Below are 144,179 nucleotides of genomic sequence, written 5' to 3' on the forward strand. Positions count from 1 at the left end.
TTTTCAGGGCAGGACCCCTAAGGTCACACACACAAAAAGCACGTGTATGTGTGATATTACCTCACCTAGAGTTCAATCTGAATTGCTGAGCAGCTACGTCCCCTCAATTCCCCAATCTCGGGTGCCTTTTACACTGTTTCGCAGTGAGTACAATCACTCCTGGCCAGTTCACACACAGCTTCTAGCATGCAAAATCACTCCCAGCTGAATTACATGAATGCTCTGGCCAGTCACTCATGAATTGAATACAGGATGACACCAGAAAACTTTCAGTCTCAGACTAGTCTCCAGAAATGTGCATCTTGTATTGCCCAGCTCCCTCCCCCTGGACAATACAAGATCATAGAAAGTCTGTCATTTCATCAATGGAAGATGATATGCACAGAGCCTGTTATCTCAAGTGGAGGTTCCCAAACACTTCAGTCCAATCTCACATCGGTTTAGACAAAACAAGAAGTTTAACAACTTCAGAAAGATAGTTTTTAAGTGATTGCAAGTAATGAGGCATAAAAATCAGAATTAGTTTGCCTTTTACCTTTTATTTCCTTTGTAACCAACACCTAACTTAACAAGCTAAGTAAATTTAAAGCAAAAAGGGTTTTCTCACCATAAGCTTACAGCAGTCTGGCTAGATTGCTTCAGCCAGGATCCCCCCCAGTTCAGTGATGTCTTTCAAATACTGTTGATGTTGTGAGGAGAGATGAGGGAACAGAGGTGATTTGGGAGACTCTGTTTTCCATTCTTATACCCTTCCTCCCTCTTTGAGGATTACCTTCAGCTTGGGTTCAGGTGACAACCAGTCTGTTTACATGGAAAACCCCAGCGGTTCCATTGTCAATATGTAAAGTTCTTGCTCACCTCTTCTTCTTGCCAAAGAATGGCGGCTTTGCTGGGTGATAGTCCATGAGATTCCATTTGATTACGCTGATACCTGTCTGGGGTATTTTGTCTATGAAGAACTGGTTTGGGCCTGCTTCTCTAACTTTGGAACATATCACAGCAATGTTGTAGAGTAGAATCTTATAACTTAACATGCAGTGTTGCTACATGTATTTTACCAGGACAATCATGTTCAGCAGCTTATGATTTTTCAAATGATACCTCAAAAGACATTTTGTATAAAATTTATCATAGCCTTGTAAAAAGGATGGACATAGGGGTACAGTCTGTCACAATATGTCATTGAATTCAGATTTTATGCACAGGTATAACCATGGTTGTGTGTGCAAATCAGATATTTCTGCACGCAAACAGCCAGTTAAACATGTAACTGGTCTTTTCACCATGGAGATACCCAATGTGCATGCTCAGTAGCAGTATTTCAGTATGTGAATTAGATGTGAAATTTTGTTTAAAAATTTGAATTGTTATTTTTGATACACCAACAATGCTGAGTTCTTCCTAATGCCTAACAACAGAGAGTTAACCAGATATTATATTCAGAGATCTGCTCATGTTAATATTGATGATCTTTGTAACAGTCATACCCTTGTTATATGACAGTCTCAGTATCCACAGACTCCAGAGGATACTATTATATTGATGGTGTACAAATATGGATGTAATTTAAGGAGAGTTAATGGTATTGTCTTCTGTTTCCTTTGGAAACACAATAAGAAATATTTTCTACATGACAGGGCTTTGATATACTTTATAGTGTATGTTTGAGAGGTATTGCAGATTTTGTCTGTATTCCTTCTTTCAAATATAAGGAATATCTCTTAAAGCTATAGAATCTTTCAGAACAAAACTCCATCACTGCAGCCACTAGATTATAAATGCTGGGGCAGGGGTTGTCTTTCCATTATATGTGTGTACAGCTCCTAGCACAGTAGAGCCCTGGTCCATAACTGGGGCCCCTATGTGCCACTGCAATACAAATAAATAAGTTATTTGACAGTAAAAGCTTATGGTAAAATAGCCTGCACAGTGGAAACATTTAACCTCTTTTATGTAGCATACAGAGCTGAAATAATAGCATGTTTCTGTCAAGTCACAAAAAGGCTCTAATTTCAAATTATCCATTGTGCAAATAAACAGAGCTGTGCAAAACCTGATCCATTTTTGGTTGCCTGGGTTATAGCCTGGATTTTTATACAGTTTTAGCAACTCCGTATTCTGCTTTGCATTTCAGATACATGCAGACCTACACACTCTGAAATACAAACTGGAAACACAACATTGCTGAATATTTCTTCTTCACCTTCCACTCTCAGTTGCTAAAACAATTCCATCATGGCTCAGTCCTCAACAAACACATACCCTGGGCCATGCTTTGAAAGAGGGTGGATGGATCACACCCTGCAACTGCCTTTCACACATGAACATTTACAAGGGTTGCTGAGGTCCACCTGAAAACTTGAATGCTGAGTTTCCTGACTTTTGCAAATTGATAATCTTATTGGTGCACTGAAGATACATCATCCTCATATGCTGTCTCTTCAAATGAATCACAAATAATATGGTCCCCTGTAGCTTTAGGAGGACAGTAGACTCTCCATTAGCTCTCAGCTATAGTAGTAGTCCTGACACACCCTTTCATGTATGCAGCCACACTCTGTGAAGTAGACCCATCATCAACCCCTGGCCCTCAATTGTCACAACAACCACCACTCTATAAAGTTACAAGTGCTGAAAATGGGGTGAGGTGTAAGCTTTTAAATTCTTAGAGGTATGTATAATGTAGATAATACATGAATGCTAATATTGAGGAAAAAAATCAGCCAGTGTCGTCTTAAAATAGCTTCAGTACTCCCCTCCCCAATTTAAAAACAAAGAGTGTAATTCTTCTCTGATTAACTCCAGTTGTATGAACTATTGAAACTTTGTAATGTAGTTACTGTTCCTTTACACTGATATAACTGCCAGGAGACTCAGGCCTGGAGTTTGTAATGAAATGCTGACAGAACTTCTAACGATGGGGTGTTACTCTAATACATTTTTGCATACAATAGGCAAGCAGGATTCATTATTTCATAGCATGTACCTCTCAAGGGTACATCGAAAACGCTGATATCTAGAAGACAATATGCAGTCTTCTAGATATCATTGCAACTGATCTTTGAGAACTGTCCCGACTGCACAGAATAAGAGATCCTTGCAAGATATATACAAATAATGCACAAAGGTTTAATCTGGTGATATCATAAATCCAGATTGGACTACACTTGATTTTAAAAACTTTACTTTTTTAATTATTATTATTTTTTGTTGTTGTTGCTGAGTAAAGAACTGGAATCCACTAGCAAGGAAGGGGATTTAGGGATTCATGAAGCCCAGAGATGCCAGGATGGAGAAAGAGAATGTTATTATAAGACTAAATAGGTAGCATGTTTGTGAAAAGCAAGGGAGTTTCAGACAGGAGGAGACTGTTGAGTTACATGAGGTAAGGCAGAGGAATGAATGGAAAGGGAGGGAAGCAGATGAGGCTTTCATGTTGTGAAGAGGAAAGGCAAGGAGATAGATGGCAAAAAAGTCTATGGAGAAAAACTGAAGTCTTTATTAATAATCAGTGGATAGGAGGATGTTCTAGGGGATTGGATTTATAAAGCAAGTGCTCCCCATCCTCAATGTAATTATAACAAAACCAGCAGTTTTTGCATGGATTTCAGGAAACTGTTCCCCTCACCAATCCCGTGTGATATAGATGCAGCTTAAGCTATAGTGCAGGGCTAGGCAAGCTATGGCATGCGTGCTGAAGGCAGCATGCAAGCTGATTTTCAGTGGCACTCACACTGCCCGGGTCCTGGCCACCGGTCTGGGAGGGGGGCTTTGCATTTTAATTTAATTTTAAAAGAAGTTTCTTAAACATTTTAAAAACCTTATTTACTTTACATACAACAATGGTTTAGTTATATATTATAGACTTATAGAAAGAGACCTTCTAAAAACATTAAAATGTATTACTGGCACATAAAACCTTAAATTAGAGTGAATAAATGAAGACTTGGCACAGCACTTCTGAAAATTGCCAACTCCTGCTATAGTGTTTGCTATCCATGAAGGCTGAAATGACTGCTGTGAGAGAGAGAAATGGAAGAACTGAATGAGTCCTGAGTCCTGGGAAACTATATGCACATGTACAGGAGAGAGGGAGAGAGAGAGAGAGAGAGAGAGAGAGAGAGAGTGTGTGTGTGTGTGTGTGTGTGTGTGTGTGTGTGTGTGTTTGTTTGTTTGTTTTGGGGGGAATGAATGGGATCTGGACAGATCACTGAGACTGGGTTTAATACAAACAGGTGCTAAAAAGGAAAAGGGAGAACTGGGGAGTGAATGAGAGGAGAAGCTGCCAGACACAGGGCACAGAGATTTGCTGAAAGGGACAATCAGGGAGACAAAACGGGGGTGGAGACGGGGCAGAAAATACCACCGGGGCTAGGGGGGCAGGTGGGCCATGAGCATGGGCGTGGGGACAGCTGGAACAGTGTGTGGGGCATGGGGGCGGGGGTGCAGGTGGGGAATGAGCATGGGGGCAGCACGTGTGGGGCAGGTGGGAACGAGGGGCATGAGCATGGGGCAGCAGGAAGGGGGTGTGAAGCAGGTGGGGAGGAGGCGCGTGGGGGTGGGATGTGTGGGGCAGATGGCGGAGGGGCATGAGCATAGGGGCAGCTGGAGGGGCGTGTGGGGCAGCTAGGGGAGGGGCGTGAGGGGAAGGGCATAACCACGGGGCAGGGGGCAGATAGAGGGGGTGCGTGAGGAGACGGGGTGTGCGGGGCGAGGGGAGGGCCCGAGCGCGGGGCAGCCGGGCGGATCACGGGGGCGGGCAGGGTGACGCCCGCGGCGGCCGGAGTGCGGAGGGGGGGGCGCTCTCCGTGCCCCCCTCCCCCCGGCAGCAGGCGGCGCAGCCCGGCCCGGCTGCCGCGCGGAGCCCTGCGCTCTCGGAGCCGCTGCCCCTGGCTCGCGGCGGGGTGGGGGAGGAGGCGGAGGAGCCCGCCTGGGCGCGCCCCCCGCGCGGCTCTCCCGCCGCAGAGCGAGCGGGCTGTGCGCGGCTGCAGGCGGAGGGGGCGAGCTCGGCCAGTCCAGGTAACGGGGGGGCCATGCGGGGAGACTGTCCGGGTTTGCCTCTGTCCGTCCGTAATGGCCCTTTGTGCGCCCTGGCCAGCGGCTGCTTTGACCTCCGTCCCCCGCTCCTCTGGCGAGAGCTGAGCATCGGGTCCTAGCGACCCCCCCAGGGCTGGGCAGAACCCCCCGCCGCTGATCCTGTGCCGGTCAGCGATGGCTTTTGGGGGCGGTGGGGAGTGAAATGCGGCGGCTGCTGCTGTGGGGCACGAAGAACTTGCAGGCGTTTCACTGCTGCTGTTTCAAGCTGCGGACACGTCTGAGGCTTTTGAGCGGCCGGGCTCCCCTTGGATTTGTCTCGGCTCTTAGTCCAAGTGCAGCGCAGGAAATGGGACTCGCTCCACGCAGCACGCGGGCTGTGAAAACCTGCCTGATCGCCCGTGGTTTTCCACGCGGGTGGCACTGCGCGTTTTATGTTAAGCTTTATTCTAGTTAAGTAAAGTGGCTTTTTGTCTTCAGTGTTTTAGCCAGTGTCGAGCATCACTGAACGGGTCATAATGGTTTAGCTTTATTGTTTTTTTCACTGCGTTATTCCCCTCTCGTGATCCCAACCACAGCTTGGCTTTTAGCTCGAACCAGCCAAAAGAAATCAAAGGAAGGGGAGGGACCTAGGCTTGAGTTGGAGGCTGGAGTTTTAGAGACTTGTTGCTCTGGAATACGGTGGTTCAAAGTTTATTTTGTGTCTTTTCTTTGATGCCATATGGTCTTTGATGTCCAAGAGTGAAGATATCTTAGACCTACTACTTCCATCTTGGCTGAGGTGGTTGATACAGGTGAGGAGCTCCAGCTCTTAATGGTTAACCCTTTCACTGCCTGGATCTCTCCTGTACCCCCGCAGGTCTCTTACTCATGTTGCTGAGAACGACATACCAGATTCTACCAGCATGGTTATTAATTCATACAGTCTTAAAACAAATGTGTGTATTTTCTATTTTGGTATCTCAGTCTTTGATCTGCTTAATTTATTGGTGCATGTATGTATGAATATTGACAGCATCTAACTATCACCTATTACTCTGTGTGTGTGTGTTATATAGTGTGTTGTCCTGTAAATAGCTTACCACTAATCGTGTTTAATAGGCAGTCTTGTTTCTTCTGGACTAACGTAATTATTCAAACAGTTAAAAATCTGCCTAGAATAATTAATGGTCATTTCTTTCATTAATGGACATTGACAGTGCTGCCAGCCTTGATTTACTTAGGGCTAGTACAGCTTTTCCATGCAATGTCCCTGGATTTCTCTATACCAGACACACACTGAAAAGTCCTACTTTAGTGGTTGCCACCCCTTTTTTCTATCGGTCACTTAAAAGAAAAGCTTGCTCAAGAGAGACCAAAACCCTATTGCCAACATTATCAACTACAGTCTGAGTATTCTAGTGGAACTTGTAAAAGGAAAGGACAAGAGGAGGGACTATAATTCAGTGAATGAAGAGCAGATGGGAATGCAGGCGTATGAACAAGTTAAGAGAAGAGTGAGCTGCAGGAAAGTTTGAAGACAAAGGAGTTGAAGTTAAACTAAAGGAGAAGAAAGCGAGTAGAACCAGAGTGAAACAGGAGATGGAGAGACCTATTCTGTTCCTCTCCCTCCCATTATTTCCCCCCTTTCTACTTTTCTCCCACCTTTTGTGGTGACTTGGAAACTTCTCTGCCTGGAAATTCAATAGAAGATTCTTTTGATAGATTTTCTATCAATGTTTCTCCTCCCCAAACTCCCATTGATATGAGCTGTCTTCATCATGTGCAGCTCCAGCCTTTAATCATGGGAGCCTTTCTCCTTGTTTTCTTACATCCCCTGACTTTTACAAAGAACCATGGCTTCTGTTGATTGAGAAGTAGAAACTCTTTTTTGATATTTTTCCCTCACTGCTATAATCTTTTAAAAGTTTGAGAAAATATGGCTTCTGAGCTTCAGTAGATGACATACCTTCTGTAACTTTTTGTTTAAATTTTGGCTGGCTGTGACTTGACTTCGGTTAGACGAAACTACTGGAAAAGAAAGTGAGCGGATCTTTAGAAAAAAAGAGACTCTCTCATGCCAAGTCAGGTTTGTTACGTTGTCCCATCTGGTTTAAAATGAGTTACTAAGGTCTGAGAATCATGTTTCAATTTGGCAGTCAAAACTGCATGCCATGCAGCCTTCTACTAGCATGAGTATACTGTGTCATTAAAATGAAATATTCCAGTGGTTTCAGCAACAGATTAGGTACTGACATTAGTTGGAGACTCAATACAGAACTGGTTACTGTGATTTTATTTATAAATGCTCAATTATATAACCCCTTTGATAGGTCCGTACATAAGATTTGTATTTACAGTTGAACCTCAGAGTTATGAACTGACAAGTCAACCACACACCTCATTTGAAACCAGAAGTACACAATCAGGCAGCTGCAGAGGACCCTTCTTTCTCCCTCCCCCCCAAAAGGCAACTCCGGTACATTACTGTGTTAAATGTAAACTACTAAAAAATAAAGAGAAAGCAGCATTTTTCTTCTGCATAGTAAATTTTCAAAGCTCCATTAAATCAGTGTTCTGCTGTAAACTTTTGAAAGAACAGCCATAATGTTTTGTTCAGAGTTAGGAACAGCCTCAATTCCCCAGGTGTTCATAACTCTGAGGTTCTGCTGTAATATAAACCTGTAAATTATATTAATGACTCAAAAGGGATCTGGTGATCTTGGGTGGTGTGTATGTGGTTTTTGTTTTGTTTAGCATTTAACCAAAATAATTAAGAAAACACATTTAAATGTACTTCAAAGAGCCATCTTTTTGAATTCTGCCATTTGATGTTGCTCACTTGTATTAAGTTTTTCATTGTTGGGGTAGTGGAAACTGGGTGCTTAACTCTTAGTTACTAACTCCCTGGAATAATTATCAGCTATGCAGAGAGAGTTACAGAAGAAAAACTTCAGGAGAAAAGTGACTGGTGACATTTCCTTTCCCCTCTACTTCAAAACACATAGTTTAAAAATGAAAAACAGCTTTTGAGCCAAAACATTTGTGAGCTACAAAACGGTTAGTAACTCAACCAGTGATCTGTGCAAGTAGGTAACAGTTAACTCATGTTAAGAGGTGTGAAGAGATCTAGTCAAGATGAAAGGTTTGTCACTGGGAAGTTTTGCAGTGCATTATAAATACAAAACAATAATTGCTTTCATGCTAAGAAATGCAAAGAGAAAACTGGACAACTGTTGAAGCATTCTCAGCACAGGAATGAAGCTTGTTGGAAAATGTATAATGCAGAGCTGAAGGAGGAATTGTTTGGAACCTAAACGTAGATAGGGCAGACAGTAACACAGTTGTGATGAACAGCTCAGAGTACCCTAATGAGGAGTGTGTTGCTTCAGAAGGGCCTGATCATAGGGCTTGTCTACACTTATGTTTTGTAGCGCTCTAACTTGGTGGCTCGGGGGGTGAAAAATCACACACACCCCCAGGCGCAGCAAGTCTGAGCATTTTAAAGCGCTAGTGTCGACACGCTCCGAGCACTGGGAGCCAATCCCCTCATGGAGGTGGATTACCAGGAGCGTCGGGAGAACTCTTTTCCAGTGCTTGCACACGACCACACTCACACTTCAGAGCGCTTTGAAGTTTCCAGTGTAGCCATGCCCTTAATGTAACGGGTTTTGTGAAATCTTTCATTGAACTTAACATGGCCAAAGTTAAATAGAAATCTCTCTTTTAAACCAATAGAATAATATTTCTTTAAGCAGCTTCCCTCCTTGGGATTGTTACCATTTTGTCTCTCTCAGTTCCCAGATGTTTTGTTCATTAACTTCCAGATGTGAGAGATTTCCATCAGAAATCTTAAGTTCTGGGGGTTGGGCAATGTTACGTGGTGTCACCATGCTAACTTTTTATAAAACATATTACAGTGCCCAAGCAGTAAATGCAGAAGTCATATATGGTGACTGATTATATGTGAATATAGCTTGCTTTCCCTCACCCCCCCCCAAATACCTTGTGTAGTTTTGCATCATAAGAAAGCATGTGTCCACTTTGCATACATACTTGATTCTGGTGGGTCAGGAACACCTAGAAAAAGCCCAAGGAATGAAATAGTTACACAGTGGGACTGATATTTTTGAAAAATGGCAATAAGAATATAATTTGGGTCTGTCAACTTTAGCTGTCCTCTTTAGGGAATGAAAGCTGTATGTATTTTTAAGGGACACTGTCAATTCAAAACTTCAGACAGAAGTGCCATTTTTAACTGCAGTTGTGACAAATAATACCAAAATAAGAAATATGTACCTGAAAAAAAGTCTAGTCTTTTCAGTGTGTTTACTTTGTGGATTAACATCTTGTCCATAGTCAGTTTCATTGTCTCCTCCCACATCTCCTCCACACACAGTTTTCTCTCTTGTTTGTGAGGATCTTTTAAACAGCAAGAAAAGAGAGAAAGAGACTTTTAAAAATAGGAAAATGAGGTTGTAGATATTAGCAGAAACTCTTCTTTTAATTGACTAGATTTTGAATTGAAAGGGCTGCTTTAATATCAGGTGTTTATAATTTCCCTTTTGAATGGAAGAGGTTTGGGACTGACCCATTTTAGCTGTTGGAATTAAACGATATGAAAAAAAATCCATATTATTTCCCAGTAAATTTGCTCATAGGCTATTTTAAGTAATAGTCAAAATACAACTTTCACCATGTGTGTTTTGCAACAATGTGTCTGCATATGCTTTTAGGCAATGTTATATAAACATTACATTCTATAATATTGTGGTGTAAGAACTGTACTGAAAATTTTCAAGTAACTAGGGAAGTACAGTTCTTTTTAAAAGAAATTTTAAAGGGCTTGATCCAAAAGCCATGAATGTCAGTGATAACACCCTCATTGACTTCAATGGACTTTGGATCAAGTCCAAAGTTAGGATTTAGATGAGGAAGGCAAGATTGCTTCCAGAAAGGAAAGTAGTACTCCATAGGAAAAAACAAAAATAAAAAACAGCTGTTTGTGTTTTGAGAGATTTGGGTTTTGTTTTTCTAGGTTAATCTTTATGGTATAACTGCTTTAAAAGAAGTGGAAATATTGCCAGTACATCCTCAGTGTTTCAGTACTTGCGCTATAACAAAATGGTAACATATGAAACAGGTCCAATATTTTGTTTTTGTTTTTTTTAAGTGAAGAAACAGGGAAAAGTGTATGAAGAATGTCTGCTCTAATATCTCCAGCCTGCTTCTTTCTCCCTTTCTGTTCCCACCCACCCTCTTCCCGGTAGCTCTAAGCTGATTAAAAGTATCCCTGAATTCTAGATTCTTGGGTATTGTTGGGTGGAAGAATACGCTCTAGAATTTGAATATGTTCTAATATGAAAATGCAAATACTATTTTACACATTTGTCACCTGACCATGAAAAGTATAGTTTGTATGACAACAGTTTGTCTATATATGCTCCTTTCTCAATTGGCTTCTCCATTTTCAGACTGCCCATGGCTCTGCTTTTCTGTATGGTGGAACAATATTCTTTCTAAAATCAATATGACCTATTCATAGTTTTTGCAGAGATAGTTTGTTCTGCATGAACCAACTTGTTAATCATGCTGTATATCCTGCATCCTCTTCTTAGAAAGTCTGCCTTCGTTTTGACCTCCACAATGCAGACAATTAGAGTAGTGGGTATAAAACTATGAGTAGTTTAGTTCAAGTGGTGTTTACTCTAGAGGAAAGAGGAATTTCTTCTTAAAAAGAAAACAAATGTTCTTCTTCTACTTCTGACAGGAAAAAAAAAAAAACATTACCCTTAGACTTGTGTGTCTGTTCAGGTTAAAAGATCCTGGTTGGCTGGCATGTTTTACCTCTTTCTGACAGTGTGTGCAGACATCTGGTGCGGATATGATATCGATGTTGCCTCTGACTCTGTTTAAGTCAATTTGGGGATGAATGGCCTGGACAGAATCCTGCACTGGCAAATGTGGCAACACTTATTTTTAAAATTATTATCAGGGAAGTTAGATGATTAAAATTACCCCATTTCTAATGGGGAAATACAGGGCAAGGTGTGGCTCAGCATTGTCCCTTGCAGTTTCACAGCCTGCAGTTCTCACACAAGCAGCTATATGGGTGATCTTTTCAGTGGATATTTTGAGCAGAGAACAAAAAAATAGTTTGCAGTTACATCAAAAAATGAGACTAAATGATATTAGTGGGAACACTGTCTGGGCTGTCTGTAGCAATGAGAATTGAGTGGTACACTAAAGTTTTGTTCCAGTGTTAAGATTTGTAAACATCTTAGAGCCCATCAGGCATTTGGGAATTTTTTTTTAAGCTTGATGTACAAACTGGAGACTATCTTACCCATTATTAAAAATGTGTTGGTAAAAAGTTTGCAAGTCCAGTATCTTCTTTCTGCTTCCATTTCTGACTAACAGGCAACATTCTCTGAAATGATGCTGTGTTTTGTGTTTTTTTTAAGCTTACTGAAAAGGGTGCTGATGAGCTTGGTAATCATGTGGAGTGAAATACAGCTAAGAGGAGCCTATGCACCACTTAAGTCCTACTTACTCCTTATTTAAGGGACTGAGTGCTGTATGAACCCCTCTGCAGAGAGTGAGTTTCAGACATGATTTAATAAATAAGTTAATTTCTTTGTGTGCTAGAAAAATCTTATATTATATTACTCAGAGGAACAAGCAAAAAAAAAGGCGGGATTGAAATAAAAATCAAGGCCATTCTGCATAACACACTGGAGATTTAAGAGAATGGTAAAATTTGGCAAAGGGAATCCATGCTATTTTCCATTTTTAAGTGTTTTTCTGTCTTTCTTTTAGGGAGGACATGTAAAATAATGTGTTGGCAACCTGTTCTAAGGTAGCAGTAAGCAAAGACTTGGCCATTTGAAGACGGCTGGCTCTTGTCTGGTTTAAAAGAAAAAAAAGACCATAATATTTTTTATTATGGAGATGTTGGTTATAAGCTCATAGTTAAGTGAGTTTTGCACTTAGAGATTCAATCCTCACTTTATATGTCGATTAGGGCTGTCAATTAATCGCAGTTAACTCAAGTGATTAACTCAAAAAATTAATCATAATCAATTGCAGTTTTAATTGCACTTTTAAACAATAGAATATCAATTGAATTTTATTAAATATTTTGGATGTCTTTCTACATTTTCAAATATATTGATTTCAGTTGCAACACAGAATATAAGGTGTACAGTGCTCACTTTATATTACTTTTGATTACAAATATTAGCATTGTAAAAATGGAAACAAAAGAAATAATATTTTTCAATTCACCTCATGCAAGTACTGTAGTGCTATCTCTTTATCATGAAAGTGCATTTTACAAATGTAGATTTTTTTTTTGTTACATAACTGCACTCAGTAACAAAACAATGTAAAATTTTAGCGCCTACAGGTCCACTCAGTCCTACTTCTTGTTCAGCCAATCACTAAAACAAGTTTTCTTACCTTTACGGCAGATAATGCTGCCCACTTCTTATTTACAATGTCACCTGAAAGTGAGACTTTTGTAGCTAGCATTGAAAGGTATGAACAAGAAGTAGGACTGAGTAGGCTTGTAAGCTCTAACATTTTACATTGTTTTATTTTTGAATGCAGTTTTTTAATGTAATTCTACATTTGTAAGTTCAATTAATCATGATTAATTGTATTAATTGTGCCATTAATCATGCTTAATGTTCTTAATCACTTGACAGCCCTAATATAGACCTATGTATTATAACTTCGTACTAGATATTGGTGGCTATTTAATATTACTGAGCTTAACACAAATATCAATGGTAGAAATAAGTAACCTGTACCTGTAGTCCCTTGTTGATACTGCATAGCCCACTTTGACTACTCCTTTTATTTGGGGGTGTGCACATGGGATGAGAGGGAACCAGTATGCGCATCGTCCTGTTGCAGAATGATATGGACATAACGTGTCTTGCTTCTTTGTTTGACGTTGTCCTGTCTGTTATCATGGGATATCTGTAGGGCCCTACCAAATTTACAGCAATGAAAAAGGTGTCACAGACTTCGAAATCTGATCTTTTGTGTGCTTTTATCCTATCCTACACTGATTTCACAGGCAGACCAGAGGTTCTCAAGTTGGGGAATTGCAGGGGGGTTGCAAGGTTATTTTAGGGGGTATTATGATACTGCCACCCTTACTTCTGCACTGCCTTCAGAGCTGGGTGGTCGGAGAGTGGCGGCTGTTGGCGGGGCGCCCAGCTCTGAAGGCAGTGCTCTGCCAGCAGCAGTGCAGAATGAAGGGTGGCAATGCCATACCATGCCACCCTTACTTCTGTGCTGCTGCTGGCGGCGGCTCCTCCTCCAGAGATGGGCTCCCAGCCAACAGCTGCTGCTCTCCAGCGCCCCAACTCTGAAAGCAGCACTGCCATCTGCAGCAGAGAAGAACTAAGGGTACAGTATCACAACCCTTCCCCCCATCCCCACAACACCTTTTTGGGTCAGGACCCCTACAATTGCAGCACCATGAAATCTCAGATTTAAATAGCTGAAATCATGAAATTTGCTATTTTTAAAATCCTAGGACTGTGAATTTGGTAGGACCCTACGTATCAGTAAAGGTTCCACATGAATTTCAGTTGATCTGTCAAATATAATACCTTGCAGCTGAATGAGTTATTGGTGCTGGCAAAGTAATCTTGAATTGCCTTGCTGAAGTTTGACTTTTGAGCTGAGGTTTAGTGGTGATACTGTTGTTACATTGTTTGAAGTATATCCATTTTTTCCTTTCCCTCCAGAAGGAGTATTGTATTAAACTACAAATATTAATTATTTAAATCAGTGGTGCAGAAGAATGCAAAGGCCTGCAAATTTCAGGTCTAGCTGCATAGCTGGGAATTCTAGAAGGGCTGAGGGATTGATCTTGGCAGTTGAATCTCCGTATATATAACTTTTACTGCTACATTCAGCCAGCAGTGCCGGCACATCAACAAATTGTCTCATGGATACATTTTGTGGTAATGAAAAGCAAAACAGTATTTCAGTTTGCATCAGCTAAGTTTTCTTGGGACATAACTTTTTAAAATTGTGATTCTATTTTACCAATTATACCAGTGTCCATTATTCAGGTCAGGAGCGGTCAACATGGTATTTTTATTTGTATCTTCCTAGACCAGTAGGACTCCTCTTTTCACAGTCTGGATAGTAGAACACAGAGGTAAATTTATATGAGCTGGGGTTTTCTTGGGTAATTTGTGGTTCTCATACAACACAGGCATTGGGACAGGTAGGAGTTGAGTGATTCATTAGATAGATTAGCTGTGGTTTTTACAATGTGTAAGTAGTTGTGAGATGAGCTGTGTTAAATGGAAGGGGTGTTGCTTTGATGTGGTAAGGAAGCTGTAATGCAGGATGTAAATGGACAATTTGGTTACATTGCCTGGGGTCATGTTTATTACTTTAAACTTAATAGCATTTTGCAGTGTTTACTTGATAGTTCTACACTTCATGTTAATTACTAGAGTATAAAAGATTTCACATGACAGGTTATGGGGATAAGCAACAGGTGAGAATAACATCAGAATCAAAATAACATACGACTGATTTGAGAATTGCCTCTCCTCTTGTGTGAGTAGCTGTTCCAAAAAGCTATCACTCAAGTTACCAGTTCAGAATAACTTTCAACTATAATTAACGTGGACTAGATTTCTAATGTATGCCCTCCCCCCCATTTCATTGACACTCAATGGAAAATGAACCTTGTTCTTCAAACTAGTCCTTTTCATTGTCAATTAATCCACTGTCATTTAAACAAAACAAAATAAAACTTAACTATTGGAGGTGCAAATACCACTGATTCAGTTAGATCAGAGGAACATTTTTGTTTGTTGTACTGCTAGTCAGATGTAAACGTGAAAAAAAAATCACTAGGAAAACGAGGGGATTAAAAAAAGAAAAAAACAAATGACACAAACTATACTGGAAGAAGGCAACACAAACTGTTCAACCCATGAGATTGTGATTTGACTACACAGACTATTCCCGAAAGATGTAGTATAACTAATATGTACATTGATCTTTTGGATAACTTAAAGGTTTGTTTGCAGGTTTTGACGGACACCAGATTGTACAGCTTTGCCAGGGTAGCTAAAACTCCAATTAAGATTTTTTTTACAAAATGCATGGATAGTTTTCTGTAATGAAATGCAAAGTATCTTTCCTACAGTCTGATTGAAGGGAGTCATTTTTGTACATGGTTGCTTGGTAACTTAAAATAAAAACTTGTAGTTTTGTATAAAAGCCAATAAAGACAGAAAAATGCAGCATCGTGTTGTGCTGCTTCCAGAATCTGCAACAGTTTCTGGCACTTTTAGAAAGCTGCTCGTACTTCCAAAATAAACTGTTAAAAACATATCACAACTGCTGATATCTACTGCTGGACTCTGGATTTGAAGGAACATGGAGTGGGTGGGGAGTGGATGGAAATTTCCATCATAGTCACCATGGATAGCTCATTGAAGATAGGTATGCAGCATAAATTAAACCGCCAATCTTGCAAGCTCTTAGGGTACGTCTGTACCACCCACCGGATCGGCAGGTAGTAATCAATCTATTGGGGATTGATTTACCGTGTCTCATCTAGACATGATAAATTAATCCTCGAATCAATACCCGTACTCCACCTCGGCAGGAGGAGTAAGCAGAGTTGCTGGGGGAGCCGCGGCGGTCAACTTGTCGCCGTGAGGATGGCCAGGTAAGTCGAACTAAGATACTTGCATCCTAAATAATGGCACAATCGCACAAAGTCTTCAGTTGCTTATCTTAGATCAATTCCTGCCTCTCCCCCCCCCCCCAGTGTAGACCAGCCCTTAGGCTATGTCTACACTACACAGCTTTTAGCAACACAGTCATGCTGCTAAAAGGTGCGCGGTGTAGCTGCTGTTTGTCGGTGGGAGAACGCTGTTCACACTCGCACTGGTCCTCCACAAAACTTTTGTCTTTCGGGAGAGTGAAAGTGCCAGTGTAGCCATAGCCTCAAGCAAGTGTGCAACTTTGCTCATGCAGGTAACACCCCCCCAACCCTCCTGATTGACTTCAGTGTGAATACTTGAGACTAAAGTAACTAAGGTGCTTAAGTGTTTGCAAGACTATGGCCATGGAAAAATTGATCAGTTACTACTTTTTACCCTGATCCATAATCTGAAAACAAGAAGTCATGCAATGCAACTTAAAGAGTAGTACGTTTAGAATAAATGAAATAATACTATTCACAGCATTGTCAACTTGTAGAATTCACTGGAAAAAATGTCAAACTTTTAACTACAGTTTTTGGGTCTAAGTGCACTAGAGAATTATTACCGTTAGCAATATTTATTTCTATGCCGTGTTAAGACAACAGAAGGCAAACAAATCCCCTACTTCAAGGTGTAAAATGTTCACACAAGGAAAGTGGGAAGAGATCAGGAAGTTCTTTCCCTTACCCAACACTTCTCAGCATGAAAAGCAGCAAGACCTGGCATGTATAATCATGTATATGAAGTTTGCAAACTCTTAATCTAACCTTTCAAAGAAAAATAGAAAGTGAAAAAAAAATCATGCTTCTTTCATAGGTTAGAGGCTCTCTTTCTTAATTGAACAATTCACTAACATTCTTTTGAAGCCAATTTGCATTTAAACATTCAGATTATATCCTTTTCATTAGATATCTACATCTGCACTATAACAGAATATCACAATTCTCTAAACAATCGGGGGGGAGGGGCGCACAGCTAAAGCAAATACACCTTTCTCCTTCCACATCCACAAAACAGCTGCTCAATCTGCAGGCAGAATAAACTACCACAAAATACAATAATCTGGAACTGCTGAAGTCAAGGAAGTCCAAAGTTAAAACTAGCCAAATGCCAAATTACAAACGTAACATCTGAATATAGATTTGCATGGATCCTGACCATGGTGTGCAAATGGGAGTTTAATTAGTGTTATCTTAAATAGACATCTGCTATAGCTGTACACTGAAGACTGTCAAGACCTTTTTTTAATGGGTTTCAGGCTGACACTACTGCAGACACATCAGCCTGTCAAAACAAACTGGAAATACAAAACTACTTTCTGGTGTAATATTACTTTAACATTTTTGTTGGTCCAGTTAATTGCTTATTTAATTAACTCTATACTATTGTAGGCTGGCTAAAGTTTTTGGCAACAATTGACAATAAAGAAGAATTATCTTAATAGCCTGGTTTAAATTCTCTCTTCTCATGTCCCTCCCTCCACCCAAGGCTGCAAACAAACTTATCTGATGAACAGAAGCGACAGAGAAAGAAGATCATACCTTTGATCTTTGGCACAATACAAGGCCAGCAAACCAAGTGGCCCAGAACAACCAAAATCCCAACGCTGACAAATTAAAATTTTAATTACTTTCTGTTCATCTTACATGCTGCCGATGGGCTCTAATAAGTCCTTGGTATAGTACCAGACTGAAAATCAAGACTGATGTTAGTTGCTGACATTAGTTTCTTATTTTTAAAGATCAAAAGCAGACTAAAGGGGATTGTTCCCCACCCCTCCGCCACACACTTTGCTTTCCTCAATTTCTTCAATGCCACAACTCAGCCAGTTGTGCCGCATTCTTCATTTTTGAGGTTTACATATAGCAGATTAGGTGTGGGCTCTCTCAGAAGTGTTAAAGAATCTGCAACTGCCAAGAACATTTACTAGAAAGCTGAAACAGGAGGCAGGTTTTCATTTTTATTCTCAGGAAGGTCATGCTGGTCATTCAGTACATTCAGGATTTTTAAATGTGGATCAGTTCTAAAGCTTGTCCTGGAAAGGTTACATGTATTTCTTTAATTTTAATTCTCAATTCATTAAGTAATGTTTGGAAACAAGTTACCACATGCTGAAGACTTTGTGCAATTGTGCCATTATTTAGGATGCAATGACAACAAAAAGATAAGGTTTTTGGTGTTTTGTTTGTTTGTTTTTTTAGCATACACCCAACTGAGCAATCTTAGTTCTCCGATAAACCAACTTTAAAATTCCCTAGTAATCCACAGACTGGACAGAAGTGGCAAGCATTCTGATCAGAAAGTTTAGAAGATGCTCTCCCTGGAATTCAAAAACGATAAGTCTGACAGAAAATTGGAGGGACGCAGTCATCTTTTAAAATCAACACTACTTGTAACACTAGAACTCTCTAGTTGACAGCACCACCCATGTAGCTGATTTGGCTATTTCCTAGTATAGTCAATAAGTTCTCTCTTGTTTGCATGGGTCCTTCACACAGCAGGAGAGGAGGGGAAAACATTTTAAAGGGTAAGAAAGTGTAAAATGATTTTTAAAAAAAATCAGCAAGGAGATTCAGGGGCAACTACTGTAACTTTTTAACTCTCTAAAAATATTTGAAATGGCAGTTACCTCAAGCTCTCCCCATGGGATTTAGTGAACATTTGCATGGATAGAAAGATACACATGCATACACTTCAGAATGATGTCATGATAGTTCTCAACCAAAGCGTAAATGTAAAGCACCGTAGAGAAACCAGTAAAACACATTTTTTTCATTGTGAAGATACAGTCAGAGTGTAAAGGAGTCCTAGGGATCCAGAGAACAAAAGGAAAATTAAACTCGCCTCAGACAGTTGGTTTTGGAACCACTGCACCCATGCTGATCCCTCTGTGACTTTAATATGGTGCTGCACAGGAGACGGGTCTAAATTAATAAATACCTCTTATTCCTGAAACAAAAAGCTTTTTGTTTGTTTGCTTTGAAGTATTCAGAAAGGAACATACACGCATGCCATTGCATTCAGGCTTATCGGACAGTAGCCATAGTCGCCCAGTACTTTGTTGCATGAAATGCCCTAAACAAAGTTAGTGTTGCATCCCAGGTCTGGTCCACACTACGGGGGGAAATCGATCTTAGATACGTAACTTCAGCTACATGAATAACGTAGCTGAAGTCGAATATCTAAGATCGGATTACTCACCCGTCCTCACCGCGCGGGATCGATGTTCGCGGCTCTCCCTGTCGATTCCGGAACTCCGTTGGGGTTGATGGAGTTCCGGAATCGATATAAGCGCACTCGCGGATCGATATATCGCGTCTAGATGAGACGCGATATATCGATCCCCGAGCAATCGATTTTAACTCGCCGATACGGCGGGTAATCTGGACATAGCCCCACCACTTGCTGTAGTTCCCAAACAACTTTGATTCTGGTAATGCTTACAACCAATCGAGTAACATGTTCTACCAAGGGGGAAAAGACTAGCCCTGTAACTAAGTAAAGCCCTCTCCTACTCCCTCACATGTGCACAATTATCTATAGCTGCAAACCAGCCTACCACCAAAAGTTAGGGGTGCAGGCTTCCAAATCAGTCCACAGTTGGTATGGGTCTGATCGAATTCAAGTCCCACAACTCACCTCCTTCCTTTTAACTGCTGGAAGGGAAGCAGGAACTTTCTGTCCATCCATTCCCCCTTCACTGACTGCTTCTTCAGAGCTATTCACCAGCACCGTCACTAAAACTGACTCACAGTTCTGCTAATCACGTTCAGACCCTTCTTTGCTTGTTTTTCTTGTGAACGTCTTGTTGACCAATTTTTGTGCACATGAAAATTTGGGGAAAGATTTTGAGGCATGCAAATACGTGTACAAATAGGCATATTCATAGCAGAAGGCCTCATTCCAATACTTTATTTTAAAACCATTTATTTACTGTTAGAGATATAAATAACATACACACAATTACTGTCTGTGCATGTGATAAAAGAAAATTGATTGTATATTTCCTAGATAGGCAACTGATAGGTCTGGTTTATACTGCTTCTCTCACACCTTCACTTAAGAAGGAGCCCAGCTACTTTTAAATTTGGAGTGGATGTACATAGCCAAATATAATCTATCTTATACAAAATAGAACAGGTAAAATACTTAATTGTCCTAAAGAAATCACAAGCCTCTTCATTTCTACAATATCTCTTCCCCTAAACTGTATCTCCCGGGGGGATTCAATGGCTGCTATTTGCAGTGGCTGGATCACCCAGGCATGGGACAAAAACCAGACTATCATTAAAATGACCAAACAGCAATCTGAGATATTTCTATGAACAGTTTGCAAAAACCAGTAAGCTCAAAATAGGGCTCTGAAAGACTATTCACCATTTACAAGTATTTCTATTGCAGTAGTATCAAGAGGACTGAATCCAGGGCTCATGGTTGGTAGTGCTAAGCACTCCAAACAGCAAGAGGCAGCCTGTGCACCAAGAAGCTCACAAATGTAACACAATGAACAAACTAATTTTAAGAAAAAAATCACATCCAGTTTATGGACTGTTCACAAGAGAAAAGAAAATGCTCAGACAATCATAGAATCACAGAATATCAGAGTTGGAAGGGACCTCAGTCTGACCCCCTTCTCAGTGTAGGACCAATTCCCAACTAAATCATCCTAGCCAGGGCTTTGTCAAGCCTGACCTTAAAAACCTCTAAGGAAGGAGATTCCACCACCTCCCTACATAACCCATTCTAGTGCCTCACCACCATCCTAGTGAAAAAGTTTTCCTAATATCCAACCTTAACCTCCCCCACTGCAACCTGAGACCATTACTCCTTGTTCTGTCATCTGCTACCACTGAGAACAGTCTAGATCCATCCTCTTTGGAACCCTTTCAGGTAGCTGAAAGCAGCTATCAAATCCCTCCTCATTCTTCTCTTCTGCAGACTAAACAATCCCAGTTCCCTCAGCCTCTCCTCATAAGTCATGTGCTCCAGCCCCCCAATCATTTTTGTTGGCCTCCGCTGTACTCTTTCTAATTTTTCCATATCCTTCTTGTTGTGTGCAGCCCAAAACTGTATCAAAAGCTTTGCTAAAGTCAAGGAATAACACATCCACTGCTTTCCCCTCATCCACAGACCCAGTTATCTCATCATAGAAGACAATTAGGTTAGTCAGGCATGACTTGCCCTTGGTGAATCCATGCTGACTGTTCCTGATCACTTTCCTCTCCTCTAAGTGCTTCAGAATTGATTCCTTGAGGACCTGCTCCATGATCTTTCCAGGGACTGAGGTGAGGCTGGCTTCTCCGGAGTCTCCTCCTTCCCATTTTTAAAGATGGACACTGTGTTAGCCTTTTCTCAGTCATCCGGGACCTCCCCCGATCGCCATGAGCTTTCAAAGGCAAGTAAACTTCCAAACTGATATTTACACAAGCTCAGCTCAAAGATTTTCTAAGCAGCAGAATGCAACCAAGGTGCCTGCTATCTGTTTCACAGCATCCCTCAGAATCCTCAATAGCAACATTGAAACTGACCAAATGTTTTTTAGAGAGACAAGGTGGGTACCATAGTATCTTTTGTTGGACCAACTTCTGGTGTTGCTCAAAAGTCTCTCTTTTTCAACAACAGAAGTTTTACTACCTCATCCATCTGGTTTCTCTAAGATCTTGGGACCAACATGACTGCAACACCGCAAACACATTTTTTTTAGCCTCCAAACATGAACTGGTGCAGCATTGTGTTTTCTGTGGCAGCATACAGATCCAGCATTTCTGAAGCTGCTTGGGAAGAGCTCCAAGCATTAGCAAATATAGTAGACCAGTGTGCAGACTTGGAAGACCACTTTATACATCTATACCAGTGTAGTACTAATTTTTTTAAATGAAAGCTGAAGATATTCTGGCCATTCAAAGAGAGTCTCCTGTTCTCCACTGCTAAATGAGCAAGGGCATTTTGATCTCATTCTTCCCATCCTGAACTTTACATTTGATGGATAAACTAAACTCCCCAAATGAAGAAAGAGCCATCTGTCATATGAAGTTAAGATATCTGACATTTTTCTTTAACTGAATGCAAGGTTTGCCTGAACAGTAATTGTACAGCCCTGAGCACAATAGGGTGCTTGGTCCATAACCGGGGCTCCTAAGGACTACCATAATACTACAGTTACCAACAAGATCTAGCCTCTTTTTAGATCCCATTGCCAAACATACTGTAACCTGGACACTCTTCATATGTATCCAGAAAGCCTGTAAATTACACCACATCAATACCTTTTTAAGAAGCTCGGAATCAAACTCTTCAGTGTCACTGAACAAGCTTCTCCGAAATTTGCATGCACTGTGTGTAAACAATCAAAAACTGGCTAAAGCACAGGAAAAAAGAATAGGGATAAATGGCCAATTCTCATCATAGCAAAAGGGTAACAGCCAGGTGCCTCAAGGTTCTGTGATAGGTCCCATATTTTTAATATATTTAATGATCTGGAAAAAGGGTTGAGCAGTGAGGTGGCACAATTTGAGATGACCGTTATTTAGACTAGTGAAGTCCAGAGAAGACTGTGAAGAACTTAGGAGGGATTTAACCAAGCTAGATGAATGGCTGACATAATGGTATATAAAGGTCAGTATTGATAGATGCGTAATGGAGGGAAAATGTGAACTCTGGAAACTCAGCTTGGGATAGGAACCTGGTCGTCATTGTGGACAGCTGAATATTGGCTCTTTTAACTGAAGAATCCAGATCTGATTAGGCAAAGAGATTGGACTATTTTGGATGCTTTTATTTCCGAAGGCCAGGGCTCAGGCACACTTGGACAGTGTGGGGAGACTGCTGTTGCTTATTTTGTACCTGTTTGGCAGTTAGTGGATTTCAGTCTTCAGTCTGGCACTGCAATGAAGTGCATTTTTCTAAACTGTCTTCTGAGTTCATGTCATTTATCAAATCAAGTACTCTGGGTTTGTCCTTTCAAAATGTATCTTCAAGCTACATAAAGCTTGGTAAAATGTGCTGTTCAGGTCTGAATTTCTGTTACTGAGGAAATAGGCTTCTTAGAGATAACAATCTGGTTGAATACCCGAAGGGAAGGGAACTAATTGTTTTGTACACAGACAGCACAATCAAGAAAATTCTTTTCTTTAATCAGATATGCTATTGTTTATCTTACTGCATGCATGATGGGATGTTTATATGATTCGGAAGAGACTTTTAAGATAATTTCATGCTAGCACTAACAATTGTAGCCTTTCTCTAAGGTGATCTTTGTACTTTCCATGTACCTTAAAGGAACACTGTCAAGGCTTGTAGAGTGGAAATCTGTTCTGATTTGTTTTCTTAATACTAGTTGCTATCTAATTCTTTTCTTGGGGGAGGGTAAATCCCTTACCCAAATGCTTCTGTGAAATATTTTTTTAAAGCAGAGCCAACATTATTTATGAATAATCAGCAATAACAAACCATTGTATGCTTACATGTTGCAGGAAGAATTACATTGGTTTCAAGCATTCAAAGAGTCCTAATAAACAGTAAATATCTAATTCAGAAATCTAAGATGGTATTGAAAAGTGATCTGTGTTAGCCTAATTCCACTCCCATTGAAGTCAGTGGGAGTTCTAGCATTAACATCAGTAGGAGCAGTATAAAACCAGTGCTGAACGCTCATGAAAATCCAATCCGTAGTGTTGCCTTCTTCTGCAATTCAGGACACTGGCAAGAGTATCTTTACACTTAACCTGTGTAGGATCATGCTCCTCATTTGACCGTGGGAAGCTCCAGAGAGACATGACATAAAGCTACTGGAGGGTGCAACAGCATATGTAATTAATTCACTGTTGACAAATGCAAAGTAATGCATGTGGTGGAAAGGAATACTTTGAGCTATTCATAATCAACATTGTTTTAAATAAACCATTCTGGAAAAAGGCCTAGGTGTCATCATGCACAGCTCTTTGAAAGCCTCTTCATGTACAGAAGCAGTCAAAACAAACATAAAGTTATATAAAGGAGGAGCTAGAAAGGCATGCTCAAAATACAATGCCATTATATAAATCAGCTGAATGCCTACACCTGAAGTAATACTGTATTCAGTTGTGGTCACTCTATCTAAAAAGATACAAATGAAATAGAGAGGTCCAAAGACAGGTGAACAGTAGGGTTGCCAACCTTTCAGGAACTAAAGATTAATCTTTACTTAAAGATTATGTCATGTGAGGAAATCTCCAGGAGTGCATCCAACCAAAATTGGTAACTCTAATGAACGGAATGATTAGACACATGGAAAAGCCTTCTGTATAAGAGAGAGTAAAATGTTGAGGGCTGTTTGAGTTCGTTAAAATACTTGAATTATAGTTCAGATGATATTTCATAGTGTTTTCTTCTCATAATACAATGACCTCTTCCCTGTTTCTTCAGAGTGCTCTCCTTACATGAGATTGTTCTGAGAACCTGATTCCTGGTCCTGCACACCCTTATTTATATCAGTCGTCCGACTGGCTTTATGAGCCTATTCCTAGCACTGGCTCCCTGGTTTGTACTACGGTGCTTTGTTGAAGTTAGCAGGTAAATGGCAGATGATTATTTAAAGAACCAATTGAACAACGGCAGTAAAGAAGGAACAGTCGATTGTGCCTGTTTTCAGACAAAGCAGTATCCTTGCAGAGTCCCTGAAACTATTTGAATTATATGTGGAGGCTGCACAAAATACAAGTCTCTGCAGTTTGTAGTAAACTTGTTGCTGAATGTATTCAGTCAGAAAAAAGATGCAGTTTTATAGTATTCACAGTATTGCCAGGACAATGCTCTTTCCTTGGTTATCCATAAAGGTCCTATTCAAGAGGTTTGTCTGTGGTCATTTTTGAGCAAAGCTGAGCTGTGAACACAACTGATGTAAATCAGCCCTCAGTCTGAGATCATCTATTGATTGTCATGTTGTGGAAAAATATTACGGCATGTGAGGGTAAATTTTGTTTAAAAAATGACTAGTGAGAGCTGCTTTTGTAGCAAGAAAGAACAAGTGATGGAATGCAGAAGGGGGAAGAAAGTGAATGGTACAAAATTAAATATAGGGATTAATTTGTGCAGAAATGGTAAATTGGTTGGCACAGAAGATGGTCTCTTCACAGAGCAGTTATACCCTGGGTAATCTGCTTTGCCAAGTACTCTCGTGTCTTGTATATTAAGAAGGTGAATATCTGTACAATGCTTGTGAAAGTGAAAGGTTGAAAATCCTTTATATCTGCAGGAAGTTGGAAGCTTCCCCAAAGCCCTTTTTAATAATTGTCTCTGAGCCCTGAGAGTGAATGGTATGAAGGCAGCAGGGTTGGTGGAACAGAAGGAGGCTGATCTGATTTTCTTTTTTTAATAACATGCTTTTGACCTTTTACCTTAATTAACTAGAGTTTGAACACACAGAACTTTTATTGAAGGAAGGCCCTCAGTTTAGACTTCAAGGAAACTTTTGAGGGCAAATGTCTAGTGCTTTAGTAAGTAAACCAAGTAAAACTGAAGTCACTCTTGAAGGAGGATGTCCCTTACCTCCCTTTCATTCCATCCCATTGTTTCTTTCTGATTTGAGCTCAAAGCCTGTCTTTTAATAAATAAGCACGATGGAATTCAGATTGGGAAAACCAGTAGGAGACCTGAGATTCAATCTGTTTTGGTTCTCAGAAATTCTCCACTTTCACTAGTGGCCACTCAGGAGTTATATAAGCAAAACTCTATCTGAGGGCTTGGCTACACTGGAGAGCTGCAGTGCTGGTGGTGGCTTTACAGTGCTGAAAGTCACTCCCCGTCCACACTTGCAAGGCACATACAGCGCTGTATCTCCCTGGCTACAGCGCTGGCTGTACTCCACCTCGGCCTGGGGAATAACGACTGCAGCGCTGGTGATGCAGCGCTGGTGATGCAGCGCTGCTCCGCCAGTGTGTCCACCAAAAGCATTGTTATTGGCCTCCAGAGGTATTCGGAGGTATCCCAGAATGCCTGTTCAGCCACTCTGCTCATCAGTTCAAACTCTGCTGCCCGGGCCTCAGGTGACCCGCCCTTTAAATGCCCCGGGAATTTTAAAAATCCCCTTCCTGTTTGCTCAGCCAGGTGTGGAGTGCAATCAGTGAATCTTTCCAGGTGACCATGCCTCCACGCGGCAAATGAGCCCCAGCATGGAGCAATGGCAAGTTGCTGGACCTCATCAGTGTTTGGGGGGAGGAAGCTGTGCAGTGCCAGCTGCGCTCCAGCCGTAGGAATTACAATACTATGGGCAGATATCAAGGGCCATGCTAGAAAGGGGCCATGACCGGGACGCGGTGCAGTGCAGGGTTAAAGTGAAGGAGCTGCGGAGTGCCTATTGCAAAGCCCATGAGGGAAACCGCCACTCCGGCGCTGCCCCCACAACCTGCCATTTTTACAAAGAGCTGGACGTGATACTTGGGGGTGACCCCACCGCCAATCCAAGGACCACGATGGACACTTCAGAGCAGGCGGGGAGAGGAGGAGGAGGAGGAGGGATGGGAGGAGGAAACCGAGAGTGAGGGTACTGGTGTGAGGGGAGACACCCCGGAGTCCCAGGAGGCATGCAGCCAGGAGCTCTTCTCAAGCCAGGAGGAAGGTAGCCAGTTGCAGCAGCCAGTACTTGGTGGAGGACAAAGAGAGGAGCGAGTTCCTGGTAAGCGACTTTTATTTTCAGGATGGAAATTTTTTGGGAGAGGAGGGAGGGTTAGGGCTGCATGCATGCACGCCTAGAGGTGGAATAGCATGTTGATGTGGTCTATCATGTCGTGGTAATCAGCCTCAGTAATCTCTTCAAAAGTTTCAGCCAGAGCGTGGGCAATGCGCTTGCGCAAGTTTATTGGGAGAGCCACTGTGGTCCTTGTCTCAGTCAGGCTAACGTGTCCGCACCACCGTGCCGCAAGGGGTGGGGAGACCATTGCAAGACACAGGCAAGCTGCATATGGGCCAGGGCGGAATCCGCATTGCTGTAGAAGACCCTCCTGCTCTTCCCAGGTGACCCACAGCAGCGAGATATCTTCCAGGATCAACTCCTGTGGAAAATGTTGGGAGAGTGTTCAGTGTAGGTGCCCCCTGCAGCTGTTTGCTTTCCCCAATGCACAGAAACCCCAAGGACAGTACAGCCCTGAAGCAATCAGTTCCCCTTACTCACCATTTCGGGGCTCCTGTGGGTTATGTGCACTCTTTTTGGTATGGGAAAATTATGCTATTGTGAAGACTGTAAACTCCTTCACTGTGTGGGAATAACTGTCTGATATAAACAATGCTGCCTCTGTTAAGTGTTGCCTTTTTTACCTTTCCACAAGCAGCCTTGAGATCTCGGCTGCCCGTATTATCAACAGATCAAAAGACTCCAAAACCTCCAGAATAAGTCCCGAAAAAACAAAGAAGACATGCTGCAAGCAGTTATGGATCACTCTGCCACAGAGAATCAAAAAGTGCAGGACTGGAGGGAAAGGGAAAGCAGGATCCTCCGGAAAAATGCAGCGGCCAGGAAGAAAAGCACAAAGCAGCTGATAAGCATCCTGGCACGACAAGCCGACTCTGTCCAGGCGCTCGTAGCCATGCAGGCAGAGCACTACCGCGCCGCTTCCCGCCCCCCGTCCCAGAGCTCTTTCCCTTGTGCCCCAATATCAGCTCAAAACCCCCTTCCCCAGCATCCAAGTTCTTACCAACACCAGCTGCCTCCAACACCTGTATGTTCACCAACCAGCCCTGAGAACTACGACCCTTATCCTCTGCACTCAACCCCCATCACCATGCAGTATAGGCATCCTGAAGTGCAGCAGTCATTGCACAGCACTCCAGATAGGACATATTCAAACCTGTGACTGTACAGTTCCCCACCCCACCCCCCTGCCCTTTTAGGTTCCCAAAATGTTGTGTGTCTGTCAGTAAAGTTATTTTCTTTTCAATAAATGAATTCTTGGCTTAGAAAACAGTCTTTATTATTGTCAAAAGTCAAAGATACCTTAGCCCAGAAAAGAAACAGGTACTGCAGATCAGCTTAGGAAACATAGATTCCTACTAACATTGTAACCACTGCACTTCACTCCCATGCAAGGCACCAAACATTACTGTTGGTTTTCAGCCTCAAATTCCTCCCTCAAGGCATCCCTAATCCTTGTAGCCCTGTGCTGGGCCTCTCTAGTAGCCCTGCTCTCTGGCTGTGCAAATTCAGCCTCCAAGCGTTGAACCTCAGAAGTCCATGCCTGACTGAATCTTTCACCCTTCCCTTCACAAATATTATGGAGGGTACAGCATGCGGATATAACCGCGGGGATGCTGTTTTCCCCCAAGTCTAGCTTCCCATACAGAGATCGCCAGCACCCCTTAAACAGCCAAAAGCACACTCCACAGTCATTCGGCACCAGCTCAGCCTGTAGTTGAACCAGTCCTTGCTCCTGTCAAGATTCCCTGTATACGGTTTCATGAGCCAAGGCATTAACGGGTAAGCAGGGTCTCCAAGGATCACAATGGGCATTTCCACGTCTCCTACTGTGATCTTCTGGTCTGGGAAAAAAGTCCCTGCCTGCAGCTTCCTGAACAGGCCATTGTTCCGAAAGATGCGCTCATCATGCACCTTTCCAGACCAGCCTGTGTTAATATCAATGAAACGCCCATGGTGATCCACAAGTGCCTGGAGAACCATAGAGAAATACGCCTTCTGATAACATACTCAGATACTAGGTGAGGTGGTGCCAGAATAGGAATATGCGTCCCATCTATCGCCCCTCCACAATTAGGGAAACCCATTTGTGCAAAGCCATCCCCAATGTCCTGCACGTTCCCCAGAGTCACGGTTCTTCTTAGCAGGATGTGATTAATGGCCCTGCAAACTTGCATCAACACGATTCCAGCGGTTAACTTTCCCACTCCAAACTGGTTCCCGACCGATTGGTAGCTGTCTGGAGTTGCCAGCTTCCAGACTGCAATAGCCACCCACTTCTCCACCGGCAGGGCAGCTCTCAATCTCGTGTCCTTGCACCGCAGGGTGGAGGCGAGCTCCTCACACAGTCCCATGAAAGTGGCTTTTCTCATCCGAAAGTTCTGCAGCCACTGCTCGTCATCCCAGACTTCCATGACGATGTGATCCCACCACTCAGTGCTTGTTTCCCAAGCCCCAAAGTGGCGTTCCACGGTGCTGAGCATTTCCGTGAATGCCAGAAGCAATTTAGTGTCATATGCGTCAGGTGACTCGCTATCATCATCGGACTCCTCATCACTTTGGATCTTAATAGCTCAACTGCCAAACGTGATGTGCTGGTGAGACTCGTCAGCATACTCCTCAGCAGTTCGGGCTCCATTTCCCACAGAAATCACGCTGCACAGAAACTGTTGAGAGAGTCAAGATGGCGCCAAACGTGGACGGAAAAACAAGGATTGCTGGGATGTGAAGCGATGCATCACTGGGCGTTGGGACAGGAAGCAGAATGACCCGCCCCCTCCGCCCCCTTCCCACAACCCTCGGTGCCAAAATGGGATGAGGTGCTCTGTGGGATAGCTGCCCATAATGCACCACTCCCAACACTGCTACAAATGCTGCAAATGTGGCCACACTGCACCGCTGGTAGCTGTCAGTGTGGTCACACTCCAGCGCTTTCCCTACACAGCTGTACGAAGACAGCTGTAACTCCCAGGGCTGCACACTTGCAAGTGTAGCCAAACCCTCAGTAGAGACTGATTTTGTTAGAGAAAATGCCACTTACAAGAGAAATTGTCTTTTAAATAAAATGAGCTGAAAAGAGATGCCCAGTTATTTAATACCAAATCAAAAGGGGCAATTGACTATGTTCTAAGAAATAATGGGTTCTTCTCACTATAAGGAGAGGAAGACAGGCCTTTTCACAAAATATGGAACTGGATATTGGTTTGGATTTCAAATTCTGCTGCAAAATTCAGATTATGCAATCTTGATTAGGATCTGCCTTTAATTTGTTTCTATAAAGTTAGCTCCTCTGACAGTTCTCAAGACTAGAATAGAGGTACAGCAAACTTCCTCCCATTTCTTGCCAGTATGCCTTAATGACATGGAGGAAACTCCTGTAGAAGTGAGATAGTCGTTCGGTTTCTGTGCCTTTTCAGTCCGTCTTTGACCCCTCTGCTGAGACTTGATAAAGGTTGCCAGTTCCTTAGAACTAATTATGGTGTTGGTGCTTTTTTGTGATGTGGACATTTGTCCTCTGGAAAATGGACAGAGACCACTACCAAAGGTGCTTTTTTACTGAATACGTTTATATGAGCTTTCACTGTATAGATTGACTCCTTCCCCTCCTTCTTTTCTTTAAGACACTCTAAAGCCATTTATATTTTTAGGCATATGATATGAACCCAGTTTAAACAATGTATTTTGCCTCAGATGATTTTCTCTCAGTGTTTGAGATGTGCTGCTAACAAAGAAAGAAAAAGGAGTGTGTGAGAGAGGTGGACGTGCTAGTGTGTTGTGAATACTCTGGAGGTCATGGAGTTGTGTGTTAAGTGTTCTTCAATATACAACATACAGCTGAGTTCTGTTCCATTACATGTTGCTGTAGGTGAGATGAAGGAGTTGTCTTTCAGTTTTCTGGGACTGCCTGCTCAGACTTTTGACAACTTCTATTAAAACTTCAGGAATTCATTTTCACATTCATCTGTAAAAGCTCAATGGGGAATAGAATGCACACCTCTGTAGCCAGCTGTTGTTTTTCACCCCTCTCTGTTTACTCCAGTAAAAAATTCTTCCAGTCAGTAGAATTGAGGGGCAGTTAGGGCTCTGGGATTATGGATACATATTTTATGTGGGAGAACATAGATATTTTTCATTCTGAGAAGTTATGTTAATATTGCATATCTTGTGAGGGTGGTGTTACTTGTGTCATTTGCTGTGGCCAAAACCATGCTGAACAGTTAATAGCTGCCTCTTCCTTTTAGGGAAAGGTGCAGAGCAATGTTGAAACCTAAGAACAACTCCTGTTTCTTCTGTCTTGTGGATATGTGAAGTAGATTCTTACCTTCCTGGCTATCGAGGGAATTTCTTTTGCGTTACGCACTGTAATTGCAGATTTGCTGCTGTTTAAACTGGTTTAATTACAATACTATAAATGTTTTCAAATAGTGACTAATAGAGAAATAGTGATGGTTGCCAAAATCCCTTTACCATGTTCACTATAATGAAGTCTGGTAAAGGAGTCAAACTAACAATATTTCCCCTCAGGCCAAAGTTAATTGAATAACACAATTCATAGAATAAAATTCATTCATGCTTGACTGTGCTGAAGTACAGTCTACATTAATAAGCTCTCACGGGATTATTAACTCGACTTGGTAGCACTGCACTGTTCTAGGCACATTCTAAATAAAAAAAGAGGTACAGTCCCTGCTCACAGAAGCTCACAAGCTGAAGAGGAGAGGAGAAAGGGGAGCACAGTATAAGCAAAGTGATCCAGTGACTGATCACATCTTGGTAAGGCAGTGTTGTTAACTTAGCTTACTAAAATGTTTATTTCCAATTATCCCTCAAACTTGCCATTGTGAGTCAGCAAGTTTTGTTTAGGGATCATGGCAGAAGTGGGTTTTCAGAAGAGACTTGAATAGACAGTTGAAAGAAATGGGTCTCTTTAATTAATTACTTCTCCCAATTGATCCTGAATTGATACACCACCGTAACTCCATCTTAAACTGGCAAAGCTTCAGTGCAATATGCTTTTTGCAGCTTTCAAATATATCTACATTGATCTGAAAACCTTTTTCCTCTAAATAGCACATTGCAGATTTCCCTATTTAAAAATACATTGTAGGGATACTTGGTCTTTTTAAAAAAATGTTTATTTAAATTCTTATTCTGAGGTGGCGCTTCATATCATGTCCTGGTAAGCCCTCTCAAATTCAGCTATGAATTTTTTCCTCTTTTGATAAGGGTTGTGAGAGAATAGAATTTTGTAGGAGTTGTCTAAACCAAATATCTGGAATATCAGGTAAAATTACAGATCTTCTGTCATCCATAGAGCTGGCCACAGATATTAATATATAGGAAGTACTAATTTGATTTTTGTTAGACACATAGTTGATCAGTGAATGATAAACACAGCTATTTGCTGAAATGAGAATGTAGATAACTGTCTATAAACAAATGTCTCTACACACTGGTTGATACTGGCTTGATAGATTGACACATCCTGGTGTGTTAACAAATAAGACCCAATCCTGCAAACACAAGTGAGTTGTCCCACTGAAGTCGGTGTACTTTGTTAAGTACTTTCATATGTTTTTGCAGGATTGGGACATGTTTTTTTATTTACTTGAATATTCTTCTTTTAACTGTTATAAATTCTATTTATGCAGTTCTGGACATTTTGATAACTTTGCGAGAGCTTTGATCTTTTCCCACTAACTGAAAAGATTAGTTTCCCATTAAATGTGTGTGTTGTCAGCAAATATTTTCTCTTGTTCAAAAGATCTAAGTAATTTGATGTTGTCTAGTAACTGGTCACATCAATATCTTTGTATATGCATCCCATTCTCTTCTCCTATCGCCTTCCCCACTCCCAATTATCGAAACAAAGACATTATGTATTGTAATCCTTGTAATCGCCTAGCAATTGAATTCAGAGTGGAGGAGTTTATCTTAGATTGCAGCTTCAGGCAAAATACATCCTGGAATGAGTAATAGATTTGGGGGGGGGGAAGGGAATGGATAAACAAACATGCATCTTTGGGGTCATAACGGTTTAATCAATTTGAGTTGAGTCAGTGTGCTTAGCTAGGTCATTTGGTAAAGTTTCACGAGTTTAGCTTCTGCAAATTTATTTGTCTTAGTACAGCATGTACTGAACTCAAGGTCAAGATTCAACAATCTGCTCACTGCTACAAAGTAAGACAGTGTCTCCTGATAAAACATTACTTTAGATATTGGCATAAAAACTAATTGTGCTTCCACATTTTTTAAAATACTGGTGCAGCCATAAAAACAAAAAAATAGTTTGCCATATTTATGCAGTGATTTGTTTGAAGTAAACTACTGGAGTAAATTATTGCATAGGAAACTAGAATAACCAATGTCTGTTAGACAATTGGCCAAATTTAGACCTGTGTCAAGTCACGGTGAAGTTGATAGATTTTCACCTGCATTTGCCAGGTTTGACTTTTGGCCTGAAAATAAGACATTGTTTTCAAAGACCTTGTTGCCTTAATAACAATATTGCCCTTGGTCACTTGCAAAAAACAAAATGATGTATTTTTGTTGGTTTGTGGGTAATCACTTAAGCACTTTTTTCAAGAACGGTTTCAATTTGGTGTTCTTGTCTAATAGAAATATTGTTAAATTTCTTATAGCTACTTTAACCTAGTTGTCCATAAACTTGGTGTAACATGGTTTATGTTGTGATGATGAAGGTAGAGGACAACATTTTATGGTTGTGGTTTGAGGTGCTTAAAAATGTTATTAGTGCCTAGCACTACTGTAGTATAATAAAACTAAACTAAATTCTGTTTTGTAACAGCGCAGAATTAGATAAATTTTCTCTTTCATATTTACATACTTTATGGTGATGTTTGCTAACATCTAATAGCTTCTGCAGTGACCAAATGATGCTACAATAAAAACTACAGAAAGCTACCAAGAACCACTGCAACCCTTTCTTCCTTCCTCCACCCCACAAAACAACCACATCTGTACATTTATGTATATAAAATAAATATCTTAACAAACACACTTTTGAGCATTTTTGTGTTAATGTGTATTACACTAGTGCCTAGATGTAATATTAAAACAGTAAAACTGTTAAAGTGAGCAGTGAAATCTTTCTTAGTACTTGTGTGTGCATATATAAAAACACAAACATGAAGCAGTGCATTTAGTTAGTGTGCAATAAAAGTGACACATACTGTTAAATATGGGGAGCAAATATGACTTACTTCTCATGTACTTTTAGTTTTAAAAATTTTGTAAAAATATGTAGCACAATGGCAAAGAATAATTAGGGTATACCCCTAGTTTCAGGTGGGGCACATAGTTGTTGGTATTTCTATTGTGCCTTCCATCCAAGTACCTCAAAGAACTTTCCAAAAAATAATGACTTAAGACTCAGAACTCCCTAGTGTAGCAGGTAGTACTATTACCCTCCCCCACACTTTTGGTATGGAGAAAGTGAGCCACAGAGTGGTTAAGGGATATCGTTTCAGCCAATGGGTGCCCTCCAGAAGAAACTGTGCCTGGAAGAAGATGCAGAGGTGAGTTGCTACTATACTGGTCCCCCTGCCTCTCTCCCAGTGAAGAGGCATTTCTCCAGACTCTGTGCCAGAAGCTGTGGAAGGGAGTTCTAGGACAATCCAGGGACATGGGTGCATGTAGGGTGACCAGACGTCCTAATTTTATTGGGACTGTCCCGATATTTGCTTGTTTGTCCCACGTCCCAACTGATGTTCGGTCGGGACACTGAACAAACAAGCAATTTTACCCTCCACTCTGGTGCACAGGCGGAGCCCGGAGGGGTTCGTGCCCCCCTTGCCCCGACTCCGCCGCCTCCTTCCCCCATTGGATCCCTCCCCAAATCCCCGCCCTGGCCCCGCCTCTTCCCCAAGCAGGCCGCGTTCGTCTTCCCTCCCAGGCTTGTGCTGATCAACTGTATGGCGGTGCAAGCACTGGCAGGAGGGGTGGCGCCCAGCACTCACCCTGCTAACTGCTCCAGCTTCTCCAGGAAGGTGAGCACGGCCCGGCAGAGATCCCGCAGCGGCTCCCTCCGCCCGAGCCCCCGGAAGAAGGCGAGACAGGCCTGGGCCTCCTGCGCCGCGCCCATGGCTCATGAAGCAGCCCGGCCCGGGCGGGGAGAGCGGCCGGGAAGTGAGCCAGGCTGCCCCAGGGATCTAGCGCAGCACGTGGGCTTGGCAGCTCCGGGCCGGGGCGTGCTCAGCTGTTGTGGACACCACAGAGTCGGGTGGAAATGCGGCTGTGCCGCCTGGCAGCAGCCATCACAAAAAGACTCTGACTTGCAGGCGTGTCAGCCTCCCATCTAGTGCTGCAGGGGTCTAGCTGGGCTGCAAGGAGTTGCCACTGCTCACCCGGCTCAGATCCTCCCAGCCCAGCTCCCACCCGCTGCAGCCACCGCTGGAGAATTCCGTGGGCACAGCTCCACGGCTGGGACCCCGTTTCTGCTCCTCTTTGCACTGCTCGGCTGTGGTCCCCATCATGCTAGTCTCTTGCTGGGCTCCCCTGACACCTGTGGCGCGGTTGGAGGGGTTGGCTGAACTCTGCAGTGGTTTTCAACTGGGGTCCCCAGGGGCCCACAGAAGATGCCTCAGGATTCCAAGGGGTCCCGAGGCAAGCTGGTGCGGGGGGGGCCTCCGGCGGCATTTTTTTTCCTCCGCGCCCCCCCAGCCCCGCGTCCCGATATTTCACCTTTGTCATCTGGTTACCCTACATGTCTGCAGATCTGTCTATGTGCTGTTGTTCCTTGGAAAGATCTCCCTGCTTGTGGTTGGCATAATTTGCTTGGGGGTGAAGGCCGCTTGTGATGGAATGCAGGCAACACTAATGCTGCTTTTGCCGTGCATACAGTGTCAATGCCTAAATGAGGGGGGGACGGGGGTTATGCTTTGGTCTAGAACTTGGCCCAAAGACAAACATTTTGTCTTGATGTCCTCCTATTCCCTCCATTTCTTCAATACCTTTTTATAACATCCTCTAATGTGTGTAAAATTGTCATATTCATCATGGGAAAATGTTTGTTCTTATAACCAAATGTAGTAAGTTAACTGCCTCCTGCTGAACGAAGAGCAATGATGTTTCCCTTATGTGAACTCTTCTGTCAAATTGCTGTAATGGGGGCTCACTAAAGGAAAAGATTCTTTGTCTCACTTCTGTGATGCCCCTAAACGCTAACCCATGTCAACGCCAATAAAATGTCATCTTCAAGTTACATGTGTGCAGAGGGAGAAAAACAAAACCGTACACAAAGCTGTTGTTGCCATTCTTTGAGCCTGCCAGCACATCTTGTTTTGTTTGTGTCTGTTTCTGTATTCTAAAGCTCTGTTGGTAAGGATAGTCTTTTACTGGGGTTTGTATCGTGCTGAACAAACTAATGTTTAATAAATAATTGTGTTTAGAGATGCAGGCTGCAGGGGAAGAGTGAGGAGACAGACAGTGGGTACTTCTTGCAGTAGGAGACTGCATAAAATCTGGAATGACTCCTAAATAAGACTTGAAAATGGAACCTGTGTCTCAGATCTGCTTTTGTTGTTGTTAACTTGCCCTATTACATGTTTACATGTGTCTTTTTCTTTTTTCCCCTTGACAGTCTCAGGATTTTATCCTAAATGCTTCTGGTACACAAATGGTTATAACTGTCCTTTTTATACTTCCGCTTATATTCCACAGCATTATCCATATTCAAAATGGATGAAATCAGGATAATTTTGTTTCAAGGCTATAATAGAACCATGTAATAATAATAACCAGGATCAGCATCTTCTGATACAGATTGGCATCTCACCAATCTAATCCAGAGTCTCTCATGAACTCTCTTCAGTTGCATTTGTCTTTGTTTCTTAAGCCCTTTAGTAAGATGATTTTATGATGTAACCTTTGACATAGTAAGTTACTTTTCATCCTCAGGAAACCTATTCTCCAAAATAGTCTTTTGTTCCCATAAAAAAAAAATCTATTCTTATATAGCAGGGGTAGGCAACCTATGGCACGTGTGCCGAAGGCAGCGCGCAAGCTGATTTTCAGTGGCACTCACACTGCCCAGGTCCTGATCACCAGTCCGGGGGGCTCTGCATTTTAATTTAATTTTAAATGAAGCTTCTTAAACATTTTAAAAACCTTATTTACTTTACATACAACAATAGTTTAGTTATATATTATAGACTTATAGAAAGAGACCTTCTAAAAACTTTAAAATATATGACTGGCATGCGGAACCTTAAATTAGAGTGAATAAATGAAAACTCGGCACAGCACTTCCAAAAGGTTGCTAACTCCTGTTATATAGTATATGTAACCACACACACAGCCAAACTGCATTACCTAGCTCTCATTTGGGTTCAGTGTTTAAAACTGTAAGGTTGCAGCAGATCATCAAAGAGAGAATGTGGCATGGTGAAAAGTTATGAATTCCAAAATCCCAGTTTATCCTTTGGCCTAAGGAGTCTGCTTATAACAGCTTTGACTTCTTTCCAATGAAGTAAATGTATACTTAGGGTCTCAAACAAATTAGTTGTGGTTCTCAAACAACATGCATGGTCCTTTGTCGCATGTACTTCCAACTTCACCTTTACTTCTATACAGAGATCTATTCTTCTACCTTTTAGAAATAACTTAAAAAATGACTATTTTGTTCCTCTTCCTGTTGAGTCTGGGACTGGTGATCCAGAGATTAACGTGATCAAGTACAACATTTTTTGAGAGAGATGCACTTTATTCATTAGGGATATTTGTGTGTTGTGTAGGTCAGATCTGCACTACAGTGTCAATTATCTTAACTGGTTTTCTTAGCGAACCCAATGCTTGAATTTTTAAAATAAATGAAGCTTTCTAGATGCTGAATACTGTCTTGTGGCCACATAGCATCTGGCAGAGATTAGTCATGTTCATAAAGCAGAAGAAATTCCATAATCTGCAGTTTCATCATTAAATGTATGGCTCCTATGTAGTTCCCCATATATAGTTATCTGTTTGCTGGATATGTTTACTGTAAAGATAACCATGTATATAAACAGTAGGAGTAATTAGAGTAATATTTGTATTAAACACCTGCCATTTCATAGTTTGGTTATGATGTGTTTGAATCTGCTCACTAATTCTTGGCACTCTTTCAATGCCTTGTAATACAGCAAGCTGTCAAAATCTCATTAGTAGGAAGCTGCCCTTGTCCTTTTGTGGTTCAGACTTGTTCCTCTTTAATAAACGATTGCATTTTCTGGCACTGTGCCTTTTTGCTATAGTAAATTTGTCTGAGGATCCTATTTCCTGTATTTTCCCCCCAGGGGCTCAGGGCCTGATTCTGTACTCTCACTAATTTTATATCGATGTAACTTCATTGACTTAAATGGAATTATTCCTGATTTTATACTTATGCAAGACCATAATCAACTCCGTGTGTGTGTGTGTTTCTACAGCAGTGACTATTGTACATCATCCAGCCAGAGTTGTGGAGTATTTTTAATATGGACATATTAATTTCCAGCTGGAGCACTTTCAAGAACCTAATCATCTATCCGAAGCTTCTCACCGTAATAGTTCTCTTAAGCAGGTCAAGTAGTCAAACACTGTACAAGCAGGCAGTATTGACTTTCCCCCTACTTAGTTTGTGATCTGACCTTTATAATTTGCCTACACAATGGTTTTCCTGTGTATTTTCAGGTTTTATGTTCTATTATTTTATGTTAAATCTGGAGAGCTCTTAGAAACTGTCTTAACCTTTACTTGGAAAGATTTTTAAGATTTTTCTTGTCAACCATCGCTTTAAAAATGTACCAAATGCCTATATGCTAGAACAGGGGTAGGCAACCTATGGCACGCGTGCTGCCTTCAGCACGTAAGCTGATTTTCAGTGGCACTCACACTGCCTGGGTCCTGGCTACCGGTCTGGGGGGGGCTCTGCATTTTAATTTAATTTTAAATGAAACTTCTTAAACATTTGAAAAACCTTATTTACTTTACATACAACAATAGTTTGGCTATATATTGTAGACTTATAGAAGGAGACCTTCTAAAAACTTTAAAATGTATTACTGACACGTGAAACCTTAAATTAGAGTGAATAAATGAAGACTCGGCACAGCACTTCTGAAAGGTTGCCGACCCCTGTGCTAGAAGACGATATAAAAAATGAAGGGGTGCGGCTCACAGCAGTGTGGTTCTAGGCGAATGCTCCGATGGGAAACCCACCTATCCGGCCACCACCAGCTGGATTCCAGCCAGGGTTCTATATATAATATATAAAAATGAGTTACTCAGAATAGTGCCGGTTGCTGTGGCAACATGTGATACTAGTGTTGGGCTGTTGGTTTAGGTTAATCTGTGTGTGCATATCTGACTGTGTCAGGGACTTCAGTATTTTAGTGCTGTTCTGACATGTTGTCTACTGGTTTTGGCTGTTAAGTCCTGATGAGCTGCTGAGTCACCACTACTTCAGTAACTTCTCCTTTACTGCACATGATAGGCTAGTTAAGGAATTCAGATAAGTATTCTATGAAAAATATATTCAGCAGAAACTATACATATGTTTGTGTATGATGTGTTATTTGTCATATCCTGTTGCCCCTTCTGTTACAGGGATTTTCTGTGAGTGTGCGCTATTTGTGTGTATGTGCATATGTACATTAAGAGAAGAGAGAGTTCCATTCATCAGTGATTTTGGTTAATACGTTGTCCCCGTCACTTTTCAGTATTTTGTACTTTTGTATGAACTTTGATCTGTTGGTTTCTTCTACTTGGTGTCTGCATGTTCTGAAACATGGAGGTATTTTTAACTTCACGTTCATTGAGGTTTGTGGTCATTCTGATCTCTTCAAGAAGCAGATCTTCTCAGAAGCTGTCTTCTGCTCACACAAGCCTCACTCCTGAAGTTGACAATTAAATTACTCCAGTGAAGCGCAGCCGTGGGAGGCTGTGGTCACACAGAGGTAGGCAGTCCCTCCAGTAACTTGTGCTGTTCCCATGGTGGATGTCAAAGGTGAGTTCTGAAACCTGGTATTCAGTGGCAAGACAGTGAAGAAAGTGGAGCACTAGGGCGAGGTTCATTGAATCAGCAGACTACTTTTTACTTTGATTGAACCAACTTCTCAGCACGTGTAAGGTCGAAAACTTCTCTCTCACCAACAGAAGTTGGTCCCCTAAAAGATATTACCTCACCCACCTTGTCTCTCTTATATACTAGAACCAACACGGCTGCAACAACAATGGACGTTAACTGCAATACTTCTGTGATGGGGTGAACACCACACCCAAGCCCTGAGCAGGTTAATGTGGGCCAGGCGGGGCCAATTAATCTTAGATGCTGCAGGGGAACTAGGGATTGATACGGCCTAGGGCAGATGAAACCTAGCTGGGCTAGGAGCATAAAGCTAGGAAGTGAGAGCAGGAGGGTGGATGCAGATATGAGATCTATACTCATTCCCTGGAGAGAAAGGAGTTGGCCAAGGTCAAGGAGGAAATCCAGGGGGAGAATAAGACCTGAGTCCTGCCTAGACTGGGCAGTCTTACAAGAGGCCTAGAGGGGTGAAGTAGAAACAGGGAGTGGAGAAAGCTCTTGGGTAAACTCAGAGATTGGCAAGGAGAGAGAGGAGGGGTTGAAAGGAGCCCAGGGAAATAACAACAGAGTGTGAGACTAAAAAGACTTATATTGCTAGTTATAGGGCCCCAGGGCAGGAATCCAGAGTAGAAAGCAGGCCTGGGTTCCCTACCAGTCACTGAGAGAGTGACGCAGGATGTGGAATTGGAATGGAAGACTGTTTGAAATATCATATGGACAGCTTGTCCGATGGGACTTTATCTGGACGGATAGGACTATCTAGTGACCTGGTCGGAGGGCAGAGTCATGAAGAGAGAATGGGGCCACAGCCTGAGTAACCGATGGAAGGAGGCGCCAGATGGGGCAAGAGTTAATTCCCAGACCTAGCCACAAGGAGGTGCCCCTACAGGAGTTTTGAATCTCTTCATACCTTCTGATACTTCCCTCAGTTATCGTTACAGAATTCTATCTGTCGAGAGAACACCACTACCTTGTTCTTCACTAATCTTCATGCTGTATAACCCAGGTTCAACATTTTCATTTTCTCTTCACTTCTCCAAAATGTAATACCAGAGAGCTGTAGTGGTGTCTCACGCTTCCTTGTTTTTTAGTGGTATACTACAATGTATTAGTAATATACAATTATTGATAGTACTTAATTTAACTGTTTCATTATTTAAAATATATAGGTAGATATATCTATATACTCTGTTTTTTATATAGGACAAATTCCCATGTCAGGTATGAACTGCAAAAGACCTTAAATGCCTCGTACAAATAACCACTGTAACCTATCTTTAAATTACAAGCTAATTTAAATCTAATGTTTGGTCTATCTTGTTGCCTTGAAAACCCATCCCCAGTTTTCATTTTCTAAAAGAAAATTTTGGGAGTGGGAAATGTGCCTTTTGTGTAGAATGAACTCAGTCCTCATAAAATGAGGTTATGTATTTGATTTTCCTAATATACGGACATACAATTCAAATAAAAAATGGTGCTGGTTAGTTCTTCAGTCTCATATGCAAAGTAAATTTTCAGAATGAGGAAATTGTATGTGGTACCTGTGACTGTAGCGTTAGAGTGATTCTTGTTTGCCAAAAAAAAACCCCCATAAAATAATAATGCAACCCATGTAGAGGCCTGAGGTCTCAGATTTACTTCTCAGCTCTTAATATTGTGTTTGAACAGCTCACTGCAAGTAAGTCACCAGGTGGTAAAAATTAGCCATATCCTTTTTGATAGCAGTTGCCATTTTCACTTGCAGAGACTTTATCTGATTCTTTGGTTCTCTTTATGGTCTGCCGCCGCCTCTTTCCTGGCTAGTTCCTGCATATTACTGAGTACTTTCAACTGCCAGTGCAGTGAATGAGAGTTGAGGATGCTCAGTACCTGTCAAGAGACACTTGTAGGGTGACCAGATGTCCTGATTTTATAGGGCCAGTCCCGATTTTGGGGCCTTTTTCTTATATGGGTTTCTATTACCCTCCAACCCCTGTCCTTATTTTTCATATTTGCTGTCTGGTCACCCTAGATACTTGGCATCTTGTGGGTCAAGCCTGTAGCCTCTCTGGTACTGTGCTCAACATTTTAAAGTATCTCTAATGCATCTAGTCAAAGTATCTAGAGTATGTAACAAATGAACAAACTCACACCGCGGGACACACATTCTAGTACAGCCCTCGTTGTATCTGGTGGCACCCTCTGCTGCTTAAGCGGGTGATTCCCAAAAAAGTCTTAAAATACTTCTCTTTACTTAGCTATTAAACGTAGTTGGTAAAAGAAATAATGTATATGTTTGTAGAAGCGATTAAGTATGGTTAAGTGAATAAATAGAAATGTGTGCTCAGAGTATGTTGAGGAATTTTGAATTAACTCCGTAGTTTGTATTTGTTTGGAGAAACCTTAAAACAAATCATTAGTGGTTATATCTGTTTCCATAAAAACTTTCTCCCCATTTGAGGAGTAATGAGCCAAGATGCATTAAACTTCTAAATAAAATCAAATTAAGATAGCATGTAATTGGTTTTAAGCTTTGTGTGTTGTATCTCTTACTTTTGTACAAGATACCGTGAACATAACCAATTTAAGGATCAATGGATTCAGAATCTTTTTTGTCCCTTGATACTGTCTGGCGGGTATAAGGAGATAGGATTGCCAGGTGTCCGGTTTTCGACTGAAATGCCTGATCGAAAGGGGACCCTAGTGGCTCCAGTCAGCACTGCTGACCGGGCCATTATAAGTCCGGTTGGTACTGGGCTGGCAGGCTCCCAACCTGGCTTCGCACAGTCCCTGCAAGCAGTGACATGTCCCTTGGCTCCTAGTGAAGGGCCAGCCAGGGGGCTCCACGCACTGGCCCTGCCTCAAGCGTCAGGTCCGCAGCTCCCATTGGCTGAGAACCACAGCTAGTGGGAGCTGCGCTAGCAGCGTCTTTGGGCAAAGGCATCGTACTAAGCTGCCTGGCTGTGCCTCTGCTTAGGAGCCGAGGGACGTGTCGCCACCTGTGGGGAATCACCTGAGGTGAGTGGAGCCCATGCCCCCTCCCACACCCAAACTGGCTCCTGGAGCCTGCACCCCCTCCCGCACCACAATCCCCAACCCCAAACCCCTCCTGCACCCAAACTCCCTCCCAGAGCCCACACCTCAAACCCTGTTCTGTGCCCCAACCCCCTGCCCCAGCCTGGATCCCCTTCCTGCACCCTGAACCCCTCTATTCTGGCCCCACCCCAGAGCCCGGACCCCCAGCCCAGAGCCCATACGCCCACCCACACTGCAACCCCCTGCCTCAGCCTGGAGCCCCTCCCACACTCCAAACCCCAAGCGATAGAGGGAGGGGGATGGAGTGAGTGGGGATGGAGCCTCAGAGAAGGGGTGGGGCATCGGGGAAAGGGGCAAGGCAAGGCAAGGGTCTTCAGTTTTGTGCTATAAGAAAGTTAGCGACCCTATAAGGAGAAGGACAGAAAATGGTAACTTTTTCTTATCTGGTAATCAGATTTCTGTGACTTCTGTTCCAAGCTGGACAGCTCTCCCTAAATTTAGTAAAACAGAGTTTTTTGCTCATTTGTGTTGAATTTTCCCCTTTTTTCTCATTAGAACCTGAACACTATTTTCTAACAGTAACAACATTTGGGGAATAAAAAGAGGCAAGAAGAAGCAATGTGAAAAATATAGTGTGTGTGGATCATTATCTGACTTTAGAGAAGGTATTAAGACCTCATGAGGCACTTCGGCCGGGCTTACCGAGGCTAGAGAGAAAGTGATAAAATCTGTCAAATCAGTGGCAGGGGAAGTTAGTGGCCTAGGACTAGAAAAGATCTTTACTGACATTCGTGTTTGATCAAATAATGAAGTTTATTTTGGTTTAAAAAATAAATAAATGCACACTAATATTCACACAGTGTTAATCTGCTTTCTGTGTTTGTCAGAGGGCATTGTGTTTAGTCCAAAAATCAGAGAGTTATAAAATAGCTACAACTGTGTTTTTGCAAAGGATTTGGGAGTTTTAAAGTGCTCTGTCTTGGTTATTTAGTTTCCTCCGAAGGCCTTTTGGGGAAGGTGAGGTCTCCATGTTTTTTCCTCAACGTGAGGACAGTAGCAGAGATCTGGAGCAGAATGCCGTGTGGAAAGAATGAAAAGATTTCTTGCAGGAGCTAAGCTAGGGAGAAGAGGGCTCAGTGGAGAGCTATATAAAGAAGATGGAAAAACTGACCCTAGTGCATGGAAGATGGTCGGTTTCAGTTACATGTGATATAAGCATGCTGGGCTATGTATGAAATTGAAGCAAGCTTTCTAGGATGACCCTTTTTAAGAGGGAGGAATATCTTACACAATGGCAGGCAGAGACTGAGCTTAAACAAAAAAAGACATGACTGACTCAGAGAAGCATGTGGAATTCAGCTTTCCTGCATTACTATCTGCTCTTACTTGGCATGCTAAATATATGTTGGCTTTGAGGAAAGTGAATTAAGAATAGGAAAATTACTGACGGGGTTGATCTAGATGACTACACTGTGGCCTCAGTCTGATAAATAGCAATTAACTCTTTTTTATTTTTTTTTTTGCATATCTGATGGATGTTCAGTACAGTCAGTGGGAGCAGTTTTTCACAACATCTTCCAGGAAAGGCGATGTTAGGTAGGGACAGCATTAAGTTTACCTACAAAACTTTTAAATCTTTTCCATGGCCATTAATATATATCAGTATACAGGGACGCTGGGGATTTTTGTTTTGTTTTGCAAATGAAACTGCTAAATTCCGTTTTCAAGAGTTGAGATCCTGGAATTTGATCATTATCTTAAAACTAGTTTCAAAGAACACGCTAACTTTATTTCTTTTCACCATTCTTTACTTCATTTTTTTGCACATATAATGAAGGGAAATACACAAAGAAGCTGGTATAACCTCAGTCAAAGCAACCTGAATGGGGAACTCTTTTGCATTTCACTAACAAATGTGTTTTCCTGTTGCACCTTTGTTCTTTATCTTTGGTTTGTGGGAAAAACTGTAATTAAATTTGTCTTGAAGTGTGCTCCAATACTAGAATCATAGTTCAAGGACTGAAATAGCAGTAAAGAAAATCACTCTCCATACCTCCTTCAGAACATGTAGGAGAAATGTCTTGAGGTTTTTAACAAAGGTATTGGCTGTTGGTGTGTTTTGTATTTGGTCCTGAGCACCATCATTCTGTCTGTGAGTGTAAGTTCCATAGTGTAGGTCCAGCTCCTCTGAAAGTTCTGTCTCCGGCACTCCAGGAATCTCCCCAAGTTATTCAAGAGTTGTGGCATGTAGCCATTGTCAGAGGTTGCCATGGTTGCCAAGGAAGAAAACATCTCTTGGGCACCTAGTGTTGATCCTATGAAGGACTTTAAGCAGGACTGAGACTTTGAACTGTACTTCATGTTGAGTGGGAAGCCATCATAGCTTGAGGAGTACTGGTGCAATGTGCTTACGTTGACCTATATTCCTAATTGCACAGGCTGCTATGTTGTGTATCACTGGGAGCTTTTTCAGAATGTGGTTTCATTCCTAAAGACGACTTGCAATAATCATGCCCAGAGTTTACAAATGTGTATATCTCTGCCTGAGACCAGTAGCTCAAACTACATTTGAGTACACCTTTAAATACCCGCAACTTAGGTGAGAGAACATTTGAAGTACATTAGTATCAGATGCATAGAATGTTGCTACTGTACTGAGTGCATGTGTGTTAATTACCAAGACACAATGGTGTTTGTTAAACTTCATCTTAAAACTCCTACTGTTGCATTACTAGCTATACTAGTGGTAACAATGGTAGGATCAGGCAACTGCTGGCATTTTTGCCAGAATGACATTTAGACTAGCTTTAGTAAGGGTGAGATGACGTGAGGGTATAAATTACAGTGCCTTGTCTACACTCATGCCACCACCATTGTTACTGCTTCTTGAACTGCACCAGTGGTAATAAAATGCTGTAAGATCAACAGCACAACAAATCTATGCTAGACACAGGCAGCAAAAGGCCAGACTTAAATTTTTTCAGAAGGGTCATTGCAGTTTTCTGAAATGGTTTAGCATGCTTATTGAAGTGGCAGACTCTTTTAAAATATCATTTTATGCACTCAATTAAACTATCCAGAGAAATTATCTAAAACTATATGAGAGACACCGGATAAAAATGAGGATGTTAGAAAGAATATATCTATGGCAACAGAAGACAAAGTTAAAATGTTTGACAAAATTCTCACCCCATAAAACAAAAGTCAGTCAACAAGTGAACCTTAAACTAATAAGTGACATAAGGAATAAGTTTCTCATACTTCACAAAAAAACAGTTTGTTTGAGTGGTGTAAGTAGCACAAACAAAAAAGAATGAATGCAAACTAAAAATTATCAAAGGCTGCTGTACTTCTGTTCATCCTCCAAATTATTTCAGCGTGTCTTGGGAAAGCTGGGATCATTATATTACCTTTAAATGCAAATGCCTGTCTCCTTTAGAGATGGGTAACGAGCAGTAATGTTTGTATTTTTTTAAAATATAGCACTGAGGTGTTTCTGAAGAAGTTTGGGGAATTTTCAAGTATTTAATTGCACTCTTGAGTAAGCATATTTTGCTTTTAAAACTGAGTATCACTTATGATGAGACTCAAGCTTCTAGTAGTTACTCTATATTGATGGTAAAAAAATATGCAGTTAATGTGATCATAGTGTATTATGCTGCAGTATTTAGACAATGTGGAGGGGAGAGGAGATACTTTCCATTTTTGAAATCTGTCCCTGGTTTACAATTATAGCTATGAGAGCAGTTATATTATCTCGTTTCAAATAAAAAATAAAATGTTGTTTTATCATGTTGGTACTTTAGAAATTGCTAATATAATACAAGTTGAAAACTAATTTTTCTGAAACAATTTTCTTGGTGAAGAAATGCATGCATATAATACTGGTACTATGTATGTCATGATATTTCATTTCTTTTAAAACATACATTGGAATTCTTTTGTTAACATGTTGCTGGATTCAATATGTTTCAATTTAGTTTTACCTGGCTGGGTTAAATATTTTATTATCCTGAACCAAACTTTCAATGTATCTCTTGAAACATCTCTTTCAAGTCTTCTGTAAATGGTCATGCATCCAATAGGCAAACTGTGCCATGCAATTAAAATAATCGGAGATTGGTTTGGAGGCAGTTTGGTATTTGGGTGGTTATGCTTACATGGCTTTCTTGATGATCTAAAGATTTTTTCCCTTCTTTCTAGGAGCGAATGCCAGCATGATTGAGATCTGACCAACTGTGTCAATACTTCAGGTGTGGAGGAGGGGCCTAACATATTTAACATCTGCTGAGCTACCATGGCAGTCCCATCTGCTTTGGTGCCCTCCTCAATGATGTCACTACCACAGGTAATTGAGGTGAGTAGACAAATACAAAATTCTGGTAGAGTGGAATTGATCAAACTTGTGTGTGCAAAGGTGTTAAGATTAGATTCCTAATCATTGGCTGGCTTGGTTTCAAGTCATTGATAGAATTCCTCCTAATGTTTTGTACTCTGGATATACTCAGCATTCATTGCATAATGTTATCCTTTTTGTGAAGTGACACTATTCTGTTCTTAGCGCCAGTACTTTATTAATAGATGCTAGTTCACAGTCCACTGTTGTTTGTGTTTTTGTCACACCTTGAGGTCCCAATTGGGATCAGGGCCCAATAGTTGTAGGCACAGTCGTGTGTGTGTGTGCATGCGCGCGTTCGTGCACATACACACACACACAATTACTCTCCGTTTGTTGTTGTTAATGAGAAAGCTCAGGGAGTCTCTATTGGCCAAAATATTACTACTAAATTCACATCCGTCGACCAAATATTGCATGAGCTAGCAGGTACTATACTACCTCTACATTAGAAAAAGAACAGTTCAGCCACATGTAGGGTATGTCTAAACTGCAAAAACAAACAAACAAAAACTTCAAACAAAAAACCACAGATTAGTTAACACGAGTTAATACACTTTTTTGTGTGTGTGCAGTGTACACACTGTGTAAATATAATCTCTAAACACTTGTGAGTTCATCTCTTTTATGTGTCTTTCTTATCACAGCACTATTACAAAACTAGGCTCTGATTCTTCATTAAGATCTGTATAGGTGTCTGGATGAATTCCCATTGTGATCAGTGCACCTGCATGAATCTGACTTTAGGATTGGGGTGCTAGTCAAGTCAATTTAAAATGTGTAATGACTGTAAATCAACTGGCATATAGCTTGTAATATGCTAGGTCATCCAGGATCACTGCATGTGGGGAAAAAAATTACTATGTGAGATTTTGAATTGCTGCTATTTGTAGGCTAAAGTAAAGTGGGTTTTTTTTGTTTTGTTTTTTGGGTTTTTTTAACAGCAGGTATGAACATAAGGAACCAAAATGGTTAATGGAAAAGATGATTAGGTTGGAACCAAGTCAGTTAAAGCAAACTGCAAACTAAACACACAGAGATTTTTCTAGCTGAAGGGTGGTGAATGTTCAGGGCAGTTGGCTCATCCAGACCTGAAACCTGATAGAAGCAATCTCTGCTCCAGGAGGCTGTTCTGCACATTAAACAAATCCATTTGTTTTTAATTCCAGTAATTCATAATATGTTCAGATGTTTTAGGCATTTGTGTTTTTCCAATAGATTTAAAAATGATATAGTCACATTCCACAGTATGGACTTGTCTTCCTAATTTCAAAATGGTTAGGCCATTTTATTTCTAAAAATCTTATTGTAAGAATTTTTAATATTCTTACTGGCCACGTATTTTGCTGGAGTTAATTAATAATGAATAACAGTAGAAATCCTTGAGTGGTACCTTTTTACTGAAGATCATCCTGCATTAGCCCCAAACAAGTTTCTTTGGATCGATCACATCTTTGAACATGGGATTTAAAGAGTTAGTCGAGATTTAACTGGTATGAAAGATCAGTTTTTCCATAGTTTTTCTTTGTTACAAGCATATCTTATTCATAATCTGTCCATGCTGTACATTAATTTTACAATTGAATTTGGTATAGCTGTTAGCTCCTCTTTTTTTATATTCAGTATCTTATATGGCTCACCACTAACTTGAAAAATAGGTAATGTCCCTCTCAGCCTTCAGTGCCTAAAATTTATGCCCCATTTTAATCTTTCTTTTGTTTAATGTGAAATATGTATGGATCAGGAAGAATGGTTATGGCAATTTTGCAACAAAAAAACTTCAAAAACAGACTCCAAAGAGAGACTGCTGAACTCGAATTAATATGCAAATTAAGTACAATTAACTCAGGCTTAAACAGAGACTGGGAATGGTTGGGTCATTACACTAATTGAATCTATTTCCCTATGTTAAATTCTCCTCACACCTTCTATGGGTCATCTTAATTATCACTTCAAAAGGTTTTTTTTTTCTTTTTTCTCCTGATGATGATAGCTCATCTCAATTGATTAGACTCTTCCTGTTGGTATGCATACTTCCAACTTTTCATGTTCTCTGTATGTATAAATATTTCCTGTCTGTGTGTTCCATTCTATGCATCCGAAGAAGTAAGCTGTAGCTCACGAAAGCTCATGCTGAAATAAATGTGTTAGTCTCTAAGGTGCCACAAGTACTTCTGTTCTGGTTATGGTTTGTCACTGTATGTAGTACAGTGTTTAATATAATTGAACTCCTTTTTGTTAAAGCTTGCATGTAACTTAAAATGTTTCTCCATCTCAAGTTTGTGCTCGCACTGTACATGAAGATGTGTGCACATCCTGATGGCTATGCAGATTAATTCTTAGATGTTTGTGAAGATTATGAGCTTTAGGAGAAGGAGATGACTAGGAAATACGAATAACTTTTGTTAAAGCTGCTCACTGTATGTACCAACACCTCTCAAATCCTTCAAGGAAAGGCACTTGAACAATGAAAGAATCTAAGAATAAATCTCTCAGGTGCTGGTTACTTTGCCCACATACAGAAATGGATAGCAGTAAGTTGTAAGTTCTTTGCAGCAGGGGCCATCTTTTTGTTTTGTGTTTGTACAACATCTAGCACACTGGGATCCTGATTCATACTTGGGGCTCAGAGGCATTACTGCAATACAAATAACAATAGTAAAAAAAATCACCCCCCTTAACTGAAGTAATAGTAGAGACACAAAGTAACAAACACTTGATAAACATGAGTCTTCATCTTTAGCTTCTTGGACTGGTTTTTTGTTTTGTTTTGTTTTTAAGTGTGTGACTTCCTCCTACTCCTTTTTCCTCCTTCTTTTCAGCCAATCTTTCCCCCTCATCTTCATATAGGCAAAAATGCTACACAGGGAGATATACTGTAGGAACCCCATAGTGTAGTAGGTAGAAAGGTTTACTGAGTGGCCAGCAGGAATCTTGAGGAAGCATTTTAGGATGCCTGAAAGGCCGTATATTGTTTGCAAGGGGAAGCGATAATTAATGATGTTCTAGATAAGATAATTTACTGCATAGAGTGATTAGAAGGTTGTCTTTAAAGATGAGGTGGTGGGTAAGGGAGAGCGGATTATATTTTTTCCCCACAGTGGGAAATTAGAGGCCAGAAACAGTTTATCCATTCTGTTTACACTTCACAGCCTCAAGGAGAAATTATTTGATCTTATGAACTAAGAGCTCTTGGAGCACTTCAAACACGCTAGAAAGGCCGTCGTTCTCTTGTTGTGTTTTTGTTTACATTTTGATTTTTGATTTTGCCTGCCAGAGCTACCTAGAGCTAGATTTAAATGGGAACACACAAATAAATATCTGGAATTGCTCTAAAAGGGAGTCCAGAAGACCACTTTCATTGTCCTCTCTGCGCTTGCCAAACCAGTCTTCAGAAAGCAATTCTCCTCCTTTTGAAATGGAGTACGTTTTTGTTCCCCTTTCCTCGCCACGTATTCCTGCTTCTGCATGTGCTAATGCTATAACTTTTTAAAAGTGTGGCAACGAGCAGGAGGGGAAAAGGGCAGGGAGAATGCAATGGTAGCTAATATCGGACCTATGTATTTCCAATCCCATTTCTAGCAGCCTTCTATTGGCACTGTCGCTTTTCATTGTAAATATTCTTTCAGTGTCCTTAATCTGAGCTCTTTTCCTTGTCTCATTATACTGAATAATCTTGTAAGACATGCTGACCTCCTCCTTACACTCCTCACCCCCATGGTGAAGGTGAAATCTTGTGGTTGAGATATCATGACCTTTAATGTAGGTGATGTGAAGTGACTGTTTGCTCCAGAAAAGGGGGAAATGCACAGCATTGGGGTTTGCTTCTTCAAAATGTGACATAGTAGAAAACTCCAGTCACTGACATGTGGCTAAACGGTGGTAGCGCCTGCACCTTTGAACTCTTTAGTTGCAGTACGATCAGTGGAACTACATTGACAGTGATGGAATAAAATGGAACAACAAACATGAGAGGGGAGAAATGTTGATACATTTTTAATTCCAGTAGAAAGTGTTGCTGTAATTTAAACAAATGAGACTATCTCCCTAGACTGTTGTAGGATGATTTGGGTGGTTCTGCCTCCACAGTGGCTATTCCTGCTTTTGATGATAAACTTAGTTTTAATGCTCATAACTGTTGATGCCTGAGAAAAGCCTTAATGTGTAAAAGAGCAGCAAAGCTGCTATTGTCCCCTCCGCTTAGACAAAACATCATTGTCTGTGATTTGGGGTTGGCTCCCAATTGTAGTAGTGAGCAGAGTGAAGTATGTAGCATTTCCCCCCTCCAGGTGAGTAAACAGATTAAAGACATTACCAAAACAGATCTCTGGTAGCACTGAGTACTTTGAATGAGAGAGCAAATCAGCAGTGGTCAGACAGGCCAGGAAATGAATAACTAGTGATAAACATGAATCCACCCAATTATAGGCATTTCATAAGGGGAAACTTAAACACTGTGTGGCTTTCTCATTGCGCCAAATGAAATGGTCAGTGTTCAAAATATGTATTCATGGTTACAGAGTAGAATAGCATTGTGTTTTATGGACTTCTGGTTGGTCGGGCTTGAATGTGTCATTGATAGAGAGCCCATTGTTGCCAGTGTCCCAAAAAGAGAGGTTCTGTTATGTACATCTTCATATATTCTGTTTACACGTGTTTCATGAAAGAGTCCATCAACGCAAAGTAAACTGAGAGATGGATCAATGCTGTCTGTGTACGCAAAGGTCCAGTATATTGCCAGGAAAAAATATTTCAAGAGGTAAATACTGAGTAGTCTTATTATTTCCATTTAAAAACTTGTTTTCCTACCCCAAGCTAAATGTCCTACACTAGTAAACATAATTCTGAATAAACATTTTCCTTACTGGCTAAGTTTTCCCACATGCTTACCTTGCTTGTACACTGCATGCAAAAGCTGCAAGTTGCATCTTATTTGGAGGTAGAGAGTGGTCCAAGCATCCTATTGTAGAGAATCAGTCTTGCACCCATGGAAGCCAATCAGTATTTTGATATAAATAGGATTGGGCACAAAGTCTACACATTGCAGTTCACTATGGACTGAAAGTCCTCTGTGAAGGTATTTTGATAGCTCCTTTCATCCCAAAGTACATCAGTGCAGAGACTGCATTAGTACAGCACTTAACACAATCAGGCCTTGAACCTGATTGGGGCCCCTGGGAACTGGTGTAATTACAAATATTTTAATAAGAGCTGTAAACCTGCAGTTGCCAAATGAATATCCCGACTTGCTTTGCAATGCAGTCCAAAGACATCAGAGATTTTCTGGCCCAGATTTCCAAAGGTAGTCATGAGTGATTTATGGCTGCCTGGCTTGACATCTTTTAAAGGAGCCTGATCATTTTAGGTTGGGTGCTCAGCATTATCTGAAAATGGTGAGCTGGTACCTCTTTCGTGATGCCTTCTTGGTCTAGAATATAGGATTTAATTAACAACAGTCACTCTCTAGCGGTTATGGTTGCTGAAGTGCATTTGGGCCACATTTTCAAGGCTGGCTGGTGCAGTGAGGTGTACTGTCATTTGCAGAATCTGAGACTGGACTTGCTATGTGTGGACTGGACTAGTAATCTCAGTGGATGTTAACTCAGATGCCTAATGCAATACTTTTAAATGTTTCCATTGTTAACTATTTCTCTGCTCATCAAAGCATGTACAAATAAAGGACCATATTATGAAGACCTGCACAATCTACTGAGTGACAGTGGTATTTTAGCACAAGAGAGTTGTCTTGGAAGAGTGCCACACCTGCCCTGTCTTACTCCTCAAACCCCTCCCTCATCCCCAGTGCTTGTTTTTTAATTTCACTTTTTGAAATCTTTCCAAACTTTTTTTGGCTTCTCGTTTCCCCAGCTACCTTGGATAACAAATTCCAAATATGTTGTTTGGGTTTTTTGGTTTTGTTGTTGTGTTGTTTTTTGCTGGCCTGGTGGCAGGGAAATGCTTTGGGCAGTGATAGTGAGCGTATCTGCGGGGGACTGGGAGCATGCGATAGTAATGTTTAAAAGGGTTAACTGGACTTGACTGAAACAAATTTGCAATCTTAATTCCTTTTACTATTTAAAACAAAACTTCAGTAAAATTGCCGGTATTCCATTTATCTTTAGCAGACTGCTCAACCGTCCCTTGGTAAGAAAGGGATTTTGAGATCAGAGAGCCAAACTTCCTGCTGCCTGTTCTTTTTTTATTCCAGGGGAACTATTTTTGAATTTTTCTTCATAATAACTTTACAGTGAATAACCATTAAAGAAGGTCAACACCCTCTTTGGGTTTACAGGCAACCTGTGGAGGTCGTAATCGTGGCTTCCAACAGGATCTGTGTCTCCAATGAATTATGCTTTCTTGTGGTAAAACTGTTTCTTTCTGCACAGTCCCCAGTGGCTGTTCATTCCTTATGCTCCCACATAAACCTCTCAATATTGAGGACAGATGCTACACTCCATCGTCATTCAAGCTTTCACTGGGCCACAATACAACTTGTTCAAAAAGTGTACTAAAGATATTGGAATATTGGGCTTGATTCCCATTGACACAAAGGCCTCTTTTACATTGCCAGAGCCATGTACAAGGACCTTAAAATGGGTGTAAATATAAGATTTGCCACCCCTTTGAGGCCTCTTTACATGGTTGAAGGGGTTTTAAATGGCTTCAGTATAAACGAGAGGCAGAGCCATTGTTAATAGAACTCACAGCCTACATCTTGAAGGTGTCTCAAAAATAAATGACTTTGGAAATATGAATTTTGAGCCTCAGAAGAAAGAATAAGGTTTCAGTTGCTAGACTGTTACTTGGGTTGGCTTGGGAGAAATAAAAGCACCAAGATAGTCAGCCAGGGTTTTCTTCAAAGGATATTGTTTATAAGCAGAAGACCAGTCATGCAACATAAGTAAAAAACAGAGCAACAGAAAACTCCCCTGCACTGGGGTTCAACCCAGACATGTGAACCTGGATCCAGAGCCCAACTGTTACTGACACATTCTCCCTCTTCTGTCTCCAGCAGCTAATGTATAGTCCTTTTCCTGAGCGCCTGTGTGACTGGTAGAGGACATTGAGCTGGTTAACTTCTCTGGGAACAAAGTATTGTCTCTGTACATACTCAGACAACCCAGTGGGCTCACTGGCCTGTACTGAAGCCCGTTCTGCCACGTTTGCACTACAGTCATTACCTGTGCTAGCTAGGTTAAAGCTAGCACAGCTATACCTAACTGTGCAACAATCACATCTTTACTTTCACCGTAGACGTACCAAAGGGCTGGTCTGCACTACCGTGCTGAATCGATCTAAGTTACGTAACTTCACTTGCATGAATAACGTAACTGAAGTCAACGTAGTTAGGTCCACTTATCGCAGTGGCTACACTGCGCTGTGGCAACAGGAGAGCGTCTCCCATCAACTTCCCTTATGCTTCTCAGGGAGGTGGAGTACAAAATCGATGGGAGAATGCTCTCCCATCGATTTAGTGCATCTTCACCAGACCTGCTAAATCAACACTTGCTACATCGATTGCAGATCTACCGGTAATGTGGACATGCCCTTAGAGAGGAGCAGTATGGTTATTAGCACTGCCCATTCATGTACGTGAGCAGCCAGACTTGTTCAATGCTGCCCCACAATGTTGTCTGTAAAACCAAATAAGGTGTTGACCCTCTTTCAGTGCATCTCTTGATGCCTGCAGTTCTTTTGGGGGTTTGTAGTGGTCTCAGCAGTCATAGGCTGTGGATGTTCTGGGCATGATTCTCATATGGATTTAGAGGACAGACTAAAATGACTGTGGGAAAATCGATATAAAGTGCTAGATAATGTTTTACACTCACATTGTAAGATGTAAATACCTACACATGACGTAAGGCAGTGGAGAATCAGGCTCTATGTGTCAAAGTTCCCTCTTTTGTGGACTTCACAGCCAGCATTTACTTTCTTCTAAGTTTAGGAAGTTGAAAATAAGGGTTAATATCTTTACTCAGACATACATTTAGATGAATATATTTGTGTAAAAAAAAAAGGGGTTTTTTACACTTCGTTTTTGTACCTCCTCTTTATTTTGCACTCTACAGCCAAGTCATTTTAGTCTGTGCTCTAAATCCATGTTTACCACTAACCAGACCCTTTTCAACTTGCAATGTTCGTTTTCTGAAATATGATTTTTTAATTATGGGATGGGTGGGGAATTATTCATATGCTGACTAACCTTTTACCCTTTAGTCTGGGCCCTTGGCTGGGATTGCTGGTTTGTCTCTCAAGTCTAGTCTTCCTGGTGCATCGGTAGATTTTAAGTCATGTAGTTAAATTCAAAGCAGCAGCACTTTTTTCCAGACAACTCCTACAGTAAACACTGTATGTGAATCCAAGTCTCTCTGAGCACAGAATCCCACATCCTTCCTGACTCTAAATTTCTGTTGAAGAAACTGTCTTCTGGATCTCTCTGAGGGCATTCAGATTACTGCTTCTCTTGGGGGTCTTTGTTAATTAGGGAGCAAGGTAGTCAAGATCTCATCTTGCAAAAGCAATCAGTCTGCTCTGAGTTTCACTGGCTTGAAGAAGGCTGTATGCAAGTTGAAACTCTTGTTGCAAAATTTCAGGCCTTGAGTTTTATTTGATGTTTTGTTATAAGCATGATTTTGATCCCTCCCTCAACTTTTAAAAAATCCAAGAAGCCATCATCCCTTCTACATGTTTTCTAACAACGTAAGAAAAATGTGGCAGAATTTTTAATTTTAATTGGAGATGAGCTTTTCGCTTTGTTGATGAAACTTTTTGGGAGAATTTTGAAATTTTTTTGTATGCTTTCAGTAACACTTGAAAATGGCTTATTCTGGAATTTCTCAGGTCTGAAGATTACACAATGAGAAATAAAAAATAATGCACTTGAGTGTTCTTTGTTAGGTAGGCTGGGTAGCTAATTTTAGAGCTGTTCACTAATGAGCTTTGAAACTGTCAGGTCCCAGCAGGGTTTATATACCGTGACCATTAACCCTTCAGACCCTCCCAGTGCTAACATATGCTTCGTTTAGAAAATATCAGTCAATTGCTAGTGTTCTGAAAACTTGTCAACGTTTGTTTTTCACCCTGAAAATCAGGTGGTTCCCAGTCTTGCTGCAGTGAATTTCCAGAGCTCTTATCTCAAGTTCCTGCTTCAGCCGCCAGCACCTCCTCTCACTTACATTTTCTACCAGAAGAGAAAAAGTGGTGATGGAATCTTCACCAACCTCAGATATCCTTGTCCTCTGGACTCACTGGCTCCTCTTTGCTGGCCCCTAAGCTGCTCTTGTGACATTCCACAGAGGGAAGGAGTGGATGCTGTTGCAATTCTCTTAATACCAGGGTTTTCATGCACCTGGCAGAGGAGGGAGAGTAGCTGAGGCAGGATGTTGGTTCCCCGCCCCACTGCAGGGTGATCACAAGATGATATCTATGATTTGGCCCTAGTGGGGTCTTTCAAAAAGGGAAGTTATGAGTCTAAAGAAAAAAGATAGGAAATAGCAATCTTTGAGCCCTGTGCAAAGTTGGCTTTCCTGTAAAAGTGAAGATTGGACATTGCTTAGAGGGGCAGAGTGAATTTTGTTTATTAAATCTGAGTGCTGAATCTCCTGGCCCTTTCTTACTTTGGTTAGAACTATTTCTACTAATGTTTTAATAAATAAGATTTTACAAATGTGACGGTCTCTTAACAAATTCTTTTATTTTATTTTGTTGGGAGGAATTGGCTCTTTGAGAACTAAGCTCAGCCTGTGATGTGATTAACCAGGTACTCTGAGTCTGGCTTCCTACTCTTCTGCCTTTCATTTGTCTCATCTATGCTTCATAATAGACTTATTTCCGGAACATTAAAATATGTATTTAAAATGAACATTTGCAATTCAGTTTAAATCAACCTCTGCTGAAATCATCTATTAAATGGATACGGTAAAGTTTAGGACCTTGAACATCTGTTTTTAACTGGGCTATGAAATGCTGAGAGTGAAACTTCAGGAAATTAAAATATAAACTTCCCTGCCTCTTTCCTGAAGGGGCAGGAGCTGGGGACGGGTCTGTCTGTTTGCTTATGCCATTATGTTAGGTTAACCCTTTGGATGTCCAAAGACATCCCCCATTCTTTTATTGCTTGGCCATAAGCTGTCATGTAGAACTATTCAGTATATAAATGCATTGCCTTGGAATCTCAGAGTCAGTAGATGGGTGGTTAACTCTTCTATAAAGATGTGTGCTGGAAAGAGGAGAGCTTGATCAGCTGCAAGCTCCCCTGCTTACACTATGTCCGCAAACCAGACCTGATTACTATCCCAGATGTGCCTCTTGAGGTCTCTTCAAAGTCCAATAGAGAGCATGAATAAATTGCCCTTTTCCTTCTCAAGAGCAAACACCTGCATGTCTGAAATGTGGAAATGCCTTTCTTTCCCTTGGGAATAGAGATGACTCTTGCCAGCAGTTACAGACTTTAGACTAGCATCCACTGAAAAGCAAAGCTCCTTCCTTTGAAACTCCTGGAAAGAGCAATTTGTAGAGCACTGTGACCCACTGTCTTCAGTATTATTAGACTCTACAGTCAGGTTCTTGTTAGGATACTCAAGTTCTGTAGCATTCCTGAATTTAACCAATCCTTGTTTAAGCATACCCTATATTCATATATGCATTGTGTGTGCATATATTTCCGGCTGGCTTGGTGATTGGCTTTTTATACATAAATGAGATACATTACACTTAACATTGCTACTTGTAATGCATTCATTTTATCATAGCTTGCTTATGTGTGTTTGGAATGGTGGGGGTTCTGACAGGAAGGGGACAATGCTATGCACTCGACTGTTATATAGATTGCATTTTTTAAGTTAGCTCTATTTTGCCGAACAACTACAAAAATGTAATCCTCAAAACTATATTTGCAAGAAAAACTGGCTTCCCTAATCAGTTTGCGGAGAGGCAACAGTGAAGCTCAGATCATAAATATGGGTATTGATTAGCTGAAATTTCTTTTTCAGATACTAAACTTAGTGCATGAATGCAACAGAGAACATTCATTGATAGATTTAAGACCAGAAGGCACCATTAGATCATCTAGTCTGACCTCCTGCATAACACAGCCATTAGAACTTCATCCAGTTTACTCCTGTAAAATTTGCAAAAAGTTTGGTATTCATATAATAATGCAGATTCTGGCAAAGCTTTTTATAGTGTTCACTAATTAAATCCTATACGACTTCCCCTCTCTCCAAAGGGCTTTTGTACTTGAGCTATTATTCCCTCACAATCTTTGAACAAAGAATTTAAAGCCATATGTGTTATGTCCTTAAGTCTGTCCTACTGAACATGAGTTGTCCTATTCAATTGAGGGATTCTATAAGAGATTTTAATTGATAAATAATTAGGACTTAAAGGCCAAACTTCTAGGAAAGGGCTTTATTTGGAGACTTATAAAAGTTAAGCTCAGCCTACTGAGCAGTGTTTAGGGTGGAGGGTAAAATTATTGTAACCGAAAGGATATTTTTACTCCTTAACTGAAGCTTTACCTGCTGTGCAACACGTTTTGTGTATACATGGAAGGTTTTTGCCATGTTGGTTTACAGGAATTTCCCTGGTAGTATTGACTTTCACAAATAAACATTAGTGGAAATAACTTTTAATAATTCCAAAGAAATCTTTCAGCTGCTGTTTTTACTTAGCTCCACCCACTAGTTCTGTTTCCCAGTTGTGCACATACTTAGTTCTCATGTGTTAGTAATGCTAAAAGTACAGGTTTACACTTAGTGAATAGAGTTGACTGAAAAATTCTGAATTTTTTTGAGGAGGATAAATAATTTTATCATTATTTTTATGTATCAGTAACATGCTTAACAATTCTTTTAATACTGTTCAAAGGTGTGAATAACAGTGGGGGAAAATTAGCGTGGCCATGTACATTGGCCAAACCAGACAGTCTCTACGCAAAAGAATAAATGGACACAAATCAGACATCAAGAATTATAACATTCAAAAACCAGTCGGAGAACACTTCAGCCTCCCTGGACACTCAGTTACAGATCTAAATGTTGCAATTCTTCACCAAAAAACTTCAGAAACAGACTCCAACGAGAAATTGTGGAACTGGAATTAATTTGCAAACTGGACACCATTAAATTAGGCTTGAATAAAGACTGGGAGTGGATGGGTCATTAAACAAAGTAAAAACTATTTCCCTATGCTAATTTTCCCCCTAGTGTTACTCACACCTTCTTGTCAACTGTTTGAAATGGGCCATCCTGATTATCACTAGAAATTTTTTTTTCCTCCTGCTGATAATAGCCCACCTTAATTGATTAGTCTTGTTAGAGTTGGTATGGCAACACTCATTTTTTCATGTTCTCTATGTATATATATCTTCCTACTGTATTTTCCACTGATGAAAGCTTATGCCCAAATAAATTTGTTAGTGTCTAAGGCCTGGTCTACACTGGGGGCGGGGGGTCGATCTAAGTTATGCAAACTTCATCTACATGAATAACGTAGCTGACGTCAACGTACTTAGATCAACTTACTGTTGTGTCTTCACTGCGGTGAGTCAAATGCTGCTGCTTCCCTGTCGACACTGCCTGCACCGCTTACCGAGCTGGAGTACAGGAGTCAACAGAAGAGTGCTCAGGGATCGATTTATTGTGTCTAGACTAGATGTGATAAATCGATCCCCGCTGGATCGATCACTGCCCGTTGATCTGGCCAGTAGTGAAGATGTACCCTAAGGTGCCACAAGGATTCCTCATTCTTTTTGCTGATACAGACTAACACAGCTACCACTCTGAAGCAATTGTAATGTCATCTTGGATATGAATTTAAATACGTTGTCTGCAGAATTATTCATGTTTCCTTGTTTCAGCATCTGCCTTACTCGTAGAGGCAAGTTTGCAGTCACTGGAATGCCGCTTTCAGTTCTGATGTCTGTTTTCTTTTTTTTTTTTTTCAGTCCACAGTCATGAGTGAACCCCAGTGCTACTACAATGAAAACATTGCCTTCTTTTATAACCGGAGTGGAAAATACTTAGCCACTGAATGGAATACTGTCAGCAAGCTTGTGATGGGACTGGGTATTACCGTCTGTATCTTCATAATGCTGGCCAACCTCTTAGTTATGGTGGCTATTTATGTCAACCGTCGCTTCCACTTTCCTATTTATTACTTAATGGCCAACTTAGCTGCTGCGGACTTCTTTGCAGGGCTGGCCTACTTTTACCTAATGTTTAACACGGGACCCAACACTAGAAGATTGACTGTAAGCACCTGGCTTCTTCGCCAGGGTCTCATTGACACTAGCCTGACGGCCTCTGTAGCCAATTTGCTGGCCATTGCTATTGAGAGGCACATTACCGTCTTCCGAATGCAGCTGCATACTCGGATGAGCAACCGACGAGTGGTGGTAGTAATTGTTGTCATCTGGACTATGGCCATTGTCATGGGTGCTATACCAAGTGTCGGCTGGAACTGTATCTGTGATATCACTCACTGCTCCAATATGGCACCACTCTATAGTGACTCTTACTTGGTTTTCTGGGCTGTTTTCAACCTGGTCACTTTTTTGGTTATGGTGGTCCTATATGCTCATATCTTTGGGTATGTCCGCCAAAGGACTATGAGAATGTCCAGGCACAGTTCTGGGCCCCGCAGAAATCGGGACACCATGATGAGTCTCCTGAAGACCGTGGTCATTGTGCTTGGTGAGTATCTACTTCAGCAAAAATGTTTATCTCTGTTTCCTGTAGCGTAAGTTAATAAAACATTTCGTTAGTGCTAGAGGAGAACTGGAACATGCATACCCAACCTTCCCGTTGGCACGTCATAAATTTATGGGGGATGGGAAAGGGAGTGAGCGAGCAAACACCAAGTGTTCATACCACTCTTGGAATTATCATATTTATGGCAGTGATATCTGAACCTCAGTCATTCTATAATTCAACATCTGTCCTGGTAATATCATTTTTTTAAGGGGAACACTTCAGGGAGTGATGGAAAACAGGACGTGGATTATAACGCTGATATGCACAAGGCAAAAACAGCCCCTTCCACAGGAGAAGCTTCACTTACATTTCCTGGTCCATTATAAACCTCCCCAATGCAGACATACCCTCTTTCATAGAAACTTTATCCCCTGCATGTCTTCGTGGTGCTAGACCTGTGTACTTGGCAGAGCTAAGCAGCTGCAGCACAGAAGCGGCACAGAGGTAGCTGCTACTTGCTGCATGCTTTTCATCTCCTAGGTAAGTACCTGCTGTGTTTTCCCTTTCAAGAAATGGCATGTTCTCACAGGTATCTGTTGTCATATTTGGAGATAGTCCAGGTAACAAATGCTTGACTTGTTTCTGTGGCACAAAACCATTCCCTCTGTTCAGTGACGGATGTTGTCAAAAACTATTAAATCTCACTAAGTGAAGTCAAAATATGTCTAGCTAGGTGCAGATCTCTGTTATATAATGTTCAGATGCATGGACATCTTTGTTATATTATTAGTTACATTAACATGAATTGGTGGAAGTTTATAATTAACTGTCTGCTGATTAATTTTGGAACAAGAGGCAAGAATCTGTGCTTTAGTTTCATAAATACAAGTAGGTAAGTGTTGATGTGCTCACTTATCTAAGGGTACGTCTACACTACCGGCTTATTCCAATTTTACATAAACTGGTTTTGTAAAACAGATTGTATAAAGTCGAGTGCACGCAGCCACACTAAGCACATTAATTCGGCGGTGTGCATCGATGGTCCGAGGCTAGCGTCAATTTCCGGAGCGTTGCACTGTGGGTAGCTATCCCGTAGCTACCCCATAGTTCCCGCAGTCTCCCCCACCCTTTGGAATTCTGGGTTGATATCCCAGTGCCTGATAGGGCAAAAATCATTGTCGCAGGTGGTTCTGGGTAAATGTCATCACTCATTCCTTCCTCCGGGAAAACAACAGCAGACAATCATTTCGCACCCTTTTTCCCTGGATTGCCCTGGCAGATGCCATAGCACGGCAACCATGGAGCCCGTTCAGCTTTTTTTTTTTTTACTGTCACCGTATGTGTACTGGATGCCGCTGACAGAGGTGTTACTGCAGCACTACACAGCAGCATTCATTTGCTTTTGCATGATAGCAGAGACGGTTATCAGTCGTTCTGTACCGTCTGCTGCCATTGTAAATTGGCAGTAAGATGACGGTTATCTGTCATTCTGTACTGTCTGCTGCTATCATGGGTGCCCCTGGCTGAGGTCGGCCCTGCCTAGAATATGGGGCAAGTGTACTAGAGAACCAGTGTATCAGAGAACCAGAGAGCACAGCCACTCCGTGTCAGATCCCGCTGAAATGATGAGCTACATGCCATTCACGGGGGTGCCCCTGCAACAACCCCACCCGTTGCTTTCCTCCTCCCCCAACCTTCCTGGGCTACCGTGGCAGTGTCCCCCCCATTTGTGTCATGAAGTTATAAAGAATGCAGGAATAAGAAACACTGACTTGTTAATGAGATAAAATGAGGGGGAGGCAGCCTCCCGGTGCTATGACAGTCCAGGCAGGACATTAAGTGGTGCGGGGGAGAGGAGCCCAGCATGCCGCTGCTATGACAGTCCAGGCAGGACAGAATCTTTTCTTTACACAGGAAAGGGAGGGGGGTGATGGAACTCAGCCTCCAGTTGCTATGATGAGGATGGTTACCAGCCGTTCTGTACCATCTACTGGGAATGACGAGGAATCATTCCTATTTTTACCCAGGCACCTCCGGCCAGCCTCACCTGAGGCTAGCCAGGAGCACTCACGGGCTCATGACGCGGACGGCTAGCAGTCCTACTGCACCATCTGCCACCAGGCAGGGGGGAGGAGCGGATACTGCTCTTCACTGCCGCAGCATCGCGTCTACCAGCAGCGTTCAGTAGACATAGGGTGACATTCAAAGAAGTCAAGAAACGATTTCTTTCCCTTTTCTTTCACGTGGGGGCGGAGGGAGTAAATTGTTGAGCTATACCTTGAACCACGCCGGACAATGTGTTTGACCCTACAGGCACTGGGAGCTCAGCCAGGAATGTAAATATTTTTTGGAGACTGCTGGGGACTTTGGGATAGCTGGAGTCCTCAGTACCCCCTCCCTCCCTCCATGAGTGTCCATTTGATTCTTTGGCTTTCCGTTACGCTTGTCACGCAGCACTGTATAGCCTGGAGATTTTTTTCAAATGTTTTGGCATTTTGTCTTCTGTAACGGAGCTCTGATAGAACAGATTTGTCTCCCCATACAGCGATCTGATCCAGTATCTCCCGTACGGTCCATGCTGGAGCTCTTTTTGGATTTGGGACTGCATCGCCGCCCGTGCTGATCAGAGCTCCATGCTGGACAAACAGGAAATACAATTCAAAAGTTTGCGGGGCTTTTCCTGTTTACCTGGCCACTGCATCCGAGTTCAGATTGCTGTCCAGAGGAGTCATAATGGTGCACCTGTGGGATACTGCCCGGAGGCCAATACCGTCGATTTGCGGCCACACTAACCATAATCCAATATGGTAATACTGATTTTAGCGCTACTCCTCTCGTTGAGGAGGAGTACAGAAACCGATTTAAAGAGCCCTTTATATCGATATAAAGGGCCTCGTACTGTGGACGGGTACAGCGTTAAATCGGTTTAACGCTGCTAAAATCGGTTTAAACGCATAGTGTAGACCAGGCCTAACACTTAAGTAGAGGAGCAAATGTCTGTGTGCCATAGCAAGAACAAGCTGGAAATTTACCAGCAATCCATGTTACTGTATCTTCTGTTTACTTGCATCATTATCGTGTTTTGCTTTTCTCTCTAGGGTAGAAAAAATTGTTTTGAGTTGGAAAGGATAAAATGAGTAAACTTTCCCTTGATTCATGGACTGCCCTACTGCACTCAATGCTGTTTTTAATCCCGACCCATTCTACCTCCCTTTCACCAAATTCAAGCAGGCGGATGAGGTTCAGAAGAAAGCTTCAGCTCTGAGCATATCTTCCAAAAGCAAATCTATATTTTCCCTTTTGGATGAACTGCCACTCTTTCCAACTGTGAAGCAGTAAAGCTCTTCCTGTCATATAACTGGCTGGTTAAATCTCGTAAACCAGACAAATAGTAAGCATTTTTATCAGTGCTTTGAAATAGTAAAAAAATACTGAGTAAATCTCATTTGGTAGTTAATGCCAATACAGCTGTGCCACTGTAAGACTGCTTGTGTGCCTGCAGTACGCTGACAGGAGAGAGCTCTCCCGTTGGCATAATAAAAACAGGCCCAACAAGCGGTAGTAGCTCTGTTGGTGGCAGATGCTCATGTGAGTGCTTATGCCAGCAAAACTTGTTGCTCAGGGGAATGTGTTTTTTTTCACACCTCTGAGCAACAAAAGTTTTGCCAACATAAGTGCTAGTGTAGACCTGGCTGTAGTCCCATAAAACACCTCTTGAGAAGTCTTATAAATAAAATTGCTTTCTTTAAAAAACAATAATGAATGTGGTTCTCAGGTTACCACCACTTTACTATGTTTGTTTTACTATATAGCCAACTCTTTTATGAAATGTGTATCCTGTGTGTAACAGGCTATTAAGTATAGGACTTGAAGTAGCCTTTTCAAAAGAGATTAGATGCTTACATGAAAAATGGAAGCTGTAGTTAACACTTGCTAGGACAATCTATAAGGGCTGTGAATCCTCATGAACCAGGGTATTGGGTCAGGAAGGAACTCATTGTACCACTCCACTGGGTGTATTATTGCTATTAGCTATATGTATGTGGGGCTTCTTCTGGACTATCTGACACTGGTCACTGTGGGGACCAAGGGACCGAAGTAGGTAGACGACCAGTCTGTTCCAATAATTTTCCTTATCTGTAGAAGCCAATTAAAAGTCAGCAGTCAGCAACCATAGCCACACAGTTATTATAGCTATCACTTTTGTGCCTGTGGTTTGCAAATGCTGACTTCATAGGGATGACCACTGTAAGGATTATCAAGAAAAGTAAAAATTAATAATTGAAGCCAACATATTCAAACTTGGGTCTCTAAAGTTAACCATCCAGGCCCCAGTTCAGCAAATCACTTAAGCATGTGCTTAAATCCTGTTGAGTCTTAAGCACATATTTAAGTGCTTTACCGAATGAGGGCTTTGAAGAGGTTGCATGGTTTTCATAGACGCTGATGACCTGCACAGTCACCAATGCTGAGCACCTCTGAAAATCAAGGCACTTGCCTATGTATTAAACATGGACTTAGCTTTCCCACTCTGGCCTTCAGTTTTGCTTTCCTCTAATTCCCAGATGAATTATTCCTCAGTATTAAGGGCAACAGTTTGTTGGCATGGACTAATGGTGATCCATCAGCCAGTGAGTGATGCCTTTCATGCAGCCACTGCACAACAGAGGTGGAAGTTTCTAGCTGGGCTTTCCAACGAGACTCTCAAAGCATAGCTTTCTATAACCACACTGTATTATTCACCAGTATGGATCTCAGTAAGAAATCAGACTGTTGAATGGCGGGGTGAGGGGGGGAGAAGGAAGAGAAAGGAGGTAACATAATCTTTACTTCTAGGGGCCTGCTTTTAGGTCTGGTTGAAAATGTTCATGGTGAGCGAAATGAGCTTGATTTCAGTTGTAGCAGCTTTTAAATGTCTTTCTGTATAGAAACACTACCGCACAAGGACACCGTAGGGAAACTGTGCGGGGATTGGTTTTCCCAGCCTTGGGATAAGATATATTTTCAGACCCGGTGTGGAAAAACTCATGGAATATTTATCTCTATGCTACTTGGCTCTTTCCAAATCAGCTTTCTCTTTCTGCCTCAGTACATTACAGAGAAGAGGAGAACTTGGGCTTTCTTGATGGTCTAGCTGTTAATGCAAGGTAGTGCATTAAAGTCTGAGGCAAAGCTCAGCCCCTTTACAGAGAGAGGGGAAAGGAAGTGCCTTGGTTTTATTCTCAAAAGATCTTCTTCCCTGAAATTCCTTGCAGCTGACTCAAGAATGCAGTTGGTGCGTGCTAGCCCTCTTAAACTGGAAGATTGGGTTTGCTCAACACAGAGCAATAGGGGGAGGGTAAGGTGAGGATCAGAATGAAAAATGAGTGGAGGGAAGAGGCTCTAGAGGAATCCTCAAATATAATTCAACAAACACTGCAAAGAGATGTAACGTTGATCTTATTTTATGGTCCCCTGAATCCATAAATAACCACCCCATAAGTCAGTCAACAAGGGATTTTTTCGCTTGATTTCTAAACTTACATAAGCTGGTTGTTCTGAAGTTAGCCAATGAGCCTAGAATTTTTTTCATCTGTCCCTACAGCAGTTTCAAGGGCAGGCAGATAAACAAAAGCACTTCTTGTTTATCAGCCTCAGTAAATGCCTAACGCTGTCTGCCATCCCCACATCTCATTGCCTTGCTCCAAGAGGATAGCCACCCACAAGAAAAAAAAATCCTCTTCTGATGGCTATGCCGTCAACATGTGTGAGGTGGAATCAAATTGAGTTGCATAAGAGGACTCATTGTTTTCCCAATGACTAAGAGGGGTTGAAGCTCTGGCTGGAGCGGTCGGGAGCTGGCACACTGCGTCATCCCACAGAGCTGCTGGGATGTTGAATCCTGGGACTGAGTCAAAGCAGAAAACAGATTTTTTTTTTGCCTTTCCTTTCTTTCTTTCTTTCTTTCTTTCTTTTTTTGCTTTTCATTCCCTTTTATGTTTTTTCCTTCGGTAAAATATTTTAAACAGAAGGAAGTGATTTCATAGTTGAGTCCTTTCTTTTAACAAGGCTCCTTTTGAAATCTGCAATGTAGCAAGAACATAAAGCTCTTTCTCCATAACATGCCTTTTTGCTCTGGGGCTTATGCAGAATTGATTCGTATAACAAACACAGACATAAAATTGGGTCTCGGTTAGGCTGAGACTCAAATCATACCGAAAGCATTTCATAATTGCAGTGTGTTATTAAAGTAGAAAAGGGAATTTGCAGAAAGAACCTAACTGATACAAAAAGCTTAAAACGTGCATCTTTTTCCTTTTTATTGCTTATCTTCGAACACTCTTTTAGGATGAAGTTTAACCAGTTTTCCTATTGGTTTTTTAGTTAAGTTGTTATCTGAATCTTCTTCACTAGCCAAATGCAGGGCCGGAAGCATTCAGTGCTATATGAGAAAGACAGATATTAAAGCTGTGAACCAGGAATCCAGAGATCGAAGTTCAAATCCTAGCATGATCTTAGACTACTTGTGTAACCTTGGAAAAATTACTTAAGGCCAGATTTTTTTAATGCTATTTAGGTGTCTAAATATACAGATAGGTTGCAAGTGGAATTCCTAAAAGCACTGAAGATATATCTGCATATTTAGATAGATAAACACATTTAAAAATCTGGCCCTTAATCTCTGTTCCTCAGTTTCCTATCTGTAACATGGGGATACACGCAGGGTGAGCAAAGAAGTGTCTTATCTATTTAAAATGTTAGCTGTTCATGGCAGGGACTGTCTCTCCATAGCTCTCTATGGCAGGGGTTCTCAAACTTCATTTCAATGCGACCTCCTTCTGACAACAAAAATTACTACATGACCCCAGGAGGGGGGACCAAAGCCTGAGCCCTGCTGTCCAGGACTTGCGGGGCATGGGAAGCTGAAGCCCAAGCCTTGCCACTCCAGGCCGGGGAAGGGGGGAAGCAAAGTCAAAGCCTGAGGGCTTCAGCCCCAGGAAGGGGGCCTGTAACCTTCAGCCCTGGGCAGCGGGGATCAGCTCTTGGACTTCGGTCCCGGGTGGTGGGGCTCGGTCTTTGTCTTTGGGCACAGGCGGGGGGGTTGAGCTTAGGCCCCGGGGCACAGCAAGTCTATTGCCAGCCTTGGTGACCCCATTAAAATGGAGTTGCAACTCACTTTGAGGTCCCAACCCACAGTTTGACAATGGCTGCTCTATAGTAATGCAAATGAACTAACAGCGTGGGTCATTCGTGGCGCACATGCAGTCTCATTAGAGGCTACCCATAATGCAGTGTGGTATTGCTACTGTGCTTCCATAGGAGGGAGTCAGTGGGCAGGGGCAACTCTAGTTCTTTTGCCGCCCCAAGCATGGCAGTCAGGCAGCCTTCGGCTGCTTGCCTGTGGGAGCAGCCCAGTCCCGCGGATTTGGCAGCTTGCCTGCGGGAGATCCGCAGGTTCTGCGGATTCGGTGTACCCGCCGCTGAATCCGCGGGACCAGCAGACCTCCCGCAGGCCTGACTGCCGTCCTCACAGGGACCGGCTTGCCGTCCCAGGCACGCGGTTGGAGCGCTGGTGCCTGGAGCCACCGCTGTCAGTGGAGCTACTCAAAATAGCAAACACTACAGCCAGTAATCAGAGTTTGCAGAATTGGACTCTTGTGTCTGGCATCGAAATTACAGTAACAGCTCTTCCCAATTAAATGATAGAAGTGTGACAAAGTTGTCTATAACTGAGCCACAGATTTATTCCTTCCTTTTTTAGCCTCCCTTCCTGCACATTGTCAATATTATTTTACCAAAATTAGTTATGTATATTGACTTTAACTCCGTAGCTGCCTTCTGTGACATAGGTGGAGCAAGCAATAAATTCCTGATTGCTTGCATCTAGACTTCCCTGGGAACTGGGAAACCTGCACGATTTGTTTTCTCTGAAATGTAAGGGCACTGGCAGTGTGTGAGAGTGATCAGTTTGATTTAACTTGCAAGACTTGGAAATAGAGATGGACGCAGGATTATAATGAATTTTAGTTGTTGTTAACCGTTTTACCATAAAGGAGTGTCACTTCCTTTAAACGCATCCCCTTGCTATTGCAATGGAGAGATAAATGTGATGGAAACATCTGGAAGTTCAGGGTAAACATCTGGAAGGGTAGAACTATTTGTTGATGGGGGTTTTTTTCTTGCCACAGTTATGAATTGCACAAGAGACTTTAATTTTTTGTACTGACTCTGAAACTCTTTCACAATCAGGGTACCAAACTGAAATGAAATACGGCAGACAAAGCTAAGGTAATATAGTGAGCTCTTGCGAACCTAATTAATCCTCAGGGCTGGGGGGTAATTTTCATTTTGCTTGGTTAAAGGAATGTAGCAGGAAGTCACCTACTTCTCAACATATGCAGTTGGTTAAAGCAAATTCCACTGTATTATCAGTAACTTGTCCCCTGGCAAAGTGATTGATTGGTTGACAGGCAGTCGTTACATGGTAGGATGAAAACCAGCCAATACTGTGGAGACTGACTTTTTAAAAAGATGTTTTCAATATGTATGCCATCAGTCTGCTGTAACTGACATACAGTGCACCTCACAAGTGTTTCTGCACGTCTCTGTCATGCATTAGAGAGGTTTGTTGTTTAAATATAAAGCAACCCCCATATCATTTAGCAGTTTTAATGAGCTAATTCCCCATGCTGGCATATAGACACAGCTCATATGATGGGGAACACTTACTTTTCATGAATGTCTATTACTTCCTCAAATCTTAAGGTCACTCACTTTTTATTAGCTGGATTTCATCAGCTCTCAGGTGAGTGGAGTCAGGGAGTGAGGTGAAGGCAATATTGTCTAGGCAGAGCTTGCTGTGGCTTACTCAAACTCTGGCAGACCTTCTCTGCCAGTAGACCATTATTCCTATGATCGAAATCAAACACTATGTTGTAGTCGTGCGACACGTAAATATCAGGATCTTTTAGTAGAGCAGGGATTTAACTTGACACCCTGTTGACTGGAAACTCAGGGTTGCATCTGTTCATCCTGTCCTTGTAGAGTTTGTGACACAAAGAGCACTGAAGCCTTATTCTCATTTTCCCTGAGATCATTCTTCTTAGCATATGTGTAACGTGCCTCAGGTGGCACGTGACCAGGATTCGTCACTGAATATGGTCCACTGATTGGATCTTTAGCTTCCCCGGCCTAGGCCGGGTGCTACTGGAGAGTGCGACCTGGGTGCTGATCTGTGTCCCCCCCAGGAGAACACTGAAAATGTGCATCTCTTCTTAACTTAAAGCATTATTCAACTTAGCAGGCATGGCCTGATTTGGAGGATTGTTAGGGATTTTCTTTTAATGTTGATAGAGAAGGCAGTCGTGGTGTTGGTGGGGGGCTCTGCTTCCCACAACCCACTCTGCAAAGGTCAACTTTAAGAACCGGGGTGCTCCTGGAATTGGGAAGCACAGTAGAATCTCTTCAGTGTGAGGGGCTTGTTCATCCTTCGCCAACCCTACACAGTAATGCTGTTTTGTATGTTGATTCAGGCCTAAAGGGAAAACAAGTTCTGTAAACTCAGGAATTGGCATCAGGAGTCAGAGTCTGGCCATCAATGACTTTCTGTTCTAAAACAGGAGGAGCAGTATTTAGTCTCCTGGTGTTTTTAGATCGGTATATTTTAAAAGTGCATAGACTGTGAATTTCGCCCACGGTCAAGTAAACTGGGAAGTTGCAGCTGATGATCTGTAGACTAAATTGATCATATCAAATGTATTTCATAGGATTAATTCTCTTATTATACTGTACATATTTATATGTGAAGAAACAATGAGTTTGTAACATACTGTAAAATCATCAGTTATCAATGACGGATATGGTACATGTCTGATAACTATTATATTATATTATAATAGTTATATATATATTAGTTATATATATATTATATCAAAGATACTATTTGAATGAAAAAGTGAAATCAAATTTGATACCTTAAGGATTTCTGCACTTTAAATATGTTTGAGAGAGGTCTGATTTTTGTTTTTACTTTGTGTTTTTGTTTGAGATTGTTCGAGTTGGGTTTTTTTGATGATTTCGTGTAAGCACTTTCAGAGCAATTGTGACTTAAAACTAACACACGTCTAAAGCTCTGATTGAAGGAAATAGCTGCTATACTTCTTGCTTTTTTTTGTTAAAGATAGTATATGCTGCTAGTTTTATAATGCAGCACTTTTTTGCATGTTTCCTGCATAAAATTGTGGCTATTATTGTGTAGAAGGTTGAGCACAATCAGTTTGTGAGGATGATAGAAAAGGAAAATCCAGCTATGCTATATCTTTGCCATATAGTTTGCCATACATGTCTTGAATTTTTGTCATTACTGTCATTGTGGAAAGAGTAGGCAGTTAATTTACCAGCCCAGGCATAAAATCTTTCCTGATTTTTTTTCCTGTTTAGTATATCTTAACTATTGTACCTAACTGGTTTAGACCCATAGGAAATTAAAAAAATGTTATGCAATTGTTAAGTCAGCAAACTATAGGTCCACATTCTCAGCTGTAAATCTAGATAGCTGCATTCAAGTCACTGGAGTTACTCAGACCTGAGGATCTGGCCCATAGCCTGTAAATTTATCAGAGGATAGAAAAATAACTTAAGTTTTGAAAGTCACTTAGTGTTTTGGTTTTGGTTTGAGAAAAAACACGATTATTGCATGCACTCTTTCCATAAATAATCTCTCTAATGAAATTTATTTTCTTGCAACTCACTATCGTTCATCTCTTCTTCTCCATGAAAACAGGTTTATCATAACTAATTTAATACTTGTTTGGCAGTCAAGGATGATACTTTAATAAAAATGAATTCTGCTAGTCTACTTGATCCTCAGAATAATGGAAATTGACATATTGGACACTGTTGGCATATGTCTGACTCAAGGCTTCACAGCAGTTTTGTTTTCCAGAACCAAACCAATGCTCGCTCACATAGCTGAAGTGACTGTAATTTGAACTTCGAGTTTAGAAAATACTGTGGCAAGTCCTTTCTGTGAACCCTAAATCTGGTTTGATGTTCTGACAGTTTAAAGCTATAGATATTTCTTTCTTTCCCCACCGCCCCTCTCAGTGAAATCTGCTACATCCACAAATAAAACCAAGGCATCTTGAATAAACAACTTTTCTCTAAAATATTCTAAGTATCCTTGTTGAATTTGTGGCTTCATCATGGGAGAAACGATGTGCAAGTTTGGCCCCTTTCACGTAATAGGACAGATTTATTTTCTTTTTGGGTTCCTTTGAGACTATGGTTTGAAGAACTTCTGTCAGTGCCTAAAGCAGGCATGTGGTTTTATATTTGGGGATTGGGGGGTGGGGGGAACGAATCCCTGTGGGAGGGCCAATACCTTACAGTGAGAGGAAATGATGCCTCATTTATAAAAGACCCTTTCCTAAATTCAGTTCAGATTGATATCTTTTGTAGGGCACCACATATTGGCGGGAAAATGGAAACGAAGCAGTCAACGATGCATGGGATAAAGATGAACCTTGAGCAGGGCTGGCTCCAGGCCCCAGCGCGCCAAGCAGGTGCTTGGGGCGGCATGCCGCAGGGGCCGCTCTGCCGGTTGCCGGGAGGGCGGCAGGCTGCTCCAGTGGACCTCCCGCAGGCATGCCTGCAAAGGGTCCACTGGTCCCGCAGCTCCGGTGGAGCATCCGCAGGCACGCCTGCGGGAGGTCCACCAGAGCCGCGGGACCAGCGGACCCCCCGCAGGGACACCTGTGGGAGATCCACCGCGTGCCGACCTGCTTGGGGCTGCGAAATGGCTAGAGCTGGCCCTGACCTTGAGTAATCCTCCTTGTTCTGTACTCTTTCTCCAAGTTCAGTTCTTGGTAAAGAATCTAGGAATAGTGACTTGTAGAGACTCTTAGTTTAAAAGCACTTTTTAGGATCATTTTAAATGGATTTCTTTAAATAGCAAAATTGATGCTTTGGGGCCTCTTTGTCCCATCAGTGCGCACAGATAACATGTATTAACAACAAAAATATTGGGCATATCCTTGCACCTGGAGTGCAGAAAATAATGCTTTCTGCTGGGCAAAGTTGAAATAATGAACATTTGGCTGAGGAGTAAAACATAGCTGCTGAAAGCCCCACCTAAAGGAAATGAAATTGTTGTGAGTAAACTACTCTCCTTCAGCGGCATTCCAGCCAAGGATATACTTAGGGTATGTCTACACAACGAGATTACTCCGATTTTACAGAAATCGATTTTTGGAAACAGATGATATAAAATCAAGTGCATGCGGCCACACTAAGCACATTAATTCGGCAGTGTGCGTCTATGTATTGAGGCTAGCATCGACTTCCAGAGCGTTGCACTGTAGGTAGCTATCCCATAGTTCCCGCAGTCTCCCCCAGCCGTTGGAATTCTGGGTTGAGATCCCAATGCATGATGGGCCAAGAACAGTGTCTCGAGTGATTCTGGGTAAATGTCGTCACTCAGTCCTTCCTCCGTGAAAGCGATGGCAGACAATCATTTTGCACCCTTTCCCCTGGATTGCCTTGGCAGACACCATAGCACAGTAACCATAAAGCCCGTTCAGCCTTTTTTTACTGTCACCGTAAGTCTACTGGATGCTGCTGACAAACGCGGTACTGCAGTGTGCACAGCAGCATCCCCTTGCCTTTGCAAGTTAGCAAAGACGGTTACCAGCCATACTGTACCATCTGCTGCTGTCATAGGTGCTCCTGGCTGGCCTCGGTGATGTTGGTCGGAGGCACCTGGACAAAAATGGGAATGACTCCCCAGGTCATTCTCTTCTTTAAGTTTTGTCTAATGGAGAGTCAGTCCTGCCTAGCACAGGCAAGACTGAATCTCCATTTGTGTGCGGGCCTTTGCTTGACACTGGTAAAATCCAAAATGTCCCAGTATATGTAGGTTGGGGGACAGTTCTAAACAGCAGCTTAATTTTTTTATTTGCAGCAAAATGTAGAGGTCTAAGTATCTGATTGCGAGCCCTGGTAGCAAGGGGTAGGCTGGGGCAGGCGGGACCGTGCGGTGCTGCTGACTGGGAGAGCAGCCTGAGGCAGAAGCCTCCAACTGCTATGATATTCCAGACAGGACTGAATCTCCATTAGACAAAACTTAAAGAAGAGAATGACCTGGGGAGTCATTCCCATTTTTGCCCAGGCGCACCCGACTGACCTCACCAAGGCCAGCCAAGAGCATGCACGCGATGACGATGACAGATACCAGTCATACTATACTGTCTGCCGTCCGCAAAGCAAGGCAAGGGAATGCTGCTGTGTAGCGCTGCAGCACCGCGTCTGCTAGCAGCATCCACTAGACATACAGTGACATTGAAAAAAGGCGAGAAACGATTTTTTCCCCTTTGCTTTCACAGGGTGGGGCTGACAACATATACCCTGATCCACCCACAGCAATGTTTTTGACCCTTCAGGCATTGGGAGCTCAGCACAGAATTCAAATGGTTTTTGGAGAGTGTGGGAACTGTGGGATAGCTACAGTTGTCAGTGGCCCCTCCCTCCATGAGCATCCATTTGATTCTTTGGCTTTCTGGTACGCTTGTCTCAGCTCCTTAAGTTTCACACAGTACTGTGTTGAGTCCCTGTTGTGGCCTCTGTCCATCATGGCCTTGGAGATTTTTTCAAATGTTTTGGCATTTCGTCTATTGGAACGGAGTTTTGATAGAACAGATTCATCTCCCCGTACAGAGATCAGATTCAGTATCTCCCGTACAGCCCATGCTGGAGCTCTTTTTTGATTCTGGGACTGCATGGTCACCTGTGCTGGTCAGAGCTCCACACTGGGCAAACAGGAAATAAAATTCAAAAGTTCTCGAGGCTTTTCCTGTCTATCTGGCCAGTGCATCGAAGTTCAGATTGCTTTCCAGAGCAGTCACAATGGTGCACTGTGGGATAGCTCTCAGAGGCCAATACCATCGAATTGCAGCCACACTAACCCTAATTTGAAATGGCAATGTCGATTTCAGCGCTACTCCCCTCGTCGGGGAGGAGTACAGAAATTGATTTTAAGGGCCCTTTATATCTAAGTAAAGGGCTTTATTGTGTGGACGGGTGCAGGATTAATTCGACTGAACACTGCTAAATTCGACATAAACTCATGGTGTAGACCAGGCCTATGAGAGACAGGATGATGAGTAATATCTTTTATTGGATAAATTTCTGCTGGTGAGAGACAAGATTTAGAGCTTACACAGAGCTGCTCTTGTAAGCTCAAAAACTTGTCTCTCCCCCCAACAGAAGTTGGTTCAATAAAAGATCATCACCCTCTTTGTCTCTTTAATATCCAAGGACCAACACATCTATGACAACACTGCATACAAAGATGTACTTGTCTGTCTTGACACCTCCAAAATACTAGAGGTTGAGACCTTATTGTGAGAGAATCTCTCTACCCCAAAGATCATACTTAGTGAGCAATAGGAAGATCTGTGATGCTGTGAAAAGGTGGCCAAGTATGTAACTTCTTATACCCACTGAATTTCTAGTTATGAAGATCTACATGTGATTATTTCAGAACACAAGTAAAACTCTTTGATTAGAATAACCCACGCTCAACATTACAGTTCAGTAGGATCTGTTAAAACAGAAGGAGGACATTTAGACTATAGGAAAGATGCCTATATCATGTTTGTATTATGGTTTCATCCAAAATACCATGTTTTTGGAAAACATGTTCCCATGTGGGTGTGTGGTTTGAAAGCAAAGGGTTTGGGAGCTCAGAGGATCTTGGTTTCTTGTCCAGGCCAAATCTGACTCGTACTGTAACTTGCACAAATCATTTGACCTTCATGTACCTCAGAGAACTTAACTAGAAAATAGAACTGAAACCAAAGGACCTTACTAAAAACTAGAATGCTGGGGGGAAAATTAGATAAATAAAAATGTCTGCTATTAACTTTTGTCAGATTGTGTAATTCTTGTGCTAAATGAGTCATGAAAATTGGCTTGTTCAAAATGTGTTGCCCAAAGTGTCACAAATAGAGACATTCGTTTAATTCTATTTGAGAGAGTTTCATTTTTATGAATAATAAAGAAGTACAGTAAACAATACTTGTGGTTGTTCCAGGTATCATTTATTTAGGATCTTCCAGCAAAGCAAGAAAATACTTCAATATGTAGATGCATCCCAAAATAACTTTTCCTTTCATTATAGCCTTAATGCAGTGATGGCTATTAAAGTTAACATTTGCCAGCAAAAGTACACAGAATGGTATCAGATACCAGTTTTGTATATCCCAACATATAGAATAGGAAATTGTCAGTAAATGTTAGCTTTCGAATACAGACTACTGTATGTACGGTATTAGACTTAAAATTAGAATGTGTTGGAGAGAGTTATTTGATGTTGATGTCTGTGGCTGGTTTTTCTCTGCTCTTGCAAGAAGAGACAGAATATGGATTTAAATACACCCATGTTTGAAAATGCTGGCCTTAACATCTGTGTTTGGAATTTTTGCAACCACTGTATTGTTTCTGTGATAGTGAACTCTATAACTAAAGTCTGTAAACGTGACTTAAGCAGAAACTGATAACAATCAGTGAATGCCTGATTTTTCAATCTCACTATGGAAATAAGTTGCCATCATGTTCATAAATTTGATGTGCTTAAAAATAACATAAAACAAAAAGTCCAAGGAAACCTCACTACGCATGTTGCCAATAGTCCCTACTCATGCAAGTAATCCCTCTTTAAGGCCCTCTCAAGTCATTCACACTATTTGTACAGGTAAAGGCTTGCTAAAGGGAACACGGAGCAGTGTATGCCTAAAACTATACAGTAGCTGATAGAGAAAGCAGGTTGTTAATGCAAAGACTGACATGTTGGCACTCCCTTATGGTAACAGGAACACTTCCACGGCCTTTATCCACAAATCACTGTGAACACAAAGTATTCTCTCAGTGATGCCTTTATTTCTAGCCTGACAGCCTATGTTTGATTTAACAGCTTTTCTTTCACTGAAAAATTATGAACCGTGTGTGTGTGTGTGTGTGTGTGTGTGTGTGTATTTATATATATATATAATGTGTGTGTGTGTGGTTACTGTTAGTCAGACCTGCTACTATAGAAAGTGCAATCTACCACAGGCTGGAGAAAATTGCAAAGAAAACATAGTAAGCAGTGATAGCATTCAGGCAGACTTTTCTGCTGGACTGATCTCTTTCCTAAATAAACAAACACACCTACAGTCCTCCAAATAAAGCTTCAGAGTCATTGTAAAACTAATTCCAATTGATGGCGTTTGCTTGGGATGTGACAGATCATCAGTCTGAGGTAAATTTTCTTTGCAGTCTGGCAGAGCAGTGTTAGGAAACATTCACAGTTATGTGAAGTCATGTTTCTTATAGGCATATCAATTGGGTTTTCAGTTAGGTCAGTTTTCCTGCTTCAGATCCCTTCTTAAAAATACCTCGGCCATGGTGTCATTAAAATTTTTTGATTACGATTAGGCATCTTGTGTTGGTTCTACTACTTATCCCACTGTTCATAACAGTCTCATTGTTCCCATGTGCTCTGCCTACCTGTTGTATCCATCCATTATCCTCTTGTCTTATACTTCGCTTGAAAGCAATTAATGGCAGAGACCATATTTTTGTTGTGTTTTGCCTAGAACTTTGGGGCCTTGATCCCGAGTTAAGGCTCCTCAGCACTACTGAATTACAAGTCATTAGTATTAGGCCTCGTCTACACTATGCGTTTAAACTGATTTTAGCAGCATTAAACCGATTTAATGCTGTACCCATCCACACAACGAGGCTCCTTATATCGATATAAAGGGCTCTTTAAACCGGTTTCTGTACTCCTCCCCAATGAGAGGAGTAGCGCTAAAATCAGTATTACCATATCGGATTAGGGTTAGTGTGGCCGCAAATCAACAGTATTGGCCTCCGGGCAGTATCCCACAGTGCACCATTGTGACCGCTCTGGACAGCAATCTGAACTCAGATGCAGTGGCCAGGTTAACAGGAAAAGCCCCGCAAACTTTTGAATTGCATTTCCTGTTTGCCCAGCATGGAGCTCTGATCAGCACAGGTGGCGATGCAGTCCCAAATCCAAAAACAGCTCCGGCATGGACCGTACGGGAGATACTGGATCTGATCACTGTATGGGGAGACAAATCTGTTCTATCACAGCTCCATTACAGAAGACGAAACTCCAAAGCATTGAAAAAAATCTCCAGGCTATGATACAGAGTCCGCAGCACAGTGCTGCGTGACAAGCGTAATGGAAAGCCAAAGAATCAAATGGAGGGAGGGGGTACTGAGAACTCCAGCTATCCCACAGTCCCCAACAGTCTCCGAAAAGTATTTGCATTCTTGGCTGAGCTCCCAGTGCCTGTAGGGTCAAACACATTGTCCAGGGTGGTTTAGAGTATAGCTCGTCAATGTACCTCATCCCCCCCACCCGTGAAAGAAAAGGGAAAAAAATTGTTTCTTGACTTTTTTCAACGTCACCCTAAGTCTGCTGAATGCTGCTGGTAGACGCGATGCTGCGGCAGTGAAGAGCAGTATCTGCTCCCCTGCCCTCCCTGGTGGCAGACGGTACAATATGACTGCTATCCGTCGTCATCATCAGCCTGTGAGTGCTCCTGGCTGGCCTCAGGTGAGGCTGGCCGGGGGTGCCTGGGTAAAAATAGGAATGATTCCTGGTCATTCCCAGTAGATGGTACAGAACGGCTGGTAACCATCCTCGTCATAGCAACTGGGGGCTGAGCTCCATCAGCCCCCTCCCTTTCATGTGTAAAGAAAAGATTCTGTCCTGCCTGGACTATCATAGCTGTGGGATGCTGGGCTCCTCTCCCTCGCACCGCTTAATGTCCTGCCTGGACTATCATAGCAGCTGGAGGCTGCCTCCCCCTCATTTTATCTCACTAACAAGTCAGTGTTTCTTATTTCTGCATTCTTTATAACTTCATGACACAAATGGGGGGGACACTGCCACAGTAGCCCAGGAAGGTTTGGGGAGGAGGGAAGCAATGGGTGGGGTTGTTGCAGGGACATCCCCTAGAATGGCATGGAGCTCATCATTTCAGCGGGATCTGACATGGAGCGGCTGTGCTCTCTGGTTCTCTGATACACTGGTTCCCTAGTACACTTGCCCATATTCTAGGCAGGACTGACTCTATTTTTAGATACCATAAAGGAGGGATTGACTCGGGGAGTCATTCCCATTTTTGTCTTTGTGCCCCCGGCCGACCTCAGCCAGGGGCACCCATGACAGCAGCAGACGGTACAGGACGACAGATAACTGTCATCTCATTGCCAATTTACAGTGGCGCAGCAGATGGTACAGAACGACTGATAACCATCTCTGCTGTCATGCAAAGGCAAATGAATGCTGCTGTGTAGTGCTGCAGTATCGCCTCTGTCAGCGGCATCCAGTACACATACGGTGACAGTAAAAAAAAGATGAACGGGCTCTATGGTTGCCGTGCTATGGCATCTGCCAGGGCAATCCAGGGAAAAAGGGCGCAAAATGATTGTCTGCCGTTGCTTTCCTGGAGGAAGGAATGACTGACGACATTTACCCAGAACCACCCGCGACAATGATTTTTGCCCCATCAGGCACTGGGATATCAACCCAGAATTCCAAGGGGTGGAGGAGACTGCGCGAACTATGGGATAGCTACGGAATAGCTACCCACAGTGCAACGCTCCAAAAATCAACGCTAGCCTCAGACTATGAACGCACACCGCCGAATTAATGTGCTTAGTGTGGCCGCGTGCACTCGACTTTATACAATCTGTTTTACAAAACCGGTTTATGTAAAATCAGAATAATCCCATAGTGTAGACATACCCTTAGTCTAAGGCTGAACCTGCAACCCTTCTATTCATCTAAATCTTCCTCATTCATGTGAGTTATCTGTCTGCTGTCAGTCAGAAAAACTTGAAGGATTACCTACGAATCACAAACGTCGCCAGAGCCACTTTACATCCTCATGTGTCTGCCACAAAATACATTGCATGTTAGTTTGCAAATTGGCCTATTGAAATAACTAATAGACCGTTGGCTGTTACTTATAGCCACTAGATATCTTAATGTTTTTGGAGAATGGTGTATTCTCTCTGAAATCTAACTCGAGTTTAGTAATGCCCTACTGCTGCTATGAAGTTTAAAAACTACCTCAAACAATGCAACTTCTAGCAAAATCATAAGATATAATAACTAACCAGACTGAAAATGGGTCTCTAAAGGTATATCTGTACAGCAAAGAAAAACTCACAGCTGGAGCCCGGGCTCTGGGATTCTCCTATCTCCTAACCTGAGACCAGAAGTCAGCAATGAAGCAACCCAGCAGTCCAAGGCCCGCAAGCCCAAATCAGCTGACGTGGGCCAGCACTGGTGTCTAGTTGCTGTGTAGACATACCCTAAGAATGGAGTTCAGTGGGGGAGGGTAAATGAACAACTTTTACTGTTTCCTTATAAGCTTTGCATTTGATTAAAATCCTACAATCCCATTTTATTATATTAAAATACAGTCTTCTATGCAGTGTTTGTTAATGTGATTAACAACCCGGGAATAACTGCAAAGATATATTAAAATTTGTGAGGTAATTTCCTCCTTTCTTTTGAAAGAGATCTTTTAAAGAAAAGAAATCACAGCCTTCAGAAACAGTAAAGTCTGCTGGTCTCCACCTTTTTTATCTCCTGGAGCAAAAATAGCTTTTTTCCCTCTCTCCTCTGATTCAGTAGTTTCCTTTTTCTGTTACTCACTCTTTTGCTTGTGCGTTTAAGATTTTGATATGGTCTCAGCACCCGCTCAGTTCTATATACAGGTTTGTTATTTTTTCTTCATTTGATGTTTTTTCTGAAACTCATGTATTTTACTCTTCCTTTAGCTATCCAATTAATAAAGTTTAGTTCTCTTATCAGGCCTTTAAAATGAATATGCATATAAGTCTATTGCATCTCTGCATAAGAAGCTACTACTTTGCACAGCTAAATTAGATAACTTGAAAAAATTCTATATCTAAAAGAAACATTCAGCCAAATAGCAAATTGCTATCTGGGTCTAGGAATGAACCTGAATTAGCTGAATGCATTTTCGCTTTGTAATCAAGCAAAGCAACATCAAGAATACTTAAATTGTGCACATATTTTTTTTTACTAATATTTGTCCTGGAATACGAGGACCTAATTAAGTAACAAAAAATGAAGAAAATTCTATAGAACACAGTCATCTAAATGGTGGCAGCTGTGCTAACATTCCAAGAAACAGATTTATATGTAGAGTCAGGATCACAGCTCATTGCCAGTCTTGTAAGTAACTCAGAGGTCAAAATAGGTACATTTTAATATTGATATAACTGTATACATATTTCTGGAAACTATAATAGTTTAGGAATGATAGCTACATATTTACAACAAAAAAAAAGGCCGTAATTTATAAATCATGTGAACCTAAAAATGAGAAACAGAAATTGTGTTTTGAAACATTTTACCTATTCCACTGACATGCAGTGTGAAAAATGAAAGGACTGGCTCATTACTAAAGTACAAAGTAAATTGTGTTGACCTCATTAATCTACACAGGGTTCTGAAGAGTCTGCTTTTGGTTTAAAAAAAAAGAAAGGTTGAAAATGTACTAATGTGCATACCTGGATTTGGGCAAGTGCGTAGGTGATAAGGCAGTTGAACATAGAAGTACGATAAACACATGGCAAAATATTTCTTTCCTTTCACTGTACAATGAGACCATTTCAATATTAATGGTGTCTTCTTCCCTTTGTTGCTCTAATTTAATTGGCGAAAGGGTTACAAAGAAGGAGCTTAATTCAAGCCTGTGAGGAGAGGATGGTGGAGGAGAACAGAGCACAGGCTAAAAGTGTAGGTCTATCCAATTTAGAAAATTGTACCACTTGAATATAGTTAAAGTATCAGAGGGGTAGCTGTGTTAGTCTGGCTCTCTAAAAAGCGACAAAGAGTCCTGTGGCACCTTATAGACTAACAGATGTATTGGAGCATGAGCTATCGTGGGTGAATACCCACTTCATCAGATGCATGATGAAGTGGGCATTCACCCACGAAAGCTTCTGTTCCAGTACTTCTGTTGGTCTATAAGGTGCCACTCTTTGTCGCTTTTAACCCCCATACAATGGCGCAACCTCCCTAATGTGGACATAGTTACACCAGTCTAAGCACTTCTATACTGATATATCTTATTGCTGCAAGGGAAGGGGAATAAGATATACCAGTATATAGGGCACCTTTAGACCAGTATAATTGCGTCCATGCTATGACTTTTCCCAGTATTAGGTAAAAATCACACCCTAACCAGCATAATTATACTGGTAAAACTGGCAGTTGAAGGCCAGACCTAGGATTCTGTTTGGCTGCTAAGACATGGAGTGCCCTGCAAGTATTTATTTGGGGTTTGGGATTTGTTTTTCTTTTTGTGTGTTGTTTTTGGTTTTTATCTTGGGTTTGTCTAGGGGGTGGGTGTGGCGGGGTGTGTGTGTGTGTGTATGTGTGTGTTACTGTTTTGTTCTATTGTTAAGATGAAGTGTGTGTTTTGTTTTGTTTGTGGGAGGATTAGGGCATGTAGAAAGAAACACAAATTTTGTTCCAAGCCTTTTATTTCTGGTTTGGTAACTCGTCCTCTCAGCTGAGAGTTCCTCTGGTATGGCAGAGAGAACGCCATGCTCGCAATCATTTTATTCAGTAAAGAGATTCCAAAATGGAGGAACAGTATGCATGGACCTGTTTTACTCTAATCCACTCCTGTTCCTGTCTGCACCTGTCCCCTTTGAAGCTCTCCACCCACTGGGTATGCAATGCAGGGTATTGTTTAAGATGGAAACAATACTTTGAAGGGGTTGCCAAAAATCCTAATTTACATGGCAAGAGATGCATTCCACACTTCCCCCAAGTAAAATATGTAAGAATTGCCTGCAAATGGGCCAGGTTATGTTTTTATGACTTGGGCCTTTGCTCTTTCGTACTGAGGAGGGCCAGTGTATTATTGATTCTTGGTGGGTCTCTTCTGAAGTAGCAACAATGCAAGAAGAGATGTTTTGAGTCAGAGATTACAGGGTAAATTTTCCACTTATTATTTTTCTTATGACAGAGCCTCAGACAATCCCAACCCAGCTTCTCCATTGCAAGCGCATATTTTATTCACAGGCAGTTGCTCCCAGAAGAAGATACTGTAGATTTGTTGGAGATTTTCATTTCTGTGTGAAATACGCTTTGAGTTTTCCAGAGCTTACAACTTTGAGAACTGGAGGGAGAGTGAGGCAGACTTTATACTCTGCACAGATGAGATGAGCCCAGGTTGGGGTAGGAAAAGCTTAGAAGTGTTTTTAAATTACACTCCCTGCACCAGCCCCGTTGCACAAAGCTGGCAGATTCAGAGCCAAGAATTTAGCCCTAGAGAGTCTAGTTTCGCAACTCCTAAATCCAGCAAAGTACAATCTCCTTATCCAGAATGGGAGACTTGAGGTACAGGGATGAAAGACCAAATTTTTAGCCTGCTCGTGATCAGGCTTCCATGTTGCACCTGCAACTTAGCTAATGTGGGTGTCTATTTAGCGAGTTGAAGCAGTTACTTTGCGATGTTAGTGATTTTGATATCTGAGTAGATAATTGCAGCCATAAAATAAAATGCTTGTTTGTTCAGGGTTTTTCTTGTATCATGTGCTGTACAACGTTTAGCATGATAGGTCCTCCACCTCCATATGGCCACTATGCAGATAACACATGAAACTTTCATCTGACCTAACTTGCAGGTGCATGCTGTTGTGAGAGCAAAATTATGCCTGCAAAGAGTTCCACCTGCATGTTATGGGCATAGAAAATGGCTTTCAAAATCTGATTTCAAGTGACTTGCCCCAAGTCTCACAGGCAGTTCATGACAGAGCTAAGAATAGAACCAGGGTCACCTATCTCCCCATTACCTCTCAACAGGCAAGTTGGGGGCGGGGGGTGTGGGGGAGAGAGAGAGAGAGAGAAACAGTGGTTAATACCCGAAACACATCAAAATCTGCAATGTAGTCAAGACCATAAAGGAAGAAATGTTATTTTCATGGTTCTAAAGGGAAGCATAAACAAAAATAACCAAAGTCCAGTAATGGTTTTTTTTGAAAGGTGACTGTCTTAAATGTTAACTAAGAAACAAACGAATCTTTTTTTATTTCTGCTGACTAATACGAAAGTATATCAATAAATTGCCGAATTACATCACAGCAATCAAACATCTTGCTTAAAAGTCTTGTTCTTAATCGTAGGAGGAAGTATATTGTTAAATGAGGGAAAGAAAGTGCTTTCCTACGTCATTGATAGTGGTATGGTATGTACTTTGTACAATATACAAGAGATCAGCATTTGTTCACAGTACATAGCTTCTGGAGTTTATGTGATTATTCCAGGAAGAACTCTGCACTTTTAGGTCAATAAAACAGCCTGTTAGAGTTATATCTTACTGTATATAAGTATGGAATGTAATTTTGACTCGTTATTTAGGCAATAGTGTTGTTCATTATATAGATATTTTGCATGTAACACATCTAACCAGATGGTAATGAACATGTGGAAATGAGGACATATGCTTCTGGAGTTGTACCTCTGTTCAAGTGTCAGTGTCTGCCTTCTTCTGCAGGACTTAACTTGGTCTGTGTATACCAGCTCAGGGAATTAAATCCATATCTGCACTATAAAGATAAATAGCTTGTAAATTATTTTGAAAATGAATGAATAGAATGAAAATATCCTAGTTAGTTCCGAGTGGGCAGCTTCTTTGAATGTTGTGCAGAGTTACCCTCTCATCTCCTCCCCGCTCCCAAAGACTGGAAGCCCTTTGTTCCAGTTAATGAACTTATAAGAACCAAGTGTGCTTATTGCAGCATCAGAGGTGGACTGCTGAGTCGAGGTCTAAAAGCATAGGCCACGGAGGACTTTCCTGTTCCCTTCGTGCTGTCAATGGCCAGCCTCCGAGACCAACTATTACTTTCTAACTGAATGTAGAGTTACACCACTTTCAGTTTAAAAATGACTTAAACCACAAATTCATTTCTGCAAGTGTCCTTTTAAATTGATGCTACAAACCAAACAGCAGTCACAGCAGATTAGATAGCTCTGCATATAGGTTATGGGGCTATAGGGCCTTGTATCTCTAAATAAGAATGAGTTAATGGTGACCAGAAATTTATCTTATGCTGGCTATTTGATGGTCAGCATGAAATAAGATTTCTTAGCTTCAATCCCAGTTAGTAATGCCTGAAAGTTTTTACCATTGATGGCTATATGGTGTGGTCAGGGCAATTTGTAGGGGTTGAGGTGTCCATTTAAAAATATATAAAATTAAAATAATAGCTCCCGGTTTTAGTTTGTTGCTCTGTAGCTAGAGGACTTCAGCTGCCCTTACCGTCAATCCAGCAAATTCACAAGCACTAAATTCACACCATTTTGTTGTGATGCAATTTTTAACAAGCAGAAGGCTTTCACAAGTTCAATCTCGCTTTGCCTAACCTGCCACATAAGCATAAGTGGTGTATGTAAAGCTGTATGTGCTTAGGAAAACGTGACCTCTTAAACACATTCCAGAGAATACAGCAGTGATTCATGTTTTGCCCCTTGTGACTTTTCTTTCTTTGGTTTTATTCTCTACCGTTTCTTCCTTGTTCACATCTCCACTCCCTTTTTTATTTTTAACCTTATCTTCATGACCTTGCTCCCATTCAGATGGCGGGCAAGAGTTACACTTTTCAGAGCTTGCCCAGATGCTGGATGGTAATTGGGAGAACGGGTTATCAGGAGATACTGCAAAAGCATTACAGTCAGCACCTCTCAGCTCAGACTCAGCACTCTCCTGCTTCCGTGGGTCCAATCTCAAGTGGCTCAGAGCCTAGGAGCCGGACTTGGGTGCCAAACTTTACTTGGGTTTTTGTCCTGGCAGTGCATAGTAATTCTGGACCTGTTTTATAAAATGAAACATAGCTGTCTTGTTGCAAAACCTTATTATGGACATAAATATCCTTGCACTTCCTTCTTCACATTCAAGATTGAATAAGCATGGAACGTGACTACTGAAAGAAGGCTTGCTCTTTGCCAGTATTTGCTGTATTGTAACCGCTTTTGATAAAACAAATGAATTTAAGATATCACTAGAGCTGATCGATATCAATAATGTCCATTATGGATTCAACCCTTTAACAAATGGTCCAGGAACGAATTCTGATATAAGTGCCTGATTCCCAGACTTGAAGAAGAGCTCTGTGTAAACTCAAAAGCTTGTTGATCTCACCAACAGAATTTGGTCCAGTAAAAGATATTACCTCACCCACATTGTCTCTGATATAAATAACTGCTGTAACTGTTAATTAGTTACTTGTAAGTATTTGCTGAATAGTTTGGATAAATAATTTTCAGCCACTAGGCTATTTGCAAACTGCTAATGTTGGATAAAATTTTCAAAGCACCCTAAATGCTTTAGAAGCTGAAGCTTCTTTTTCAGAAGTGTGCTAGGCATTTGGGTTCCTATGTCTCTTTTGGAAATGAGATTTAGGGACTTTTGAAAATTTTACTCTTAATTCCTTGCTATTGAATATTTGTGGTGTTTGGTCAGACACTGAAGTTACATGGTATTGCCTTCCACTCACTGACTAGATGAGCTAAACTTTTTAAACAGGGAGAATAAGAATATTTCTCTGTGTGATATTTGGAACAAGTAAACATTTATGTTAAACTTCCTGGATTCAAAAATTTTCACTAAGCCTTAGTTGGTCTCTAAGTATGTGTGAATAATGAACAATATGAGTTTATGAATCGTAAACTTGAATCGAATTAGTTCTTTTATTTGTGAAAATATTCATTAAGCAAGTGATAACTGTTCAGCCATCTGTAGTTATCAGTACTATGGAGAGTGTTCAAGATGAACTGTGGTATCAAATTCTACAATCTGGCAGACTAAGAAAGTAGTTTAATAGCCTCAATATATTTGAAAAGCTCTCAATTGTATGAAGAGCCACTCTGTGGCTTACTGTTATGGCAACATAACTCAATCCATCTTTCTCAGTCTGCAAAATGTTATTTCTTAAAAATTAATCACAAACTTGCTGATGATCATATCTGAAATGTGAAAGAGACCATGACATTGCAAAAGAAGGCCTGTTACTGTGAAATTAGTGCTTCACAGTTTGAACTAATCTGTGTCAACAGAGCACTGAAAAATGCCCTTTTGTGAAGTACCAGTAAATCTGTGATAAAATCAGTTATCTTTAGTAAGTAATGCCATTTATCAACAGTAATTGTTTTTTACAATCAATACCATGATTTATGAGTCATTTGGTTTTCCCTTCAAATGGTACTTAACAACCCACCCTCTCTCTCTCTCTCTCATATTACTGTGTAGTAACATTGGGTGCTATGAATTTGATCCAAAGCCCATTGAAGTCAGTGGAAGGATCTATGACTTTAACATTACAGGCACATAAAGTACAATTTTCAGAAGTGCCAACATCCCATTGTGTTTTAATGGGTCTTAGGCTCCTAGTGACTGGGGCACTTCTGAAATTTTTACCCCAACTAACTTTTTAAATTCCTAAATTTAAAATCTTCTTAATTTATCTGAGCAATGTTGTCTGCCTCTCCCTGATTGCTCCCAATCCAAGGAACTAATCAGGCACCAACAACAAGGGAAGCTGGTCGTGCTGAAACTCAGACTAGGGACACTGACCAGTCAGGACTCACTCCAGGTAAGAATTCTGACTACTGTAGCATTCCGCCCATCACCTGAGGGCTAGCTAGTTTCCTAAGATTTAGAGGATACTCTGAAACATCTTATATTTAACATTTTCCCCTCCTTTTAGGAGTACAGATGAGCCTGAACCCAGTATCTGAACACTCTCGATTAAATCCTATTCCATTGACATCAATGGGAATTTAATTCTTGACTTTGTTGGCACTAGGATTTCACCCACTGAAACCTGGTGAAATTTGGCTCTAGAAGTGGACCAGAAGTTGACTGGCTTTTACTGTAACTAAAAACCTGGAGCCAAAAACCCTCAAAATATTTGGCCTAATCCCATTTGTCTTTAATAGAAATACCTTTTGAAAGAGTCTTTAAAAACTGCAGATCATGAATTACTGAGTGCCCTGCACCCATCCACTCTACTGCTGGCATTCTAGATCATTGCTGTTGTCAGGAGATATTTCTTACAAATTCAGCAGCTTGGAAGGAATTGCACTTCTGATACCTTTATTATGTATTTACATTAGCACTGTCAGGCAATTAAAAAAATTAACTGCGTGATTAATCACACTGCTAAACAGTAATAGAATACCTCTTGTTTAAATATTTTTGGGTGTTTTCTACATTTTAAAATGTATTGATTTCAATTATAACATAGAATACAAAGTGTACAGAGCTCACTTTATATTTATTTTTGATTACACATATTTGCACTGTAAAAAACAAAAGAAACACTATTTTTCAATTCACCTAATACAACTACTGTAGTGCAATCTCTTTACCATGAAAGTTGAACTTACAAATGTAGAATTATATACAAAAAAAACTACATTCAAAAATAAAACAATGTAAAACTTCAGAACCTACAAGTCCACTCAGTCCTTTTTCTTGTTCAGCTAATCGCTCAGACAAACAAGTTAGTTTACATTTGCAGAAGATAATGCTGCCGGCTTTTTGTTTACAGTGTCACCTGAAAGTGAGAACAGGTGTTCACATGGCACTATTGTAGCTGGCGTCACAAGATATTTACATGCTAGATGCGCTAAAGATTCATATGTACTTTGATGTTTCATCCACCATTCCAGAGGACATGCATCCATGCTGATGACAGGCTCTGCTCAATATCAATCCAAAGCAGAGTGGACCAGCGCATGTTCATTTTCATTATTTGAGTCAGATGCCACCAGCAGAAGATTGATTTTCTTTTTTTGGTGGTTTGGGTTCTGTAGCTTCCACATCAGAGTGTTGCTCTTTTAAGACTTCTGAAAGCATGCTCCATACCTCATCCCTCTCAGATTTTGGAAGGTACTTCAGATTCTTAAACCTTGGGTTGAGTGCTGTAATGATCTTTAGAAATCTCACATTGATACCTTTTTTGTGTTTTGTCAAATCTGCTGTGAAAGTGTTATTAAAATGAACAACATGTCTGGGTCATCATCCAAGACTGCTGTAACATTAAATATATGCGGAATGCGGATAAAACAGAGCCAGAGTCATACAATTCACCCCCAAGGAGTTCAGTCACAAATTTAATTAATGCATTCTTTTTTTAATGAGCGTCATCAGCATGGAAGCATGACCTCTGGAATGATGGTAGAAGCATGACCGGGCATACGGATGTTTAGCATATCTGGCACGTAAATACCTTGCAATGCCGGCTACAAAACCCCCATGCGAACATCTGTTCTCACTTTCTGGTGACAAATAAGAAGTGGGCAACATTTTCTTCTGTAAATGTAAACAAACTTGTTTGTCTTAGCAATTGGCTGAACAAGAAGTAGGACTGAGTGGGCTTTTAGGCTCTAAAGTTGTGCACTGATTTGTTTTTGAGTGTAGCTGTGTAACAAAAAAAATCTATGTTTGTAAGTTGCATTTTCACAACAAAGAGGTTGCACTACAGTACTTGTATGAGGTGAACTGAAAAATACTATTTCTTTTGTTATTTTTACAGTAAAAATGTTTGTAATAAAAATTAATATAAAGTGAGCACAGTACACTTTGTATTCTGTGTTGTAACTGAAATCAATATATTTTAAAATGTAGAAAAACATCCATAACAACATTTAATAAATTTCAATTGGTATTCTATTGTTTAACAATGCGATTAAAATTGTGATTAATCACTATTAGGTTTTTTTAATCACAATTTTTTGAGTTAATCACATGTTAACTACAATTAAAAAATGAAATGAGAGGAAATGGGGGAATGATTGCCATGTTTGTTAATTTAAGTGAACAGCAGCTCAGATTTATCTGGAAAGGCAGCACCCACCACAAGCACAAGAATGTCAATACAAGCAAAAGCTTCTGGTGACTTTCTAGATTTTTGTTAATCAAGTCATAACCATGAGGTGGACACTGAATTTATCGGTAAAGCATTGAATGCAGAGTTGGGCATGCAGCATTTATTGTACTGAGTACAAGTAATTAATTTGCTTACCTTAGTAAATCCATGGTATTGTTCTGTGTTCTTACAACCCCAAAGCTTCAAGCCTTACTTCTCCACTTCATTTACATACCATCTTTCCAAGTCCCTGGGAAATAAACTTTTCATCAGTGCATTAAAAATAGAGGTGGGAAAACAAATGGAAAACTTAATTGGGAAAGATAGGCTGTTGCCAGTGGTTGAAAGAACTACTAGAATGAGAGAGGTGTTTCCAGGCTAATATTTGGATTCAGAAACATCATCATGTACTAATATGATAGCTATCAATAACAGACACCTCAAACATTTCCTAGTATAGTTTATTGCAAACATTTAGTTATAGCCAGCTGCAGATGCCGAAGACTTATGTGGGCTAGATTGGGCCACTGAAGATTTTTTTTTTTTAAGTAATCTTGGTGAAACTTGCATCCCTCACAGAAGTTCAGTGTACACTGGTCTTGTGCAGGAGATGAGGGGACAGTCACAGCCACAACCGACGTTCCCTGACAAGACTTAGTAGTAGTGTCATCAGCACTGCCTTCGAGAGGTGGTTACTGCTAGTGGATCCTCACCATTAGTGAGCATAATGGCCTTGTCCTCGGTTCAGACCCAACTCCTCCCCAACTGGAATTTTGCCATCCACATTTAGGTGAGTTATTTTGATTGACCACTCTAGGATTCTTCAATCTCAGGAAGGGCTTGGGAAGCAGATTTATGGAAACTAGACAAGTTTAAAGACAAATATTATGGACGAGTGGCCCCGTACTTCTGTGGTACCTCCGGAAATTGTGCTTTTTATTGTCTGGTTGGGCTTTCAGGATTGTACAAATTAATCATATTGAAAAGTAGCAGCATTATGGGGTTCTGAAATGGAAGGGCTGTTGTCTCCTTCCTCTTTTATTGCCTTTCCTTTGGGTTGGAGAAAGACACCGCAAGATAAATAGCCTTATGGACTGGAACTCGTGCCAGTAACTGGTAGAAGCATAGGAAATGTAAGATAATTTGACAAGGTTTTGGATCCAGAAATTACCATGTGCAGAGATCTTGTTACAACATGGTTGAAATCCAATTCATTCTTGCATGCTCTGTCCCTCTGCTGAACTACTTCCCTGTTGCAACTCAAGGCTGCAGAGAGGCTCAGGAAAACTGTGTAAATTAAGTCCCTGTCCACACCACAAAATGAAGCTGCGATTTTTAACCCTGTCAGGGGACTACCATGTTGTGGCAAGGGCACTGCATGTAGTATTTAGTAAAATAATCTTTGTATAACAATCTAGTCTAGCGTGGACAGGGAAGGGTGGGTTATTCAAAACAAATGGAACATGGTGAGAGAATGGCAATCTGTATAAAAGAGAAAATACAATGTAGGTTTAGTGTTGCTGCAGGTTAGATTTGTCATTTTGCCCTGGGGTTACTAAAATGTACATTTTTATTTTCAAACTTGCATAGAATTAGTGATTATTTTTGTTGAAACAGACCCGAATCAACTGCAGAGAATTAGTCATCTTTACGCCCTCGGTTTATAATGGCTATCTCCAAGATGAATGAGTTTTTGGATTAGACGGTCTTGGTTTTATTAGTCTCCTTCTGGACTAGGCACATGTGTCGTACCCCAAAAGAACAGATGCCATGAAGAGATGCAGGATTGGCTGGCCTGGCTTCTCTTCTAGAACCCAGTGGGATGCTTAGCTCACATCCTGTCTTCTCTTGAGTATGCTTTAATTGGAGGAGGTTTCCTGTCTTCCGCCTCAGCTCACACGTGTGGGAGTTTTGCCCTAAAGCAGGATGGTATTTCAGTACGATGCCCAGGGAGTTGCAGCACTTTTCTTGGTGTTAATAAGGAGAGTGTTTGCATCACTGAAAAACTGCTACAAAGTCTTCAATTAAAAAATAAATCCTCTGTCACTAATTAATTACCAATGCTATGATCAAACAGATGTCAAAAGTAACATTTGTTAAATGAGCTGCAGACACGGATACAAAATGCTGGGGATTCTGATTCCTTAACCAATACTCTTCCCCTTCCCCCTACTTAACGTTGCTGGTCCCTTTAACTGTAAATGGGAGTGTCCCAGAAACGCTATCAAACTGCTGTTTTGATCAGGAATCAGTTTGTCAGCAGATGTTACCTGACACTCTGTTTTCTCAGCTTTGTAAACAGTGGTTATATGATTTGGCTACTCAGCACAGGAAGACAGCTCAGCCTCTTGTGACAATAGCTGCATAGGATGGACTTGTTTCATATTGGTACTCATCAGAAAATGAACGATGTACAGCCAGGAAAAATGCTAAGGAGGTAGCAGCTCTTAACTAGCTTTTCGGAGACAGTCGTAGGACTTCTGTTTGAGTAATGACTTTTTACCTCATTTGTTACAGATGTTTTTGATGCTTCACTCTTTTTTTCCATAAATCTTGAGATTTATTTTTTTTAAAGTACCTTCTCTAGACATTTAGCCAGATCTGTTCTAGTGATGCTAATACTGTGTACTCAGAAGAGAGAAGCCCATTGGTTTCCTATGTAAATTGATAGCATATATGACAATCCCTCCACTTGTTTGTTGTTCATGGCATAATCTTAGTATATACAAGCTTTGCAGACAAAGCCATTTCTTTCCTTGTTTTGATCTCTTAGTGCAAGTGAGTTTCTACTGAACAAAAGTCTTCCATACCTTTTGTGAATTATTGAACTTGGCATAACTGCAAGCGTAACTTAAAATATATATCAGCACATACTTTATTTTTCACAACTATGGTGTGTCTGATACTTTCTTATGTATCACTGATTGCACTGGACACATTTCTAAGATCCCCATTGCTGGAATAACCCTGGGCATTCCTTCCTAAGTTTATTCTTAGGCAAGAGATGTCCCTCTGTGGGAGTGTAGCTCTCATGCCTCCTATCCTCCATCATGCTCTCTTATTCGAAGAATCAGGATCCAAATGCAATCATGGGCCGTGCCTATCCATTGGGTAAACATTTCCAGGAAGAAGTGTATCTTGCGACATGTCTGAAAGGTAGTAAAACTCGGGTTCAGAAGTCAGTTCCACGGCTGCAGGCCCGGCATTGGAAAAGCTCTCCTCCCATACCCTGAGCTCTTAACCCAGTGTCCCCGATGAATACAGGGACCGTTCCATGATGCAGAACAGGAGGGGGCAGCTGTTGAGGTAACCAGTCCTCAGACCACTTAAGGATTTATAAATGAACAGGACATTTAAATGGACTCAGTTAATAGTCAGCTAGTGTAGAGCATGAAGCACTAGTAAGACATGCCACGGCTCTATCATAGTTAATAGATGGGGTGCCATGTGCTTTAACATCCAGGTGGCCTCTGTGAGCAGCCCAAATGTAGTGGATTACAATAGTCTAGCCTGGAGCCGACAAGCAGATAGATCCAGCGGCTAGAGTTGCAACTGCCAGATGGGACACTCTTCTGACTTGAGCAGGAAATAGTGGTCACACACACTATCTGGCTGTGTGGGAGCAGACACAAGTCCAGCAGGAATGTTAAACCATCCACTTCCTTTCACAGTAACAGATAAGGTGCACAGGCAGAAAGATACTGCTCCAGGGCCACACAAAAAATTCTGAATCCATTCACCAGCAGCACAAGCAATTCTTGTAAGGCTGTCACTGCAGTAAAGGATACACATGGAGCTTTCTCCTTCTGCTCCTCCTCACTCAATGCAGCAGAGCTGTTTTTGTGTAATAAACCAGCCAGCTAGTCAACCCAAGTTGCATAGCCCAGACATCAGACCCATCAACCACTGTGAAAAGCTGTCAGCGTACTCCACTGATGAGAACAACCAAATATGCATGGAGCTAACAGAGAAAGGAAATACCTCCCCTGACCAGGTTGTATTATCTGCCCCAATACCCCGAGAGAGCTTGGCCCCATCGAACATGCTGAAGCCCTAAAAAATGCTAGAATCATTTTAGAATTGAATGCCTCAAATATCTGAGAGACCAGATGAGTGAGGTAATATCTTTTATTGGACCGATCTCTGTTGGTGAGAGACAAGCTTTTGAGCTTACCTAGAGCTCTTCTTCAGTCAGTGTGGAGGGAAAGGTAAACGCATGTTTGAGAGCTTTTTGTCTAGAATATCATCAGGTTGAATCATCGCTGGGATTTGTGGTCTGTCACCTTCCACTTTTCAAGTTCTCAGCCATTTTTTACTTTTGTTACACGTGATTTTATGAATTATAGTTGTGAGACAGCATGATCTTTCTGCTGCTAGTACTGAAATAAGTTGGAGGGTGGTTTCTCTTTTAATGCTATTATGCCTGTCAGATCAGTTAAATTCTGCAATTACTTCTGGAACTTAATGGGGTTGGCAATTCCGTGGGTATCGCTCAGCCAGAGCACTGCCCCTTCCATGGATCAGATGTGATCTAGTTTGCAGAGGATGATCAGTTTTGATTATCACAGCTGTGGATCATGCAAATAGTTTTAGACTCCAGCTGGTGGGGATAGTGTGCAGAAGCAATAAGAGCTGCTTTGAAAAACCCAGGAGCCACGCAGCAGAAATTAAGGGTTTGTTGGTTGCCAGTATTTTGCCATCCCACATGCACTCACTGGCATTTCTGGTGTTTCACAGGTGTGTGTGTGTGTGTGTGTGTGTGTGTGTGCGCGTGCACGCGCTCATGCACACACACACACGTGTGCACCCTCAGGGTGTTTGGACTGGAGGGGCCTTAATGTGATATCTGACACATCTGCATGATTGTCATTCATATATCACCAGGAAATGGTAAAATATTATTGTAGCATATTTGTAAAGGAAATGAATTATTAGGACATGGGATTTACCATACCAGCTTGACCCTTCTGGAGTTTACATCTCAATACACTGTGTAAAATATGTCTCAACACCTTGATATCCAAGCACAGGAGAGAATGTTAGAAAACACTTGAAATTAAAATTTCTGAAGTACATTTCTTATACACATGTCAAAGGCACATGTCCTCCACTGAGGACTAAAATCCATGGCAAGTGGGAAGTCTGCAAAATAAGCAGCTTTTGAGTTATCCTCGTGAGAAAGCAGGATCACAGAACTCTGAGGATGAATAAGGGCATTTGAAGTTAGTAGTAACTATAATTTATTACCGTCTGAGAGTTCTTGAGTGACCTATGAGAAACAAGTGATCTCAGTCTAGTCTGAATCCCAGTGGGCAATAACTGGCACCTTAGTGCCAATAATTGGTCTTAGTGGAGAATTCCGTGGACATGGAGGCAGCAGTACCTTTTCATCCCTAGCAATGGAACCTCCAGAACAAAGCTGAGACAAGTGACAGAGCTTGGTAGGAAGGGTTGCAGCTTTGCTGCTCCCTTCCTTACCTGTTCTATGAGAGTGGACTGCAGTTTTCAGTATTCTCTTGTCTGACGCTTGTCATGAACACTGTTGGTGGGGAATAAACCCAGTTTTGCCCTGCTAGCGTTTCAATCATCTGCCGTGCTAGTACTGTGATTTTATTACTAGAGTAGGATGACTGTTGTGCTGAGAAAGAAGACTGAGTCAGCACTAGTTTTTGATTCCTTTCTACCATAGCCAAAACCTAGTCTTTCATCATGACTTTACAGCAAACAGTGAATCAGAGGTTAAAATAGTCATATTGTCAAAAATATGCAGACTGAGCAGCTTTCCAAATATTAAGACTGGTGCCCTTTGTCATTATTATCAAAAGGCTATTGTCAAGGCTAATTCCCCACTCTGGCACTTTGAGTGCAGAAGGTGGGGGCCCGCAAGGATTCTAAAAATTATAACTGGCCATTCCAGGCTTGTATTAAACGTCCAAGGTTACAGCTTCTCTCAGACCTTGGATTGGTAGATGCTGCCATCACCCAAGTGCAGAATCCCTTTGAGAGCCCAGGAAGGCGCACTTGGGAATTCCTTCCTGTGGGGTACCCTCAAACCCTTTCACCCCCGCTCCCCCAGGGAAGAGCTGAGAAGGTGGGGGGGGGAGAAAATCAGCTGTTGCCACCAGCTAATTAAACATGCTCACAAACCACTTAAGACACAAAAATCCAGTTCTGTTCTTTTAAAAAGGTAAACTTTATTTAAAAAAAAAAACAAGAAAATACATTTGAGAACTCAGGATATTGCTAGATTTTAAAAGAGCAGCTACAAGGATGAAGCACCAAGAATAACTTCCTTGAGGTCCAGCTTAATGATTACAGGCAAAACAAAAGCACCTGGGGTTAGCACAGAGGAATCCACAAGCCATAAAGAAATAAAAGGGTTAACCTAATTGCGTCTTCCTGGACATTTCCTGATCTACTTACATATCTGGGGTTTTAAATGAGTAGTTTCTAGGTAGGATACTAATGATTTTTCATACCTGGCCCAAGCTTCTCACAGCATAACTGCTGCCCTGTCCGTCTTTCCCTGGGAGAACAACAGACAGACAAACAAAAGGAGAGTCTTTTCTCCATTTTAAAAAATTCTAGCCTTCCCATTGGCTCTTTTGTCCAGGTGTCCACTCACTTCCTCTTACCTATGCATCGTATTGAGACTTTTTAACCCTTTACAGGTAGAATAAGAGGGATTTTATAGCCACTGGCTGGCTGAGTGTCTTTAAAAGGAGATACCCTTCCCCCCTACCCGTTTAATTTATCACAGCTATTTATACATAGTTTTTTAGCAGTACAGATGCTCCCCAGGTTACGCAAGACCCAACTTACACAAATTCGCACTTACGGAAAAGTTCCATATGCCAGAAATAGGATTTTCAAATTGCGGACATTTTTGCATAATGTACGGGTATACGTTTCTGACTTACGCAAAATTCGAGTTAAGCAAGGCTTTCTGGAACGGAACAATTGCGTAAGTCAGAGGGCCTCTGTGTCATAATGACTCAAAGATTGTGGTAATGTCCACAGCTGAAAGGCAAATGCTGTTCTCGATGTGAGAGTGTTTTTTTTTTTTCCTGACAAGTGGATTTAGAATATTAGAGCACATTGCTGAGTGACCCAAGAGAGGCCTAGGTCTATATTGTTCGTGCAGATTGATTAGCAACATAAAAATGAATTCAACACCTTGAGCCAGGTGTTCATATCTTACACGCTGTGAATCTGAAGGAACTCTGTTAGATTCAGTGGATTTATTACGTCTGCACCAGTGAAAGCTGAGAATTATCTACAATAGATAGAACTTTAAATGAATTAAACCTCTGTTAACTCATCTATAGTGGTACAGCATCTCCAGTACATGCCATCTGCCTCTTTCTGTTGCTTTTAATTTCCCTGGCAGTAAAAGGAGCTTATCCAGACACTGCCAGTTAGTCGAATCCTAGGAAAACTTGAAGGAACTATTGAAACTGTGAAGTAGAACCGGTCAAAATGTAAGGTGCAAGCTAAATACAGTCCCCAAAGTGCTACGCTTTGTCATGTCGTCTTGAATCCGGAAGTCCAGGCTGGAGGCTATATTTTCCAGCATATTATGGTTCAACCTGATCTAGGCCACCTAGATCCAATGTATGTAGAATTAAACTTGCTCTGCTCCATTTCATGCATATTTGTACTTAGCCTTTGGACTTCTGACAAGTTGCCAGTATAGTGCTCGTTAGAGCAAAGTTTGGGTGCCTTTCCATTGACTTTCTTCTGTGACTAAATGGAGTTATTACTGTCTGTCTTTTGCCTTTGGGTTTTATACTGCTGCCAGTTACCATAGTATCTGACGGTCTTCAACATGAAGTTGGTAGCAATAGTGAGGTCCCTGCCAGACTTCATGGAGCCTCTGGCACCGCTCCCTATTCAGGGTAAAAACTCTGTTTGAGGAGGTAAAGTATATGGGATGTGTTTGTTTAGTTACTTAGTTTTCATGAATTTACTTTTTCATTAAAGGTTTATTGGTTTCAGGATAACTTTGTTTTTTGGTTGATAGGGGCTTAGGGCTTGCCTACGCTGGCAAGTTTCTGTGCAGTAAAAAGCAGTTTTTTGCACTCAAACTGCAGGCAGGTACACCCTGCCAAGCCACTTTGTGCGCAGAAACTCCTGTTGCAGTGCTGCAAAAAAACCACCTCAAAGAGGCTCCAGCGCTCTATTGCCAGTGTAGATAATTGATTGCTTTCTGCGCCGTAACTGGCCTCCGGAGCTGTCCCATAATGCCTCAAGTGATTGCTCTGCTCATTGTTTTGAACTCAGCTGCCCTGGAGACGTGTGCCCCGTACCCTTTCAAAGCACCATTTCTGACAGCCCTTGTGTGCTGTGCTGATCTGCTCTGGGATACAGAGCAAACCATTAATGTGGAATGCTCGTGCTGTTGAACACAGAGGCAGGTGTGTGTGCGTGCGTGTGTGGTTTCCCCTTCTCCCTGCCTTAGGACTGGTTGCTTCCTGTCGCTGTCTGAACTTACAAGACAGCATGCTGACACACTCTCTGTCCCCCAAACACACACACGCTCCCTATCACAAACACTTTCCCCTCCCCCACACCTTCAGCTGAAAAGCAGCTGGCAATGTAGTAGGATGCCCATGGAACAATGGGATTGGGAAACCTGCATCATGTGATGCTGTGCCTTTCCCGCAAGGCATAGCAAACCCTTCCCAAAGCACCTGCGGCCAGTTGCACAGTGGGATAGCTACCACAATGCACTGCTGTCTTTGCCATTGCAAGAGCTGCTAATGTGGATGCACCTCCAGTGTCACAAGGAGCACAGTGTGGACACGCAACAGCGGTTTAATTCCAGCGTTTTAATAAAAGTGGTATAACTTGTGGCACAGAAACTTGCCACTGTAGACATATCCTTAGAGGTAGAAGGAGTGTGTCATAGCTGATTCTCATTCTTATGATGGAAAAGGCCTTTTCAAACAGGAAGGTATTACAGTGTTTCCTGCAAAAAGGCAGTCAGATTTAGGATTTTCCTCATCTCCTCTGGAAGTTTTTTCCTTAGCCAGATCCCCCTTGGCTGAGAGTGCTTCGTCCCCAGCTCTTGTGTGTTTCGTTCTGGGTGTATTGATCTATGTTGCCCCAGAGGGGTGCAGCTGTCAGTGTTTCATAGATCAAAATTCAGTATTTAATGTAGTTGGGGCTTGATCCATGAATTGTTTTAAAAGATGACGATCGTTCCTTAAATAACTAGTCATAATTGGATACCATTCAACTATAACTGGATGGGAAAAAACACACCTGCATTGCTCATAGTTGAGTTGGAATTTGAATCTAATCTGATCATTGCAATTGTCTGTCTTAGATTCTTGTTCTGTTCTGTTCAGATTTTCTACTACCTTCATGGCTATAATGTCTGAGTGCCTTCCAAAAGTGTGTTAAGTTAGAAGCAAATTTAGCTGTGTTAAGGAAACCAAGAGTTTCTAATAACTGCTATCGCTACTAATTTCATCCTACTTATAGTGGGATCACATCGGCTTCTAACATTTAACTTCATACACACATAATTTTGTCAGAAACTTATGTTGCAGTTGGAGATGATCCAATCATAATACACGTAATGCTTAAGGACTTTAACAGCAAAAGAAATCACATTGAAAAGATATTAAACAACCCATATTGTTTCAATGTAGCATTGTGATTGAACTTGGAGAACTACCAAGATACTAGAAGCAGGGGGAGGGAGGGGAAGGACATTTTAAAAAGAAAGTTCTTTCAACTTCAGCATGAAATAATGTTCTGTGATTAAAAACTGCAATCCATGTGGGAGTAAGGAAACACCAAATTCTTCAATGTGTTAAATATACATTGCAGACTCAGGTGCAAACAAAGTCTGGTAAGCGACTTCATTCAGCGTGCCAACTGTCCACTCTGTGCCTCAGATGACCTCTTGTGGTGAGCCCTCGTGTTTGCATAAGCATGTCTACTGCTGTAGCAAGGTTCAGAATGGCTTTTTTTTTAAATTAAAGGGGCACCAAGTGTCAAAGAAATTCACAACAGTGAAATTACTTTTAAAATTCCCAGTATAAATTCAAGTGTGCTTAATGCCATACATAAAAAGACCTACTTGACTAAGTGCTTCTGCTTAGACATATATGGCCAGATATTCAAACTTGCATAGTGATTTTGTGTACCTACTTTTTGCAATGTCCAACTAGAGGTATCTCTAGACAGACCAGATTCTCACAGAGTGGGTGCTCACCACTTTCTGAAAAGGAGGTCGTTTTAAGGTGTCTCAAGTTGGCATCTCAGACTCATTAATCATCTTAAAAAATCTTGGCCATAGTAGTTGTAGGCCCCTTTTAGTCGAGGGGCCTCTGAACATTCTTGGGAGTATTCCAGTTGGGAAGATCCTGTGTGCTGCAATCTAGCCTTAGAGGCCACAACTCCCAGGAGGCCTTGTGGAAAGATTGCTGCTGTGGAGCTCTGCCCATACCAGGAGCTGCTGCTAGGAAGCCAGAAGCTGCTGTTGAAAGGGGCTTTAATTGAGCAGGGAGCTTCAGAGGGCGTTGATGGCTTCCCTGGAGCCAGGGCAGAGACTATTGCTGTGCTTGAAGCTGACTGAGGTGGGCCTGCAGTGAAGGCCTGTGAGTAACCCCCACTCTGGTTTGGGAAAGTACTTGCAAGAGGAGGGGCACAGCAGAGAGACTGAATCTGAGGAGAGGCAGAGTGATCATTGCACCAAACCAGGACCCAGAACTGCTGACGTTTGGCGGGGCTGACTCCAGCTTGTTGCAGCTTGTTACCTTGGCAGGGCTGATACACAGAACCAATGGAGCTCTGTCTCCAGCTGCAGATCTTCCAGCGCACCCACAAATGTGTCTAGGACTGAAACCCAGGGGAGCGTACACTCCGGGGTGGAGTAAACAGTGGCAGTATAAATGCCAGTTAGATAAGTTTCATTTATTACTGTATAGTATATTTAATTGGTTTTATTCAACTGCCCCTGTGGATTTAAATTAGTAGTGACATTTAATCTTAGTTGGTTATACCCTGTTACTTTAAGTTGTTAGGTAAAGATGTGTTAACTCTAATTTAAGTATATGGGACGTATATTATTTATTATTGGTATTTGACTTAGATCCATGCCACAGGTGGTTATTATTATAATAGGTTTATTCCTGGAGGTTCCCAAGGCACGCCCTTGAGTGTGTACAGGGGCCCGCCCGGGGGAGGCACTGTCAATTGTAAATTCCTTTAGGAGTAAAGGGACTGCAGCAGAGGGGTAAATAGAGGATCCCCACCTCTCCAACATCACCACTGGGATACTCAGGATTTCTTTTACAACGTCAGGTGCCCGAGCACACAGGTGAGTGTTGCCAGCTCCCGAGTAACCCAGGGAGGAAGAGGGGAGGGTGTTACATAGTCAACTAAGCATTTGCTTCAGATCAACTAATATTAATTACTTCACTTTGGGGAGGAGCATTTTCTTTAAAAAAGAATGAAAGAAAAGAATACCCGCTGATAGCCATAAGATATAAATGTGTATTGTCCAGCTGCCAACAAATAGTTAAATCCAGCCTAAAAAGCTGCAGGTGGGAGGGACGTATGTACTGAAAATATTTTCTCCTCTTTCCAGCTCTCCCCAAATCTGAATTCCTTTAATCATCATCTGCTTTTCCTTGACCCCTGTCCAATGTGTAACACAGTATTACATAGGTCTGTGCCAATGGCACCAGTACCGCAAAGGTCTGACTCTGCAAGACCCTGTCATCGACGATATTTTATGCACCCATTCCAGCCAAGTTGCTATTACAGGCAAGATTGTGTCACGTGTTGTGCTTATGAAGGCGCGCTAAGGCCATTATTTAACTGTTGCAAGATGATGATAGACACCAAAACTTCCTATTTGTGTCAGGTTTTTGGCAAGGGTGAGGAGGGGAAAAAATTTATGGAGGGGAAAAATATTTAAATTTCCTTGGCAACAGCTGGACCTCATTCATTCATTAGCTTCCTATATCTTTCTGATTTAGAAACCAGCCAAAATCCTGACCATTGTTACTTAATGATTTCCTGTTTTGTTTAAAATGCTTTTCTATAGATAAACAGTTTACTAAGGAAAAAATGAACTCAGTCATTCATGAATCTCACTAAATTCAGTTTTGGATTAACGGTGAATTAATTTTTTTCCCTTCAGATCTGTAATTAAGAGATTTTAAATGTATGTCGCTAAATTGTTTCAGCCCAAGATTTTACAGTTGTTCAAGGAAGGTAGATTTCATGCACCAATCCTGAAGAATGCCTGTGTTTCACATATAATTTATATATGTGAAACACAGGGCTTTGTGTCCTCCTTAATTTAAAAAATCTATTCTAATTGGAAACCTATATGGTTTACTTCCATGTCCATTCAGTCTTTGGCTTCTCTTGGAAGCCTGATAATGGAGATGATCTCTTACAATCGGGACAGAGACTCTCAAATTTATTTCACGTGGCTGCTAAACAGCCAGCAGACAGTAACTGCTCTCAGCTGGCACTGATGCTGGACTTGAACCCACAACTTCGAGATAAGATGATCAGTCTTGCTCTTTGCATCCCCACTGCCTCCCATTTTCTTTTTTCTCTTCATATTTTCCTGGGTTTTTCCTGTTGCTGTGAGATGTTTCAAGAGCGCTTAAACCTGAATCAAAAGTGAAGGGGCGTTTGGTGATTTGCAAGCATTAGACCAGGGATCAGCAACCTTCCTCACACGGCACGCCAGGATAAGCCCTCTGGTGGGCAGGGCTTCCATGTCCGCAGGTTCAGCTGATCCCGGCTCCCACTGGCCACGGTTCGCCACTCCAGGCCAATGGGGGTGGCAGGAAGCAGCACGGGCCGAGGGATGTGCTGGCCGCAGCTTCTCACAGCCCCCATTGGCCTGGAACGGCAAACCGTGGCCAGTGGGAGCCACAATCAGCTGAACCTGTGGACATGGCAGGTAAACAAACCAGCCCGGCCCGCCAGGGGCTTGCCTTGGCTGGTCATGTGCTGAAGGTTGCCGATCCCTGCATTAGATGTAATGGAGCCACGGACAACAGAGAGTAGCAGCCATGAGACATTAAAAAGGATAGAAAACTTTATTGTTCAGCTCTTCCCCACCTACCCACCATGAAAGAATCATGCAAGTGAATTCCTCCCGTCCGCTGAGCTCACAGTTCAGAGTACATGGGAGGGAACAAATAAAAACCTTAACAAGAAGGATCTGTATCTCTATGCTTCTTGGACTCTGGATTGTGAGGGGGAGGTTTTCTAACCATAAGCAAGGCTACTTTACCTGGGTTAGCCCTAAAAAAAATCTAGAACTTGCTTATTATAGAAACTTCTATTATCTTTTGAAACTTAAGATTGTAGCTCATTTGTGTGTCTGGTTACCTGCTTTAACCTTGTAAATAAATGTCGTCTTTCCTTTTCCTAGTAATAAATTAAAATAAGTGGTGTCTTTGGTATGACATCGAAGGTGTAATTTACCTGGGGTGAGTGACTGATACTTTAGGGACTGGGAGTGACCTGAATATTGCTGTGATCTTTGATGTACGGGACCTGTCACAAAGGAATGTTTATCTGGATGGCAAGACTGAGGAGTACCCCAGGGGACTGTCTGTGACTCCATGTCAAGGCTGTTATAGTACCTGAGCAGTTTACTCTTGATGATTGGTTGGTGCAATCTAAGGATCGAACTTGCAGCCAGTTTGGGGGTTTTGCCCTGTGAATGGTACCCAGGCTCTTCAGCCACCGCAGGACAGCTTCACACTTCTGTTGAGCAGTCAAGCAGGTAAGTCGATGGTGACAGGAAACCAGCAGGGGAGAGATACTAAGAGGATGGAGGAAGTTACAGACTGAGATTAACACTTCAGAAAAAGTCACTTTCTAAAATGTAGAACTGTAGGAAGCATAACCAAAAGCAAAAAGAACTAGCAACATATACAATTTTTAAGTTTTTTTTTAAATTTTTTAAGATTTTAAAATTATGGACTCAACCTAAAGAATATATATAGTGAGGAAGTGAAAATCACGTGTACATATATTATGAATTATAAATGGTTTAGAACATGTGATGACATTGCTGTAAGTAGAGAACAGAAAAAGAGTTCAAAGATTAACATACGCCAAAGAATCCTGCATGACCCCTAGAAATACCTACTGTACAACACACTAGAAACATCAATAATGTGGAAAGATGGAGTGATATTTTTTAAAAGAACTAAAGGGTAAGGAAGACAAAGGTGAGATATTAAATATCAAGCCCAGGGATGAAGTCAGCCCTGTGAGTCCACTAGATATTGGCATCTTATTTTGTTTGCACTGGTTCCCAGCACAACCAGAGCAAAAGCAGAGCATGAAGGAGGTTTTCACAAGATACACACTTCAACATTCTAATGACTTAGTAAGTGCTTTAAGAGGGGAACAACCGTGGTCCTAGGAGAGTGTTTGTTGACAGAAGAGAGAGACACACATTGCTAAAATCTGAACAAATTCTATGCCTAAGTGATCAGAGTCGGATGGCAACAGATATCAAAGCAGACATGCTGGATTTCCTAAGGGAGAGGAAAGAAATATTGGAAAAAGTTGGGATGCCTGTATAATAGATAATCTGGGTATTATATTGTGTGAAAATGCACCAAACTCAACATCCTAACAGTCTGAAGAAAGAATCAAAAAGAGATGGGGTTCAGGAAGAAGAGGGATATAATCTTGGTAGACACCATTTATTGAAAATTCTCTTTGCTGCTTTCTTCGGTCCATTTGCAAATGTGATATTTGAGGTGAAATCCTGGCCTCAGTGAAGGTAATGGGAGTTTTGCTATTGACTTGAATGGAGCCAGGATTTTACAGGTGATGCTGGAATGGTGATGTCTATCAGGAGTTCCAGTGGCTGGCCTGGTGAAATGATGCTGGAAACACTGATGCAGTAGGATGACCATTTCTTGGCTCTTTGTAGTATTCTGTCTGGCATGGTACATTCTGGATGCCATCTTTCCCTCATTCCACGTTGTATCACTTCCGCTCTTTGCTTTGGTTCTCCTGCTCTGAATTCTCTTACAATATATACGTACTGTTTTATGGTGGGATGAATATGGCATGTTTTTTTGATTTTTATTGTAACTGTTACAAATCACGTTTGCCTCTTGCATACAATAGAAGCATTTAAGTAAAAGAACAATTGGTGGGAACTGCAGCAGAGCATACAGGACAATGTATATAGGTGAGAACACAACCATGCCTTCAACAAAATACGGCTGTATTGGTGTACAGTAGTGTCAGGCTCACACACGAACACATTTCTTATTCCATATTCATTCAGCAATACGTTCCAGAGGGTCAGCTTGCTCAGATGAACTCACTGAAAGTGGCAGAAACTGTTGTGATGGCATTTACTGCTATGTAAAATTTTTTTGCCCTGTGTTCAACAAAGCCACTGTCCCTACATATGTTTATCAGCTAGCTCATCCTCAGAGGAGGGATTTCAAATCTGGAACTTGCATCCCCTTTGATCTGCTGGAGCCTGAGTTTGTTGACTTTCTGAGTATTTTGTTCGGGAACATCTCTTTCCCTAGACACTTTCTGAGGGAGTCGGTGGAAGGGCAGAGCTCTTGTTGTGTTGAGTTGTGGAGAGCTGGAATTGGTTTGGTTAGAACTTGGCCCTTTTTTAATATATCTTCATGGAGCTTGAGTTTCAGACAGGCACATTTTAGAAATTGAAATAAAAACAAAGTGAAGAAACCTGACTCAAAATTCCCAATCATAGTAATAACTATTTGTTCTTGAGCTGAGGGTTTTGGGTGATACCTTAGCCCTTTTGGAGCAAAATCAGGGATCAGCATGTCTGGCTAGAAATAGAAGAAAAATTACTCCTGTATATTTGCAGAACCATTAACTGTGTTCACCATTACATGTCACAGATAATAGTATTCAACTTAGAATGAACTTTCTGAATTTTGTTTTAATGGAAAAAGACAATAAGCTGTAAATTAATGCTAACATAAATAATTGGGTGTTTAGCTCTTTGTGCTACACAAAGAGAATTGCAGCCTAAGGAAGCTTACTGATATCCAAGGCATGAAAACCATGTGGCTGTCTCCCGTCTAATTAGCTACATTCCAAGTTACTGGAGCTAACCATTTTCCCTACTGAGAAATTAATCATACTTAGCTATTTAGCATTTGTCATGCCTAAAATCCTAGAAATTGGCATCAGTATGGATGCTATCCCTGTTGCTCTGTTTGACTATGCTTTGACTCCTATAGGATTTGATCTTTCTGAGCCTCATTTCTGCCTTTGTTTTGCTCAATTCAGAGATGTTTCCTGCTTCACCTTGCCCTGAGTGACAGTGCTAACCCAGTAAAGTGTAACCCCTCCTGCAAGCGTATGGTACTGCTAGTCTGGGGCTAATTTTATTGCAGTCATTTTTTTCCCTGTCCTCTACAGGATGCTATATCCCAATTCACTTTCACATCCTTCCCAGGCAGAGTTCCCACCACTGAGCAGGGGTTTCTCCACTCTTTCCCTTCCCACCCCAAAAGTCTCCTGAGCCTGCATTTTCCACCACCAACCTGCAGAGGATGCTGCCACACTTCTTCCCTGCAGGTAACCAGCTGCAACACCTAGTATCATACTCACAGCTGCAGCACTCCTCTTCTCCTAGTCCTAGCTCTGAATGCCTCCAGCGGAGTAGGGAGTGGACTCAAGAGAGGCAGCTGCCTAGCCAGAATTCTGTCATGGGAGCAGGAGGAGAGGGGGGCAGAGGAGACTGGCTCAGTGGAAGGGGACAAAAGTGGGGAGGAGTATGGGTACTGGGAGAGCACAGTCCTGTGCAGGGGAGAGTTGGATGGACATACCTATGGAAGGATAATGTGGAGCAACTAATAATACAGAGGACTTACAGTAGTTTATAGGTAAATAAGCACTTTTCCTGGGTGAATAAGTATCACTATTATTATTTGTTTGTCTTACGGTAGTGCCTAGGGAGTTCTAATACCGGAGCAGGATCCCATTGTGCTAGGAGCTGTGAAAACACAAAACAAAAAGACCTCCCTGCCCAGACAGCTTCCAGTCCAAGTAAGACTTTACAATGTGAGTTGTAGTCGCCCCAGTTTTCAAATGAGGAACCAAGCATGACAAGGTTAAAGACCTTACTTGCAAATGGCAAATGCAATGCTACAGCCAGGCCTGGGACAGAGGGGAGTATGTAGGGGGAAAATTACATGGTTAAACAGGAGCAAGTGAGTGCTTCAGAATAAATCACATCTTATCAGAGCTGTGGAATAACTTCCCTTTCCTTCCTCCTGTCTTTCTTTTAGATTTTATTACCTTGGTCTCTTTCATTCCTTCAGGCTTTGCCTTATTGTTTTCTTGTCCAAGCGAAACCCACTTTACTTTTGTATTTGCGAGAAGTGCTGATACTCCTCTCCCATTTGGGGGGCAGGAGCGGGGGAATTGTTGAGCTTGGAACACTGAGAATCGCCGAATCACTGTGGTGCGTGACTTGGCAGGGATCAGACACCTTCTATCTTATGTTGCCGTTGTAAAGTAGGGGGAAATGAATGTTCATGGAATAAATGTAATCTTACCCCATTTTAGGCAAAAGGGAAAAGAGCACTCATGAGGATACACTTCATCTGCTAATTGGAGAACTTTTTAAAGAGTTGCCGTTCAGTCTGGTAACTTGAAAATGAGCATGTGTGGGTTAATGTGGGAGAGTGTGAAGGTTTGAGGCGGTTTTGTGACTTAAAACCACAGCAGTAGGGAGCGGTAGAGAGACACAGCAGCCCATTGGGAATTCTTGGGTGTGTTGTCTAGAACCAGAGGAGGAATGTGGCATCTGCACCACTCTTTGGTGCCATGTGTTCTCTCCCACTCAGGGCCAGCTCCATTGGCACTGCCCCTCCCTTGTGTGGGGAAGCCAATGTCACAGGTGGGACTAGCCTGGAATAGTCTATTACAGGGCTCGGCTCACTTGAGCCCTAAGGGAACAAGCTGTCTGTCTGTTGGGTCGGGAAGGAATTTTCCTCCAGGGCGGATTGGCAGGTGCCCTGGAGGTTTTTCGCCTTCCCCTGCAGCGTGGGGCACGGGTCGCTTGCTGGTGGTGTCTCTGCAGCTTGAGGTCTTCAAACCATTTTTGAGGATTTCAATAACTCGGTCCTGGGATAGGGGTTGTATAAAATTGGATGGGTGGGGTTCTGTGGCCTGCCTTGTGCAGGAGGTCAGACTAGATGATCAGATTGGTCCCTTCTGACCTATGAGTCTATGAGTCTGTGAGTTTCCAATAACCTCATCAAAGTGAAGCTTAATACAATATTATATTGCTGTTTTCACACTGTAGCTGCAATAAAAACATCTGTGGAACTAGAGTAGAGCTCGCAGAGAGCCTGACTTGTCCATGCTGGGGTAGTCCATTTACCCTCACTTGGTTTTGGATCTGCAGTGTGTCTGCTTCTCCTTTTAAAAAAAATCCATCAAACTGAAAATGTTTTCTCTCTTCTCAATCACACTTGTCAGATCTGCTTCCAGTGGTGTCTGTTTCTTCAGAAGCGGGCCTTTTGTTCTTACGTTGACTCTGGTGATATTTGTGTAAGCAAAGCCATTGGTTGAAGACAACATATATGGATAGAGGAAAAACAGACTCTCCTCAATAATTGACCAAACTGACAGACTCTGACTGGTTGATGTAAAGTGTGTCTGTGACTACTATACATCTCACATTCAAGCAGAGACCTAAATAAACATCACTTTGTTCAGAATAGTCCTTTATGTTCTATGCTTTCCTCCTGCAGTATCTTTTCATAATTAGCATTAAGATTTTGTCACAGATGTTTTTAGTAAAAGTAACGGACAGGATGCGGGCAGTAAACAAAAATTCACGGAAGCCCGCAACCTGTCTGTGACTTTTACTAAAAAATAATGGGGGGAAGAATTGATGAGGGGACAACTGAAGCCAGAGAGAGGGAATAAGAGCCTAACCCAGGGCTGAAGCAGAAAATGTCACAGAGGTCTCTGAAAGGTATGGACTTCCTGACCTCCGTGACATAATCTTACTCTTACATATATTCAACATTTTTTTCTTGTTGATATTCCAAACATTAACAGTAGGAGACTACATTCCCTCTGAGTCCAAGTAGCTAATAATGTTGTATGCTATCTGATCAAAGGTTTTATTCTCATGAGGCATGCCTTTCAAAAAAAAAATCATTTCTATCACAGTTAAATGTTTGGTACCGTACATCTGTTGTACATTATTGGTCACTGTTTGTAAATCAGTTATGTCATATTTACCCAAGCCATTCCAAATTTGGAACATACAATACCACAGATCGTAGAACATACATGAGGACAGACAGGGTCAGACCAAAGGTCCATGTAGCCCAGTAACCTGTCTTCTGCCAGTGGCCAATGATAAGTGCCCCAAAGGGAATGAACAGAACAGGTAATCATCAACTGATCCATCCCCTGTCACCCATTCCCAGCTTCTGGTAATAGCCATTGATTGATCTATCCTCCATGAACTTATCTAGTTCTTTTCTGAACCCTGTTATAGTCTTGGCCTTCACAACATCCTCTGGCTGGGAGTTCCACAGGTTGACTGTGTGTTGTGTGAAAAAATACTTCCTTTTGTTTGTTGCCTATTAATTTCATTTGGTGACCCCTAATTCTTGTGTTATGAGGCGTAGCTAACACTTCCTTATTTACTTTCTCCACAGCAGTCATGATTTTATAGACCTCTATCATATCCCCCACTTAATAATCTCTTTTCCAAGCTGAAAAGTCCCAGTCTTATTAATCTGTCCTCATATGGCAGCCATTCAATACTAATAATTTTTGTTGCCCTTTTTTGATCCTTTTCCAATTCCAATAGATCTTTTCTGAGATGAGGCGACTACATCTGCACACAGTATTCAAGATGTGAGTGTACTATGGATTTAGATAGAGGCAATATGATATTATCTGTCTTATTATCTATCCCTTTCTTAATGATTCCCAACATTCTGTTTGCTTTTTTGATTGCTGTTGCACATTGAGTGGATGTTTTCAGAGAACCATCCACAATGACTCCAAGATCTCATTCTTGAGTGGTAACAGCTAATTTAGACCTCATCATTTTATATGTATAGTTGGTATTATGTTTTCCAATATGCATTACTTTACACTTATCAACCTTGAATTTCATCAGCCATTTTGTTGCACAGTCACCTAGTCTTGAGAGATCCTTTTGTAGCTCTTCGCAGTCTGCCTGAGACTTAACTGTCTTTAGTAATTTTGTATCATCTGCACCTCACTTCACTGTATACCCATTTTTCAAGATCATTTATGAATATGTTGAATAGGACTGGGCCCAGTACAGACCCCTGGGGACACCACTATTTACCATGCTGAAAACTGACCATTTAGTCCTACACTTTGTTTCCTGTCTTTTAAGAAGACAGATGGATGATTTTTGTTTGTTGTGATAGCCCCCTAAATGTGGTAGGTATTTTCAAAACATGGAGCGACACAGTCTCTGCCACAAAGATATCTCATTTGAATCCTAGACAAGATGCATCATGTAAGAGCTACAACAGTTGGAGAAATAAGGTCTCATGGCTCCTTTGTTGCTATGTACACCTGTAGCCTGATATAACTCGACCTGATATAACATGAATTCAGATATAACATGGTAAAGCAGTGCTCCAGGGGGGCTGTGCACTGCAGTGGATCAAAGCAAATTCGATGTAACGCAGTTTCACCTATAACACAGTAAGATTTTTTGGCTCCCAAGGACAGCGTTATATCAGAGTAGAGGTGTTTATCCACAATATTTGCAAAGAACCCATTCCCTGGGGGAAAAAAACACACTAAAATCCTCTTGGTGGACCCCTGCTCTTTGAGTATCCATTCTGACCTTCTTCCTTATACAGTCCTTGCTCCATGTGTCAGACAAGGACAAGTCATTCCAACAGTGCTCCATGCCTTCCTCAGTAATCTATCCTTCCATATCACCCCGGACATCAGTGATTCCTAGGGCTATGAATCATAGAATCATAGAATATCAGGGTTGGAAGGAACCTCAGGAGGTCATCTAGTCCAACCCCCTTCTCAAAGCAGGACCAATCCCCAACTAAATCTTCCCAGCCCAGGGCTTTGTCGAGCCTGACCTTAAAAACCTCTAAGGAGGGAGATTCCACCACCTCCCTAGGTAATCCCATTCCAGTGCTTCACCACTGTCCTAGTGAAAAAGTTTTTTCTACTATCCAACCTAGACCTCCCCCATTGAAGGCTGTATGAAGGTTGCCTTTGCCTCAGTCTTTCAGTGAATGGGAGGTGCCTGATGAGGAATGATGTCTGAAAGTTCCTTTAAATTGTGGTGTTGCTTTGGATTGGTCTGGGGATAGTGCAGTCAGCGCATGGCTTTTTTTTGCTCAACCATTTTGAAAAAAAGATAATTGAAACTTCACCCAGAGGCACCCAGCACACAAGCATGTCTATAAATGTAGGTGACAAGAGAACAGTGCAACCCTGAGTCTTCTCATGAGTGTTCTGGGGCCTTCAGTCTGTTGGAGCAAGGTCTGTGGCTGTACAGTGGCCTGTGTGAAATGAGTTTGATGGCTTATCTGTTGCCCTAGGTGGGAATAACTAACACCTTCTTGGCAGACACAGCACAGAGGCTGTGGGATGAAGAGGCTATGCATAACCTGTTTTCCCCCTTGAATTGAACCCTCCAGTCACAATGGGGGCACACTAACAGATACCATAGTGATGGCTGCAGTATAAGAACCTAAACAGAATAGAATTTACAGGGCAATATACGGAAGCTTGTATTGTCGTTGTCTGTGCTAAATATGTCTATCCGTAGGGACTTTATTTTTCCATTGATGTCAATCCAGCGAATCTCAGGAGCATTGAAATCCTCCCATTTTCTCTCTCTCAAATATTTTCATGTCAGAGCTTCCTCTTCTTTGTATCTATTGCAAGCATCCTGAAGTGCTCAGTAAGAGAATACCATACCTAAACTCACTGTCCCTATTAAGATAATAGCTACTTGAGTTCATCCCTGCACTTAAATACAGAATTTTGTGCTGAGCTTTACCCACACTCTGTTCTGCAAGTGTTGAGGGTAGGGGGTGGGGGTAGAGAGAGAAAGTGTTTTAATCAATGCAAGATTCTTTGGCAATCATGCTACTGAAGCCTTAGGAGCTTCTGAAGAGAGCTCTAAGAAAGGAAATAAAGCCCTTGAAAGGACTATCTTTCAGTGCACGCAGGGCATGTTTAGTACTTTCCATTACATAATGGGCCTGAAATGGATTAGCAGGACCCAAACAAATTCTTCTCCTTGAGAATTACTCCCTGCATCTCTTCTCTCTTTCTTCTGCTTCATTCACAGCTCTAACAGAAAAGTTGTCTTTGTTGTTAGCTTGAGAAGTAAATTGCAGCATTGTCTCCCGGGAGCAAGATTTAATCGAAGATCTCTAGCTGAAGTGGAAAAATGCTTCTCATTATCACCTTTAAATGGCAATATATTTGTCAAGGAGGGAATATTTAAAGGGGAGGGTTGGCTCTTTTTCTGGTTCGAAGTGCTACCAGAAAACATTATTTTTGGATTTTAAGAGATAAACCTCTCATCATGTCACTGAAGAAATTGCTGGGAGTATATTTATTGTAGAAAAATAAAATTAAACATTGCTGCTGGCAAGAGTCCCTCTCCACTCTGAACTCTGGGGTACAGATGTGGGGACCCACATGAAAGACCCTCTAAGCTTATTTTTGCTAACTTAGGTTAAAAACTTCCCCAAGGCACAAATCCTTTCCTTGTCCTTGGACGGTATTGCTGCCACCACCACCATGTGATTTAGACAACGATTCAGGAAAAGGACCTCTTGGAGTTCTTATTTCCCCAAAATATCATGCCAAACCCTTTCATCCCCTTTCCTGGGGAGGCTTGAGTATAATATACCAACCAATTGCCTTTAATAAAAGTACAGACCAGACCCTAAAAAGAACACTAAAATCAATCAAATTCTTAAAAGAAGAACTTTATAATAAAGAACAAGTCAAAGAAGCAGCTCTGTAAAATGAGGATGGAAGGTAATTGTAGAGAGTGATAAAAAGATTTAAAACACAGAGGATTCCCCTCTAGGCTCAACTTCAAAGTTACAGAAACAGGAATAAACCTCCCTCTTAGCATAGGAAAAATTCACAAGCTAAAACAAAAGATCATCTAACGCATTTCCTTGCCTTTACTTACAATTTCTGTAATTTTAGATGTATCATTTCAAGGTATATTTTCAAGAAATGGTTTACCTCCTTGGTGTCTCTCTATCCAGAGGGAACCAACAAAGAGAGCACAAACAAAACCTCCCTCCACCCCTAGATTTGAAAGTATCTTCTTTTCCCATTGGTCCTTATAGTCAGATGCCAACTAGATTAATTGAACTAATTAATCCCTTACAGGTAAAATGATTCTGTACCTCTGTCTGTACCTCTGGCCAGGAGGGATTTTATGTTACTGCACATAAAGGTTGTTACCCTTCCCTTTATATTTATGACAGCTGCTTTTGGTCAGATCATTTACACAGTCTGTTATGTGATCAGAACATTGATATTTGATTTTTCTTTCTCACTAGGTGCTTTTATAATCTGCTGGACCCCAGGATTAGTCTTGTTACTCCTTGATGTTTGCTGTCCTCAGTGTAATGTCCTGGCCTATGAAAAATTCTTCCTGCTACTTGCTGAATTCAACTCTGCCATGAACCCCATCATCTACTCCTACCGGGACAAAGAAATGAGTGCTACCTTCAAACAGATCCTCTGCTGTCAGCGCAGTGAGAATGCCAACGGCCCCACCGAAGGCTCTGACCGCTCTGCTTCATCATTCAATCACACCATCTTGGCTGGAGTACACAGTAATGATCATTCTGTGGTTTAAAAAGAAATTGAAAGATCAAAAAGAACCGCAGAGAATTTTTATTGATGGATGAACAATAACAGGCTAGAAAACCACATCGAGAGGGCTAGGCACAAGGAAAGTAACAAACTCACAAGACATTCTTAAATACTAATGGACATAGTATTCTCTTTTTCCAGAAAACCCACCTATGCACAACACCAGCCATGTATGCAGAACTGGCCGTGCTATAGCCCTCGTCCTTTCTTCTGCTTTCTGAAACTAGAAAGCAGATTCCTTGCAATGGAATTCATAAGTAGCACTAGGAAAGTCTTATTTAGACTACACTAACTAGACTCTGTCAGAATATGCTTTGTCTTGGTGCCAGTTGAAATCAACTCTGATTAATTAAGCGTATACCTGCTTCACTGCATTTACATGTAGACACTTAGTCTTGTTTTTAAAAAAAGAATGCATTTCATTTAATAAATACTTAATATTTATCACCATCCGCATGCTTGTGATGGACATTAACTGTGCAGGGAGAAAAAACATGCTGTAGTCTTTGTATTCTTAGCTACACTGCCATTACTACAACAAAACAAAAATATTTTTCTAATACTGGCCACAGGAAAATGATGGAAATTCCGACTCTTCCTACCTTCTTTACTGGTGTTAGAGCACACTTGTTCTGTGTGATGGCGGATTGTTTTATTTCAGAAAAAGATGCTAATTGTAACGTCCGCAGGAAAGTAGAAAAGCATAGACTGTATTACAGTGTTTGTTTAGATTATGAAATAAACAGTACTCTAGTCACAAGGTACAGTAGTTAACTTTCTTCTTTGAAGTGTGGTATTGAAATATGTAACATACACAAGGGGTCCCAAGTTTGTTCATGGTCAGCTCCTTAGAGTAGGATATGTCTTTAATGTTCTAAAAGAGCTACAGTCGTGCGGCTAAGCTGAAGCACAAGAGTGTTTTGTAAGATGTATTTATGGTGTTGGAGTGTTTTTCTCATTCATTGTGGAATGCAAAGGGATTTTTTCAATGCATAATATAGTGTACTTCGTAAATGCTTTTTCTAAAAAAAGAAATCTTTTTTTTGCACTGAGTGAGGGACATTTTTGAGGGTATCTAAAAAATTATTTACCCTTTATCTCATAAACGGTAGTTACTTGGAGCTACGGTACAATTTTATTTTTTAATGAGACCAAATATATAATCGGTCAAACAATTGAAACCTCCATTATGATAAGCTAGCCAAATATCTGGACATCTCGTACATGGCTGCTTTTAAGAAGAGATACCACCTGTCCAAATATAAACTCCTATGAATTATTAAATACTAATGAAAATCCATAGTCTGCCATCAAATACATTTTAATGAAGAAGAGATCTTTGTATTAAAGAACTTGGGACCTTTGTATGTCAAATTACTTGTTTGTGTGAGTGCGCCCATATGTGCATAACAATGTAATGGACCATAACTAAAGTTCCTGACAGGCTGTTTTCCATGTTGTTAGATGCTTAAATAATAACTTGCTTGAGGTTTATCAGTCAGTGTAATGCTCTGGAATGTTACGTAACAGGTATTGGGATACTGTCATGAGGCTATTGTGCAGAGGTCGATAGAGTATGGAGATTTAAGAAGGATGCCTGAAAAAGAGAATTCAGCACCCAGGAGGCAGAGTGAGTGTAAAGTTGCCAGTATGTGTGAAATCAATAGGAGTTTTGCCATTGACTTCAGTGGAGCTAGGATTTTCACCTGTAATGTTTAGCAGGTGTGCAGGGGCTGTGTGAAAGTGGGGGAGATGAGAGCAGGTGGGTGGGCTTAGAGAAGGTGTCCAGGGATCATGTGTCAGTTAAACAAGGGATGGATATTTATGCTTACTTTGTACAAAACACATATAGCTATATTCTTTACTGAGGTTGAGAACAAATGAATTCATGATTTTTCACACATGTAACTACAATGAGAACTAGAAGATGGGCTGTTTGAACTTAGCGGGGGGGAAAAGCCCTCCACATAAGCCACTAATAAAGTTTTCTCAATGAGTGTACAATGTTTGTTGTGCATACCTGTCAGTGCTCAGAGAACAAGGATGATTCCCCAAAGAGGGGAATAGGTTTGGGGAGAATGTCATCTCTGTTCTTCTGGCCTCAGTGATCTGCTCTCCCTTCTGCTGGTTGCTTTAGTGAGGAGGCATGATAGAGGACTCAGCACTTGAAGAGTCTTCCCGGCTTCCAGTGTCTCCTGCAGCAAAATGGGGGACACTGCACCATCTGGGTTTAATAGTGGTTTTCCTCCTTTCCTGCAGGCATTTATGATGCCACGTGTGGGAGTCAGTAGGACTGATGGTGGAAATTCAAAGTTGGTGGGTTGTCATGGAAGGAAGGGAAAAGGGATCAGCTGATTGGTGAAACAGCCAACTCTAGTCCTGGAATGAGGTCCAGAAGACAGCAGCAAACACCTCTCATCCCCCAAAATATTTTAAAATGTGTTGGAAAGTTTTGGAAAGGGTATGGGAAAGATTGAATCAGCAAGAATTGTTTGCAAAAGACAGAAGAGTTGACAAGCCTAGCGTGCGTGAGTGTTTTGTGATTTTTCTGTTTCTTCTTCAAGTGATGGTCCCTGTGTGGATTCTAATTGCTGGTACAATGGGCAGAAGTCACCGCCTATGTCCTCTAACCACTGTCCATTTCCAGAGTGACAATAGCCAGTGCTGGAAGCTAGAATTTTTGAACCTGCAACAGCAATTACATCTCATGCATCAAAGAGATTAATCCAGGAACACTTGTTACACAGGTGGCTTTTCACTACTTAAGGGTGAACTACAGAGGTTTGCTCAAAGTTAACAGAGTGCAAAACTTATTTCTAAGATTCCACTGGAGGAACTGAGCATGTGGCTTTTTAAAAATGTAATTGATGCAATGAAATTACCGCCCTATATTCTTGAGAAATCTGAGTTGCCAACTGCATAGTTTTTCTGGAAGCTAATGTAATCACAGCTGCCATGAGCAAAGGAAATGAAAACACAAGTTTGGAATAGAATGATTCTTTCAACCTCCTGTCTATGATGGTTCTCATGCCACTTATTTTGTCAGAGAAACAAAGAAATCTGTCATTTGAATTTCTCAGTTTCTTTAGGCGGTAGTGTAATTGTCTCCAGTTGTGTTAAAATACAGTGCTAAATAATTTTTTTAAACAATGGTTCTAGGAATCCTATAAAAGTGTTTGGGAGACTTTTTAAAATTCCAGAGTTTCTCCCAGCATCATTAACATACTTGTATGTCTCTCCCAAGCAAATGTTACCCAAGTTCAAATGTAGTGGTGTTTGCTCAGACAGTTGTAAGCATGGGAGTTCTTTAGTGAGGTGAAATGTTTGATGAGGTCATTTGCATGTCAATAACCAAAATGTTTTTCCCAGTTCAGTTATTTGGCAGCAGCACTAGCGTCAGAGTCCTCTGTGGACGAATGGAAAGAGTTAGCAGCAGTTCTAATACTGTGGGTCAGGACCCCAAAGTGGGTCGCGACCTTGTTTTAATGGGATTGCCAGGGCTAGCATTAGACTTGCTGGGGCCTGAGGCTGAAGCCAAAACCGGAGTGCCACTGCCCGGGGCTCAGATTACAGGCCCTCCGCCCCGGGCTGAAGCCCTTGGGATTGTGTAGTAATTTTTGTTGTCAGAAGGGGATCACAGTGCAATGACGTTTGAGAACCGCTGAGATAGGGCATTCTTGGGGGGTGCCACAGATTTCTTTGCAAGCTACAAAATGGAACATTCACTGAATGTTTAACTTCCTTACCTCCATTGTGTTCCATGTTCCCTGTTTTTACTCTAAACGGAATGGATAGCTACAGTTGTCCTGATATCTACTTTCATGATGAGGCAGGGAAAAAATGTGGAAGCCATTAATTGTACAAATTTACATTAGTAGACAAACTATTCTACATTGTGTTCTAGCTGCAGCCTCTCTTTTGTTGTGAACCCTGCCTCTTGATCAGTCACCTCTGACATCTCTTGAAGAGCTCAGATTCTGTAAGAACTAGAGATGTGCCCAAACCGAAAACTGTAATGAAGTTTGGAACAGAGCTGACCTTTACTACTGGCTCCTCTCACTAAAACCAAAAACTACAAATCCAAATGTAGCTGAGGTCAAGACCTATATCTAGAGTGAAATGCCTGGGGTCACATCTACAAACAGGCATCGCCGCCAGTTATCGGTCAGTCGAGCCAAGTGCAAGCGCAAGGCATCTCAGAAGGCAAAGCGGCTGCAGAGAATTTTTCTCCATCAAAAGTTCTCCAGTTTAAAGGCAAGGTAGTTTGCACATCAAAGAGCCAATAATTTATTCTTAAAAATCTGCATAAACTTCAAACAATATTGAACAGCATTGTGTTTTAAATGTTCGTTAAAGCATGTACAGCAATCAAGATGGAGTATATAAATATATATATATATCAGTCGATTATATTTGTAGGGCTCCCAGCACCATCTTATCGTAACACTGCCTAAAACAATTTTTCGATAAAAATATGTGCAAAAAAGTTCTCTAGTGATGTTAAATGGGACACCGTGGTTTTGAGAGGTTTAAATGTGTGCACACACAATCTCCTTGAAGGAAATGAGAATAATACAAGATTGAGGCCTGGTCTACACTGGGGGGAGGGAAAATCAATCTAAGATATGCAACTTCAGCTACGAGAATAGCGTAGCTGAAGTCGACATATCTTAGATCAAATTAAAATTACTTACTTCGCGTCCTCGTGGCGCGCCGGGGCTCCCCCATTGACTTTGCTTCCACCTCTCGCCGAGCTGGAGTTCAGCAGTCGATGGGAGAGCAATTGGGGATCGATTTATCGCATCTACACTACACGCAATAAATCGATCGATTGCTACTTGCCGATCTGGTGGGTAGCGTAGACGTACCCACAGTTAAGAAAGACTTACTACCCTTGGACACTTAACCAAGCCATGAAGGTGCTTTGTACCTAGCATTCTGTTTTGTTCTTTCTAATCATGAAATGTGATGGGGTTGCCTTAAAAGTATTTTCATTCTTTACACGTTGCATCACAGACATAATGAATTACATTTATATAAATGAAATACTTTGCATTTCTTTAATGCCTTAATTAAAGGATTGTCTACACTATAATTTGTAATCCTATTTTAGCACATTAACTAATGAGATTGCAAATTGTAGTGTAGTTAAGTCCTTAATAAAGGCACTGAAGAAATGCAAAGTGTTGTTTAGGATGAAACACAACTAGTGACAAATGTTCGTTCCTTGTCTACTTGAAATTGCCAGGTATGTGGTTTAACATGTGTTAAGACATGATTATACATTGTAGTGTAGACAAGAGCTAAGAGACGGTCAAAGCTCTATATAAATATTAATGGAGCCTCACAGCATCACATTTTAGTCTTCCGTTCCTGCAGTAGTGATTAGTTTATGTGATTGAGGCTACCTACCATTACAATCTACTCGATTTCCAGCCAATGCACCCAGATTTTACATTAATTCAGCTGACCAGTTTTAGAAGAAAGTCCTTCTAAAACATCACAAAAGTCTCTCCAAGTGCTCAGCCACCTCACTTCCAGAGACGATGCCTTGTCATACCATATATCCCTTCCTCTCCTTTCCTTCATTTACGGGCTTTTAGACACAGTTGCTCATCCCCATAAGTATTTCTAAAGCTACCAGGAAAAAAATCCTACAATATAAAAATACAGCTGAACAAATATATTGTGATCTTAAACCATCATATTGTCTGCTATATTGTCCTAAGTAAATCCGGACCAGTGATGTGCTGCCAACACCGTAACAAGAGGCTCTCACAACATGTTCCCTCCCTGCCTGTAATAAACTCCTTGCAATGAGAGGTGTATATGTGGGAGATTAGAGAATCTGGTTATTTTTATGCCTAATTAAATTAAAGTACTTTCTCATAACTCTTAACTACAGATGGAGCAAACACTACTTGGCAAACCAATGGTATGTCAAATTCATATGCATGTTTATAGATTATACCTACTATTGGGAAGTGTTTGGCATGTATAATATGAAGTATGTGAGAAGACCTTTTAGGGGAGCTCTGCTGTGGGGAGTATTTATTACAAATATGTCTGCATCTAGGTGCAATCAGCTCCATTCCAGCTGGCAATACACTTGCTTTTTGGAGCTCCGGGATGATTTAGCAGCATTGTGGAATGTTTATTTCTGGTTAATCATATTAAAATCAAAGCCAATTTAAATGTTTTACCTTTTGGCATGGAGTGTAGCTCCATATTCTCTCTCCTCTTCCGGCCTGTCAAACCCCCATTGGCCCTTATTCTAGGCTGCTTAAATCCATGATTGTGACATTTTAATCTCAGGTGGTCTTCATGCCTTGGAAAGGGTTACCTGGGTGCAAGTGTATCATGATGCCCCAGGTGGGTTGTTGGTAGCGGGGATCAGACTCAGAACCTGAGGCTCTAAAACCACAGGCCTCGACTGCCTGAGCCAAGAAAATCCATCTCTGTTAGCTCACTGCCAGTAGCAGACTCATAAATCTCACTATGTGGTCCAGCCATGAAAAGGCGACAGAGAGCCACAATGTGTAAATGTGAGTTACGCCAGCATAATGGTAGGCTTGGTTACATAGGGTTGAGTTTTTTAAGCACAGAGAGAAAGAATTATGCTTGTGCTTTCTATTGTTGCTCTGTCATTTCTAAAGAAGACCTGATAGTGGTTGAGATTTTTTCTGCTTGATTTTCACAATAGAAATTTAGCCTTTTTTTATTATTTGCATTACCATAGTACCTAGCATTTCCAGTCATGGACCAGGATCCCATTGTACTAGGTCCTATACAAACACAGACCCCCCCAACAAGCTTACAATCTAGGGCGCACTATGATGACACAAGAGCTTGTGAATGGATGCCACCACAACAGCTGGGTGAGAAAGTTAAGCAATTGAGAAGGGAAGGGATTTTTACTTGGGCCTTCTATACAGACAATAATAACTAAATCAATTTCAGTTATCTTCTACTATTGTGGTGCAAGTCTATGTAGACACCCATGTGGGAATGTGTGTCCCATTGTGATTTGAATTAAGTAGATAAAATATCAAGTAAAATTAATCTGAAATAGGACACTTAGATTCCAAAATCAGTGTGTTTACACACAGACTTGCACCACGATAAGAAAGAGAGTGGATTGAAACTGATTTAGTTATTTTTTTGCCATTTGTGGGTAGCTCAGCCCTCAGACTGCTTAAAAACTGTTCATTTTTTTGTTAACCTCTGTTTAACATTGACTAGTTAAGCTCTTTGTTAAAGAATCAGCAACCCACCCAATGCCTTCAGTTAAGATAGAAAGCTAACATTTTATATACTGTGAGCTGAGTAAATCCTTCAGCAAAACCAGAGTTGACATGCCTGGGGAAAAAACCCTCTCACACTTTAACACCTCATAAAGATGCAAAAAGGGCACAATCTCAATTTTTTTCCAAAAGTCCTTTGTGTAATATTTAAAACATTAACAACGGAGCCTCCGTGACATGTCGTGCAACATAAAGAGGCTTCATAAAGCTTGCCTTGCCTTGACATAACGAGTAGGAAGCCAAAATAAACAATTACTGTATAAATCAAGCCTCATGGAAACATTGTGGTACTTCTGGGATTTCTTTTAGACCCGGATAACCATTTTCTGGGGAAGTCAGACTATTTATATTTAAGTCTGTTAACACTGAATAAACAACATGTGCAGTGATGCAGGGCACACAGGCCAGGCCTGCACTCAGCACCAAACTGAGAATGAATTTGGAGAAGTCTAGAGCAGTGGTTCTCAACTTGCGGCCCAATCAGCACCGAGCTGCGGCCCATGTGACATCCTCAGGGCCATACAATTAGTATTGAATGCAGCCCCCATAACACATTCTGAGCCACACATGCAGCCAACAGTGGTAAATAGGTTGAGAACCACTGGTCTAGAGTTTAGATACCAGGGCCCAGATTCTGCAATGAGCTTCATGGGTTCTCAGAAGTCTGCCCATTTGGTGCAGGGCCCAAGTCTGGTAACAGGAGGTGCTGTGTCATCTATTAAACATAAGATAAGAAGGACCTGAGAATCATAAAGTTAGGGCTGCAAAGACCTACTAGGTCGTCTGTTTGCTCCATCTCTGCTGGTGCAGGATGGTTTCCTATGGAAGATCTGCCTAACCTGTGGCATTTGGCCAGAGCATCTCATTCCTGTTGTTCTCTGGCCTGCTGCCCATATATGTCTGGATTTTCTTGGCTGGCTGCCAACATTTTATTGTAAATTTTTGCTTCCTGGAGACTGCCAGGCAGGCGAGAGGCCAGCAGCTGAGGCTTCCTTTCCTCCTCCTCTTGGCCAGCCAGCCTGTCACCCATAGCTCTCACCCATCTTGGCTTCCCTCCAGCTCCCATTGTCTCTCTCAGAGCAGGAAAAGTTGAGGTGACAGACTTTTGCTAGGTGGAGGAAGTCTCTTGGTTGGCTCAGAGGTGACAAGCAGCCAGCTATATGATCAGTCCTGCAGTTCCAATCCCCCAGGGAGCTGGGAAGGGTGGTTAAATAGGAGACTAGCCAATGGGGGAGCTTAAGGGAGAGCCAGACAGAGATGGGGAAAGCAGAGGATGGAAGGAGAAGACAAGGGCAGGGAGAATCTTGAGCACAACTCTTCTTAGAACCCATGAAGCATGTGGCCACAGGGCCCAGCCTGGAGGAAGAGAATGAAGATTTTCAGCTTTCAGACCAAATGAGTGCATATGCAGATAGCCTTGGAAAGGTAAATCTTATGGTAGGTGTAAAAAGAACACGCAGCTGATTCTGATTCTGCAGCAGGTGGCCGAGGGCGACCTTCATGCCTGCTCTATGTAAAATGAGTCCATTATCTATGAGGTATACCCTAGCACTCCCCAAAATTCTTAGCCTGGTTGTGTGAGCAACAGAAACCACGGTGAGGGAGCATCTTGAAAGCTGGCCCTACTGTGAGGAAAGAGAGAAAGAAGGGAGACCACCTGAGTAGAAAGAGAGACATCTATCTGTTGAGATATGCAGGGCCCCCAACTCTATAGTATCTCAACTTCCCCCAGTTGAAAAACAGTCTGTTGTAACTGGTTATCAGATCACTTGTGGTCTAGTGTAGACACAGTATTTCACAAATGACTTAGGGGCTTTAACCATCATGTAGACAAGATCTTAATTATACTCCCTAGCACTGTACTGCCTAATTCTTCCCCTTCCTGGAGGTGTTTGCCCTTCAAATATCTGTGTGCTACGTGACTGGCATGTTCTCTACTCATCACTTACCCAAGCAATATGTCTATGTAGCTCTTTTACTTTTCCCGCATAAGACTCCTCCAGCCCTTTAATCATTTTTGTTGCTCTTTTCTGGAGTCCAGGTTGTCTACATAATTGTTCATCGTGAGGTGCTCAGAGCTGAACATTGAGCAGCCGACAGCCTTGCCTGGGGCTCTGTGGAACACTAAGTGAAATGGAGTGATTTGAAAAGTCAAGAGCAAGGGAAGGGAAAATTTAAAGAAAGAGAGAGGAGTGAAACCCTTTCATGCAGAGCTGAGACTGTGATTTCTTCAGGGGGTCTCTGGCAAGTTCAGAGAAGGCTTTTTGTTTTCAAAAGGAATCATGCTCGTTGCCTGGTATGGCTTTTTCCAGATGGAGGCTAAAAGACTTTGTGTTATTTTAGGTGCATTTCATTTATTAAGAGCTCAAAGAGCCAATTTAAACAAGGAGAAGCCTTCCCTTTTCCCACCCACATTTGACATGAAGTTCAACTGTTTTTAAATAAGTGGCACTTTACCACTAACAATTGAAGGATGCTGAAAAGCTTGAAAATCTGTGATTTTTCATTGCTCTGATTGTCCCAGCATCACACTTTCTAGGTATTGGGATGGATTGTTCTTCACTGTTAAAAAACTTGCAAATTTTTCTCTTCTCCTCAAGTGTCGTTTCGGGATCTTTTACACACACACACACACACACACACACACACACACACACACACCAATTCAAGAGAGTTGCTCAAAAATGTGCCTGAGTTTGAGCCCTTCCAGCTGCTATTGCCTTCTAGACCACTCTGCCATTTGTTAACAATGAGGATTGAGTTGGAGCTGTTGCTGGATGCTAGCAGACGACACTTATTTTGTTAAAAAATTCTTGTGTCGGGGGAGCTGCCAGCATCAGATACATGATCTTATAGCTAATGCACTATCCCACGAGCAAGCAGCCTACCTCAGATGGAGTTTCTTAAAAAGGCACATTAAGAAAACATAGAGTTTCCTGACTCAGGGTGGCTCGAGGCTTAAAAGTGACTGACTTGGGGTTGGGAGACTCATCACTATGAAGTCAATTGGAATGTGGCTTGGGTAAGGAGTGTTTGCAGTGAGTCCTAAGAAGCAGGAATCAAGGAGGAAGGTGGAGGGTGGGGTTTTCAAAAGGGCTAAGTGATGGCCTACCTCTGTTAAACGGTTGACTTCCCTGGGCACAGAGTTACCCACTGACTTCAGTAGGAACTGAGTTTGGCCAGTGCTAGGCAGTTTGAAAATCCCAGTCTAAATAAATACTTATGGGAGGCAGCATGACCTAGTAGATAGGTTACTGCACTGGGATTTAAAAGATCTGGGCCAAAATCCTGGGCCTGCTGAAGTCAGTAGGAGTTTTGCCATTGACTTGAATGAGGCGAGGTTTTCACCCTGGATTTTATTCCCACCTCTGCCACTGACCTGCTATAACCTTGGCCAAATCACTTCACCTCTCAGTGCCTCTGTTTTTCTCCCCACCCTTTGCTTCTCTTAACTATCCAGATTGCGAGCTTCTCTATTGTATACTATGTGTATGTACAGCACCTAGCACAGTTACATCCATGAGGCACTGCTGTTATATAACAACATTTACCTATCAAGCTACAGGTGAGGGGGGGCATGTGTTCACACTCCCATGTGCATGTGAGAAGGGTAGCAATATTCTATGTACAGTAGGCCATGATCCAGACACCTGAGGGAGGTGAGCAGGGAAAAAATAGTTGTTACTTCCACTGCCGGGAGATGAAGGAAGGATCTGTGGAAATAATCCTTTCTTAAATAAAGATTTTTACAGGTTACGGAGTGAAGATTATTTACTTTGTTTGATAAGGGGGAAGCTAGGAATGTAAAACACTGGTTTGATATAAACTAGTTCATATCAGCAAAATCCAGAGGATCATTACTGCTAATAAATATCATGCTGTTCATATCCAGTTTACTTTATACTCTCTTGTTTTCATGGGGTGACCCGCAGAGGGCAAGACTTAATTCATCTTAAGTAGCCAGAATTGTTTACATGAATTAAGCGATATTTGGTTCAGCTATCTAGTGACCCTGCATATTTTTTCCAACAATTTACAGATTTCCAACTAGCTAGCTGGCACACACTTAAGGAACAGGCTCTGTGTTTCATATACTTCATAACTTGTATTTAAGCTATCTGCAAAAATAGCAGTCAGTCTAAAGCCATATTGATGAATGCGTAAACCTGTTTATTACTCAAAATTAAAATAAAGAGAATTCTACCAGCGGGATGTAGGGTTTGAAATCAAGTATCAGAGGGGTAGCCGTTTTAGTCTGGATCTGTAAAAGCATCAAAGAGTCCTGTGACACCTTATAAACTAACAGATGTATTGGAACCTGAGCTTCCGTGCCTGTTCTCCTACAGGTTTTTGTGTATTGCCACTTCAATCTCCCTGGACGCACAGTAGCAGATTTAAAGGTAGCTATCCTGCAGCAAAAAAACTTTAGGACCAGACTTCAAAGAGAAACTGTTGAGCTTCAGTTCATCTGCAAATTTGACACCATCAGCTCAGGATTAAACAAAGACTGTGAGGCTAGCCAACAACAAAAGCAGTTTCTCCTCCCTTGGTGTTCACACCTCAGCTGCTAGAAGAGGGCCTCATCCTCCCTGATTGAACTAACCTTGTTATCCCTAGCCTGATTCTTGCTTGCATATTTATACCTGCCTCTGGAAATTTCCACTACATGCATCCGACGAAGTGGGTATTCACATGTGAAAGCTCATTTTCCAATACTTCTGTTAGTCTATAAGGTTCCACAGGACTCTGCAGGGTTTGAAATGTGACTATTTACATATCACACCCTTTTACGGCTATTGTAGGCCACCTCAATAAAGGAATCTTCTGTAATGAACAACATCAGGCCTTGAGAAAAAGGATTCATGGTGTGGTGTGTCTTTTTGCTCCTTACACAGCAATAGCAACCTGAAACAAACAGACCACCACCACTGGGTTCCAAATAGCCGTGTTTATTAATGATACACAACCCACTGCTGACCTGGCTGGTTTTTGGCAGCTTCTAAAACACAGAATATGGTGAGCACAATTAGAGGGCTCATGAGCCATTTAAAAGGGTACGACCCTCTATCTATATACTGTAAGATAAATAATGTGGTCCCTTTTATTGGACCAATAAATAACCTATACAATACAAACTTTCTGGCCCAAAAGAATCTTCCTTCATATCCAACTTGGCCTTCTCTTATGCTTTTCACCTGAAGATCTCAAAGTATGTACAAGTACTATCCAGCTCCTTCTCATTATTCTCCTGTCAGCTAGAAAAGAATTAATATCTCCATTTGATAAGTGAAGAAATGAGGCTCGAAGCATGGCTAAAGGCTGGACGATGACACACATGCAGGGGAGTAAGAACATTTAGATTGTTTTGATTTTTTTGTGGGTACTCAGGGTGTAAGAGGGTGCTCTTTGCTTGCTTGCTTGCTTTCTCCGGAGATGAGAGCCTGGGTTGCACCCACTCCACCATTTGAGATTGGTAGAGGCCAGCAGCAAATGACTACTCCAGTTACTGACTGTTTCTTGGTAACTAAATGAAATATTGGTGCAACTGGACTGCCGTTGTTGGAAAGAAAACCGTGCCCATTTTACTCATCCAAACATTGTGAACATTCAGAGGATAAGCATTTAACAATGAATAGGCAAAATATAAAAACATCAAAATAGATATTATTTTTTGTGGGAGCTGGGCTGAAACCAGGCATTGAATGAAACACCCACTGAATGTAATTAAGTGCTCTGAAATTGTACAAAGAGTTTGATTCTGGAAACCCAAAAAGGTTCAGTAGAAAGCAAAGTTCCTTCTTTTATGCTCCATTTAGGAAGGAACAAGTGCTTCCAAAGTGCTCCACTTAGGAAGGAACAATCAGTTTCACACATACAGAATGGGAAGAGACTGTCTAGGAAGGAGTATGGCAGAAAGAGATCTAGGGGTCATAGTGGACCACAAGCTTAATATGAGTCAACAGTGTGATACTGCTGCAAAAAAAGCAAACATGATTCTGGGATGCATTAACAGGTGTGTTGTAAACAAGACAAGAGAAATCATTCTTCCGCTTTATTCTGCGCTGGTTAGGCCTCAACTGGAGTATTGTGTCCAGTTCTGGGCACCGCATTTCAAGAAAGATGTGGAGAAATTGGAGAGGGTCCAGAGAAGAGCAATGAGAATGATTAAAGGTCTTGAGAACATGACCTATGAAGGAAGGCTGAAGGAATTGGGTTTGTTTAGTTTGGAAAAGAGAAGACTGAGTGGGGACATGATAGCAGTTTTCAGGTATCTAAAAGGGTGTCATCAGGAGGAGGGAGAAAACTTGTTCACCTTAGCCTCTAATGATAGAACAAGAAGCAATGGGCTTAAACTGCAGCAAGGGAGATTTAGGTTGGACATTAGGAAAAAGTTCCTAACTGTCAGGGTAGTTAAACACTGGAATAGATTGCCTAGGGAAGTTGTGGAATCTCCATCTCTGGAGATATTTAAGAGTAGGTTAGATAAATGTCTATTAGGGATGGTCTAGACAGTATTTGGTCCTGCCATGAGGGCAGGAGACTGGACTCGATGACCTCTCGAGGTCCCTTCCAGTCCTAGAGTCTATGAGTCTATGGCTGTCCTTAGAAATGGCCTAGCTTTTAGCGAATGACGTACAGTGCTAAAGGATTGCAGACTTTGAGAACAGGCTCTCTTGACTTCTGAATCTAACCTGTGATTTCCAAAGTGAATCAGATAATGGAATAGAATTTGATGGATTTCATTCACACATCTCACTGTTTGCACTGTTGCAAATGCAGCAGCATGGAAGGGGAAGCATGTTGCTTGGGATGTGGGAAGAAGGGGACAGAGCTACATTTCTATCATTAGGAAATTCAGATTGCAAAACATCAGCTGCTGTTTGTGCTGTGGAAGGTGCCTTTGACCCCTGTGCAAATTCAGTTGTGGTTGTTAAAAACAAAGAAGTTTTGTGACAGAGCTGAGAGTGGTGTGTAATGGAGTGGAGTTACGCAATTTATTTTCCAGCTCTTACTTTCCTGTAAGCAATCGTAAATCTTGTGAATTTGCTCATCCGCTGGTGTAAATCAATGTAATTCCAGAGATTTTAAAGGTGCTAAAGTATTTACACTAGCTGAGGATCTGGCCCAGTATGTTCCTACAGGTTTGTTTTGACTGGGATGTAAAAGTCTGTTGTTAGAAGGTGTGAGATAGCCTGGTCTAAAAGTCAAGTGTACACAAGACAGTATATGCGTTTACCATGTGTTAGGTGGTGAGTTGTCGCCTAGGCTCCACACCCTTGAGTACATGTCAGCCAGCTGGCACGCGGTAAAAGTATACACTGCCTTGGCTACAAGGGACATAAGAATGGCTATACTGAGTCAGACCAAAGATCAGTCTAGCCCAGTATCCTGCTTTCTGCCAATGCCATGTGCCCCGGAGGGAATGAACAGAGAAAGTAATCATCAAGTGATCCATCCCCTGTCACCCATTCCCAGCTTCCGGCAAACAGAGACTAGGGACACCATTCCTGCCCAACCTGGCTGATAGCCACCGATGGACCTATCCTGTTCTTTTTTGAACCTTGTTATATTCTTGGCCTTCACAAGGTCCTCTGGCAGAGTTCTATAGGTTGACTGTGTGTTGTGTTGTGTGAAAAAATACTTCCTTTTGTTTGTTTTAAACCTGCTGTCTATTAATTTCATTTGGTGGCCCCTACTTCTTGTGTTATAAGAAGTAGCTAACACTTCCTTATTTACTTTCTCCACAACAGTTACAATTTTATAGACCTCTATCATATCCCCCCTTAATCATCTCTTTTCCAAGCTGAAAAGTCCCAGTCTTATTAATCTCTCCTCATACGGCAGCTGTTCTATACCCATAATCATTTTTGTAGCCCTTTTCTGAACCTTTTCCAATTCCAGTAGAACTTTTTTGAGATGGAGCGACCACATCTACCTGCAGTATTTAAGATGTGGGCCTACCATGGCTTTATTGTCTTTGAACATTAGTTAGACTGTCTTAACCAACACCTTGTAACAGCACATCGTTAAATCCTAGGGTGAGATTTTCACGTGCACCCAACTGACCTAGGAGCCCAAGTTTCATTGAGTTTCAGTGAAATGACTTCAGCTGGGAGTCAGTGGGATTTGGGTTTTTTAGTGCCAAAGTCACTTTTGAAAATGAGACTTAGGGTTTGTCTATACTTAAAAATGTTGCTGCTTTAACTATGCCAACAGTTGAAGTAGCCTGTAGTGTGCACAGTTATAACAGTGTACAAACACACCAATAGATCTTATTTATAAGCTATACTGGTAGAAGGCACCTTTATGTTAATATAAGTGTGTTTGCACGAGGCCTTTTACCATCATAACTATGTTGGCAAATAACCCACACCCCTAACGGGCATAAGTATGCCAGTAAAACTTTTCTTGTGAGGACCAGCCCTTAGGCTCCTAACTTAGGCACTTTTGAAGATGTTACTCCTAGTCAAGATAGTCGTAGAGTATCCAGTCTTTGGAGTAAGTGACTTTACTAGTAATGTTAATGTTTAAAGCAACCTCACTGCCCATTTCCACCTTCAGTGAGTAACTCTGTCATCAAAAAATATAGAGCTGTTCCAAACACAGCAGTGTGCTTTTCATTAGCAGTGAGGAAAAAAATCATACTGTGCATAAATTTACTACGAAGCCCATGTGGTTAGCTATGAACTAATGATGACATATGATTTTAATAAAGAAAACCATGATTTCATTAGCTAACGCTGTGTGCAACTCAAGCATATGAGGGCAAAAACAAGGCCGGTCCCATCATGCATTAGAGCATCATTCATCAGTTAAGCTGAATGAGCCTTTGTAATGAAACCCAAAACCAGGTGGGTTTTCCCCTAGTTGTGGTTTCTTTACCAGCCCCAACCTGATCCTGATCTTATTTACCTCAGCTCAGTAGAACTCCGCTGACTTCAGTGGCAGTGCTGCTTCACACGTGTGACCAAGACCAGAATAGTACTGTAAGTTTGCTAGGTGAGGGCAGATGGTCCCTGAGAATTGGGGGCACAGAGAGATAGTAAAAGGAGTGATGACAGATACTGAGCCTTGTCGGCGAAGAGCCAACTTCTGGCTGAGAACGAAGGTCCCAGGGGATCCTATAGGTTCCTGGGTCCATCTTCCTCCTCCCTGGCCCAATCCTGGGCCCGGCAGCAACTGGTCCAGCCCCTGTGGGTCCCGTTCTCCTTTCTGTCTCCCTCCTGCAGGTGTACATGAGTTTGCAGGGGGTGGAACCAAGCACCCCTGCCCTACTAGTTCTGCCCATCCAGATCCTCAGGCAAGCTGCTCCCAGGTGCACCCCCCAAGACGCCTACTCCCCAGTCTAGATTCCTCCCAAATACTCTTCTTTACAATACAAATCCCCCATGGGCCTATTCCCCCTCCCTGATAACCAGCCCTTTCTGGCACTGCATTCTGAGGCTATGGAGATTATTGTGATGTTACAAACATTTGGACTTCACATGTTGTAATAATAGCACTGGGAATAATAATAATTTGCACATACAGGATATAGCACTTTTATGCTGGAGTTCTGCAGTGCTAAAATTAACCAGTCACTCATAAGGCTGCTTTTAACCCATATATCCATTAGCATTCAACTAAGGTTAGGGCCCAGCTGTAGAGAAGAATGATGCTCGAATGGTTAATTCACTGGATTAAGACTTGGGAGATATAGGTTCATTTCCTGGCTCTACTACTGACTTTCTGTGTGTCCTTGAGCAAGTCATTATCTGTGTTTGCCCCCCTTTAAAAAGGGAAAGTATTTCTGTTCTTGCACCCTTTGCCTATCTGGATTATCCATTTTTCATGGCAGTGACTGTGTTTTATTGTGTTTGTAGAGATTTCAGAACGATGAATGAATCTTGCTCTTGGAAGTGATCTCCAACGTGCCACTGTAATATAGATAGTAACCTAAAGATCACTCTACCCATCTCAAAAATGCAGCCACCTCTGGGGGGTAAGACAGCAACCATTTAACTGCACACTGCAGCACTGCATGGCAAAAAGACACAGATGCTGTATGCAGCTGAAGCTACGCTGGACTGTGTTTATAGGAAGCAGAATGAAATTACCTACTGGAATTTGGTCAGGGCTCGAAATACGATGATCTAGGAAGAGGGTGAAACATAAACAGCTTTCGCTGTTGGCAGATGTCAGGGTGAGAAGAATAAAAACATGAAAAGTAACCGGCTTTCTGCTTTAACTGTGATGTGTCTGACGATTCGCCAGCATTAGGCCCTTGATCCAGCAAAAGCAACGAGAAACACGTGAGCGCCCATTAACTTCAATGGGACTATGCACATGTTACAAGTTAAGCGCATGTTTTCCTAGATAGTGGCAGAGTGCTCAGCACATTGCAGGATCTAATGTGAGGGCTCTTTTAGGGCTTGAGTTTTGAAAGGGTGGAGCACTCACACTCCCCCTGAAGTCACAGAGGCTGCAATTGCTCAGCTCCTGTGCAAATTGGGCCCTAAATCAGTTCCCTGCAGAACGAGTGCTGTATTTTCCATAGGGGCTTAGAAGGTTTAGATTAGTTATTCAGCCAGACACATTCTCATTTCAGTGCCTGAGAAAGAAGAAGAAAAGTCTGAAAGCATCCTCCGGACCTGAGGTCTGTTGTCATTACGATTCCCTGATGCCATAGCTGTAGAAACACAAGAGGAGGGAGGAGAGAATTTGCCCTGACAGAACAGTAATGGAAGGAACAGAATAATAAAGCCCTAACATGTGCTGTAGACCCTAAGGGCATATGTTAGAGCAGACACTTTACAAGTAGTGAATTATTGAGGCCTTTCTTTGGTATCTCTTGCAGTGAATTCTTTAGCTAGCCACGTGGTTGTCAGATGGGATTATTAATCCATGTCCATTTAGTGTAAAGCATCACCAAGCTATGGTCCCCGGTTTTCTGTAACAGGCATGTTCATTTCATACATGTGAAGAGAGAGCCGCCGGAAACACCACTACGAAATCTTCAACCTTGAGGAAGATAAGGACTCTAGTTACCATATCAAAGCAGCCCTCCACTAGCCAGCTGCCAAGTTGTTGTGGGGTGTTTTCTATTGGGCATTGTGTAGGATACAGCCCAAGTTGTCAGGCTGCCAGCCCTGTGTTTCCTGTTTTGTTTTTTCCCCTTTGTGCCATATGGAAATGTATTCCCCATTTCTTCTGCGGAGCCAAGAAAGCATGATTGATATGCAAGGCATACAGTGCAGGCATTGAACTAAGACAATCAGTCTACAGGACAGCAGCACTGGAGGGACCAGGAATTTTGAGTGCAAGAGCTGAAGTGAACAGCATTACTGTGCACTCATGTCATTATTTACAGACAGGCCAAAAAGCAACCCAGGCTTCACACAGGCAAGCATAGGAACAATAAAAAAGGCCTTATCATCACAGCACCTAGCCGAGCCGCTATAATCAGTGGCAAACTCGGTGTTTGAGAGGCTTTGTTTCTAGAGCAAGTGTTTTAATGCAAGAGGCTAAAATCTGGAGTACCAGGTCTCAGCCCACCTGTGAATCTTCTCATTTACATAGTTTTGATAGATTTTGATTTTTTTTAATGGAAAGGGACCGCAGGCCTGATTCACAACCCTAACGACAGAGGAAAGACGCCCATGGACTTGAAAGGGCTTTGGATTGGGGCCCTACAGCAGGGGAAAGGTGTTAGTCTCTGACGTTACTGGAGCTTAGAATCGTCTGGTCAGCCACAGGTCATGTGAAGCACAGTGAGTGGCAGCCCACAGTTCCTGACACGGCCAGGCAATATATCTGCCATGACGCTGAGGGTGAACGGATGGTTCAGCCTCGGTGCCCACTCAGTCCTTAGCCTTCTCAGTGGAGGCTGAAACAAGGGGATCCACAAATAATGGAGGTTGTGGTGGTGATGGTTTAACTGAAACCTTTCAGCAGAGGACTGGATTGAAACCAACAAACTCACTTCATACAGGCCAATGATCAACCATCAAGTGGTAACAACTTTTGGGCAGCATGGGCTGAATTAGAATTGGTGGTAAAGAACGCCATATCCTTCCACCCCTCTGCCTCCTTCCCCGAGTCAGTCCAGTCATTCTAAAATGAGAGGAAACCATTTTATTTTGGCCTTTGTCAAAGCTCTCTTTGCACCCTTGCAAAAAACAAAAAACAAAAAAAAAAAACAGCCTGCTCAGCAGCAGTGAGCATTTTCAAACCGTTAAAGATGAGACGATCTGGATAAATAATAAAAATGCTGAGGCAAGAGCAGAATTTTGCTCTCGGGCTTTTTAAGTGCACCAGACACTTTTAGAAAGGTGAACTGAGCGTGCTGCACTTTGTTGTAAGAGTGATTGCTGCTTCTGCTTTCATGAATGTTGGTCTTCCCGCTAATTATCCATGGCCTGATTCGGCCTAGGACCAGCAAGGGAAGCTTTTTCACAATGCACTTCTGAGTTAGAGGTTAGTGCCTTCCCTATGTCCATGCAGTCCTTACTGTCTCCAGCACTACTGCTATAGGGGTCCATTTAGTGTTCAGTTGAGGTGGTAATTCCGTTTTGTGTCCACTAACTAAAGTAGGCCATCAACTCTTTTCCCATAGACCTTGAGATGGTCCTACACTGGGCTGGATTTAAAACAATGACCAATGTCAAAGGCTTTAATCCCAGAAGCCGTCTCTCTTTATGATATTATATTTGCACTGCCATAAAAAAACAAGAATATGAAATATAAAAAGTTATGTTGTAATAACATTAATGACCAGATTCTTGGCTCATGTACACAGGTATAAATGTGGAGTAATCCCACTGCAGTCAGTGGAGTCACTTCAGATTTACATCTCCATAACTAAAAGAGATCTTGGAGTCATCGTGGATAGTTCTCTGAAGACGTCCACGCAGTGCGCAGAGGCAGTCAAAAAAGCAAACAAGATGTTAGGAATCATTTAAAAAAGGATAGAGTGTAAGACGGAGAATATCTTATTGCCCTTCTATAAATCCATGGTATGCCCACATCTTGAATACTGCGTACAGATGTGGTTTCCTCATCTCAAAAAAAATATACTGGCATTAGAAAAGGTTCAGAGAAGGGCAACTAAAATGATTAGGGGTTTGGAATGGGTCCCATATGAGGAGAGATTAAAGAGGCTAGGACTTTTCAGCTTGGAAAAGAGGAGACTAAGGGAGGATATGATAGAGGTCTATAAAATCATGAGTCGTATAGAGAAAGTGAATAAGGAAAAGTTATTTACTTGTTCCCATAATATAAGAGCTAGGGGTCACCAAATGAAATGAATGGGTAGCAGATTTAAAACAAATAAAAGGAAGTTGTTCTTCACACAGTGCACAGTCAACCTGTGGAACTCCTTGCCTGAGGAGGTTGTGAAGGCTAGGACTATAACAGGGTTCAAAAGAGAACTGGATAAATTCGTGGAGGTTAAGTCCATTAATGGCTATTAGCCAGGCTGGGTAAGGAATGGTGTCCCTAGCCTCTGTTTGTCAGAAGGTGGAGATGGATGGCAGGAGAGAGATCACTTGATCATTGCCTGTTAGGTTCACTCCCTGTGGGGCACCTGGCATTGGCCACTGTCGGCAGACAGGATACTGGGCTGGATGGTCTTTGGTCTGACCCAGTATGGCCATTTTTATGTTTTATGTTAAAACCAGAATCCTGACTCTGCTCCTTTTGAAGTCAGTGGTAAAACTCCCATTGGCTGAAATGGGGCTAGGATTTTACCCAAAGGTGCTTGGCACTGAGGCTGCCATTCAGTCTCTGAACTCAGGGGCAGTGGAAAGTATTGAACGTCTGTGTATTACAACATGCATGGCTATCAGATGGCAACTATACTTAGTGTGACAGACCCAGGCCAGTGGGGTACAGGAGTCTGGTAGAGGGCAAATATACTGGTCACTGGATGAGTAGTTTTCTGTTCCCTGAGTGACCAGAGCAGGGGCTGCACTAGAGTAATCAGGAACCTGCTAGAACCAATTAAGGCAGACAGACTGATTAGAACACCTGCAGCCAATCAAGGCAGGCTAATCAGGGCACCTGGGTTTAAGAAGGAGCCCACTTCAGTTTGTGGTGGGTGTGTGAAGAGCTGGGAGCAGGAGGCACAAGGAGTTGTGAGTGAGAGGCTGTGCTGCTGGAGGACTACGGAGTACACGCATTATCAGACGCCAGGAGGAAGGTCCTGTGGTGAGGATAAAGAAGGTGTTTGGAGGAGGCCATGGGGAAGTTGTAGCTGTCATGCAGCTGTTACAAGAGGCGCTATAGACAGCTGCAATCCACAGGGCCCTTAGCTGGCACCCGGAGTAGAGAGTGGGCCTAACCGCCTAACTCCTGATCAGACACAGGAGAAGTTGACCCAGACTGTGGGTTCCACCAGAGGGGAAGATCACTAAGGTGTGCAAATCTGACAAAAAGCGCAGGACCCACCAAGGTAGAGGAGGAACTTTGTCACATTAGGTAAGAGTTGATTTTAAGCTATAAATCTAGAATGTACCTCTCTTGATTTTGTGCCCTAAATCAGATTTAGAAGTAGAATTTGGCCTTTTATGTACTGCCCTTGATTAACTATCTTTTGGATTAGTTTTCCCCTGTAAGTGTTGTCTAAGAGCTTGATCTTGCAAGATGCTTACTGTGCTCAACTCACACTGAATCCACAGCATTAGCCCCTTTAAAGATTACTTGCCATTCTTTCTCCCTCATCACCTCCTTTTTTACCTTCATTCCGCTACTGCCTGGTGGTTTAATGTAAGGACCACCCTGTGTAAGATAACCGTGTTGCCCTTGCAATGTTGTTGCAGAGCATCTGTTTCCAAACAGCCTCTGGTGCAGTTTTATGATGGGCTCTTCCCATAAGGTGTTTGAAAAAGTTTGCACAGCTGGCAACATGCTGATTCACTCATCTACCACGCACTCACACGCAAAAATCCTCACTGTGTTGTAATGTTTATGATAAATAGAGGCCACAGGATATGAGAGGGAGGGAAGCTTCAGGAATGTATAGGAGTTTGGTTCTCAGTGCTTCTGAAAATACGATGGATGTTTTTGGCTTGTGTGTTGCTGGCCAAATGTAACTTTCTTACTCCACTGGAGAATTCTCAAAATTCCAGTCACGAAGGCCCTTTGCAAATAGCTAACATTCTTGACCTACAAGACCAAATGCCTGTCAGTCACAGGAAAAAACCCACCTCATGGTTTGCTCTTAAAGATCCCAGCGAGCACCTCCGCCATCTCCAGCTAAGTAGGAGTGTTAAAAATCCAGAGTTACTCATTGACTTTTCACCTCTTTGGACCTCTGAAGAAATAAACACTGCATACTGCCAGGGGGGATAGAAATAACCTTGCCAAATGGGGCAGCACTGCTGAAGGCCCTTCTGAACATGATCCATCAGATATCAGCACAACACTTGAGTGCTACCAGGACCATCTTTCCCATTACCTGCATAATTTGACCATTTCCTATCATTTGTGAGTGAAACGGATTGAATAATGAGGGAAGATTATAGGATTAGGTAAAGCTTTGCTGAGAAATGACTCTGGAGGACATGCATGACAGCGGACAGAATGACTGAAGGGTGTAAATGCTAGGGCAGGAGGAGTTATTTGGAGAGTGGAAAAAAGGATATAAATAGGAGGGTAAGGTTAGGAAAGGGAACGTTGAGACTGACTATTAAAGAAAAATCCTGACTGCCAGGAATTAATGGTGGAGGTGCTGTTGCTGTGACTATTTCAAACCGGCTAAAACACTGAATTAGAAAATGTATTTATCTGGATTTAAACAATCACAAAACATGTCCATCCATTGGCTCTCATGGTGAGGTCTCAAAAACGCTTAGCTGGGATTCCCTCTGCTCCCCTGAAGGTGAATGGTCAAACTCCCACTGACATCACTGGGAGTAGAGTTAGGACCATAGTAAGAACATCTGAAAATCCAACTCTCTGTGATTGTGCCATCAATTAGGAAGACAAGGTGAAATCTTGACCCCCTTGAAGTCAGTGGGAAAACTCCCATTGACATCAGTTGGGCCTAGATTTCACCTGCTGTCTTTGCTCGCTAAAACCAGTGCAAGTAAATCAGCAGCACTATCCCCTGTCTGCACGAAAATCACTCCACTGTGCCAATTCCCAAAGGACACCCAGCTGCCCAGAAAACCATGCCCTGAGATACAGGCTTTGTAAGTAGCCAGAAGGTAAAGCTATTCCAGCTGTTTTGCACTAAGATGGGGGATGAATTCCAAGGTCAGAGACTTGTGAAAATCTTTCTGACCACCAACCATTCAGCTTCCCCAGGAGGCTTCTCTCTCCAGCACTCAAACTGCCTTCCCTGCGGCTGTGTCTTTTACAGGCCATCCAAGAACTGCTGTGGGCTGCGAGAACGAAGGTGTGGAAGGGGAGCCTGTGGTCACTCTACCAGGACAAGAGATCATTATCAAGTTGCGCTCAGCAATTGACAGATTATAGGCTGTTGGCCACATGCTATTTATCCTAACTCCTGTCTGGGAGAACTCGGGCTACATGAGATCCCCAGACCCAAACAGATCCCCAGCAGAGCTGCACAGAAGTTTTTTGTGGGGCTGGGACAAACTGAAATGGAGGCCCCCTGCCAACCTTCCAAAAATATTACCATGGAGATGAAAGTGTTAAGAAGATGGGAGGATATGGGGGGTCAGAGAAAGTCAAGACTGTGGGGTCACTGCCATCCCCAAGAGGATGAGGGTCTCTGCCCTGAGTGCAGCTGTGGGACCTTTCCCAGTCCAACCCCTCTCTGAGCTCCAGCTCCACTGCCAGTGGGAGAGGATCCCACTCCTACTTCCCAGCTCTTGGCTCAGCAGGTTGCCTTGGGCCCAGCAAGATGATGCCAGCAGCGATGACGGTGGGATCTGGCCCCTGCCAGACTAGGTGAGTCACTCCCTGAACTAGCAAACCTGAGTGGTGCTCTGAACCCATGAGCCAGGTTGCAATGACTCCCTTGAATTGGGGCTACTCACCCCTCTGTCATTTTGGGATCCTGGAGCAAATTGCCCCTTTTCCACCCCCTCCCCATCCTCAGGTGGTCCTGATTCTCATCCTCAACAGGAGAAACTGATCCCAACTTCAAACCACAGAAAACAATGATTGGACAATGCTGTGGCTATAACATCTGATCCTTCAATCTCCAATCCCAACCCAACCAGCAGATCCTGAGTGTGGCCAGTTCTAAGCATTGTTAGAGACATTCCTGTGAGGGTGGGGATATGTACTAGTTCATAGGAATGGTAAGGGTTTTCCCATCTTTTACATCTATGAGTCACTTAATGACCTTTGGAGCCAGGTTTTCAAATGATTAAAAAACACAACTGTGCACAAAATTCATATGCAATTCTGCACCTAATTTGGAAGCGCAGCTGTATGTGCAAACTGGGGACATGCATATATAAATGTATCTAACTGATCATTTGCATGTGCATATCCCCGGTTTGCCTGCACAGTCCTGGTTTATGCATATGCCAGTTAGGCACAAAGCCTCCCATGATACTTTGTGTGTGTAGTTGGATGCCATACACTTTGACAATCATGCTCTTAATGATCTTTCCTGATAGTATAACCCTCATTAAAAAGGTTGTGGTGCACAGACACACAATGCAATATTTAAATCCTGCTATACTAGAGTATTTAAGATATCTCATGTTCTAATTAGCTAAAGGAATTCATTTGTACTGAAAATTAGTATTTTGTACATCTAAAACGATGACTAGACAAATGCAAAACACAAAACCAAACCCCCCCCACTGAGTATGACAGATGTTTGTTTTTTACATTCCACTGATTCAGTATATAGTTTGTAATGTTTAAAAGATAAAACACTCTCAGGCTGGCACTTGGCATGTTAAGGTTTAGCCTGCAATATGTTGTTATATTTAACAGAATGGTTTAAAATGGAAATCAAAGGGGAACTGGAAGGCTCAGAATATTGGTGCTGGTACAGAGGGGCTGTGATTCCTTCCTGCCACTCCCTCCCTCCCTCCCCCCGCCAGGCAGGGGCCACAGCCAGCTGTGTTCATGAATGTTCTGCCAGCCACTCATGAACCAACAATAGAGAGGCTCCAGCCAGCACCCCAGCCCAGGACCCCAGAGCTGTACCATCCTGCCCTGGTCAAAAGCCCAATCAGTATATAAGAGTTATTACCCAATCCATCATTTCTGCAAAGGAAAGTGGATGTGCAACAACTCTTGTTCCTGAGCTAAGATTTTTTCCCCAAGCACTTCACTCTAACCACACAGTTTTAGGTAAAAAAGAACAGATTTTAAGTGATAGCAAACAGATCAAAGATGGTTACCTAAGAAATAAACAAAATCACAGTCTGAGTCTTATATACTAGATAGGATTTGAATCAAGCAGTGTCTCACTGTTAAATAGCACAAACAGTCCATCATGCTTCCATACACAAGTTATAAATCCCATCTACTTCCCCCAGTTCAGTCTTTTTCCTCAGGTGTTTCCAGGTTTTCTTTTGTGTGGGGAGTCTGGGGCCCAGTCATGATGTCACTCCCCCATTTTTATATTGTTTTCCTACTTGATGGAAAGCTCTTTTGCTGTGACCTGGGTCAAACAGTTCCCATTGTGTAGTGCTAGTGCTGAAAGGTTTCTGTTGTACCCAGGTCCAGGGGTAATCCTTGTGAGTGTGTATTTCCTCAGTGGGCCATCAGCATTGTTTGGCCTTTTAATTGTTGTACCTGAAAGGGGACCCTGAGCACCACAGATGAAAACTGCTCTTTGTAGGCTGATTGCTCACAATGTAAGAGTTCCACATTTTGCCCAGCCTGTGGATGCTGAGATATTTATTTACAGTTTCAATTAATCACCTTCTCTTTCAATCCTTCCAGGCGCTCCCCCTAGCTTCACCTCATCAAATACAAGCTTCTTGGCATCCCTATTAAGGAACGTCAGAGCTTGGCTCCAAATGTATCCACCTTATCACATTAGCACCTTACCATATTACCCGCCTCTTGCAATATTCACCCCCCATTAGCCCACTTCTCCCTCAGGAACCTCTATGCTATCTCCTAGGCCACCTCTTATGGGTGGTACATGTTCCTGTAAAAATGGTGGAGCCATCATCTTTCTCTCCTCCTAATCTCACCTTAAGGCTGGCTTCTCTCATGATGCTAGTGTAACCTATGCTAATATAGTGTGGCTCTTAGTCTCCCTTTACTGGCTTAAGCCCCCCTTTAGACGTTGTCTGAGTCCACTACTTTCTTTGAGCTAATGGACCTGGTTGATTAACTCAAGTGAAAGAGGTTTATGCTTTTAGATCCAGAAATTGCAGGGTCAACCCTGTAGACGACCCAACCAAGGGCATCAATACAAACCTCTATAAGTGATCTGGTCATCAGAGGACGACCAAGAACCATGCTGCATTAGCATGGGTTATACCTACAGAACATTGTCATCTGAGGACAGTGAGGCTGCTGGTGATCTACACGATACGTACAGCTAGTCTCTTTGAAAATGTGCTCGGCTTGTTACCTCATTCCCTCTGATCCACTCCTACCATTTGTTTCATCCACCTGTTGCATCTTGTCCTTAACTGTGGGCAGGGAATGTCTTTTTATTATGTTTGTTCAGCCCTTAGAACAATAGGGCCCAGATCTTTGATGGGGGCCTCTAGGAACCGTAATTTAATAGTACTGTATTAAATGCTGGTAATAAATGTGCCTAACGAGCTTTGTAAAAAGCAGTCATGTCAGGTAAGAGTAGGATGATTTGTCACAATAGCTGCCCTAGTAGAAAACCAAACCAAAACCAAGATTGATTTGGAGACACCTGTGTTTTGTTTAATGAAGAGAGCAGATTTAGATTTTTAAAACACATCAACTGAAAAATCCAACGTATAGAAGGAAATTTGTTGGGGATATTAATATGACTGTCTGCCTATGGCAAAGGAAGGCAACTAGAACTGTGGTCTGAGACATATGTTAGAATCATATTTGATAATGGTGAGAACTGGCAAGCAGAAAGTTCCATCTCATTCAGCTGCTGAGCCTGTCAAGATGCTTTTGGACAAATACCATTAATCTTCAAAGGACACTGGCTTAGCTATAAAACTGCCAGTTGGATTTGAGGGCACGTGAATCAGACTAGATGCTGCCAGCTGCTCTCTGGATTCCAACACTTGAAATGATCTTGCTGGAAAAAAAATATGAGCAGGACTGCGGGGAGCCATCAATGTGGATGTGAGGAGCTGCATGCTAATTGTGCGTTTCCTTGACTTATTTTTCCAGTCCTCTGCTCATATTATTGCTGTGCTAGGAGTTTTCCTTGGCCATTTCTTATATTTTCCTCTTCTGCCGCTGTGCCGTGAAGAAATGGATGTGCTCAAATCGAAATGTAAATGTCTTCCCATTTATCAGATAACACCTACGTACGACCTGATCCTCTAATCCAGTGGTCCCCAACCTTTTTGTGTCCAGTAGCACATTCATGTTGTCAGAGTGTGGTGGGTGCCAACAATTTTTCAAGGCTTATTTTGTATTTGTACATTAAATAATATGAAAAACGTCATTTAATATTAATAATATATGAATCCATAAGATAAAAAGGGTAATTTTACATGTAAAATTTATTTAATTTATTTGGCAATTACTCTTTCACCTTACCATGTGAATTTGCTCTTTTTTATCTACTTGTAAGAAAAATTAAGGAGGTTTTACAAAATAAATATCAAACAGTTTTCATCTTATGTATTTTAAAATAGTAAAACATTGTTGAACTGCTGGTCCAAATATATTTGTTTATTCTTACTTTAATATAGAATGAAGCCTGCAGCCCTGGAGTTCTCTGTCCCCAGCAGGCGCGGGGCCGTGGTTTCTCTTTGGCTTAAGCCGTGGCCCTGCACCTGCCAGGGACAGAGAACACCGGCACCCGCAACCCCAGAAAAGTCGGAGAGAAGCCGCGGCCCCGCACCTGCCGGCTACTGAGAACACTGGCGCCTGCAGCCCCAGAGAAGCCGCAGCCCCACGCCTGCCAGGGTCAGAGAACGCTGGCTCCTGCAGCCCTGGAGTACTCTGTCCCCAGCAGGCATGGAGCCCCGGCTTCTCTCCCCTTCTGGGCACTAGGCAGGCCCCGTGCCTGCCAGGGACAGAACACAGGTCCCCACAGCCTGCAGCCCCGCAGTTCTCTGTCCCCAGCAGGCATGGGGCCGCAGCTTCTCTCCCCTGCTGGGCACTAGGTGGGCGCCCATAACGCCCCGGCCGGCACCATGGCACCCACGGGCGCCGCTTTAGGGACCACTGCTCTAATCCTTACTCAGGCAAGTAGTCGGAGCCACTGTCTCAGCTCCAGGCACCCCGCTTGGATAGTTCCCCTAAGGAGTCTCGATAGGCCTTCCAGGCAGCATAGTGAGTGGGAAGAACAAGAGTCAGACATAGCCAATGGATATCTCTGGACAGATCCCCCTGGTTTGACCATCTATGCTGTCACTCTCAGCAAATCTAATCACTCTGCTTCTAAAGCTCAATCGCTTTATAAATAAGTGGGGCCTTTCTGACTTCCCTCTTTGCCTCTGTGGCCAGTTGCAAGCTGTTGGCCACATATCTGTAGGCTAGACTATTCAGCAAGGTCTATCTGGTTCACTCATTGACTTGCACAGTGTCCTTTCCTCAGCAATTGAATGGATAAGACACTTAGACTACATACTTGACTGTATATGCAGGTGTAATATCTCTCTCTCTAACATTGATTTTAATGGGACTCTTTGACTAAGAGTTCCAGGATCAGGCTCATTTGTATGCAAGGAATCATGGCTATAAAGCCACGGAGGAAGAGAGAGACACACCTGGAGTACAGGGAGGGCAAAGGGGGGTGGCATATGAAAAGGTGTGAGGTCACTTTGTGCTAGGTGTCGTTTGAGAGAACTTATGTCATTTAGGTCAAGAACTCATATGTCATGCAGGTGCTAGCTGCAGTAAGCTTAATGATTAATGAAAAAACCTTGGAGCTGCCACTTGGTTTCCAGGAAACTGGTCTGGGAGGAATTCTTGGGCAGTCACAAAGGCATTGGAGTTAGATGTACATTTGCTGAGGGGAAACATGAGACAATTGAAGAAGTAGTGTACAGTAACTTTGGTGGGGGAGTGCTTTTGTGGGACAAATGTAGGGAAAGGCCATAGTGCAACCAGAGGGAGGGAGAATAATATCTTTCTGCCTGAAATATCTTTATATTTAAAGAAAAAAAATGATCCTATAGAGAGTCACCCTTTGCAGTCCCACCCTCTAGCAGTTCAACCAACAGAAAATCAAATTGCTTTAGGGCCAGATTCTGCCATCTTTATTCACCCTGAGCAGTGCTTTGTCCCACAACTCATTGTTGTCAATGAGGCTATTCACAGGGTCAGACATTACTCACATGAGTAAGGCAGGTAAAATCCAGACCATTATCTCTATTAAACTCTATATGACTTTTCCATAAGAGAGGAAATTGGCTGTGTATTAATTTAAAACTAGCATGATATGAGATACCTAGCCAGTTACAATGTGGAACTGTTCACTGAGAAGGCCTTAAGTGTATGACTGCCAAGCAGCAAGGCATGTGGAGATAGGTAGGACTCCAGATTACAAAACCACCTGTGAGGCCATTGGAAAATGCATATGCTTCATGACTAGCCCATAACACATGCTGCTTTGTCCCTATTCCTCTGTCAGAAACAGGCCTGTCCATCTTCCCGAAGAGAGAGTATAAAAGAAGGCACCGAGGGTTTGTTTTATTGGTTTGCTTTAGAAGGATGTGAAAAAGCCAACACAAAATTGGAAAACTGTGGTTTTTTGCCTTTCATTTCAGTTTTTTTAAAATGGTCCAAGTTTGCTGAGGAACTAGATTTCCATCCTTTTAACAAAGCAAGTCCCACCTAGCAACCATTTCACCAACAAGCCTGCTTCAATAAATGCAGCAGGTGAGCAGCAATCTACATTTGAGCAAGACCTGTGGCTGGGCGCAGAGGCCCTGTCTGGCCCTGGTAAATGAGCAGTTAATAGGAAGAGAGAGATGGTGGGTGAGGCAATCTACTGTAGATTATCTACACTGCATGCAACCATGCCATTAATAGCAATTCAGGCTCACACAGGTGCTGCAGGGAGGGCCACAAAGAAGCTGCTGCCCTAGGAACAGGAAGAGGGAGCCTTCTAGCCTGTTCTCTGAACCTGGGGCTGGGTAAGGTACAAAAGATTGCCAACTTTCTAAGTGCACAAAACCAAACACTCCTGCCCCACCCCCTGCCCCATTCTTCTCCGAGGCCATGATCCCCCCCTCCCTCTGTCGCTTGCTCTCCCGCACCCTCACTCACTTTCACTGGGCTAGGGCAGGGGGTTGGGATGCAAGGGTGGGGTGAGGGCTCAAGCTGGGGATGTG

The 144,179-nt window shown here is 41.9% G+C and overlaps 1 protein-coding gene across 5 annotated transcripts; it reads left to right on the forward strand.

Moving 5' to 3' along the window:
* Nucleotides 1–4,936: 4,936 nt before the first annotated feature.
* Nucleotides 4,937–114,256, forward strand: LPAR1 (lysophosphatidic acid receptor 1). 5 transcript variants are annotated; one of them, XM_050943180.1, is made up of 4 exons: nucleotides 4,937–5,019; nucleotides 46,715–46,868; nucleotides 59,854–60,601; nucleotides 113,176–114,256. In XM_050943180.1, exons 2-4 carry the CDS (start codon nucleotides 46,809–46,811, stop codon nucleotides 113,475–113,477), a joined length of 1,110 nt encoding a protein of 369 aa, XP_050799137.1. In that variant the 5' UTR covers nucleotides 4,937–5,019; nucleotides 46,715–46,808; the 3' UTR covers nucleotides 113,478–114,256. The 5 variants fall into 5 exon arrangements, with proteins under 5 accessions (XP_050799137.1, XP_050799136.1, XP_050799138.1 ...); XM_050943179.1 differs by lacking the exon at nucleotides 4,937–5,019 and adding an exon at nucleotides 5,348–5,828; XM_050943181.1 differs by lacking the exon at nucleotides 4,937–5,019 and adding an exon at nucleotides 6,594–7,102.
* The last annotated feature ends 29,923 nt before the right edge of the window (nucleotides 114,257–144,179 follow it).

Source organism: Gopherus flavomarginatus, chromosome 3 (genome assembly GCF_025201925.1).
Source record: "Gopherus flavomarginatus isolate rGopFla2 chromosome 3, rGopFla2.mat.asm, whole genome shotgun sequence".
NCBI lineage: Eukaryota > Metazoa > Chordata > Testudines > Testudinidae > Gopherus > Gopherus flavomarginatus.

What these genes read in the sequence shown, in the direction of transcription:
- LPAR1 (XM_050943180.1), top strand. Translation starts at nt 46,809, where the DNA reads ATGGCAGTCCCATCTGCTTTGGTGCCCTCCTCAATGATGTCACTACCA. An exon ending in CACTACCACAGGTAATTGAG is followed by an intron (nt 46,869 to 59,853) that starts GTGAGTAGACAA and finishes TTTTTTTTTCAG; the next exon opens with TCCACAGTCATGAGTGAACC. An exon ending in GACCGTGGTCATTGTGCTTG is followed by an intron (nt 60,602 to 113,175) that starts GTGAGTATCTAC and finishes CTTTCTCACTAG; the next exon opens with GTGCTTTTATAATCTGCTGG.